The sequence below is a fragment of the Primulina eburnea genome, chromosome 8, assembly GCF_022965805.1.
Source record: "Primulina eburnea isolate SZY01 chromosome 8, ASM2296580v1, whole genome shotgun sequence".
NCBI lineage: Eukaryota > Viridiplantae > Streptophyta > Magnoliopsida > Lamiales > Gesneriaceae > Primulina > Primulina eburnea.
Window position 1 is genome coordinate 8,427,442 of NC_133108.1, and position 144,179 is coordinate 8,571,620.

The 144,179-nt window shown below is 35.5% G+C and overlaps 6 protein-coding genes and 1 long non-coding RNA gene across 17 annotated transcripts; 1 reads left to right on the forward strand and 6 right to left on the reverse strand.

The window, feature by feature from the left end:
• Window positions 1-23,655: 23,655 nt before the first annotated feature.
• LOC140838823 (lysine-specific demethylase JMJ26-like) lies at window positions 23,656-28,926 on the reverse strand. 2 transcript variants are annotated; one of them, XM_073205399.1, is made up of 13 exons: window positions 28,690-28,926; window positions 27,271-28,093; window positions 27,024-27,142; window positions 26,845-26,941; window positions 26,635-26,767; window positions 26,496-26,559; window positions 25,686-26,400; window positions 25,152-25,481; window positions 24,625-24,930; window positions 24,464-24,536; window positions 24,142-24,227; window positions 23,945-24,064; window positions 23,656-23,856 (listed from the first exon to the last, which is right to left on the reverse strand). In XM_073205399.1, the coding sequence occupies exons 2-13, from the start codon at window positions 28,084-28,086 to the stop codon at window positions 23,770-23,772; spliced, it is 2,946 nt and encodes a 981-aa protein (XP_073061500.1). In that variant the 5' UTR covers window positions 28,087-28,093; window positions 28,690-28,926; the 3' UTR covers window positions 23,656-23,769. The 2 variants fall into 2 exon arrangements, with proteins under 2 accessions (XP_073061500.1, XP_073061501.1); XM_073205400.1 differs by having other exon boundaries at window positions 27,271-28,122.
• On the forward strand, window positions 23,660-24,982 carry LOC140838824 (uncharacterized). 2 transcript variants are annotated; one of them, XR_012119660.1, is made up of 4 exons: window positions 23,660-23,859; window positions 23,984-24,176; window positions 24,258-24,309; window positions 24,820-24,947. It is a non-coding gene; the product is annotated as an uncharacterized lncRNA (long non-coding RNA). The 2 variants fall into 2 exon arrangements; XR_012119661.1 differs by lacking the exon at window positions 24,258-24,309 and having other exon boundaries at window positions 24,820-24,982.
• Window positions 28,927-51,440: 22,514 nt separating the features above from the next.
• On the reverse strand, window positions 51,441-62,747 carry LOC140838825 (calcium permeable stress-gated cation channel 1-like). 7 transcript variants are annotated; one of them, XM_073205405.1, is made up of 12 exons: window positions 62,569-62,747; window positions 61,365-61,703; window positions 61,066-61,224; window positions 60,715-60,850; window positions 59,990-60,091; window positions 59,636-59,755; window positions 59,419-59,499; window positions 54,058-54,398; window positions 53,516-53,761; window positions 52,590-52,914; window positions 52,017-52,250; window positions 51,441-51,942 (listed from the first exon to the last, which is right to left on the reverse strand). In XM_073205405.1, the coding sequence occupies exons 2-12, from the start codon at window positions 61,676-61,678 to the stop codon at window positions 51,700-51,702; spliced, it is 2,301 nt and encodes a 766-aa protein (XP_073061506.1). In that variant the 5' UTR covers window positions 61,679-61,703; window positions 62,569-62,747; the 3' UTR covers window positions 51,441-51,699. The 7 variants fall into 7 exon arrangements, with proteins under 7 accessions (XP_073061506.1, XP_073061507.1, XP_073061510.1 ...); XM_073205406.1 differs by having other exon boundaries at window positions 62,515-62,747; XM_073205409.1 differs by having other exon boundaries at window positions 62,674-62,691.
• Window positions 62,748-65,332: 2,585 nt separating this feature from the next.
• LOC140838826 (lysM domain receptor-like kinase 3) lies at window positions 65,333-77,515 on the reverse strand. The gene is made up of 12 exons (XM_073205410.1): window positions 76,831-77,515; window positions 68,671-68,704; window positions 68,577-68,584; window positions 68,347-68,493; window positions 67,861-68,039; window positions 67,318-67,407; window positions 66,643-66,736; window positions 66,408-66,559; window positions 66,205-66,296; window positions 65,936-66,074; window positions 65,743-65,841; window positions 65,333-65,662 (listed from the first exon to the last, which is right to left on the reverse strand). Exons 1-12 carry the CDS (start codon window positions 77,462-77,464, stop codon window positions 65,498-65,500), a joined length of 1,833 nt encoding a protein of 610 aa, XP_073061511.1. The 5' UTR covers window positions 77,465-77,515; the 3' UTR covers window positions 65,333-65,497.
• A 1,533-nt stretch (window positions 77,516-79,048) lies between these two features.
• LOC140837771 (subtilisin-like protease SBT2.4) lies at window positions 79,049-90,779 on the reverse strand. 3 transcript variants are annotated; one of them, XM_073203883.1, is made up of 11 exons: window positions 90,581-90,779; window positions 90,221-90,365; window positions 89,704-90,098; window positions 84,600-84,695; window positions 84,344-84,413; window positions 83,707-83,989; window positions 83,166-83,506; window positions 82,800-83,043; window positions 82,436-82,708; window positions 81,973-82,343; window positions 79,049-79,154 (listed from the first exon to the last, which is right to left on the reverse strand). In XM_073203883.1, exons 1-11 carry the CDS (start codon window positions 90,775-90,777, stop codon window positions 79,062-79,064), a joined length of 2,508 nt encoding a protein of 835 aa, XP_073059984.1. In that variant the 5' UTR covers window positions 90,778-90,779; the 3' UTR covers window positions 79,049-79,061. The 3 variants fall into 3 exon arrangements, with proteins under 3 accessions (XP_073059984.1, XP_073059983.1, XP_073059985.1); XM_073203882.1 differs by having other exon boundaries at window positions 82,800-83,067; XM_073203884.1 differs by lacking the exon at window positions 79,049-79,154 and having other exon boundaries at window positions 81,909-82,343; window positions 82,800-83,067.
• A 5,317-nt stretch (window positions 90,780-96,096) lies between these two features.
• Window positions 96,097-97,384, reverse strand: LOC140838970 (serine/threonine-protein phosphatase 7 long form homolog). The gene is made up of 4 exons (XM_073205599.1): window positions 96,626-97,384; window positions 96,437-96,549; window positions 96,267-96,354; window positions 96,097-96,171 (listed from the first exon to the last, which is right to left on the reverse strand). Exons 1-4 carry the CDS (start codon window positions 97,382-97,384, stop codon window positions 96,097-96,099), a joined length of 1,035 nt encoding a protein of 344 aa, XP_073061700.1.
• A 4,393-nt stretch (window positions 97,385-101,777) lies between these two features.
• On the reverse strand, window positions 101,778-103,114 carry LOC140837772 (uncharacterized). The gene has a single exon (XM_073203885.1). The coding sequence runs from the start codon at window positions 102,882-102,884 to the stop codon at window positions 101,880-101,882; it is 1,005 nt and encodes a 334-aa protein (XP_073059986.1). The 5' UTR covers window positions 102,885-103,114; the 3' UTR covers window positions 101,778-101,879.
• Window positions 103,115-144,179: the final 41,065 nt, after the last annotated feature.

Consider the following 144,179-nt stretch of genomic DNA (forward strand, 5'->3'; position numbering starts at 1 on the left):
TATAGAATGTATTGGATATGGGTTATAGATTGTAACTATTATCTGGTGAATTGGTATAGACGGGGATATTGGAATTGTACCGTTATACTGTTGATTTTGAATTAATTCCAGATTGATCAGATTATTATGGAGTTGACTAGTATATTGATATGAGATTATTGATATTGTCAGTACCAGACAGGCTTTGAATTCAGGACTTCGACTGAGCCAGAAACCGACGAAAGAAAGGTATAAGTCAATGTGGTATTGGGAGATGGACTTGAGTCGGTTTAGACTTGGGTTTCCCTAAATCACATACTTTATTTTATTGCATGGATATTTGCATTACATTGATTAATGTACTTGTTCTCTTGAATTTAGATGACAGGTATTAGACGAGTTATCTTGTGACAGAAGTGCCGGATAGTGGTGGTATCGCCACGGCACATTGCACGATGTCACAAGATAGGATGCTAGCGATAGAGCTACAGTCCATGACGGTTAGGTCAGGACACTGGATGTATGGTTATATCGAGTAATGGAATCCATTACGGAATTCGATATAGGAACACCATATTTGGTTATATCGAGTAAAGGATATTGGAATTCTTCTATTACGGAATTCGATATAGGAATACCGGGGCACTGGTTATATCGAGTAATAGAGATTATGGTTCCATCCTTTACGGAATTCGATATAGGAATACCACATCTGGAAACCGGGATCCCTAGACTAGGATTGAGTCTAGTCTGAATTATGAGTTATGTCGACAGATTGATATTGATTATGTTTCAGATTTTGATACATATATCTGTTACCTGATTACATGCTTTATAGTGTTTTATATGATTGCATGTTTCATTGATTTATACTGGGATTATATTCTCACCGGTATATCCGACTGTTGTCTTGTCTGTATGTGTACTTGACAACAGGTGGGACAGGTCCAGGGTCGAAGAGATGAAGAGCTAGATCGTGATTAGAGTGGTGGCACCGGACTTGGACTAGATGTAGGGTTAAACACTTGCCTTTAGTTTTAAACCCTAGTTTGAATAAATGTTGAAATACAGGATTTGTATTTTATATACTGATATGTATATATGTTGTATGTCACTACGTTCCGCATTTTGAAAAAAAAAATTTAGACCCTGTTGTAATTGATTAATTAGTCCCAATGATGATTAAGAACTTGATTAGCGTCCGAGTCCCCACAACAGGTGGTATCAGAGCTATAGATCCTTGAGATTGAGATAGGAGCTAGTGAGCGGGGTAGAATGTGTTTTCTTTCCTGCTTTTGATTGCTAGCATGATTTACTGCTTTATAATGCATGTTTATCTGTTTATCTGATTTGATTTGAAAACATGTATTATTGAGATTGAATCAGAACCGATTCTGGATCAGCAGTAAGATGATCTGAGGAGGCTTGAAACAGGATTATTGTTGGAATTGCTAACCCTTTTGGTTATCAGATATGCCTCCGAGAAGAATGCCAGAACAGGGGAGTACCTCGAATCCTCCCATGGATGTGACACCTACAGCAATGGAGAAATTGCTGAAAAGGTTTCAGTCATTTCATCCACCGACTTTGAAAGGAACGGAGAACTCCGTGGAATGTGAAAGTTGGTTGGACGACATTGAATCACTGTTTGAATCTTTGGAGTATACTGAGGAAAAGAGGGTGAAACTGATAATACACCAGTTGCATGACGTTGCTAAACACTGGTGGATCACGACTAAAAGGGCATTGGAACAGCGAGGTACGGCCATTACCTGGAATGTGTTCAAATCTGAATTTTATCTACGGTTCTTTCCAGTTTCTTATAGGAAGGACAAGGGAGCCGAGTTTGCAAACCTGAAACAAGGCCAGTTGAACATTGAGGATTATGTGGCTAAGTTTTCGACATTGCTTCGATTTGCTCCTCACGTAGCTGAACATGATGAGGCCGTAGCAGATCAGTTCATAAATGGCCTAAATCCTGAGATTTTTACGCTGGTAAATACTGGGAGGCCCAACAACTTCACCGATGCCCTGAACAGAGCCAAGGGAGCCGAGGCAGGCTTGATGAGGCAGAGAGAGGCTTCATTTGTGCTTCCAGCACCGGGACAGCAACAACCACCTCCTCGATTTGAAGGTGGCAGCAGCGGTAGCGGAAAGAAGGATTTCTTGAAGGCTAGAGGGAAGCAATTCAAGAAATCAGGGACTACCTCGTCCAGTTCGAGTGGCTCTAGACAGACCGGTCAGAGCCAGAGCTATGCAGGACCATACTGTGGTACTTGTGGAGGGAGGCATTCCACAGATCAGTGCCGAGGAGTAGTTGGCAGCTGTCGTATCTGTAGACAGCAGGGACACTTTGCTCGAGTGTGTCCACAGCGAGGTGCCCAGGGATCCCAGGCAGCTGAGTCATCTGGATCAGTGGCTCAGGCAAGTAGACGACCGTCTGCCGTGCATACTTTTCAGCCAGTACCGTCTACTCTGTCACAGCAGAGGCCAGGAGGGGGCCAGACCGCGAGCCAGCCTCCTAGACAGCAGGCCCGATTGTTTGCTTTGACTGAGGAGCAAGCACAGGATGCACCTGATGATGTAGTTGCAGGTAACTGTTTTATTTCTGGTTATCCTGCATATGTACTGATTGATACTGGTGCATCACATACTTTTATGTCTGAGCGATTTGCTTTAATGCATGCATTGCCTGTTGAGTCCTTAGCTACTGTAGTATCTGTCACGTCTCCGTTAGGAACATGTTTGATATCGGTGAAATCTGTGAAATCGTGTATACTGCAGTACGACGGGCATACGATTGATTTAGACTGTATTGTTCTTGGTTTATCTGATTTTGATTGTATTGTCGGCATCGACATGTTGACCAAGTACCGAGCTACAGTCGATTGTTTCCACAAGATAGTTCGATTCAGACCTGAGATGGCTGAGGAGTGGAAATTTTATGGTAAGGGTTCTAGAGCTAGAATTCCTTTGATATCTGCCATAAATATGACTCGATTATTGCAGAAGGGAGCGGATGGATTCCTGGTATATTCAGTTGATTTACTGAAGACGAGCCCATCATTGGCGGACTTGCCAGTGGTGTGTGAGTTTGCTGATGTCTTTCCAGATGAGATTCCTGGATTGCCTCCGATTCGAGAGATAGACTTCGGCATTGAGTTAATGCCAGGAACAGTTCCGATTTCGAGAGCTCCTTACAGGATGGCACCGATCGAGTTGAAAGAGTTAAAAGAACAGTTGGAGGATTTATTGGCCAAGGGTTACATTAGACCTAGTGTATCTCCTTGGGGTGCTCCAGTACTGTTCGTGAGAAAGAAGGATGGGTCGATGAGACTTGTATCGACTACAGGCAACTGAACAAGGCAACGGTAAAGAATAAATACCCCTTGCCTCGTATTGATGATTTATTTGATCAGTTGCAGGGTTCATCGGTATATTCCAAGATCGACTTGAGATCTGGATACCATCAATTGAGAGTCAGGGATTCTGATATCTCAAAGACAGCATTCAGAACCAGGTATGGACACTATGAGTTTATTGTCATGCCTTTTGGTTTGACGAATGCACCTGCGGTATTTATGGGATTGATGAACCGCGTATTTCAGAAATACTTGGATGATTTTGTTATCATATTCATTGATGATATATTGATTTATTCAAAGAATATGATTGAGCATGCTAATCATCTGAGGACTGTGTTGAGAATTTTGAGGGCAGAGAAACTGTATGCTAAATTGTCGAAATGCGAGTTTTGGCTGAGACAGGTTGTGTTTTTGGGTCACATTATATCGGGAGACGGTATATCAGTTGATCCCAGTAAGGTTGAGGCAGTGATTTCTTGGCCGAGACCTACATCTGTGCCGGAAATTCGCAGTTTTATGGGTTTGGCAGGATATTATCGTCGATTTATTAAAGATTTTTCGAGTATTGCCAAACCAATTACGCAGTTGACTCAGAAGAATGCTCCGTTTAATTGGTCTGAAGACTGTGAGACCAGTTTTATTGAGCTGAAGAAGAGATTGACCAGTGCGCCTGTGTTGACGATTCCTTCAGGTACTGGTGATTTTGTGGTTTATTGTGATGCATCTCATAGAGGACTGGGATGTATACTGATGCAGCGAGGGCATGTCATTGCCTATGCCTCGAGACAATTGAAACCACATGAGACCTGTTACCCAATTCATGATCTTGAATTGGCAGCCATAGTCTTTGCATTGAAGATATGGCGGCATTATCTGTACGGTGAAAAATTTGAAATATATTCTGATCATAAAAGCTTGAAATATCTGTTTTCGCAATCAGAGCTGAATATGAGACAGCGGAGATGGCTGGATTTACTGAAAGACTTTGATTGTGAGATTAAATATTATCCAGGGAAGTCCAATGCAGCAGCAGATGCGTTGAGTCGAAAGGTATGTGCACTATCCTTATCGACGATAGGTGTCTCGAATTTGATAGAAGACTGCTGTTTGTCTGGATTAGCTTTTGAGACGGATTGTCAGCCTCTAAGATTATATGCAATTCGAGCTGAACCAGAATTGATATTGAGAATCAAAGAGGCGCAGAAAATTGATCAGAACGTACAGAATTCGATTGCGATGGTCAGAACTGGACATCAATCGGAATATCAGGTTCGTGACAATGTCTTGTATGTGAATAATCGTATTGTTGTGCCAAATGTTTCAGAATTGAGACAGCGAATACTGACAGAAGCGCACAACAGTCGTTTTAGCATTCATCCTGGTGGCAGGAAAATGTATAATGATTTAAAGACACAGTATTGGTGGAAACAAATGAAATCTGATGTGACTGAATTTGTAGCCAAGTGTCTGAATTGCCAACAGGTGAAGGCTGAAAGAAAGAAACCAGGAGGATTGTTACAGAGTTTGTCCATTCCTGAATGGAAATGGGATCACATTTCCATGGATTTTGTGACGCAGTTACCGAGATCCTCCCGAGGTTGTGATGCGATTTGGGTCGTGATTGATCGATTGACCAAATCTGCATGTTTTATTCCATACAAGATGACGTATAGATATGATCAGATGGCCGATATCTATGTCCGAGAAGTGATTAGATTGCACGGAGTGCCGAAGTCGATTGTTTCAGACCGTGATCCTCGATTCACTTCGCACTTCTGGCAGAGTTTGCAGCAAGCTCTTGGTACGAAATTGCATTTGAGTACCGCATATCATCCACAAACTGACGGACAGTCAGAGCGTACGATCCAGACATTGGAAGATATGTTGAGAGCTATAGTGCTGGATTTTAGCACTAATTGGCAAGAAGCATTGCCACTTTGTGAATTTTCGTACAACAATAGTTATCAAACGAGTATTGAGATGGCACCATTTGAAGCGTTGTACGGAAAGAAATGCAGATCCCCATTATATTGGGATGATATCTCTGAAGTTCCTGAGACTGGACCGGATATGATCAGAGATATGACCGAGAAAGTTAAATTGATTCAAAAGAAAATGAAGGCAGCTCAGGACAGACAAGCCAAATATGCCAACCTTCGACGACGACCGTTGGTATTTGAGACTGGAGACCGAGTATTCCTGAAGATTTCTCCTTTCAGAGGTGTTGTCAGATTTGGCAAGAAAGGGAAATTGTCTCCAAGATATGTAGGTCCATATGAGATTCTTGAAAAGATAGGAGATCGTGCCTATCGACTAGCATTGCCGCCTTCATTATCTGGAATACATGATGTTTTTCATGTGTCGATGCTGCGGAAATATCTCCCTGATGATTCTCACGTGATTCAGCCAGACGAGACCGAGCTGGATGAGACATTGAGTTATGTCGAGAAACCGATCAGGATTATTGATCGTAAAGAAAAACAGCTCAGAACGAAAATGATTCCCCTTGTGAAAGTTCAATGGACTCGTCATGGTGTTGAAGAAGCCACTTGGGAGACTGAATCAGATATGAGACAGGAATTCCCAGCATTGTTCCACTGATGTAAAGTTCTATTACATTTCTGTATATACTCCTTACTGATATGATAGATTGCTTGTGATTTCGAGGACGAAATCGTATCTTAGGGGGGGAGGAATGTAATGCCCGGAAATTTAATCCCAGTAATCTGTAATTATTGATTTATAATTGATAGGATTACAAAAGGATTAATTGGGACATTGAGAAAAGAATTAGAAATGAAATGGTGAAGGTGAGGCCGAGGGGACACCGCACCCGCGGCCTAGGAAGCACCGCACCCGCGGTTGTGCTTCGGGAAATGTTGTGCATCGAAACCGTAGGGTGACCGCACCCGCGGTCTTGCAGCGACCGCACCCGCGGTATTGAGCGCACCCGCGGTCCCTATGACACCGCACCCGCGGTGCTACGTGTTGCGAGAAAAATGTTGCCACCTCGTGAATGCATGCACGGTTATATATAATGGTTATCCCTTCGAAAATCAGAACATAAATCGAGAAAGGGTCGAGGGAGATTTGTGAAAAATCCTTACGCCTTTATCTTTCAATCCGTCCGTCCGAATTTGAATCCGACTTCGGTATTGAGTTCCTGGCAACGTAGGCTACAACTGGACGTAAGTTTTACTACGTTTTGACATGTTTTAGAATTATGATATCGTCAGAATTGAATGGAATTCATATATGATGTTCTTGACATATGAGACATCGTAGAATCGAAGTCAGATTAAGAAACAGACTGATTATGGAATTGTTATGATTTTCTGATTATAATCAGTTAATACCGGACAGATTTGGATTATGGATTGATTATAGAATGTATTGGATATGGGTTATAGATTGTAACTATTATCTGGTGAATTGGTATAGACGGGGATATTGGAATTGTACCGTTATACTGTTGATTTTGAATTAATTCCAGATTGATCAGATTATTATGGAGTTGACTAGTATATTGATATGAGATTATTGATATTGTCAGTACCAGACAGGCTTTGAATTCAGGACTTCGACTGAGCCAGAAACCGACGAAAGAAAGGTATAAGTCAATGTGGTATTGGGAGATGGACTTGAGTCGGTTTAGACTTGGGTTTCCCTAAATCACATACTTTATTTTATTGCATGGATATTTGCATTACATTGATTAATGTACTTGTTCTCTTGAATTTAGATGACAGGTATTAGACGAGTTATCTTGTGACAGAAGTGCCGGATAGTGGTGGTATCGCCACGGCACATTGCACGATGTCACAAGATAGGATGCTAGCGATAGAGCTACAGTCCATGACGGTTAGGTCAGGACACTGGATGTATGGTTATATCGAGTAATGGAATCCATTACGGAATTCGATATAGGAACACCATATTTGGTTATATCGAGTAAAGGATATTGGAATTCTTCTATTACGGAATTCGATATAGGAATACCGGGGCACTGGTTATATCGAGTAATAGAGATTATGGTTCCATCCTTTACGGAATTCGATATAGGAATACCACATCTGGAAACCGGGATCCCTAGACTAGGATTGAGTCTAGTCTGAATTATGAGTTATGTCGACAGATTGATATTGATTATGTTTCAGATTTTGATACATATATCTGTTACCTGATTACATGCTTTATAGTGTTTTATATGATTGCATGTTTCATTGATTTATACTGGGATTATATTCTCACCGGTATATCCGGCTGTTGTCTTGTCTGTATGTGTACTTGACAACAGGTGGGACAGGTCCAGGGTCGAAGAGATGAAGAGCTAGATCGTGATTAGAGTGGTGGCACCGGACTTGGACTAGATGTAGGGTTAAACACTTGCCTTTAGTTTTAAACCCTAGTTTGAATAAATGTTGAAATACAGGATTTGTATTTTATATACTGATATGTATATATGTTGTATGTCACTACGTTCCGCATTTTGAAAAAAAAATTTAGACCCTGTTGTAATTGATTAATTAGTCCCAATGATGATTAAGAACTTGATTAGCGTCCGGGTCCCCACAGTGGCCAAACCTTAATTATTTAAAATTAGATGGTTCACTAGACATAATTAAATTTTGATTTTATAAATGTCCTTTATGTGATCTTTAACCAACTTAATGTATAATTTCTCATAATTAAAGGTAATGTGGCTAAACCTTAATTATTTAAAATTATACGGATCACTAGATAAATGTCCTTTATGTGATCCTTAACTGACTTAATGCATAATTTCTCATAATTAAGGGTACTGTGGCTAAACTTTAATTATTTAAAATTATACGGATCACTAGACAATTTTATTTATTATTATACTTAATAAATGCCCTTAATGTGATCCAAATCTGACTTAATGTATAATTTCTCATAATTAAGGGTGTTGTGGCTAAACCTTAATTATTTAAAATTATACTAATCACTAGACAAAAAATTTGGCTTTACTTAAATCTTTATATAATAATATTTAGTAACACAATCAACACTTTCCAAGAGTGCTCACAGGAAAGATAGGTAGTGCTAATGCCCTTTAAATATTTAACTCCTAGTCAGAGCAACATTCCTCTGGGAGACCAATGGAAAGTCAAGGAAATTTAAACCGGTCTATGAAGAACTCCCTCAGATCATGTTTTCTTACGTCATCTTATAATTATTATTCACTTTAATTATCCATATTTATGTGAATCTTTATAAGCCAAAATTTTTCAGTAAATAATATTAAGTAAAAATGTGAATATAAAGTTATGTGAATCTTTATAAGCCAAAATTTTTCATTAAATAACTTTATATTCACATTTTTACTTAATATGAACAAATATGTTCCCCATCAGTTTTTCTCTTCAAACAGAGTAGTGATAAAGTGAGGATCAAAATGTGGTCTCCTCATCAGTTTTTCTCTTTTGTCAGAGTAGTGATAAAGTGAGGATTATTTGTTCATTTGTGAACATCTGAAATATTTTATTATATTATATTCACATCTTACTTTATATGTTCATTTTAAATTATATTAAGTATTTTAAATTATAAACAACTTAATATAATTTAAAATGAACATAATGTGAATATTGATGTATCAATTATTTTTCAATATTATTTGTATTTTAAATTTCAAGAATAAATGCAAACATAATATTAAATTTGCATGTACACATCAAACACTTATCCATAATATTTGACATTATATCTAACATGCAAAAATAATTTCTAAATATTTATCGAACTTGGAATTATTTTAATGTGTACAAATTATTTAACCAAATGTTATATGTATACCGAATTATACATATAACTAAATAACACATTAATCATTATTTATTTATTATTATTATTATTATTTTAAAAATAATAATAATAAAAACCGAATTATTACCAACATAAGGTCACACATTAATTAATTTTTTTTAATAAAAAATCATTGCCGACACTTTGTAAGCAATTTTAAAAACATGTGGGTCTCATTGTTAATTATTTCAATTAACATTCATTTGCCAGTTGCCATTCATCTTCTTTATTTCTTTTGCAACATCTCCGGCAATATTTTTCCGTAGAGAAAATTCCTTCAATTTTCAAGACTTCAAGGAAAATTTTAAAGGTGGAACCGAGAACAAAATTCTCAGGTAAGTTTCTTAATATTATGATATCCAAAATTCAGAAACCAAAATATATTCAAGGCAGAGGTATCACTACTCTGATACCAAATGTAAGAGATTTTCTCTAAAAATCATGTTTCTGCACGTATATAAACATGATAAATAAATATGCGGAAGCTAAATCGAGCGTTACCTCCAGCCATTGAATCATCTTTAACTCTTCTGATTTTACTCCGATTGAAGCGTTCTAAACACTCCAATCTCTCTATAGATGGTGTATTATTCTGTATGAGATTGAATGCTTAAGGACCTCAATCGCCTCTATTTATAGGCGTTTCTCATACCATCAACGAGAAAAGTCAGGAGCCGAGAGTAAAAAGAATCGTGTACGCATCTACATTTTCTTGGCCGTCGCCAATTTCAATTTGTACACGCTACTTCTTTTAATATGTGTCACGTTTTTCTTACATTAAAGAAGTAAAACCACATACAACATTCCAAATTATGACTTGAAAAATAGAAAAACCAAATTTAGCTCGCTTATAAGCCACTGAATTAGCTTGGCGGCACACATGCCAAATACCGTTACATGTATTGTCTAACAACAGATTTTAAATTTGGACAACTAAGTAACCTTCAATTCCTAAATACTCATCAGGTTTCGTCAATGCTTGGAGCGCAACCAACGAGTCTGAAAACACACTAAGCTGATTAACCACATTGTTTGCACAGACACAATCCCTTCAAAATTTCCATGAGCTCACCCCAGAGAACATAACCAGGATTTCGAATACTTGCAGCCATACCAAATATGAATGGGTACCATAGGCACTTTGACGGAGTCTGCTTTGAGTTCAACATGAAGTGGTTGGCAAGAGGACATCCAATAGCTTTGTCTTGGTCCGTAATAAACTTTTGAAGTACCTTCTCAATATACTTCTCCTGCGACGACCAGATATTTTGGCATACTTGTCTCGATGGATTTTCATGCCAATAATTCCTTTTGCTAGCCCCAAGTCCTTCATAGAAAAGGTCTTGCTTAATTTTTTTTTTTTAGGCCTTTGATTTCAGAAGCATCTTTGCAAACAATCAATGTGTCATCTACAAAGAACAGGTGCACCATCAATTCATCGTCAGAGGTATTCTTGACAAACAAATAATGGTCTGCAACGGTATTCATCATCGTAGGTCATTTAAAACTGTTGTAACTGAGAGTGTTGTTGAAAGTGCGTTCAATAACAACGGTTTTAAACTGTTTTGTAGCTATCATTTGTGACGGGCTATTGAAACCGTCACTTTAAGCAATTTTAGCGACAATTTTTCATGATGTCCTTCGCTAATTTTTTCAGTAAAATAAAAAAAATACTTTTAGTTATAATTTAATGAATCTAAAAAAAATTACAATCTGATTATGCTAACAATATTCATGATCTTAACTAACACTAAAAAATTTATAAAAAAATGAAGTGAAAAAATTTACCCTAAATCGACACTAAAATCGTCTAATAGAGAAAAATTTTAAGTGCTGTGAAGTGGTGTGGAGGAAAATGGACTGAAACGCAGATATTTATAGACAATTTACGACGATTTTTTGTAATAGCGATGGTAATTTGATAAACCATCGCTATTAGCTACAGTTATTTATTAATCTGTCGCGATTAGCAACGGTTAAGTAAAAACTGTCGTTATTAGCGACAATTATTATTAAATCGTCGCTAATTTAAAAAAATTAGCGACAATTTAATCAAAACAGTCGCTAATTTAAAATTTACGATGGTTTCGCTTAATTAGCGATGGTTATTATAAAACCGTCGCCATTTAAAAAAATTTGGCGACAGTTTAATCAAAACAGTCGCTGATTTAAAAATTGCGACTGTTTCGCTTAAAATCGTCGCTACATACCGACGGTTTGCAAAACCATAGCTAATTTAATAATCAAAACCGTGGCTAATTATAGCAACAGCTTAAAAAAACCGTTGTTGTTTGTCCAGAAAACACGGTAATTGACAAGGATTTTTAACGATTGTCCAAAAAAACACGCTAATAGACAATAGTTTATAGAAAACCGTAGTCTTTGAACCTAAAAAAACGCTAAAAGACAACGTTTTTTAGAAAACCGTTTTATTTTGCTTTAAAAAACGCTATACGACAACGGTTTTCACTAAAACCGTTGTTAAAAAGTAAAAGACAACGGTTTTAGTGAAAAACAGTTGTCATATGTGTGTTGTTGAAGGGCAAATTTCTTGTAGTGGTCGCACTTCTCTTCCAGAACATGTGGTCATTATACCACGAGGACTTTCTGCTGGTGGTTCACTGTGAACACGGATCTCATCATCATCCTTATGATCATTCTGAAATTCTTCATCTTCAATTGGTTGTAGATTTACCGTTGAAAGCCATCATTCCAAATCTTGTTTAGATCCAAAATTCTCATTTCTCGCAGTCTCTAAGAAAAAATTCATTCTCAAGAAATATGGCATCACTTCTTCTTATAGGTTTTTTTAGATCTGTATTATAAAATTTGTAACTAATTTGATCCTCGTCATAGTCTATAATATACACTTTCTTGATTTGGAATCTAACTTCTATTTTTTATCTTTTGCTATATGAACATAAGCATGACACCTAATTAAACATTCGCAAATGATTATTGGAATTTTTTTTACCTTGCCACACCTATTCTGGGACATCGTAATTGAGAGGAACATAAGGTGGATGATTAAATATATATGCAGCAAACAACCGTGACCTAGCCCCAAAATTCTTTAGTCAGCTTTGCATGTGAGAGCATGCATGCTTCTGACTCTTTCTGTCAAAGTTTTATTTGTCCTCTAAGTTAATACTTGAGTTGTGATGTTTTTGATGGTGTCGTTTGATGTTTGATTCTATTCTTTTTTCATATCTCATCAAAGGTTCTAATGTATTCTCCTTCGTTATCTATATTTGAGTTTGATGATTGTTTGCCATTCAATCAAGTTTAGAAAATTATTGAATATTTCCGCTACTTGGTCCTTGGTTTTGAGTGTTCACATCCATATTTTTCGAGAATGATCATCTATAAAATTTACCTGGTACCTTGCTCATCCGAGTGACGATGGCATCATACCAAACAAATCTGAGTGTACTAGATCTAGAATTTTTATTGGCTCTGCTAGGAGGTGAAAATTTGAACGATATCCTATTATATTTTCCGGCTAATCAGTATGTCCATTGTTTCATATGAACCTACTTTATATCAGACAGAACTTGCTTGCTCACAAGGTGTGTAAGATTCTTTTCACTTATGTGGCCAAAACGTCAGTGCTTTGTTGAGTTTTCTTCTTCTGCATGGTTCACACTTTCAGAATGATTTACCTAAACTACATACATCTTCGACATCTTTAATCCATTTGTCACCACAAGTGATCGTTTTGAAATACTTCGTTTTAGAAGGTTATGCAAATCCTTCTTCATCGAGTCTTTCGACTGATATAAGATTCAGGTGCATATCTGGCACATGGATGACGTCTTTTAGGATCAATGTAGAGTAATCACAGTAGTCAATCTCACATCTTCGTTTCTTACGACTTTAGATAAATCGATATTTGTAGTGCCCAAATTTAATACACGTATAACCCATGCATTCATTTAATTATTAAATCATCTAAATTAAATTTAAATGAGTTTTGGCGATGCATGATTTATTTAAATGCATTATTTTAAATTATTTATGTTTATGTGATGCACGTTAAAATGTCTTTCGAGCTTAATGATTCAGGCGATTATTCGAGGCGAGATCGAGGAAGAGACCGGTGACGATTGTGACCAGTTAAAATATGGTATTTTATTTTAAGTTGAGTTTGGGGGCATTTTAATTAATTTAGTGAGTTTTAGCATTTTTGAATCCTAAATTAATTATTTTGTGAGTTTATGATTTTAGAACTTTTAAAGTCTAGTATGGTGTGTGTTATATTTTAATTAAAGAATTTTATTTAAAAGTGAGTAAAGTTAATATTTCTTTTTGTAGAGGTTTTATTATTTGGGGGAGACTAGCATTTTAAATTAGTTTAGTAATTATTTTAATTAGCAAATTAGTCTCCTAAATATTTAAAACACACGCACACACACAAACACACTTTTACACACACCTAGACACGCACAAACACACACACAAGTTCATTCTAGACTTTTATTACTTTCAAAGAGAAAAACCTAGGGTTCTAAAGCCTATAGCAGCCGCCCCCTTCCCTTCATTTTTCCAGCAAGATTTTCGTGATTTTATTTCGAGAAAAAACGGTGCCACGTTCGTCCCGGATCAAGCCTTTCTCTATCTCCGCTTCGGTGCCGTCTTTCGGTAACGTTATCATCTTAAAGGCACGTATAATCTGTTCTTGCTGTGTCGATCAAGTCATATATTGTATTGCATTGTTTTTATGCGTAAAAGTTATGTATGATGATAGTAGTTTGAGCGGATCATGAATCGGATCAATTTCGAAGGAAAATTTTTAGATCTAAAACTCGTTATACTGTTCATGTCAAAACTGCGATTTTTCTGTTCATATTTTGGGAAAACTTTCAACGGCAAAGTCGTAGAGCGTTTCGATACCTTCGATTTGATATATGATTCGAAATTTTTGGACAAAAATTGAGTGAGTTATGGCGTTTTTCGTGGGACTGCTCAAACTGCGACTTTTACGTAAATTATGTTCTTGAAGTTTTATGTTGCAGGCCTCGTTGGGGATCGACGGGTGATCGTTGCTGCGTATAGGTATATTATTTATGATGTTGGGATGTATAATGAAGCGTCGTTTCTTGTCATTAGGCGCTTGGGAGATTGAATGTCGTATAGAACCGTTTGTTGTCAAAAAGTCTCGTTCACAGGTTTGTTGGGTTGATTGTGATTTTGGGTTGTTTTGGGACAATTGTTTAGGCTTGGGTCATTGAATTAGTAGCCTAAGATGAGCTCGTGGTGTCGATTCGTAGTCCGTGCAATCGAGTCTAGAAAGTTAAGCGAAACATGTACAAAATTTTCGTTGGTTCGCGTTCACAGTAGGTACACGGACCCACACCCGGACCTCTACACGGGGTCCGTGCCTTTTGTTCTTCCGTAGTGTCTTTTTACAGTGTCTACACGGACTCCCACACGGACCTATGCACGGGGTCCGTGCCCCTCCCTCCTTTGCGATGCCTTTTACAGTGTCTACCCGGACCTCAGCACGGGGTCCGTGTCTCCTCATTTCTGCGCACACAACTTCCAGTACCTACACGGACCCATGCACGGATGTAGGTACGGGGTCCGTATCCTTCTATTTTTGGGAAAAAAAAATAATATAGTTTGTTTTGAGGTTGATGTCATGATTTAGGGCAAGGATTATCGAGGTCGTGTCATGGGAAATTTTAGAACGTCCTAAGTAATTATCGAACTCGAGAGTAAGTATGATTTCTACGTTAAGTTATGTGAGTTGAGCATACAAGTGTATGTTAGTATGTTGCAGCAACGGCCTCGATCGAAGTCCAACGAATCCCTCAACGCCAAGTAAGTATGTATGACGTGCAATAAAATATTTAAGTTTTCGAGGTATGCTAAATGTCTTGTGACCAAATTATGTTAGGGTTGGAAAGCGTTAAATTATGAACGGGGACCAATCCGCCCGTTAAATTATGAACGGGTTAGATCGTGGTTGTGAAGCGTTAAATTATGAACGTGGATCAACTGGCCTGTTAAATTATGAACAGGGATCTTATGTATGCGGCAGTGGATACGTCCCTGTCAGCCCAGTACTGTGGTATAGTCTGATCAGGCTCATTTATGTTACGGGTCACTTGCTTTGAAACATCCTCTACGCAAAATGATGAAGTTATGTATGTTTACGTATGCAGTATGTTTATGAAAGTTTAAGTTATGGCACGTCGAAGTATGTATGTACGTATGTTCAAGTCTTAATGCGCAAGTTCAAGTTTCAAATTATGTATGTCCTATTTTAAAGTTGCATGCGACCTTAATATGTAGTACTCGTTATTCCAGTTTATACGTGTTGAGTCTTTAGACTCACTAGACTTGATCGATGCAGGTGACTATGTTGAGGAGACAGGAGGTGATGACCAAGGGGCAGGCTTGGGCTGAGTGGCAGGCTAAACTCGAGGACCGCAAGTTTATGTTTATGCAAATTTTTATAATACTCTGATGTTTTGATTTGAACGTGAGACGTTTTGAGACATTTCTTTTAGCAAAATTTTATTGGGGACGGATGATTGTGAGATTTATTTTTATGAATGTTGAGTGACGACCGTATGAATGTTTTTATTTAAGAAAATTTTAAATTTTTCCGCAAATTTTAAGTAGTAAAAGTACGGTACGTTACAATATTCCTCATCTTGACCACACTAAAGTCCTCTTGTTTATAGGATGTAAATCATTTTTATCGAGATATGACATGGACTGTTGCTTCACTATCGATCACCCAACTAGTTACTTGAGTTCATAAATTTACGGACTCCTGCTAGCTCGTTAACAACATTAAATTCTTCAATGGCTTTTGTTTGCTCATCATTGGTTTCATGTTTGGCTTTCGTTTTTCGTCAATAGTTTTAATATGTATATTTTCTCCACAGTGATAACACTTTATGTTGGCATAACTCCTCGAAGACTTACTGCTTCTTGGTTTCTGATTTGTATTTTTTTATCTTGCTTTTCCTTTAACTCAGGTAGATACTCCTTGAGATTTCCGCTTCGTCTCTTTCAATTAAGATATCACTTTTGATGAAGTCCATACACACGACTCATCCTTGTGCTATGATAGTGAGTGATATCTTCAAAGTATCCCAAGACTCTGATCATGAAGCTAGTACAATCAGAACTATCACATCGTCACCAAGTTTTATGTCATAACTTAATAGTTGTTTCACGAATCCTTGAATCTCGTTTAGATTATCTGCGACAAGAGTTATTTTTTTGTTGAACTAGAAAAGCTTATTCAAACAGAAAATTTTGTTGTTACCACTTTTGGAGGCATAATGTCTCAAAATTCGTCCAAAGCATATGAGCATGTGTCTCGTTACAAATGTGATTATACATGTTGTCATCGACAAATTTTCGGATTTACCCACAGACTTGCTCGTGCTCAAAGTTCCATTCGGCATTTGATCTATCATCTGGTTTAGACTCGTTGAACACCGATAATTGCATCTTGGTGATGAATAAAAGATCTTTCATCTTAATTTTTCAAAGTTGATAATTAGAGTCATTAAAGCTAATAATCTTGCTTGTGCTTACCTCCATCTTTTGTGACTGCTACCAATGAATTAACCGTCAATTGCCAAATCACAAAAGAACCACTTCCTTAATACTGTCTAGAAAGCCTTTTCTGATGTGGAAATTCAACCACAAAGCTTACAAGAACTTACTACAGTTTTGGAGATTCTGTTTCTGATTTTAGTTGTTGAGATATCAAGGAAATAAACGGTATAACATCACATCAGAACATCACAAAACAATATCAACAAATGAATAAAATAGATAACAATATTTATAGTAGTTCATTCCAAAATTAGATTATATCCACTCTAAACATCTCAAGTAGATCACTTCTTTATTAATAATAAAAAACAAAAAAATTGAGAATACAAAATATTTCACTCAAAATACTCTGATTTTATACTCACTTTCTCTCTACTAATCATATTTCTTCCAATGATAAAACATTCCTTAAGAACTCTTACACTAAATCTTCTATTTAACTTCTACACTCGTGATCGTAGATGAGAGAATTGTGTTTCAGTATGATGAAGAAAGAATAATGAATGAGTATTTATAGGTGAAGTTTGAGAAAAAAACAAAAATTATACATCATTGTATACATAATCAAACCTGAAATTTTTTACTAACTCAAATCATGTGTTAATTATTTGTAAAAAATAATGTACTTTGAATACAAAGTTGGCTTGCTTGAAAAATGGCTTGATTTCTTAGCACAAACCCCTCATCTACATCCTGTCTATAATGGTCAAAGCTTAGTTTTACCCATCTGAACTGAGGAGGTTCTCCCGTATTACTCGTCGTCTCATCGAAACAGCATGGGCCTTAAGGAACTCCTGTACAAGCGAATTCACCCATGTGACTTGTAAAAGGCTGATCATTCGACACAACTCTCTGCAAATTTCCATGTAAGGACACAAAACAGTCCCCGAATCCTCATCAGCAAAGCAACATGTAATATCGTATATAATATCCAAAAAGAAGAGCCACGGTTTCGATCAATATAGGACCAAAAGATGCCCTCTTTCCAAATGGATCTTACGATCTATCAGAAAAACAAGGAGTGGCTGGTGGTTGCAAGAGAAAATCTACACAATGCACAAACCCGAAGTAGGAACACGATGTCGTGCTAAATTAAAGTCCGTCGGGATGTAGTTTAAGATGACACGCCAATAAAAGATCTTCACTTTAGGAGGGATTTTTAAAATCCACAATCGAGTCTACCAACCTCGGAGATGGTTCGAAGAACAATTAGGGGAGGATCAAAAGCACCCATTTCCAGTCGGTATTCTGATTTCATGGAAAACCGACCCTTCTTATCCCAGGGGGCATATTTAAAATCATTTCAACCTCAAAAGTTGGGAAGGTTACCTTTAAAGCTTCTTCATTTCCCACTCCGTTTGAGCAGATAAACTCCTTTACTTTTGCGTCTTGTAGCACATTAGAAGTCACTGAACTTCTGCCAGATTTCAAGGCATCTTTGAAAGCATTGATGCTTTGTCCATCACCTACACACCACGACTCCAAGACCGCCAAATAGAAGAACGAGCGGTAGGGTTTTGTCTTCTAAACCCTAAACAACTAATAAAAAACACATGAATTCATTAGATTTTAAAACATTCTTAGTGCAATTTTGACACAACTTTACCCAATTTTTGAGACAGAAAATTCCAGTTTTTTTAATGGCGTGGCGCCGCGATAGGCGCCATATTTAGGGTTGGGATGTTCATGTTTTCAAATTTGATTTGAAAGATAAGAAGTTCAAGTATATATCAGTCACAAATCCTAAAGTCGCTCTATTACTATAGTACAAGAGAAATTATTCAATATTTGAAAACATATTATTCAATATCTGAAAATATTTTACTATATTCAGTAGACATTCATAAAAAATATATAATCATTCATATTCCTTACATAATTTATTTCAATTTCCAAAGTTTGATTCGAATTAGACATTAGTGTATCTAATAACAATAATAATATGAATGCTACGAAATAAAATTTATATAGTAAAGAAAGCTAGTTAAGAATTAAAAATTAATAATAGATTTTTTATATATAATTTGGACTATTATTTGAAGGCAAAAACTTGTGTGAGACGGTCTCACGGGTCATATTTTGTGAGACGGATATCTTATTTGGGTCATCCATGAAAAAAATTATTTTTTATTCTAAGAGTATTACTTTTTATTGTGAATATCGGTGTGGTTGACCCATCTCACAGATAAAGATTCTTGAGACCGTCTCACAAGAGACCTACTCTTATGTCAGTTACCTAGTAGCCATTTTTTTTATAAGGGAATTCTTCGTAAAACTCTTTTTCCTTCTAAAATTGTAGGAGAAGTTGATAGTATGTTTGTAGCTTGAATTTTAAGTTTTTTTTAGAGTAACTTGAATTTTAAGTTGATTCGGTGAAATACAATGTAGTATGATAATTAATGCACAACATAAATTACACAAAAACTCATATGAAACAATCTCGTGAGTCAATTTTAAGATAGAGAATTTCAACCCGACCTGATTAATGAAAAATATTATTTTTATATCAAAATTATTTTTCTTTGTAAAAATGAAGCAAGTCAAATCCGTCACATCGTCTCACATAAATCTTACTCCATAAATTATACTAATCTTACTTACTTGCATAATTGACTAATTGTTCATAAAGATTAATGTTTCAAACAATTGATATGTCGATTGTATCTCATATTCTAGTAGGTCTTTTGAGAGAGATCTCACGAATCTTTATCTGTGAGACAGGTCAACCTTACTCATATTTATAATAATAAGTTATACTTTTAGTATAAAAAAAATATTTTATGACTAACACGAATAATATATGCATATAACAAAATTGACTCGTAAGATCGTCTCAAAAAAATTTATATGCTCGTATTCTCGTCTATTCCTATTTTGCGGTGTCTTGCTATTTTTAAACATACCATATATTTGGGAAGAAAGTGCATATATACACGGCACTAAAGTCTTTTAATTTGGTGATGTGATCCAAATCAATCTCTTTTTAAACTATATAATGATCTTATCATATTTCTTCGGCAATTAGATAAAAGAGGATCTAATCGTATCTCTACTTTTTTTAAGAAAATCCAACTCAATCGGATCTTTTTAAACAGTATGATTCGATAGTTTATTTTCTTTTTTTTGTTCTTCTTTCTTTCAGTAATCGGATGAGATTCTGGTCATATTTTTAAAAACAAAAACTACTACATGGTAGAAAATTACACATATACCTCTTTTATTTTTCAATATATTCTGTACTCAATCAGGGGACAATAATGTAAATTTAATAGATGGAAAGTGAAACCCTAAACATCCTTTTGCACCCTATAAAAGGCCACATGGGATGTTGAGGATCTCAAACCTCCATACTATTGTTCTTTTCCCACACAAGAGGGTTAATGAGAAAAGTGAGAGATTTTGTGTATTATTTTTCCGTTAAGTGAAGCGTGAATCTCAATCGTTGTCTATGCTCAAAGTTATGCCATGGTATTTGAGAATCTCTTGAAGGTACAATCCATATGATGATCTAAACATGTGGTCAGATCCACAGCCGTCGAATGATTTAATATAGAGAGTGATTGTTATAATTTTTCAGAAAAGAGAATTCAAAGGTTAGTTATTTTTTTTATTTTAACAGTGATTTTTCTACTTCCATTAATTATTTATTTAAATTTTACAATTTATAGAATGAAGCCTAATAATCTTATTTTTTATCAATGTGATTTTTTAATAATTCCCACACTTACCTTCAATTTGATTGACATTTAAATCTTAGGTCATGAAAATGATGATCTGCTCTATGTATTTAAAATTTTTATTCATTTTATTTTGGTTGATCTATATTAAATTCATGGTTCTATCTCTCTCACTCATTCAAATGTTCTATTCATATATTAGATTTACTAGACATAAGTTACTAAATTTTATGAAATATGAAAACAAAACAAGTACAAGAAATTGGAATAAGTGCACTGAGATTTGGCTCTTTTGTATTTTCCTTCTTATATTATTAAGCAATAAGAGTTGGAACTGAAATTTTGATATTATGTTTATTGTTTATATATATGGCCATAGTTAATTCTTCTTTTTAATAATTATACATAATATTTGATAGTAGAAAAAACTTTGTAATTTTAAATTCATCAAAAACTAAACTATATTCATATTAAAAAAACAAAAATATAATAAATTTATTGTTTCATATCAAAATTAAATTATAAGAATTTTTCCAAAGTTTTCAATAATCAATCTATAATTCTTCCATTTTATAAACCAACAACCTTGTGGTATCATGGAAAAATTGTATTTGGTGGAACTTGGAATTAAAATAATCATTTTAAGTTTTGGAAAGATAGATTTAAGAGTAGGTCTCTTGTAAGATGAACTCACGAATTTTTATCTGTGAGACGGTTCAACCCTACCGATATTCACAATAAAAGTAATACTTTTAGCATAAAAAGTAATACTTTTTCACGGATGGTCCAAATAAGATATATGTCTCATAAAATAAGACACGTGAGACCGTCTCATACAAGTTTTTGCCTAAATTTAAAATGTTTTTGTACATACAAATTTGAAGGGATTTAATTACATTATTATATACTAGTGTTATCTGCACGCGTTGCTGTTTGCATGTATAGTAAATGTTTCACGTACAATCCTTTGTTTTTGTATTTGTACTTTTGTTTTAAAAAAAATAGAAATCTATTTTAGATTATTTTTTTTTATTTATATTTTTTTTTTTACACAATTAAATAAATTTAAAAAAAATTAAATACACTAAATATGTAACCAAAAACTTAATTAAAAAAATTAATGAAAGTAGATTCAGGTATTTGATGAAATAATTAAAGTAATTAGAAGTATTTCAAGTATGTTAAAAAATATATCATGGCTCCAATGTTTTTGCCTCTATTATGACTAAGTTTTATAATATAGTATATATAAATCATATTTATTACAAGTGTTCACGCCTCAAGCGTGCGTTAAGCGCAGGAGCAGTTGTTAGACGCAGAAGCGTGTCTAGGTGCTATGTAGTTGAGATTTTGTGTCCAAACAAATTTTAAAGTCCAATTAGGAAAGCTCATTCTTATTTAATATTTTTTTAAAAAAAATACCCTGGATGCATACATTTCATCTCCCTCATGCTTAAATTCTATCTGCGAGTAAGGATGTATGTATAGTATCGAAAATTACGGTATAGTAATATTTTATACTCATATCTTCGGTACATATAACTAGCATACCGATTATATCGAAATTGTATAGTATACTAAGATTTTGGTATAATATCAGTATATACCGTTTTATATCAAAAAACCTTATATTTTAAAAAAAAAATTATAAATTTATTGTTTAAAAATATTTTATAAATTTAAATTTTTATATATTGTTCAGTATTCCGACATATAACGAATTTTTCAAATTTCATATCTTACCGTACCGAAAAAATCGGTATTCTTACCATACATATACCGAAAATTCGATATTTTTTCTCACTCCTATCTAGGGATGGGAAAAAATACCGAACCGAAAGCGGTGGGAAAAATACCGAATTTTCGGTATACCGAGATTACCTTACGGAAAAATGCCGAATTTACCTAATTTTCGGTATACAGAAGATTTCGGTACGGTACGGTAACAATACCGAATTTTCGGTACGGTAACGGTATGCAATTTGAAAATTTCGATATATATACCAGAATACCAAAATATCAAAATAATATACAAATTTTTTAAAATATATAATATTTTAAAATAATAAATTTATAAAAATTTAAAATGTAAGGTGTTTTCGGTATAAAATGATATATGTCGATACCTTACCGAAATTTCGGTATACCGTACAATTTCGGTATAATCGATATGCTAATTATATGTACCGAAATTTTCGATATACCGAAGTTGTACGGTATATCGAAATTTTCGGTACGGTATCGGTGTGAATTTCTTTATATTGTAATTTTCGATATAATATACGGTATATGATTTTCAATACGGTACGGTACGATATACCATCCCTATCCCTATCTGCGAGTCACAAATTGAATGCAACGGTGCAGCCCAACATTTCGTGAGTTTCTTCATTGCACTTGACCTTACAATCAAGGTAATATCTCGTTATCCGTTATCCCAATTTATGCAAGTTCTATCTTCCCATATCTTGTTTGTGTTGTTGAATCACGCAGCAAGGTAATCCCCATACTTTACTTTATCATGCTTCTTTTTATCCAAATTCCAAAATTCTATCATGCTTCTTTTTATCCAAATTCCAAAATTCTGTCTCTTAATATATTTTCTCGGTTCTTGATTTTTCTTGCCCCATTAGCTTTCACCAATATCCTTATGATTTTTATTTATATTTTTTGCTATCTTTGTGAAAATATATAAATTGTGTATTAATATTGTATAAATCACTTTATATATGCTAAATTTTAAAATGCATTTTATTTCGATAAAATGTATGCTTCGCCTTACGTCTTTCACCAATACCCTCACTCCACCAACGCCTGATTAGACTGAAGATGTACTTAGCTTTGAGGTTAGCACCTCCTAATCCTTGCTCTAGTAATTAAGTGCCAAAAGGCATCGTAGAGATCGTGAATTTAATGTGAAATGTATAGTAATATCCATTTACTTTTACTTATATTCAATAATATGTGTTTTATTATATCGTTGGATACAATAATTGTCTCTATTAGATATAACAAGTGGTGTTTAAGCTCTTGTATAGTTTACAAGATTTGAGTATGTACCGATACCACAATTTTTTTGGTAAAGCGGCAAACATTCGGTCGTACATACACAACTCAATAGTTTATAGTAAATAACGGATAACATATGAAAATTATGTGTTGCTCACAGGCAAGTTAAAGAGATTTACCTTCACTGTGAAAATCAGTCAATAAAAAAGTATAAAATGTTTCTAAGCTCTAGTGCAAAACTGGTCCTACAATGTAATGTGGACATGCTAACATCTATTCCAATGGTATTCACTAGCAAAATCGAATGGTTTCTCCCTGCAGCTTATTCATTGCAGGCAACCCGGCCTCATCGAGGTCAATTTTTCGAGATCTTCGAGTGCTTGGTTAACAGCATACACGATCATCTTCTTAACCTGGTCAGTATACCGAAATAGTGAAAAAAATTTGTTTGAATTTATTCTATCTTCAAATAAAAGCACACAATCATATATAACAAGCTACCTCTAACTTGTCTTCTTTGGCTCTGTGTTCTTTTGGTAGCTCTCTGAATTCTTCAGTCAGTTTAAGGCATTCATGTATATTTTCGGGAGATACAAAGTCGACAGCAACTTTCGTGCATGACTGGAAAGCAAAACATTAGATAGGAAAATATGAAGACATTCTAACTCAAGAAATATTTGAAACTGGTTGAAATTTACCTTCAGATTTCTCACTTGGTGTGGACACCCTGCAGGTATGAACACTGCCTCTCCAATTTTTTGCTCAAATGTCCACGGTTCGATACCTGAATTGATTGAAAAATCGGTTCTTTCAGTCTTGTCTCCAAAGAATATAAATGGGAACTCAACACGGCTAAAACATCGCAGGTAAAGGAAAGTCAACAAGAGCGTTCTAGTGCATTGTCCTATCCAACACTTGTATCATTTGATGATACCATGTGAATCGCTAGAAACATGTGAAGTGTATTATGGCTAACCTAATATCGAAAGTTTCGTAAGGGATTTAGAGATTCGAACTAACCATATTCTTCTTTTAGCTTCTGTTTATGTGCTGAAGTTAGGTAGAACGATTGGTCGTGAATTGGATGAATTACCTACATACGAAATTTTGGAGGAGGCACAATTTAGTACAACACTTGATAACAAAAAACATTATGTTCTAGTAAGTTTTACAATAATCACCTGATGAACAGGAGAGCAAAAGGTGTGTCGAAATTCATTTGAATGTTTGACCAGATATTCTTTCAATTTGGGCACATCTTCCCTTCTGAATATGTCCCAAAGAGCACTGCCTTGCTCGTTAGGCAGGAAATCAGTAACTTCTTTCTCTTTTTTGTCATCAAAGTTGATCTCACAAGACTTTTGCTTTCTGTTCAGGTCTCTGCTTTCTCTTTCATCCTGAGCTCTATGCATTTCTTTGAACAATTTGATGGCTTGGTGATGCTCGGGACTTAATGCTACGTCTGCAGTGTGTGTCAATATATTCACCTGAACCAGTGAAATTAACGAGAGTTTGTCACACAGAGTGAGATTTGAAAATCAATCTGATAATACTCAAATGAACAAAAAGGTTAATGGACATAAACCAAAATAATCTGGGGCGACAAACTTCAAGTGGCCTGTGCTTAACAATACGAAAGTTGGATGAATTTAATTGAGGTTATTTTTTAAAGCAGAAATCAAATGATATATGGTGTCCGAGTTCATACCGCATCTGACATATCCAAGTGAAGTTTAGTTACAGAATCTCCTCTTCCAAGTTCCTCCCTGATCCCATATGCAATATATGTCTTTGGACCCAAATCAGGTTTTATCACACTTTCTGGCAACTTCACAGCAAGGTTGAGGAAACCATTCCTTGGATCTGTGTATTCTTGGAACGGCAGTGCGCTAATAAATTCATCACAGTGACGGGGCAACAAATCCTCAAATTTGTCAGATGGTGGCCAGTCCTTGAGTTTCAGCATCTCAGGCCACAAATTCCCATATGTTCTCCCTTCCGTGTAACCTTTAAAGAATTTACGAGTACAAATCTTCACCTATAAAAGAAAAAAACAAAGAACTAAATATTAGCATGAACGGACTGCAAACAAAATGCAAAAATGACAGTCACACTGGATTTGTTGGAATAAATATGAGAATACCATTGGACGATTGAAATATATTATCGATTTTGAACTCTATCTGGGGCAGATAAAGATTAGACATTATTCAAATACAGGACTTGAAGAAAGTTGAACTACCTCACAACCAGCCAGGCAATCAATAGCCTTCACATCTGACATCCTTGAAACGGTCCTTTCGTCTTTGTGCTCACTCAAAGCTCGCCACATAACCAATGGTTCCCAACTTAATCCACTAGTCTGATCAAGAACGTTTCTAACAATAACAGGCTCTCCTTTAGCCCAATGCTTGCGAAAATTCAGAAACTCTTCCTCATTCAGGATGTTTTCTGAATCTGGGCAATATAAGCAGTTGTCTTCAGAGCCCTCTCTTGAAGCGGCCCTACACAACTTTCCAGACTCATCATCACAGCACCTAGTCGGGGTCGGAAGCATTTTCTCCTCTGTAATCTTATATTTACTTCTGATTTTCTCAGCCCGTGTTCTTAAACTTGAGATAAAGTCAGTAGGAAGGAGGCATTTCAGCTCTAAACAGCAATCGCCACATCCACCCATTTCTTTTGGGGCGCAAAAAATCCTCCCGTTGCTGCTGGAAACCCAGTCAACGGGCATGGTAGAAATATCATCTAAAGCCTCTGTGTGAGAGGATTCTGGTATTGGTTCTCCACCATGCATGTAATTATACCCTTTATTTGCATATCGAAAAATTGTTCTGTTGCAACCTCTATCTCGTAAGCGACCTCCACGAACGTCCCGGCCACAACTGAGACACAGTTCATAATTGCAGTTTGGGCAACTCCAATGAAGATCAACAATTGAAGTCAAACAGTGGTTGCTGCTCCACAGCCGCAAAAGAGAGAGAGAAAATTTATACTATGTTAATGTCTATTTCAGTAAGAACTTCAGGTCAATGGAAACAAGATCACTTACCAATATACACGCTCACCAATGGAGCAAGTTTCATGTTTTAGTTCGACATTAGATGGAGCAACATCTGACCATGTAATACCATGTTAAAGCAAAAAATAGAGAAGCCTTCAAAAACGTTATCCTGGTTTAGGAGACATACACTGATATTTAGCTTCTTTCTCAATCTCTTCAATTTGTTCTTGATGAATAATTTCAAGGTGCGGAAGAAGTTCACTGATGAGATATTGCAGGTGCAAAGTCTTCTCCCTATCAGTGAGATCTCTTCGAGATGTCTGAAATTGGAGAGTAAACAAGTATTAGTTGATGAGGTAGTTCAGAAACACAAAACTGTCTCAAGAAACAAACGAACCTTCAACATGTTAGTTGAATGTAAGCACGTGTTGCAGTTACAATTTCCACGGCAGAAAGGGCATACTTCTGACACTTCCACTTCGGATAAGGGATACCTATGTATATACAAGTTATAAAATATTAAAATTTCCACATTTATTTAGAATAAATATAGAAGGATTAAGGTGGTATGGTCACCATTGTTTAATGCAATGGATGCAGTAGCATTTCTGTTCGCACTTTCTACACGGAACAACAATCCTTCTATCTGCTCTCTGACACTGATGACATTTTACGGATACCCTTTCATTTAAATTCTAATATCAAGGAGAATGAAAAACACGAGTTAATGATCAAGCAGATAGGGAGATAAAAGCATCAACATTCTACAGAAATCACACTAAAATGAATACAGAAAGAATTTTCAAGTAAAATAACTTAATACCTTTATTTTTGTGGCTATATTCCTTTGTACAGTATTCCTATCAGTTTTTCTTATTGATGAACAAGAACTGGCAGATGTGGAGGGTGAGGAACAGGAGTTAGACATAGAATGTTCAGCAAAGCCATCATCTTTCCTTTGTCTGCCTTTAAAGCTTTCTTTTGCATTATCTTTATCATGATTTTGGTATTTTGCCTCTATGGATGAATTGCATTCTCCCGTCATTGTTTTTATCAAGAAAACTACATCCTCTTCGTCATCAAACCAATCACCTACGAAGAAATTAGTTTCTACAAACTTGTTTGAGGCAGTACGTCGCTTTTTTGATGTTCTCTGACCATCCATCTTCTCAGTTTTTTTTGGCTCAGTGCAATCTCTGGCCACTGACCGCCTCTTCTTCTCCATGCTTGCATCCCAATCTTCTTCCTCATCGCTTTCTCCCCTTTTATTCAAAACTTTATTTCCATTGACATTTCTCTTGTTTGTCCTTCCACAAACTCTTTTCTCAACGGATTCTTTACTCACTTGACTTGTTGCCTTTGCAAATGATGGTTCTTTCATAACCGAAACAGAACTATTTTTAGCCGGTATCAGTAAAGCAGAGGCAATTTCGGTGCTTCCAAACATACTTGTTTTCTGATTACACGCATTGTTCATTTCTTGAGGCAAAAGTTTTACTAATTCCTGTTCATCCTCATCCAAATTCAGGATAAGCCTCCGCCTTCTCCTCCTCCTCTCAACCACTCTTCTTGGAGTCGCTGCCATTTCGTTTTTTAGGTAACAGATGTCAGGTTCTCGCTTCATTATCAACTGTGCCATAGCCACACTGCATATACATGTATGATGGATCACTTACTGTTGACAAAATAGATTAACATTCAATTACACGTCTGCAGATAATTGATGATCGGGTTTTGCACGACGGTATCACATATCTATTTATATAAGTCAGGTATCTATAAAGGTGAGACCATCTTAAATGAGTGTTAAAGCATGCGTTTTTTTTTCACCTATTTAAAAATTCACTCCATCGAGAATTCATTGATCGCAAATAAAAGGCATACCAAAAAAAAAAAACAAAGATTCGAGCATTAATAAACCTATAAATTTACACAAACTGAGAGAAAAGTGCTGTTTCAACGTCAAAGAAAATAAAACAAAGCGGTTGATTCTGGGTCAGTCATTCATCAGTTCCCATTACGTCGTCATCGAAATCTAATCGAAAACAAAATCGCAAAACGATCCAAACAATGCTAATCCAATCCAATCAAGAAACATCCAATCAATCAATCAAGAATCCTCGTAAACAAGATCACCAGTCTTAAACCCATTCAAACAACATATAGAAAAGAAAAAAAATGACAAGCGTGCATCGCGTACGCATTCAAAAACAACCTTAAAAAATGAATTATTCCGACCCACCTGATCGATCTTGTACAACAATTTTCTTTCACAAATCAATCCCAAACATCAGATGATTCCCAGAAGTGATCGAGGAAGAAATCAAATCCCGTTTGCGAGAATATTAAAACTTGATGAGGAGAATACAACTTCGAATGCGTATGCGAATCCGAAAGCGAAAGCGATGAGAAACAATCTAAAGAATCTCGTAAAGAAAATAATAATATTTATTGCGTGAGATTGTGTACTCTGCTTTTGTTCGAGGAAATATAGGATTATAGTTATAGTTTGATTCGCTGACGAAATAAATAATACATAACTATTTTTTAATAATAAATATAATATTTGATTTGATTTATTAATTTGATTAAATTTGATATAAATTAATATTATTATTTTGAAAATATTAATAAAATATTTATAATATTATTTATTAAGGATAATATTGTAATTTTAATTTAATTATTTGATTGAAGTGAGATAAATGATTATGATTCATCGAACATGATATTAGATTGTTTAAAAATATGGATAAAATAATATAACGAACCAAATGATATCATAGATAATTATCTTTTTAAGATAAAAATAAAATAATTATTATATTTTATTTAAAAAAATGTTGAGTAATATTTTTAACATAAAAAATAATATTTTTCATTGATAACTCAAATAAAAGATCCGTCTAACAAAATATGAATTATCAGGCATAAGTTTTTACCAAAAATATTGTTCTACTATGTGATATTAATTGGAGAGAGAAAATAAAATTTGGTCGTTTGGTGGCGGCCGTAGATGCCACGGCAGGTTAAAGTTGTAATTTTGTAAGGTCAAAAGTACTGAGAGTGGTAACTTCGATTTGACTTGATATTTTGGTCTTTGATTTGACGTACGTACGTTGTTTTTTTGTTCTTTCAACTTCAATAAACAAAAACCAGACATACTTATGCTATCTTTGTCCCAAAATATGATTAAACTTATTCGTGTCGTTTTTTTTAAAAAAAAAATTTCAAAAATATATTTTTAACTTGATTTCACATTTTCTGTACGATCTTTTATTTATCAATATTAAAATTTTACTTGCATATTACATTATAATATTCCAACAAATTATATTTTTAATTTTGAAATAAAGGATTCTTAGGTAAAAATTCATTTGGACTATGTTTGGTTGTGATTCGATCTCTACAAGAAATTTTTTTTTCTGTTTGGTCCTTGACAAAAACAATTTTTTTGTTCTAGCTTCCTAGGATAAAAATTTTACACAAATGCCGCTCTCACGTCCTAATTTTGCTCTTCTTTCTTATTTTTCTTTCCATGATTAAAAAAAATTAATAGTTCCATATCCTTTAAAATCGAAATATTTCGTTGGATTTTGAAAATCCGAACTACGTAGTTGTAAAGCTCAATTTTTTGTGTTCATTTAATGTGGGGACCCGGACGCTAATCAAATTTTTAATCATCATTGGGACTAATTAATCGATTATAAAACAGGGTCTAAAAATTTTTCTTTTTAAAATGCGGAACGTAGTGAAATCAAGATATATATACATATCAGTATATAAAATACAAGTCTTGTATCATAAACATTTATTCAAACTAGAGTTTAACAACTAATATCAAGTGTTCAAACCCTATCTCAGATCCAAGTCCGAAGTCTCCACTCTAACTTGATCTCTCCTCATCTCTTCTACCCTGAACCTGTCCCACCTGTTGTCAAGTACACATACAGACAAGACAACAGCCGGATAATTCCGGTGAGAATACAATCTCAGTATAAATCAACGAAACATGCAATCATATAAACAAATATAAAGCATGTAATCAGGTAACAGATATATGTATCAACTCTGAAACATAATCAATCATAGACTGTCGACATATACGTGACTCCACGTTTCAGACTAGACTCAATCCTAGTCTAGGGATCCCGGTTTCCAGACATTGGCATTCCATATCGACCAACAGTAATAGAAAAGACTCCAGTTCTATCCACGTCGATATAGTATCGATCACCAGTAATAGAGAAGCTCTGGTTCTATCCACATCAGCATAGTATCGATCACCAGTAATAGAAGAAACTCCGATTCTATCCACATCGATATAACATCGATCAACAGTAATAGAAGAAGTTATAATTCTATCCACATCGATACAATATTGATCACCAGTAATAGACTGAGCTATAGTTCTATCCACATCGATAGCCAATTATCCAGTAGCAGACTATGGCACTTCCGCCAATACAATATCTCATGACATCGTGCAATGTGCCCGTGGTGATCCCACCACTATCAGGCACTTATGTCATAAGACTACTCGTCTAATACCTGCTGTCTATAATCAAGAGAACAAGTATATCAATCAAATCAATGCAATATCAATGCAATAAAATAAAGTATGTGATTTAGGGAAACTCAAGTCTAACCGACTCTAGTCGATCTCCCAATACCACATTGACTTATACCTTTCTTTCGCCGGTTTCTGGCTCAGTCGAAGTCCTGAACTCACAATCTGTCTGGCAATTACAATACCAATAATCTCATATCAGTATACCTTTCAAATCAATAACAATCTGATCAATCTCGATTTAATTCAAAATCAACGGCATAACGGTACAAACTCAGTATCCCCGTCAATACCATATCACCAGACAACAGTTACAATCTATAACCCATATCCAATACAATCCGTAATCCAATCACAATTCAAATCTGTCTGGTATAAATCAATATACCCTAAAAATTCATAACAATTCCATAATCAGTCCGTTTCTTAGTCTGACTTCGATTCTACGATGTCTAACGTGTCAAGAACAACATATATGAGTTCCATTCAATTCTGACAATCTCATAATTCTAAAACATGTCAAAACGTAATAAAACTTACGTCCAGTTGTAGACTACGTTGCCAGGAACTCAATACCGAAGTCGGATTCACAATCAGACGGACGGATTTCTCACAAAAGGCGTAAGGATTTTCAATGCATGAATTCGACGAGGTGGCACAATTTTCGCAACACACGTCGCACCGCGGGTGCGGTCTGGTTTGCACCGCGGGTGCAGTCTTGCACCGCGGGTGCGGTCTCTACAGCACCGCGGGTGCGGTGTAGCCACGAAATCTTGGCCAACTTACTGTCCATGCACCGCACCGCGGTGCATGCTTCCTAGGCCGCGGGTGCGGTATTGCTTCGGCAATACATTCTGAATTTCTAAATAAATGGCCGCACATCATCTTAAATCGTGTTTCCGTTGGCCTTTCGTAATCACGTTAAATTATAAGTCAATAATCTTTGATTAACAGTGATTAATTCTCGGGCATTACATTTAATTTCTTTATTTCATTGTTAAATGATTTCATTGTTCGTTAATGTGGTTGCAGTTGTTAAATAATATAATGACACTTTGTTATAATATTTTGTTAATTAGATAAATATAACTCGACATAGGGTATATTGATTAATTAGGGAATTCAGTAAAAATCATGGTTTATGAATTGAAATTCAATAATTAAATAAAATTAAATGGTAGGTGAAACGAGATCTTAATAATTGTTTGCTTATTATTTGAATTTATATAATTTTTATTGTGTCCATTCAATCTCTTTATTTGAATTTCAATTTAGTTTAATAATTCATTTATCCTTCTTTTTTAATTAATTAAAAAATTATGTTTGATGTAAATTTTTCATATGTCAATCTTCGTGGGAACAATATTTGTACTTGTTATATTATATTAAAATTTGACCAGTACACTTGTAGTAATATCGAGCAGTTTAGAGAGATTTAATTGTTCTAAATTATTGTGTTAAAAAAGGTTGGTCACCCTTTTTATTTGGGTACGAAGATTTGACTTATTTGTAATGGAATCCTTTACTATCCATTCATAGATAACACTTAAAATAAGGATATTATTCTGCATTCTTTAATTCCAAATATAAATTGTTTGACAATTCCTATTTTAGAATTTTTTTGTTTCAGCTTCCTGAAACGGCTTGTTTTTCAATCATAGTTCCCCAGACAAACTTGCGTTGTTTTTGTGAAAATCTACATATGCAACTCTATTTTAGGAGGATAGGACCATTAAATTTTTTGTTGTACATATTTTAGATGGATTGTTTCACCCTGCTCGGGCAATGAACGGCCCGGATCACTCCACATGCATGATCCGGGCCCACCTCCATGTAAAAAAAAATTGACTCGGAAAAATCTGAGCCGTTGGATCGACCCTTGCGGGCACTGCCAGCAGGGATAGGGTCGAGTAAACCATTTTAGATGGAGATATTTTGTAATACTTTTGGAAATACAATATTTTATTAAATGGTATTGGTTTATGCATGAACATGCATATTTTCGAAATTGGTGGGATATATTACAAGATTGGAAGTTATTATACAAGGCCTAGAGGAATATGGCATGGATATTGCAAAAAATTCGAAAATCATACTAGATTATATGCCTAAATATTGTGATGCATAGATACAAGGATACTTACAAGATTAATTGGAAAGAATCCATCAAACTTTTGCACAAAAATCCTTACACCTTACCACCATATTTTCGAACTAATTAAGGACAAGGGATTAAGGATAAATCTCACACTTTGGTAGCTAAATAACTCAATTATGGGATGAGATTTTGGAGCCAAAAAACGTGAGATTGAGGCCAAATTTGGACATGATTTAGGCACCCTCTCTTTCCCTCACCTATAAATACCCCATCACTCCTATCATTCTTCACACCACAAATTTTCGAAATCATTGCTGCAAACTCGAAAATATCATAAGAATTCCCTAGCCGAATTATTGCAAAAATTGTCCAAGGCAAGGTTAAACCGCGAGCCGAAGTATTGCCCGAGCGAGAAACAAGAAGCGATCCAATCCACGAAACCTTGCACCCAAGTTTTTAGCATAAAAAAAAAAAAAACCAAGGTAAGTGGGCTTGTTTTAAAGTTTGAATTTCGTTTATGCATTTTTTTTTAAATTCGGTCAAGAGCATATTCTTGTCTATTCCCTTTCTTGGCATAGTCACGGTATGGTTTGGGACACTGTGAGGATTCGACTAGATATAGGTGGGAATCCCGACATAATATGTTTATGGCCCTTACACGGTGAGATTGTAACCGTTATATGGTTCTGCCCTATTAGATGAGAAAAAATTAAGGACTGATATCAGTAAATCATTGATAGTAGAGGAATCTCAGTGCATGGTCAATATTATGCATGTGAAACGAGTCTTGTTGTATATGAATTGTGTTTCGAAATTTTATGCAGGTTGTTGTATTGTGCTCGATTCGACTCCCACTTGCTGAGTATTTCCCAAATTCTCACCCCCTTACGCTTCCCTCCCAGATAAATCCGAAGAACAGGTTGAAGAAGAAGATCGAGAACAATTTTGGGGCTGGTGATTGCAAGATCAGTAGTAGATAGATATTCAAATTTTATATTTAGTTATTGGTAAAAAAAAATTCCGCATTACTATTTCGCTTGGTTGAAAAAACAATGGGTTTTGTTTTGGATTTGTGAAATAAACAGGCTTTCGGTCTATACTGTACTACAAGGCTATTTGTTTTTCGATTGTGTTATTGTTGAACAATGCCGGTGTCGACCCTGAGTTTCGGGGCGTGACATTTAAGTGGTATCAGAGCCGCCATGTTCATAATCCGGTTGGGAAAAAGGGAAAAAATTTGCGGAAAAAAAACATTTCAATGGAATTTTTTATTGAGGCCGATGCTGCCCCCTCCGAAACGGTCCAAATCACGAAATTCTTTCGTTTAGGCCTCTGAAACCGCTTTTTTGTCATTTTAGGAAATATTCGTAGACCCTATAAATCTTCATAGAAAATTCCGAATTCGATTCCGTCGATCGTTCTGGAATCCTCTCGACATATGCTTTGAACCCATGTGTTTATCTCCAAACTTTCCATTTTTGGCAAAATAAATTCGAAATTTCATATATATTGTATATTGTCTCTTGTTCTATATCATTGTACCTATTCTGAGCATTTCCATTTTTTATTTTAGGAAATGGCTCCATCGACTCCCGTGCGACTCCGCACCCGTGCTCAGGCTGCCATTCATATGAAGCAGCTCGCCCTTGACTACCAGTCCCACCAACTTAAGCGACTTAGAGCCACATTGAGTGACATGAGACGTGAGATAGAGACCCTAGCTACTGAGAATGAAGAGATACGGGTCCAGCTGAACAAGGCGATCTACCGGGGTGAACTAGCGAGAGGAGACAATATGGATTTAAGAAGTGACATAGACCAGAGCCATTACCGAGAAGAAAGGCTGTGACAGGACATAGAACGATACTGCAAGGAACTGGAGGAAGAAAGGAAGCAGAATGCTACGATTAAGAAAAGACTGGAGGAAGCATGTCATGCCATGAATAGCCTGGCAGATGTGAGCACCGTCTAACCGAGCAGGTTGAGACTCTGAGGAGCCAGGTCAAGCAGAAGAAGATGGAGCGTCAGCAGTATCAGCAGTATTCTGGCCAGCTATTGAGCGAGGGTGATGAAGAGATACAGGAGTTGAAGGCGCAGGTGACACAACTCACGGGGGAAAATGCCCAGCTCACGCAGATGATAGAACTACTACACGAAGAGAAGCCGGAAGAGGAAGAGCCTGTAGAGATAGAGGCGGAGCCCATAGAAGCCATCAGGAATGAAGAGATAGTTGAGTAGAGTGTCTTAGTTGACCTTCTTTTATTAGTATTTACTTTCCCGTTGTTCCTACGTTATTTCTTTCAGTAAGATTTGTTTTCATTCAGTTTGTTTGTGTTCCTCTATAGCAAATTGATCAAGATATGGTTGAAATACGCGATTCATGAGATCTATGAAGATCACTGACGCATTGGTCAACCAAAATGGAATGACCATAAACTCGTAATGCTCATATCGAGTCCTAAACGATGTCTTATGAACATCAGACTCCTTAATCTTTAATTGATGGTATCCAGAACGAAGCTCTATTTTTGAGAATATCGATGCTCCTTGTATTGATCAAATAAGTCTTCAATTCTAGGTAGATGATATTTATTCTTGATGATGACTCTATTCAGTTCTCGATAGTTAATGCAAAGTCACCTCCCTTGCCTCATCAGCGTGATTAGGGTCATGTCTGGCTCCTCCCCCGCCTCATCAGCGTGCATCACATAAACTCTACCCACAGTAGGTCCTTTATTTTTCGAGCAATCAACCGCTTTATGTCCTTTTTCTTTACATATGAAGCATTTGTATGTCCTCCACATGCACTTGCCAAATATGAGCGATTGCACTCTTTGAACAATGGCCTCTCTACAGGTTTCGGTGCTCCAGGTTGTGGTGGCTTTGGTTGTCCCAACTTCTTCACTTGCCCTTTGGGGCTTCTGCTGTCCTTGAGATCTAGGAGGTCCAATAAATGGTTTCTGTAGTGACCCGTTCCAGAATCACCTACTAATTGAAAACTAAGCATGCAATTAACTTAATAATTACTAATCAGAGATAATAGCGGAAACAACTAACAAATGATAGTTATACAACCCAAACGAACTCTAGAACAACTCAAAATAAGGTAAAGAATATCTGGTACAACCATATCGAATCAAATGATACCGAAACTAAACCAATCGGCTACTCAACGTCATCCTCCTGCTCCTCCGGAACCATCCAACCTGAGACCTGCCCCGAGGGAATGGGGTGTCCAAGATAAACAAAACCGAGGACGTGAGCGATAAGAACGCCCAGTACAAAAGTATGAGTATACAGACCTATATGAAATGCACATGCTATGATCATGATACCGGGGTAGTCAAGAAACAGGAATCACAAAAGGATCTCAACAATGCTCAGTCTAGAGGCGCCAAGTGGATAGTGCCGCGCGGTCCAACCTCTGGGTCACTGCATCCACTACAAGACAGACGTGGACCTAAAATGTCCCGGACCACCGAAGCCCTCCCGACCCGTCGGCCACTGTGTACTCTCGGTGTCCATGCGTCCACAAGACAGGGCTGAGCGGCCCCAAGATATAGCTTATCTCGAAAGAGATACAGCTCAACAGCAAAGGCTATCTCGAAGGAGATACGGCTCAACATGAAATGCAACGTGCAGTAATAAACGTGACATAATAGCATGCATCATATGACATATATCAATGCACCACATAATCATGCAACACATATATGAATGTATACTCAACCAGGATATCTCGGATAGTACTTTCGTACCTCTATCACAGCAATCCTAATCCACTGGAACAACCAGACAACAGGTCTAATCCAAGCCTATTCATCAAGTGAAAACCATCACTAAACTTATCTACCAGACTTAACTAGATAATCCTGAGATAAATACTGATAAAATTCCAAACCTTCGTCCGTCGCTAGCCCGCTGATGCCGCTGGCTCCCAACTAGAGCACAGCTCTGCTACAAGACCAGCAGCTCCCCGCTAGTGCCCAAATCTCGGAACAAGACTAGAACCTGTCAGAAACGACTGAAATGCTATGGAACTCTCTGAATTGGCGAGTCAAAATGAGGAAATCCGACCACTATTTATAGGCCATGTTCGGATCCTCCGAACACCACTTCGGAACGTCCGAACGCTACGTGTCCACTGGCTCTTGACAGCTCATGATCGGATCCTCCGATCATACACTTCGGAACGTCCGAACTCCCACGTGTCGATCAACTCTTGACACCTAATGATCGGATCCTCCGATCTCACTTCGGACCTTCCGAACTCTTCGGTGCTTCCGAACCATCTTCGGACCTTCCGATCATGATTAATCACCATTAATCCGTTAATTACCCAATTCGGCATTCGGGCTACTACATTCTCCCCCCCTTAAAAGATTTCGTCCTCGAAATCAGGCTTAGAGAATGAACAAAACGAAATAACAACATCGCTATTATATCTCAATTGTTGTTGAATACAACTGATATCTCGATTACAATTGAAAAACACAAACATATACAAAGCAAAACTCAAAAGAGCTCTGGATGTTCTGAACGCATACGACTCTCTAACTCCCAAGTGGCTTCTTCAGTGCCTCTGCGCTGCCACTGTACTAAGACAAGAGGAATGATCTTATTCCGCAACACCTTGTCTTTGCGATCGAGAATCTGAACTGGTCGCTCCACGTAAGACAAATCTGATTCAAGTTGAACTTCAGAGGGATGCAAGATGTGAGACTCATCTGCTACGTATCGTCTCAACAAAGATACGTGGAACACATCATGAATACCGGACAAATACGGAGGTAATGCTAACCTGTAAGCTAAATCTCCCACACATTCTAGAATCTCAAAAGGACCAATGAATCTCGGAGATAGCTTACCCTTGAGACCAAATCTCAAAATCCTGCGAAAAGGCGAAACTCGGAGAAACACTTTCTCACCTGGCTGAAAATAAAGAGGTCGCCGCTTGGTGTTCGCATAACTAGCCTGTCGATCCTGGGCAATCTTAATCCTCTTCTTGATTACTGCAACTTTATCAATAGCCTGCTGGACTAACTCCGGTCCCTCAACATGTCGTTCACCAACTTCGTCCCAGAATAAAGGAGTACGACAACGTCGCCCATACAACGCCTCAAATGGTGCCATACCAATACTACGATGGTAGCTGTTGTTGTACGCGAACTCAATCAAAGGCAAATGATCCTGCCAAGCGGGTCCGAAATCCATAACACAGGCTCGCAACATATCCTCAAGCGTACGGATAGTCCTCTCTGACTGACCGTCAGTCTCCGGATGATAAGCAGTACTCAGACTCAGTGTAGTACCCAAAACTGACTGGAAACTACCCCAAAACCGTGAGGTAAAACGAGGATCTCTGTCACTGACAATGCTGACAGGCACTCCATGCAAACGTACAATCTCCTGAATGTACAATCGAGCCATACGATCGAAAGTGAAATCCCGGTTATAAGACAGAAAATGAGCAGACTTGGTGAGTCGATCCACCACTACCCAAATAGCGTCACTATTCCTCGACGATAATGGCAAGTGAGTAATGAAATCCATCGCGATATGCTCCCACTTCCATTCAGGAATAGGTAGATTCAACAATAATCCTCCAGGTCGACGGTGCTCTGCCTTAACCTGTTGACAAACAAGACACTTGGAAACAAACTGATAAACACTGCGCTTCATCCCTTTCCACCAAAATCGTGTCCTCAAGTCTTTATACATCTTATTACTTCCTGGATGAATACTCAACTTACTTCGATGAGCATGAGATAAGATCTCCTCCCTCAAATTATCATCTTCTGGTACTACAACTCGATTAGACAAACACAGAAGACCATTAGACTGATAATGGAAACCGCTATCTCCACCCGCTAACCGAGCTAATCTCTGAGTCTTGAGATCAGACATCTGAGCATCTCGAATCCGAGCGAACAAGGCTGGCTCAGATAAAATGGTAGCAACACGAATGCTCTCCATACCTTTCCGATGTTTGAAATTAAATCCCAACGAACAACAATCCTGAATAGTACTAATCATAGCACTGGTCTGAAGTGCAGAAACTCTCACTTTGCGACTAAGAGCATCAGCTGTGAGATTTGCAGATCCTGGATGGTACTTGATCTCGCAGTCATAATCTTTCAGCAAATCCATCCAACGACGTTGCCTCATGTTCAACTCAGCCTGAGTGAACAGATATTTCAGACTCTTATGATCAGTAAAGATTTCAAACTTAACCCCGTACAAGTAATGACGCCAAATCTTCAGCGCGAACACAATAGCTGCCAACTCTAGATCATGAGTAGGATACTTCTCCTCGTGAGATTTCAGCTGTCTGGAAGCATAAGCAATCACATGACCGTTTTGCGTCAACACACACCCTAAGCCTTGAGAAGAGGCATCGGTGTAAACACTGAAACCATCAGATCCTGACGGTAACGCCAAAACAGGTGCAGAAGTCAGAAGTCGACGAAGCTCTCTGAAACTATCTTCGCACTCAGATGACCACTCAAATGGAACATCCTTCCGAGTAAGTTGCGTCAAAGGTCTAGCTACCTGGGAGAAATTCACGATGAAGCGACGATAATACCCTGCTAGACCTAGAAAACTACGGATCTCAGCCACCGTCGTAGGTCGTGACCAATTTAGCACTGCCTCAATCTTGCTGGGATCCACAGAAATTCCTTCCTTGGAAATCACATGACCAAGGAATACTACACGATCAATCCAGAACTCGCACTTACTCAGCTTAGCATACAATTGCTTCTCGCGAAGAATCTGCAACACAATCCTCAAGTGCTGGACATGCTCTTCCACACTATGAGAATAGATCAAGATATCGTCAATGAAAACCACCACAAACTGATCCAGAAAATCTCGGAAGACTCGGTTCATCAAATTCATGAACACCGCTGGCGCATTCGTCAATCCGAATGGCATAACTAGAAACTCGTAATGCCCATAACGAGTACGAAATGCAGTCTTGGAAATATCATCATCTCTGACTCTCATCTGATGATAACCTGATCGCAAGTCGATCTTGGAGTAAACAGAAGTACCCTGAAGCTGATCGAACAAGTCATCAATACGGGGTAATGGGTACTTGTTTTTGATCGTCACCCGATTCAGCTGGCGATAATCAATGCACAACCGCATCGATCCATCCTTCTTCTTGACAAACAAGACTGGAGCTCCCCAAGGCGAAACACTCGGGCGAATATAACCCTTATCAAGAAGATCCTGCAATTGCTGCTTCAGCTCTCTCATCTCTGACGGAGCCAGACGATAGGGGGCACGAGAAATCGGTGCAGTCCCTGGCATTAATTCAATGCCAAACTCCACCTCTCTAACCGGAGGAAAACCAGGAATCTCTTCTGGAAATACATCAGGAAATTCACAAACCACTGGAATATCCTCTATACCAACACTACCTGTGGACGTATCAATTGTATAGATGAGGTAGCCTTCCCCGCCCGCCTCTAAAGCACGACAGGCTTTCAGAGCAGATACTACTGGCATCGGAGGTCGCGCTCCCTCACCATAGAAAAACCAACTAGAGCTCTCAGTCGTACGAAACTGAACAAGCTTCTGGTAACAATCCACAGTAGCTCGGTAGGTAGTCAAAATGTCTATACCCAAAATACAATCAAAATCTTCCATCTCCAGAATCATAAGATTCGCAGTCAACTCGTTACCCTCAAAATCTAAAGGACAACCCATCACTAGACGCTTGGCTAAAACCGAATGACCCATCGGGGTAGAAACAGAAAGAATGACGTCTAGAGAAACATACGGTAACTTATGACGTTTAACGAATCGTGCAGAAATGAATGAATGAGATGCTCCGGTATCTATAAGAACAAAAGCAGGAATACCGCATAAACAAAAAGTACCTGCTATGACTCTCTCGGTCTCGTCTGCAGCCTGATCCTGGTTCAACGCAAAAACTTGACCTTGAGCACGAGGTCGAAGATTCGAACTACCCACTGCCTGACCCTGCCTCCTCTGCTGAACAGTCGCCTGAGATCCAGAACCAGATCCTGCTCCACCTCGCAACTGAGGACAATTCTTCTTAATATGCCCCATCTCTCCGCACTGATAACAAGCTCCTGCGGCTACTCGGCATTGCTCCGATGGATGGTTCTTCCCACAATGCGCACAAGACTCCTTCTTCTTACCAAAGCGGAAAACACCGCTAGATCGAGATCTAGATCCAGAAGAAGACGAACCAGATTTCTTGAACGACTGAGATCGAGGCCTCAAAGTACTCGGAGGTCTAGAAGAAAGAATAGCCCTACCACGCTGGAGACTGATCTCTGCTTGACGACACCGGTTCACCAACCCATCGTACGAAGTAGGATTATCACAGACAGTGACTCGATCAAAGATCTCCTGATTAAGGCCCTGGAGGAAATGATCATACTTGGCCTCAGAACTGCCACTGATATGAGGAGCGAAGGGTAATAACTCAAAGAATTTCTGCTGATACTCATCAACAGACATACTCCCCTGCTTCAGGTTCAAGAGCTCAATCGTCTTGGCCTGGCGAAGGGCTGGAGGAAAGTACAGCTGCATGAACGCTGCACGGAAATCGGCCCAAGTCGCTCTACCCTGAGACTGAACTATCGGCGCAGAAGTCGATCGCCACCACCTGCGAGCACGGCCCTCAAGAAGAAAACTAAGGGTCTCCATCTTCTGCTCATCGGTGCACTGGAATGCGCGGAAACAACTCTCCATGCGCTCTAACCAATCCTCCGCATCATCGGGAGTCTCACCGCCAACTAAAGGCTTAGGCCCCATCTGCATGAAACGATGCATATCGAAACGCCTAGGACCATCCCGACGATGACGATGCTCATGGTGACGCCTAAGATCATCCTGGTCACCCCATCGACCTACACTCCCCTGACTACTCCCGTCATCAAAATGGTCAGCCATCGCTACAAGATAGAATAGGGAAAAATGGTCAACGGAAATCCCAAAACAAAATCTATATCCCAAAATCATACGCATGCTCTGATACCATAAATGTAGTGACCCGTTCCAGAATCACCTACTAATTGAAAACTAAGCATGCAATTAACTTAATAATTACTAATCAGAGATAATAGCGGAAACAACTAACAAATGATAGTTATACAACCCAAACGAACTCTAGAACAACTCAAAATAAGGTAAAGAATATCTGGTACAACCATATCGAATCAAATGATACCGAAACTAAACCAATCGGCTACTCAACGTCATCCTCCTGCTCCTCCGGAACCATCCAACCTGAGACCTGCCCCGAGGGAATGGGGTGTCCAAGATAAACAAAACCGAGGACGTGAGCGATAAGAACGCCCAGTACAAAAGTATGAGTATACAGACCTATATGAAATGCACATGCTATGATCATGATACCGGGGTAGTCAAGAAACAGGAATCACAAAAGGATCTCAACAATGCTCAGTCTAGAGGCGCCAAGTGGATAGTGCCGCGCGGTCCAACCTCTGGGTCACTGCATCCACTACAAGACAGACGTGGACCTAAAATGTCCCGGACCACCGAAGCCCTCCCGACCCGTCGGCCACTGTGTACTCTCGGTGTCCATGCGTCCACAAGACAGGGCTGAGCGGCCCCAAGATATAGCTTATCTCGAAAGAGATACAGCTCAACAGCAAAGGCTATCTCGAAGGAGATACGGCTCAACATGAAATGCAACGTGCAGTAATAAACGTGACATAATAGCATGCATCATATGACATATATCAATGCACCACATAATCATGCAACACATATATGAATGTATACTCAACCAGGATATCTCGGATAGTACTTTCGTACCTCTATCACAGCAATCCTAATCCACTGGAACAACCAGACAACAGGTCTAATCCAAGCCTATTCATCAAGTGAAAACCATCACTAAACTTATCTACCAGACTTAACTAGATAATCCTGAGATAAATACTGATAAAATTCCAAACCTTCGTCCGTCGCTAGCCCGCTGATGCCGCTGGCTCCCAACTAGAGCACAGCTCTGCTACAAGACCAGCAGCTCCCCGCTAGTGCCCAAATCTCGGAACAAGACTAGAACCTGTCAGAAACGACTGAAATGCTATGGAACTCTCTGAATTGGCGAGTCAAAATGAGGAAATCCGACCACTATTTATAGGCCATGTTCGGATCCTCCGAACACCACTTCGGAACGTCCGAACGCTACGTGTCCACTGGCTCTTGACAGCTCATGATCGGATCCTCCGATCATACACTTCGGAACGTCCGAACTCCCACGTGTCGATCAACTCTTGACACCTAATGATCGGATCCTCCGATCTCACTTCGGACCTTCCGAACTCTTCGGTGCTTCCGAACCATCTTCGGACCTTCCGATCATGATTAATCACCATTAATCCGTTAATTACCCAATTCGGCATTCGGGCTACTACAGTTTCTTATTTGGCTGAGAGTTTTGCTAGTGTTGTTGCCTCATGCGCTGCATCTCATGATCAATATCTTTTAGGGCTTGCTCAGCTTGGAATGCATAGGCAGTGGCAGCTGCAGCTGCATAGTTCGCCGGTTGCATCATCATCACATCACGGCATATGGTAGGTCAAAAGCCATCTATGAAGTGCCTTAATTTCTCCGCAGCATCTCTAGCAATGAGGGGCACCAAGTGACAACCCCTATCGAACTTCCTCACAAATTCAGCTATAGTCGTGTCCCCATGGCGGAGACTCGTGAATTCTCTCTTCAAACTTCCTCGGACGTCGGCAGTGAAGTATAAATCATAGAATATTTCTTTGAATCGAAACTAAGTAAGTGTAGCCAAATCAATCTCATCTTCTGCCCCTTCCCACCAAAGGGAAGCATCATCCCTAAGCATAGAGTGGCACACCTAACACGGTTAGCGTCTCCCATATTCAGATAACGAAAGTGCAACTCAAGTGATCAAATCCAACCCTCAGCAGCAAATGGGTAGGTGGTGGCAGAATATTCCTTCGAATCTAGTCTCTGGAACTGATCATAAACGTCAAGCTGTGTCCTCTGAGCCTGCTGAAAATGGTGCTCAAAGAAGCGAGCCATGCCTTCCAGTGCATTCCCTTGACGATCCTCAGTATTCTCAGCTTGCCTATCAGTACTAGGTGTGTCTAAGATACATTATATCTGAACGTCTTCCAAATTTTAAACGTAACCAACATGCATTTAAATCTAAGTTCTAACAATGAGACATATACTAATCCCATTTTTTAGCAATTTTAAGCATATATACCGTTTAACCTCAAAAAGCTTTTAAACATGTAACATTAACGTATAAACCATGTAAACATGCATGTATCATCATAAAAATCATGTAAAGCAATTAAACTTACAGACTTGAGGCTTGACGACTGAACTTTCCGGAACAGGCGGTGACACAACCCTTTGCAGGAACATTGCTCTGATACCAACTGAAACGTCTACTACTTGTTTTTATTTATAATATACTAGAATTTTTTTATTTTTTTCCTTCCTATACTAATCGGCCGTAACATATCTATACATATATATTTTTTGACACCATTTAAAAATAAATCAACCAACTATTATTTGAAAATCTAAAAAGAAGTGATTTCCAAACATAAAATCGTAAATCGTCAACCAAACATAACTTTAACATTTTCAAAAAATAATTTAACTCTAATATCATCCCAAAAACCTCTCAAAATCATCATAAGTCATAAAATCTTAAAAGTAACTCAAATCATTTAGCATAAGTCATAAACATAAGTGCAGAAAAACTAGCACTGATCCTCGGGTTGTGTGCACCTTCAGTCCAGCAAGATCAACCACCAAGTCCCTCATTAACATCAACACGATGCTCACATTCATCAATTACACCTAGTGAATCTATTGAATCAACAAACCTTAACAATGATAACAAGTAATACATATACACCCGTATACAATAATGAAAATACTTTTACTTAAAATAGCTTTTCATCATATACATTTTTTTTCATCATATACGTATATGTTTTCCTTTTATTAAATTCGAATCGTTAATTGTGACATTCATATCAGCTGAAGGTATATGAATCCATCTACGTGTAACCACAATACTAGGTGGTGGAAATATCAACGACACTCTCACATGTCAACTGAGTCTTGGCCTTACATATCATCATATCATGTCGATAGAATTACGATCGTTGGGTTCCCTCTGGGGCTTTTCCCGTAAACGGGCTCTCTCTGGGGTTTTTTCTCTCATGATATCTCTAATCATATCATCGTATTAATCACAATCACTTCACCTCCTTCGAGTTTTCATATTTTCATCACTTATAAAAATTCAAGCATATATAAATTATTTTTCTTTTAAACCAAGCATGCATAATGTCTTTTAGCATTAGCTTTTCATCATATAATTTCATAAACATTTAAAATCAACATATTAACATTATTTAATATTTACAGTATTCAGGATACTGTCAGGACGTCTATCATTTTTCAGGTGTAAAATGACTGTTTTACCATTGGACTTAAAATTTCTCGATTTTGACTTTTTCTTATTTTCATTGACTCTAGACCATCTTAAATAGTTATTTAAGCTTAAATTAAATTTCAAATATTTCTATTTATCTTAAATTCAAGGCTTTCGATTTAATTTCTTATTTATTAATCCGTAAAACGTTTAATTCCCAGATTAATTCAAACTTTAATATTTTAATCCCAAACTTTTATCATGAACTTTTCCTACCTAAATTACCCTCATGAACCATAAACCGTACCCCGTGGACAATGGTTCGACCCCTTAACCATTCACTTCAAAAACCCGAACCCTAGCTAGTTTCCTCGAGCCATCTTACGTTTTCTTCGAGCCACTACCAAGCCACCTCGAGCCAACCCCTGCCTAGACCACCTAGGGACCCTACTGCCCAGTCCTGAACCTTTTAACCAGCCCCTAGCCCATGCCACAAGTCCAGCACGAGCCACGGCCGATAATGCACCCTAGGACTTCTAACTCGCCAAGGACCCTTCACCCGAGCCACCACCCGAGCCCGAACCCTCATGGCCCTCACTGGACCCCCTCAGACCTAGCTTGGACCCCCTGGCCAAGCCGTGACATCCCTCGTGCACAGCTGTGGCCCTCGATTGCGTGGGAAGAGTCCCATCGCGCCAGGAATCTTCCCTAGCCGTTGCGCATGAGTCCTAGTCACGCTATGAATCTTCCTCACACCTAACCACGTCCATCCCAAGCCCGGGTCAAGCCGCACGCCATGCTTCCTCATAGCCGATACCTTAATTCACAACCCTTGTAATTTTCGTTCAAGCTTGGATTGCCTACGGTCCAACCCTTGTGCAGCCTCGCCTAGGCTCCTAAACCCTTTGAAATTCATCCATTTTTATTAATCTAGGATGGCAGCCCCTTTATGCATCATATAAATGAGTTTTATATCATCAAAACATGAGTTATATGCATGTATGCCCATAAAAACGAAAATAAAACTTGTGCCACATATTTTTCATGCAAGGTTAATCAAATATACATAATATTGTGTGAAAGATATTTGAAAGAAAGTTAAAGTGTGCCTTTGCGTTTATTACGCACGAAAACGAGTTGGAGATGCGAAGAACAACGACGTAAGAAACCCTAGGCCGAATTGTTCCTCAAAACCGTGGCTTTCCTCTTCAAAATCTCGTGTGATGTGTGTGATGGGTGATGAAGGAGAGTCCTTGTATGATTAGGGGTGAGAGGCGTGGGGCTGTGAGGGTTTGGGAATGGTTTGGGGATTTTATTTAGTAATTAAAAAAAGTGGTGTAAGCTTAGGCCCATTAACATGGTATACTAGGCTCATTAGCTCATTAAGTAATATTTAAAATAGTTTGTTTCGGAAAGTTTGTGAAAATATTAGCCGGGTTCTCAAAAAGTTCATATTTTCGTCGAAAATCGAATACTGTTAACAAAATACGTCTCGGCATATAAAATCACCTCAAAACACTCCATTTTCAGAAATACCATATAACATATACCATATTTTAAATAATTAAAAGTAATCATTTAATAAAAATATTTTCCCTTTTTCAGCCTTCGGTCTACATTTTTCGATCGTGTCTCGAATACCTTTAAAACACAGTTTTTTGCATTCTAAAATAAAAATACATTTTAAACATGTTAACATGTATTTAATAATTAATTCATGCCATTAAAATCATTTAATTAGTTATTTTTCAATCTCCCTAGATTTGCATGCAGTTGGATTACGTTATCGTATTTTGGACTTTACATTAATAGTTTTACAAATTTTGAAAAATAGACTTGATAATGATAAGAGAATACACAAATGAGTGAGTCTCATGTGAAACCGTTTCACGGATCTTAGTGGGGTGTATTCAATTCAGAGTTTTGATGACTTTTTTAAATGATAGACTTTTATGGATTTGATAAATTTTTATTGACTTTTATGGAATCTCACAGATTTATAAACAGATTTATGTAGATTTATGTAGACTTTTTTGCAAGATTTTTATAGATTTTTGTAGATTTGTTTTTATAGAATTTTATAAATTTTGTACTTAACTATAACATGTGATTTTTTATTAATTTCTTTGAACCAATAATTAATTGACATATATAACATATTCAATTTGAAATTATTTTTAATATTTATATTAATAAATAAATTTACTTATTTAAAAGTTAAATCGTTTAATCCTTACATGTATATATATGTGGGTTTATATGCATGTTTGTAAATTTTTTAAAATACATCAATTGATTAACATGTAATCTTATTTTTAAATTGATAATATAAATGTAAAAATAATATTATTTATTATTGTGAGAATATAATTTTGTATAAAAATATCATAGCTTACATATTAATTAAAAATACGAAAATGAATTTAAAAAATCATTGTTGTTACGAAACTATTCAATTATTAAGAGTTAAACAACATTTTTTTGATCATCTTTTATTATTATTGAATATTACATTAATTTGTCTAAATCATAAATTAAAAATCATAAAATCAATTCTATAATTCAAAATTTCCCCGTGTTATTAAAATAAAAAATTATTAAATGAACAATCAGCCAAAAAATGAAAAATTTGAAAAAGAAAGATGAAAATATATATAGAGATACACTTCGAAAATTTGAGGGAGTAATAGAAATAGATGAGAGGAGAGAAGATGAAGATATGTGATGTGAAGCGACAGAGAGAGAGTTAGAAGTTTTAAAAATCCATTCAAATCTTTGGGGTGAACCAAATACAATTTTTTACAATTTGTAGTTGTACCTTAGGCTCTAATGTTTGTATGTCAATGAATTCTATGGAATTATTAAAAGTCCATGAAAAATTTGAATACATGTAGAATTTTATAGAGTTTATAAAAGTCAATGTTGAATACCACTTGACTTTTTAAAACTCCATGAAAGTCTATTTTGAATACCACAAGACTTCTATAGAGTATGAAAAAGTCTTTATTGAATATCTCTAGATTTTTAAAATCTACAAAAGTCATTAAAAGTCAATAAATTTCCCACGTTGAATACACCCCCTTTAATCTGTTAGACGGGTCAACCCTACCCATATTCACAAGAAAAAGTAATACTCTTAGCATAAAAAATAATATTTTTTCATTGATGACCTAAATAAGATATCCATCTAACAAATACGACCAGTGAGACCGTCTCACACAAGTTTTGTCTACGCAAATTTGAGTGGGTCTCATGTGAGATCGTCTCACGGATCTTAATCTCTGAGACTGGTCAACCCACCCATATTCACAATAAAAAGTAATGATCTTAGCATAAAAATTAATACTTTTTCATGGATGATCCAAATAAGAGATCAGTCTCATAAATACGACCCGTGAGACCGTCTCATACAAGTTTTTGCCCACAAATTTACTAAAACAGATTTTATAATATTTTTTATTAAATGAAAATAGAATACTTCTATAATTTTAAAATTATAATGTTGATGACTTTTAGTGACTTTTAATGACTTTTTCAAATGATAGACTTTTATGGATTTGATAGATTTTTATTGACTTTTACAGAATCTCTCATATTTATAAACAGATTTATGTGGATTCGTGTAGACTTTTTTGCAAGATTTTTATAGACTTTTGTGAATTTTTTTTATAAAATTTTATAAATTTTGTACTTAATTATAAAATATTATTTTTTATTAATTTCTTTGAACCAATATTAATTGACATATATAACATATTCAGTTTGAAATAATTTTTCAATATTTATATTAATAAATAAATTTACTTATTTAAAGTTAAATCATTTAATATTTACATGTGTATATATGTGGGTTTGTATTCATGTTTGTAAATTTTTTAAAATACATCAATTGATTAATCTGTAACCTTGTTTTTGAATAGATAATATACATGTGAAAAGAATATTATTTAGCATTGTGTGGATATAATTTTGTATAAAAATATAATAGCTTACATATTAATTAAAAATGCTAAAATAAATTTAAAAAATAATGATTTTTGCGAGGTTATTCAATTATTATACTATGATCATAGTATGAGAGCGGTTGAGCAATTTAGCCCCCATCGTCTAGTGGTTTAGGATAATCAAGCGATATTTTTTTGGATTATCTGTTATTAGTATTGAATATTATATTAATTTGTATAAATTATAAATTATAAATCACAAAATCAATTCTAAAATTCAATATTTCTATGATAATAAAATAAAAAATTAATAAATATACAATTAGCCAAAAATGAAAATTTTGAAAATGAAAGATGAAAATATTTATATAGATACACTTCGAAAATTTGAGAGAGTGATATAAATAGATGAAATGAGAGAAGATAAGAAGAGAGGTGATATGAATTGACATAGAAAGAAATAAATAGCTTGTGTATGAGATAGAAGTTTTAAAAATCCATCCAAATCTTTGGTTGAACTAAGTACAATTTTTAAGAATTTATAGTTGTACATTAAGCTTTAATATTTGTATGTTAATGAATTCCATGAAGTTATTAAAAGTTTATTGAAAATTTGAATACATATAGACTTTTATAGAATTTTTAAAAGTCAATGTTGAATACTACTTGACTTTTTAAAACTCTATGAAAGTCTATTTTGAATACCACTAGACTTCTATAGAGTTTGTAAAAGTATTAATTGAATACATCTGGACTTTTAAAATCTACAAAAGTTATTAAAAGTCAATAAATCTCCTACATTGAATACACTCTCAAATTTTAATAAAATATTATATATTATTTTTAAAAGATTTAAAACATATAATTGAACAGAAAAATAGTTAAATTGATTGATCAACAAAATTGTCATACTGCCAAATCACTTAAATTCTTAGCCATCGCCCCCATCTTCTCGTACAAGCATCACGCCCTAATACCTATCAAAGCCCATTCAAGACATTATAATATTCTAGCGGCCTTTGACCCGTGTTAGGCGTACCTATATAATATTTTTATAATTAAATTAATTTTATTTAAATAAGAATAGTCCCATACTTGTTGAAAAATATCAATGTTCTAACAATCGTGAAACATCCCGAAGCGTGGATGACGAGCTTCAAACTTTTCAAGCTTAAGCGAGATTAATACATGCTTAAGCATAAAAAAAACATTTTTTATCTTTAATGTAATTATAATAATTCCAAACCAATAAATAGATAAAAAAAATACATAAATATGATAAATTATGACAAATTTAAGTCTGATATATTAATTCTCATATGTATAAAAGTATAAAAATCTCAAAATTATAATCTTTATTTGTTTTTGCAACTAGACAACATTAAAAAATGCTAAATATTTGTCAAATCATTATCAGACATAATTAATCATAATTAAAATTAAAAAATAAACATCTAAATCATAAACCTAATTTATTATTTAGAATAAAAAAACATACATTCAAAATAAAAAAAAGTTAAAAATAAATACATACGTAATTCGATCAAACTACATTTTAATCGTTTTTTTTCGCTTTTCTACGAAGCGGAGCGTTTTTATCGAGCTTCAAGCTTAAACGGACTTTTTAGAACACTGAAAAATACTGAGAAATTAAACTAAAATTATGAAATAATACATTTAAAAAAACAAATAAAAAAAGAGTTGTTCACTAAAATAAACGACCAGGACTTGCTGCTTGAGAAAATTCACTATATCCATTGAGAGAAAATTCACTATATCCATTGAGCTACAAACATTTTGCATTAAAACTTACTTTAGTAATAGGTTGGTGTAAGGATAATTGGAAATACTAGAAAATAAAGCCTCACCAATTTGAGAAAATTGCAAAAAAAAAAAAAAACCTCACCAAAATCATTCAGCTTAAAACAAAATAATAAAATTGAAACGAAGAAAACCAACGACTTATTCCACAAGCAGTTTTAACTACAATCGTAGTATAATGTACATAGTTCAAACTATGATGCGGGTTATAATATACTTAGCTCGTGGCGGCAGGCTATTCACATCCTACATCTTTCTTGTAACAAACTTTTAGCCACCACAGAACGACTCTACCGCGATAAACCCCGGGAAAGAAACAGGTGTTCCTCACACAAATTCGAAAGCCGAACCATTCATTGCTCGAGAACTCTTGCTGTTTATATGTCAAGTTTTTCAGGAGAGGACGCCCCGCTCAGTTTGCTGGGGGCTGGTGTACTTCTACGAGACTGTCGTTTGGTAGGTACAAGCACACTTTCATCCAACTTCCCATTATGATCGATGTCCTCTTCTTCATCTTCATCATTCTTGAAGACTGGATGGATATAAGCGGATTGGAGATAGCTTTTCAAGTTCAGGTTTGGTTCTCTGGCACGTTCCAATGTATCTTTCATCATTGCCTCCTGGAATCCCGAGAAAATATCGAATGAATGAAGAACCATGAATCGGGAAGGAAAAGTTTAAAAGTCATTCTAACCTGTAAAGGGAATTTAACAAAAGCTGATTGGTATCGGCCTTTGCAGTACAAGTGGAATGAGATGGTCATAACAGGGAGCGCGATGAGGAAAGGGGCAGTTAGAGCGGCCTTTTTGGTGCTCATTAATCCAATTAGAACTATCTGTGAGAAGACGAGAGCAAAAACTATACGGCCATGGACGTCTGGCCAAAATGCTGCAGCACTTTCATATTCTTGGTTGTACACATTGATGATCTGCAAAAGAAAAAGGGACAAACATTTCAGATGTCTTCAGGTGTTCGGCTTGCCTAATTCACTAGTTTTTCGAACTGATTCCAAATAATATTTAACTGTATTCAAGTGTTTGAAAATTTGATTTAAATTTTACAAAAATTATTTTGTTCAGATGAGCTTGGTCTCATTAGAATGATACTGAATTCGAACCGCAGACCAATTTCGAATTCCAACTCTAGGCAAAAACCGAAGTCAAGCCCCTACATGAATTCATTTTTTGAAGCGTACACGAAATGATCAAGCTCAAACTGTTTATGAAATAGAGAGCTACAGAAGAGGATAGAACAAGTGCACTTTCACCTGATGACGGTATACAATATATGCCAGGGCAAAGAACACCAATATAAACGGAAGGAAAACTGGTGTCACCACAGCGTAGATAAGGCCAAGAAGAAAATATAACTGTATCTGTGGTTCACCCGTGTTGAAACCGATGCTCCCTGGATCCATAGCATTTTCTCGATCCTTTTCAGTTTTCACCAAAAAGAAGTTTTTTATATGGTAGAATATCAACGGTTTCAATCTTAAAATTTCTCCCGCCACACCAGCCCATCCATCAACCATTACGTAAGTTATGAAGAAAGTCGCTTTCATAGGGATTGCAGCACCTATTTTCCTTGGAATCCTGAGATGAGAAACGACATAAAAATTGAGTAAAAATACACCAAATTTCACAAAATTGAATGCACCAAAATCGGCAACTGAAACTAACAGTACAACTCATTATTTAACCTTTGCAGCAGCCCCTAAATCATATATTTGATTGTTGTTCCACAGGATTTCTCAACCCTCTGTCAAAAATTGGACAACTTACTGCTCATTCGAATTGAAGACCTTGGCCACTGAACCGAAATCTACAGCTGAAGCTAGCGGTACAACTAAATTATTTAACCTTTGTGGCAGCCTAAACGAAATATTTCGATCGTCGTCCCACACAAGATAATAATACCGATTACCGTTTCCCAGCAATACCTACCAACACAATTGGACAACTAGATACTAAATTGGAACTGAACATGAACCTTAGCATTGGTACCCATTTTAGGACCGAATCTCATATCCCTGTATCAATTACTATAAATGATGGTCAAATCTTCTAAACATTTAATCTGCCACACTTTACCATTTGTCACAAAAAAAAGACTATATATACACATTAATATTACTGGCAACAATCTGAACATAAAAAAATAAAGGGAGTGTAGTTTATATAAGGAAGTACGTACTCATTTGCAGACTGATTGAGAAAACTATTGAGTTGCTCCATCGCACTTCCGGTTATTACACTTACAAGGAAAACGTTTATAAAGTTGAAGAGATAATATCTTGTGGCGGATCTCCTCTCCAGAGACGATATGGACAGAAAGCCCTCGAATTTGGACATCATCATCAGAATTGTCGGAAGCACAATGAGGAAAATCTTTAAAGCAATCCCAGGCAATAATCCTTGGATTAAACCCTTGAGAAAACCTCTACAATACATATGGGTTGTTAATAGTAAAATTGAAATGGAGACCAATACCAAGTAGCCATATGCGTCTATAGAACAAGATAAAAAATGCAAAACAAACTAAAAAATCGAGCAAAAACGCATAGATCAAAAGGAATACTTCAATCGAGAAAGTGTCAGGTGTAAAATAATGTGATTTTATACACGCAATAATATTAGTTAGACAAAAAAGTAAGAAGATGCGCAAAATAAATCATAGAATCAATAACCAGTGAACAAGAACAATACACTTGCACGATTGAATAATTCTAATTTCACCTTTCAATGATTGGTCTCAAGAATGGCACCCTTTTCTCAAGAGCCTCTATATTGGCAAAAGATTGGGCAATAGTAACTGGGATCATGAAGAAGAATGTAAGGAAGAAGAAAGCAACAGCAACAATAAGCCTCCTAATAGAGAGCGACACGTATGGAATTGCCAGGTTGTTCCAATAGACATCACGCGGCTCTGGAGCCCACTCTGTCATCCACAAAGTTGGATTTCTCGATTGCTGTGTTTGTGCACAAACAGCAGCACCCCACCGACTTTTGAATGAGACAAATGCCGCAGGCATGATGCAGCTGACATCAGTTTTTACCCTAATCCGTTCTTCAGCTATCTGCATAATATGATACTTAGGCTACAGAAAGAAGTTTTAGCAAATCAATTTGCCATAGGGAAGAAAAAGACAAATGTGCATTATCACGGAAGAACATACAAAAATATTTATCCATTTCAGTGTGTGGTCGCAATTTAAAAGAAAAATGTCATCAAATGAATGGTACCTTTTCCCAAGCTCTTGAAATTTTTGGATTGGGGTTGATTTTATAGGGAATCATATATTTTGTTAAAAGTTATCAAAAGTTTATATTCATCTAGTCAGGGATTTCTTTTATCATTTGATATTCAGTAAATTAGGGTGATCCTAAAAGAGAGAGAGTATTAAGCCCTTTGCGGCTTTCTTCATAACAGGTTTCTTACGACCAAACCACAATATCATATGGCATATATATCCATTTCGCTTCACTGTCTTCCCATAATTCAAAATTTAATGAGTTCATTTTGATGGTGACAGGTTAATATTGTGTTTTGTAGTTAATGCCTTGAAAGCTTCAAAAATGGCAAATGAATTTTGTATCAATGATGAGTTGAGACTTGGTGCTTAGGTTTGTCGCAATACTCTCCCAAGATACAAACACACTCCTCTTGCAAATACATCATAGTAATTTACAAAAACAATAACCCAGAAAAGTTGTATTCTCTCTTTTGTTTGAAAGGAATGTAAGGTAACGATATGAATGCAATGAGTGTTTTGAAAATCTGATGCAAAAATCAGTTTTATTTTCGTGATGATGCTCTATTTAATGTGTTCAATCTGCAGAGAGATGTTGCTTCGTCATACAGCACTGTCTCTTGGACCAAAGGACATGAAAGAACCATTGTAAGACACCATTAGGATGCAAAGGTGTCTGAAAACTCGAAAATTGAACGTGCTTGTTCATGAATCAGTGTGACGGGCGCTGGATGGCTGCCCCCAGCGCTCCTTTTTCCAGCCCAGGCAATACATTTCCAGCCAGCTCCTTTGCACGCTTTGAGTTCGGGTTCAAACTTCCAGGCAGCTTCTTTGCACGCTTCGAGTCCGGGTTCAAACCCCGGTGCTATTGTTTCGAGTTTTTCCTTCAACCATGTTTCTTAATTTCATTAAGCCTAGTATTCCAATAATCCATCACATGAATGAAAATGATGCATGAATGCACAGTGAGGTCGGAAAGAGAGTTTACATGAAAAATTATTGCATTAGGTGGTTTTTCGCTTTGAACTTTCCAATAGCAAAATACTTCGGATTTACTAGGCCATGAAGTAAACTTGATGTCTTGAACTTCTTGACGTTTTGTGTAAAACCAGACAACAATATCTGCATGATAACTTCCCTACTATTTCTTATTTTTTTCTAGATGTGTCCGTTTTGACGATGAAACATTTCTTGAGTTCAAGTGTTTCATTGAAGCGGTCCGCCCTGATACTTACATAGATGGCCTTCTTCTAAGAGTATCCTGTAATACTCCTCTTTTTACAAGCTAAATGACCATTAATAGTATAACACTTAATTTCACCATGTTGGCAAGCAACAAACTAATTGTCTAGGATGAGTATGGGAAAAATTCCCGAGTTTTTTCTCAATTTTTCACAATTTAGTTGTCCCATTTAACCAAGATATTGGGATCCAATCAACAAGGTTGAGTTACCACAAAAAAAGCTTCTTTTTTTTTTTGTAGATTTCAAGCTCATTCCTCTATAAGTTATACACTTGATCTCTATTCAATGTTTTCGTAAACGGATCCGCCAAGTTATCCTTCGATTTTACATAATCCATAGTGATAACTCTACTTGAGATCAATTGTCGTACCGTATTATGTCTTCGACGAATATGTCGAAACATACCATTGTACATGTTGTTTTGTGTCCTTGCAATCGCCGACTGACTGTCACAATGTATCATTATTTCAAGCACTAGGACTTGTCCAACAAGAAATATCCTCTAGAAAGTTGCGAAGTCATTCTACTTCTTCCGCAACTTTAACAAGTGCTATGAATTCAGATTCCATTGTGGATCTAGAGATGCTAGTTTGTTTGGATGACCTCCAAAAGATTGTGCCACCACCAATGCTAAATACATAGCCGCTAGTGGATTTTGAGTCTCGTGTCAGAAATTCAATTTACAACACTATATTTCTCTAGCACCACATGATATTTTGTATAATGCAAACCATATTCAAAGGTGTCTTAAAAATCTAAGCAACTTTGTCAGAGCCTTCCAATGAGCATCACTAAGATTGCTACTCAATCAACTCAGCTTATTTATGGTAAATCAATGTGCGGTTGAGTATAATTAGTGATGTACATAAGGCTTCCAATAATTCTGGAATATTCCAGTTGGGACACTGATTCTTAATGATTTTTACCCAAATGGATGCTCACGTCCAAAGGCGTCTCTACTAAGGCGGAGTCAAAAGCATTAAACTTTCTCAAGACTATCAACATAATGAGATTGAGATAAGACTGTTGCTCTAAACTTTACCCCTCAAAAGATATACATAACAGTACCTTACAATCGTCAATGGATGTTATAGTACTTTTTTCTTCCTCTAGTTTGCAAAAATTAAGTCACCAATGTCAGTGTGAATTAATTCTAGAGGAGTTGAAACGTTTTAGTCATTTTTGGTTCAACACAAACTTCACTTTTATGTGATGGATCAATGTTATTAAGCAACAAGTCTAAATCCATTTATCGTCACGAGGTATTGAAATTTACGTGTCCTAAATGAACATACCATAAATCAGAACACTCAAGCAAGTAAACATAATTATTATGTTTATTGCCATCAAAATTGCAGTGAACCGATGAGGTTCTCATCGAGATACCGATTTCCAACAAAATGACCATTTTCCAACAAAATGACCATTTTCCATGTTTGACCAATGATGATTCTGACACCAGATACTTCCTTATCTCAGGAACATGAAGCACATCGACCAATGTCCTTTCCTACCTGGATGTCATCTTTATCACAATCTTTCAAGTCCTGAAATGTCCGACGAAGCAGAATTACCTATGAAGAGCTTTCTCCTAGAAACTGGAGTATAAGTGGAAAACATATCTTTATCGGAACATATATGTCGGGTAGCACCCGTATCAACCCACCATTCATTCGGGTTGTCCACCATATTTGTCTCAAAAATGACTGCAGAAAAATCAAGTTTACAAAATCAAAAGGCACTGACCTTTTTCTTGAACTACGTTGGCTTGCTCCTTCCATTTCTTTGGCTCTATGCAATCATTTGTCATGCAGATTGTAGCAATTTGCATTTAACTTCTTCTCGTTCTTTGGTAGTGGTGGTGGTGGTGGTTTCCCATCAAACTTCTTGTTTTTGTCTTTGTTACTTGACTCCACGACATTAACATTTGCATCCAACTTGTTGCCTCTGTTTTCGATTGTTCTCCTGGATCCTTAGCCTCACTATCAAGTTTTCCAATCCAATATCATTTCTTTGGTGCAAATAGTTCTTGAAATTCTTCCACAGAGAAAGGAGTTTCTCGTTAATCAACTTGGAAAATTTTGCCCAGACTCATCTCTTCCACATGAATCTCGTGCAATAGTACTTGTACTTCTTGCACTTGACTCAAAATCCATTTTGAGTCTATTACCTCGAAGTCCAGGAACCGTCCCACTATGAACTTCTTCAGGCCAGCATCATCCACCTTGTACTTCTTCTCGAGCATCTCCCAGAGTTCTTTCGCAATTTTGACTTGAGAAAATACATTGTAGAGCGCATTGTCTAGTCCATTCAGAATATAGTTCCTACATTGAAAAATCACTTTGGTTTCATACATCCAATGCAACCCTCTTTTTAGGATTGAATTCGTCTTCAGCGATGATGGGATGATCCTCCTTAAAAAATCTGGCCAAACTTAGAGTTTTAAGATAAAACAACATTTTTTGTTTTCATCTTTCGAAATTTGCACCATTGAACTTTATTGATTTTCCCCTTGTGGCATTGGAACAGTAGTTGTTGCTATTGATGAAAAGGCCGTCTTGAAATTCAGAATATCACATATAGAGAATTCTTCTTAAGATTGTTTGAGTTATTGCCTTAAAAGTTTCAAAAATGGCAAACGAATTTTGTATCGACGATGAGTTGAGGCAAGTGTTGAATACTTTCTCCTTATGAATAATTAGCCCCGCCTCGGTGCTTCGGTTTGTGGCAATATTCTCCGAAGATATAACACCTCTTGCAAATACAGCACAGTAATTCGCAAGAACAATAACCTAGAAAAGTTGTATTATCTCTTTCGTATGAAAGGAATATAAGTTAGACAATATGAGTGCAATGAGAGTGTTGAAAATCTGATGCAAATATCAGTTTTAATTTAGTCTTGATCTGCAAGGGCATGTTGCTTCGTCATACGGTGTCTCTCGGACCAAATCCAGACAGTATTGTCCCTGCTGGGGCGGCCACAGTAGGCCATGATGCCCGGAAATTCGATGTCTCTCTCGAACCAAATCCAGACAGCGTGGTCCCTGCTTGGGCGGCCGCAGCCCGCGCCATGCTGCATGGAAATTTCCAGGCAGCTCTTTTGCGCACTCTGAGTCCAGGTTCGAACCCCGGTGCTATCATTTCGAGTTTTTCCTTCAACTACGTTCCTTAATTTACATTCATTAAGCCCATTATTCTAACATATTGCAAATATGTCCTTTGCAATGAATTAGCATTTCATAGAGCACACAAGGAGAAAGAAAATTAGAACACTTGCATAATAACTTATAAAGGAAAATAGCAAGGTTCATTGGCTTTCAGAGACTGCTTCGCTCCAACTTCTGAGATATGCCAAAACCGTTGCAGCTTTGCTGCTCAGGCTCAGGACGGACCCCACAGCGAGGAAGGAGGGGGACATTCGCGACCAAAACATGAAATATGTAAAATTTTATATGGAATGTTCTAAAATATACAAAATTCAAGCCCTCAGATTCACTGAATCGTGACCATCACCACTCAGTAAATCCAGGCTCCATCTGCTCCTGGTGATAACTTTTTCTTGCACAAACCTTCCAAAAGAATATAACAATATCCATACTTACTTCTTTTGACAGCCTATTAATTTCAGCAGTCTGGTAATCAATTGCATCAACTTTATTTCCACATAGGCCAAGGCAGCCGATCTGCAAGTTCGAAAGAAAGTAAATGCTGCCATGTCACAATTGAATCGAAGGAATTGTAAAAAGCAGGGAAAACTACGATTCTAACAAATGATACAAGAAACAAAGCATTAAAGTTGAAGTACAAAAATAAAAATACCTTTTTCATGGGACGTTTTGATGGGTTTCTTAAATATTTTAGTTGGTAATAGTCCAGCCAATTTTCCTTAGCTTTCTTCTCTTTGACCAGTTTTGCAAGTTTATTCGCATTGATAACAACCTGCACAAATTGTCTGATATATGAACAAAGGCAAAGAAAAATAGTTTTTTTATTCTAAGACCGATTCGAGATATGAAACCACGAGATATGAAGAGTAAGACCAGAATTTTGTAGGTACAGACAATATATGAATCAAATCATTCTTGTAAATAAGGGATATATGTTCGGCTTCAATATAATCTGACAAAAAGTTCCTGCTTTAGTTATGACAAATGAACATCCATAAATGAAAACCTGATGAGTCAGATAGTTATCTGGATGGTTGACCAAGAAAAAGTGCTCCACGGATTCAGTCACCGATTCATCTGCATCTGGTGGCACATTCCTCACAAGAACCTGAGAAAATTCAAGTTTCAGCTCTACCGGTAAATTCCAAATTAACCGCAAAGGAGGGTTGGTCTGGTGAACGAGCTAAGAAATAGGGCTATAACTGACTGTTAAATAACCTAAACCGATAATGGGTGATTAGCACATGCTTTGTTGATTTGTTTTTCTTTCTTTCTTTCTTTTTTTTTTTTTGCCTATTTCTCAGGAAAGAATTGAAGTTACCTTGAGCATATAACACATCAGAAAAACTAACACATCAGAAAAACTGACAATCATGACAAACTTATTCATTGATCAAGTCTCGTAAACATTTAACAGATCCTAATAGCCGGAAATTCAACACAATTGGATTCTGCAAAGTGCTTCTCAATAGAAACAAAGTTGCAATTAATCCTCACGCTATGTTGCTTTGAAAAACTTCTTGAAATGATGCATAATATGCTAGTATATGAGGCAATTCAAGCATTTTCAGTACGTTTTTAACAACAACACACCCCCCTAATTTTCACAAAGAGCAAGAAAAAATATTGCAAAAAGACTGTCACATCACTTAGCGGCGTCACATTATTCATACTTTTCTTAGTGCGACCTTCTACGTTATAAACTAAACTGAAACAAAACTGGCATCTTACCGTGAATTGATCAGCGCGACGTCTTTCTGAAGCAAGAAAATGTAAGCGCATTGCCGCAATCTTTGCATACTCACTGGACAGAGTATAGCACGTCCAAAGTGCAAAGGCGTAGGCCATAATTACATGAGCCCAAAACCTGTAAGTTGCCCTAAGGTATTAATCATAAATCTCAGAGATACTCAACCCATTAAAACAGGCTCCAAACAACTACGAATTCGGTCAAGTGTGCTTTTGGCCTGCAAAGTAGGGGTTATACACATGGAGTAATGGTAAATCAACATTGTGGATAGTGCCAAAACTTTAGAAGAACTCCAGCAATCTTCCCTGTTTCAAAGATAAAAAAGCTCCTACCTATGTGATTCCTCTGGAATGTTTGAAATAGAAAGCTTGTCGATGTCACTGTACTCGAGCTTTTCTTGTATTCCAGCTTTAGCCAAGGTGTGATTAGTCCAGTTGACCGGAACCAGAATAGCCCATGCAAGTAATGTCACAGGTACGAAAATCTTAAGTCTGCATATCAATTAGCTTTCATACAATCAAGTTGGAGAGGATAGATAACAATCAAATGCATGATTCTAAAAATTTCCTTTTGTGTGTCCAAATTTGATGCTTAATATACAATAACAAAAATTTCAGATAACTAAACCTACCCCAGCAAGTAAATTCGCAAATAGACCGCCGAATCCAGTCCAGCATGATCAATGAGCTCTGGTTCTGGCATTTTAAGTGCATCTGGAACCCAATTCAAAAACCTAATATATGATCTCCAGTCGAGATTCACAAATTTGTTCACAAACACGCTTGAGTTTGTGGGACTGCATCTCAAGCCCTTTAGGTACCATTTAGGAAAATATACGCGGTCATTAAACGGCTGAAGCCGTAAGATGGCAAATGCTACGAGAAATGCTACTGCAAAAAGAATGTTAAACCCTGCAGCAATCCCAATATCCTTAAAAGTTGCCATCTCTTAGTGCTAGAATAAGAACTTCCTGCAAGAAAGAGGAAATTCTAAAGAACAGCTTATAAACTGTGTAACGCAGCTTCCATAGCATAACAAAACCTTTTTCATCTCCAATTACGGACACAATTTCCACTTTAAATAGGCCCAGAAATTCTTTCACAAATAACAAATCAACAAAAGGTAAAAATTCCAATTTACTGTCAACATACAAATGACAAGCAAGAATATGCAGTAATTTAGCATTTAGGAGTGCTTTCTTTAAGGACTGTAGATGGGAGGAATTTGGTGGACTTACATTTCAATTCCTTGACGAAAGGCCACATAAAATAATACATCAAATACTTCAATTTCAATTTTAACTTATTGTTTTCAACAAATCATATCAAAATCCCATTTACAATCCCGAACAACCATATGAACAGAGTAATTAAATAATAACCAAGTACAACGCAGTTTCCACCCTTATCAGAAGAGAAACAAACAAATCCCATCACAACTCCATGGCAGTTTAAAGTATCACTAAAAACAAAACTAAAACAGCGCTAATAAAATCAACAATAAAAACCAGAGAAATAATAAAGAAATCCATGATAGCTTCACGATAATTGACGATACGTACGCCCAACAACTCAAAGAAAGCTGAATAATTTACTCAAAAATACGTCAAACAAGGATAATAATACAGCTGAAGGCAGCGGATCGGGAACTGGGTAGAAATGCTTTATAGTCCAATCAAGACCATAGAACATTCCCAGCTTTCCTTCACACAGTCAACAAACCCACTACGCATACATGCGATTTTGCATTTACAGAGTATAATCAACAAATTACAGGCTTACAGTTAATATTGTTAAATAGAAAAAGGGAAAGAGAAGCGTGTGGGCGAGGCGTACATGGTGTGAATGGACCTTTGGCATCAAGGGTTTGTATATATTTATTGCAATAGTGAGTAACAGTACGATATTTCTTTGAATTTAGTGGAATTGATTGATGGTTACGTTATCGCTTTAAGGATTGAAGTAGGCGACAATGGTGGGGGAATTGGAAAAAGGATCGCGGAAGAAGAAAGAAAGTAGTATTTGTTAATTCTGGAAATGGGAATTATTTATTTATTTATTTACTACAATGAACAGGTGAACTGGCAGACAGGGCTGCCACCACCTGTCGGCATTCCCTCTGTACAACGGCTATATTCACGGATTTTATATACATATATAAAATTAAATATGAAAAATAAGAGAATATTTTTTGTCCGAATCGGAGGATTTTATGCCTTGCTTGTGTAAATATTTATTTTCATTACACACATATATATATATATATATAGTTTTGTCTATAACGGTCTTCATCTCTATATTTATTTCTATTTAAGAGTTATATATCAAAATTTTACTAAATAAGGAAATGAGGAAGAAAAATTATTTCCTAATGTATTTAATAACATTACAATTCTCAATTGGAAATAACAATAAAATTATTTGTATTTTAAAGGCTTTTTTTCGAAATTCTCGTGCTTATTGAATAACACGATTTGAAATATTTGATAATTAATATGTAATTAATTAAAATATGAAAATTACTAAAATTGTCGTAAAACTTATCACATTCTTTTTCAAATTTCTATTTTAAAACTGAATTTTTTGAAAATATAAATTTCACTTTTAATTTGAAATTTAAATATAAATAGCTTGAAATAATAAATAGCATTCATGACATCGGTTTCATCACATGATTCATACCAACGAATTTGTGTTGAATATGATTTAAATTCGAAATATAAACAAATACGATATTCTTTCGAAAAAATTAGTTTTAAATCTCTTCTATCCCTCATTTTAGACAGAATAAAAATAGCTCCTCTGTTAATGTCATCTGAGAGGTTGACCTTTCGAAAATTTTATTTGGCACTGGAACTTCGATTAGTTCATTACTACGATCTACTTGCATATAAAAACAATTGAGATTTTAGCTTGTATTGTATTTCATGGTAAAAAGGTTGTATAATTATTATTTTTCCACATATCTATATAATTATCATTATAAAGCACAATAATTTTGTAGAGTTTTGAGTTATTGTCAATTTTATATGACTGTATCCAGAGTCACAAATCCTAAAGTTTTAAAAAAATTATGTGTTATTGATAACAAATAAAAATATTCGACAAACTTTGTATTTAAGAAAATTTTTCAAAATTTACAAATTAATTTTTTATATTAATGTATGCTCTATAATATATTTAATTTATTTTTTTAATTATTTAATCAAATTCTCGTACTTACTAATTTTTATTGTTAATTATATGAAATAAATATACGTTCATCGCATTGTGAAATACTAGTTATATATATATAAATAGATATTATCTTTAAAAATAAAATAATTTACGATTTTAAATTATTAATAAAGTAAATTGTTGTGTTTTTAGGAAATAATTTTTTTGTTCGTTAACTTGTCCAGTTTTAGATTTTAGTTTATTAAATTTTAAAATTTTAGTTTTGGTACACAATATTTTTGTTTCCATCAATTTTGTTGCAAATGCTGATGTAACATCGAACAAATCGGTAATTTTTAATGTCATGTCAACATTTTTCATAGTAATATATGAACAAAATATGACTGAAAGCCAAAAAAATTGAAACTACTGTGCAATAACTAAACTTTGAAAAAGTAATAACCAAAACTCAAAATAGAAAAAAATAATGTATCGAAAAAGTTACTTTTCCTTTTCCTTGTTTGTTATCTCAAAATAGAAATAGGAAAAATTAATCTACCTGAAAGGTCACTAAGTCGGCAGTACGGAACAAAGAATCGTCGAATAAACCAAAATGATATGAGTTGAATTTCACCATCGCTTTCATATTTTAAATGTTAATTAAACTTTTGCTGAATTTCCCGCAATAAATAAATATAATATAATGGCATCGACATGTATGGTCGTTGACCTGTCACAAAAATTTGCCACCTTTTTGACAGTGAAAGCATTGATAAAACTGTTTGAAAAGCCAATTGGCCCCTACCCTTTAAATGCTACGGATGAATACGAGACAAATGAATAGTCATATCCCTCCTTTTTTCATTATTTCTTGAGGGAACCTTTTCCCAGTTTTCATTGATTGATTATACAAGAATACGTTATTCTCGTTTGTCAAAAATAAAAGACTCGTGCTTGTTATTTTCTTGAATATTCAGTCGCAAAAAATTACTAACGATCCTAATTTGAGACGTGTGGATCCTTAAAAATATTGATAGCTTTTTGTCCAATCGATTTCAAATCATGTAAGAAACACGCCCACAAACATCGTTTCAGTTTTCGTTTTTGTTTTAGTTTTGTTAATCATGTCAAAAATTGCTACGTCTTATTGTTAAGTGAAACTAAAAATAAAAAAAGAGACATAGCAATTTTTGACATGATTAATAAAACAAAACGAATACATGCTCACAAAAACTCAAAAAGAATATGATAATAAGAATAGACATATTTAGTTTATTTGAGACTGGAAACAAACAAGAAACATTATGAAGCTAAAAATTAGGGAATCTGTTCTTTCTGGATGTGTATTCGGGGTGGTGCTGTATTCTCATATTCGATTTTTGGATGACTCGAATGGGTTTTTTCACTAATTTTATTGATTGACAGAAAGAGAATAAGGAGGATCTGATTAAACGTCTTTTTTTTTATGGATTGTTATGGAACTGTACAGAAGATAGTGGAAACTGAAAAATAATCACATCAGGCCATTACAAGTTCAAAAGTACATACAACAACGAAATGAAGATGGGAGGATACAAATTATACAAAGGAAAAAGAAAAATAAAAATTTCTATCTACCTGAAATTAGATGATCTAAACCTTGGTTTTCATAGAAGGATCCAATGTCCCATTCCTCGGTTGAAGATGATAGCGTCATCAGCGCAACAACAATCGACCTCATTGTCGGTCTTAGTTGAGGATTTTCGTGTGTGCAAGCTTTGGCAAGATGGGCTACCTGTAAAAGTTTGCTCTTTTTACAAACTACGAAAACTCATATCACCGTTGGTTTTTTTGTTGTGCAACAATTAAATGTACCTTTGAGACAGATTCAATGGGATAGTCACCACCAAGCATCGGATCAACGAGTTCTCGTAGAGAATCTGTTTGATTCGACTGGTTTAAGGCAGCCTCAAACTGTAAACCAGTAATTTAACATGTTCTTAGGACTGTTTTATGAAGGTGTTTGAGTAGGTTGTAATTGATAAAGTAAATAATGAGAAAGCAATACCAGAGAAACAAGGCCTTTTGACTCTGAGATGATTTCATTTGTCTTCACTATTGCTTCTTTTGCGGATATTAGCTCGAGAAGAACGACACCAAAAGCATACACATCTATCTTTGGAGAAACATCACCATACTGTGCATACCTTCATATTGAAAAATCCAAGTTAAAAGAGAGCATTTTGTTTCTGTTGAAGGGTTATACAAAGTAAGTTCAAAATGGAAAGGATACTAATTAGTGGATTACAATGAAGACGGAATGCAAAAGAATCTTACTCGGGAGGCATGTATCCAAAAGTTCCGACAAGACGCGTTTGCAAAGAAGCACTTCCCACTTCAGTAAGTTTAGCGAGGCCAAAATCAGCAACCTAGAGATCATAATTTTATATAAAATATTAATAAAGTCGCAGTTTTTTTTTTTTTTTTTTTTTTTTTTATGTTCAAGATATGGCTAATGCATGATGCGTCTAGTGAATTACCTTAGCACGGAAATTTTTGTCAATCAAAATATTTGCAGATTTAATGTCACGATGAATGTAGACGGGAACCGTATGCTCATGGATGTATTCAAGTCCTCTAGCAGAATCAAGAGCAATTTGCACCCTGGTAGACCAGGGTAATGGTTCCATTTCTGAAATAAAAACAAAGAAGCTATCAACATATTGAATGTCAGCCAAGAGAATTAGTATAAAGTTAACATGTCCTTTTTTTTACCTTTTGTACGCAAATGTTGACTAAGGTTACCATTGTCAATGTACTCGTAAACTAGAAACAAGGAACCTTCAACACAATATCCTATCAAACGCACCTGCGTTTAGTCAAACACGTGTATAATTTAAATCGACAAGGAACAAGAATATATCACTTATAGAAAGGAAAAATGATTAAATAACTATTAAACGCTGAATTGTTACAACTTACAAGTAAAAAATGCAGTATAAAAGCATGATCCACTAGAACTATCAGGCGTGTCATTTCACAATAACTTATAAATGAAACAAGCCACCAAATGTAACTTATAGAAAAAGCTCTTCTTTCCCCTTTCTCTACCCCTTTTCCCAACAAACCCCAAAAACTAACAAATATAGCAAAAAGAAAAAAAAGAAACTCTATTGACATAAAAACTAAATAGTTCAACAATCCTAAATCACATTTATGGTGTCATTTTCAAGATCTCATCATCAGCCACGAAGAAGCAATGTCAGGGATGTCAAAAATTGTTCTTGTGACCCTATATGCATGGGATGGTGCTTCATCTTGAAAGTTAAATCAGACTTGCTACTCTCAAGCAGCATACAGACATGGCTATTATGATTCTCAAAAGATGTACACAACTAAATAGCTTATGAAAACTTAAACAGGAAAGGAGCGTTATTACGAAAATCTTACCAAGTTCACATGATGAACGTGTGTTAAAACATTCAACTCAGCCAGGAACTCCTTGGATGCCTGCATATCCATCTTCTTGATTGCAGCTTTCTACATTTATAAGAGTCAAGAGACAAAGGATATGAGGGACTACTAAGGAAAAGAAAGAAAGCTTTGATAGCTAAGTTATATTAAATGTTTGGAAGAGTATTTTGTTTCCATAATTTTCAGAAAAGGTATTAAGTGGTAGGTGAAGGATTGAATAGATGAAATATAACAAATATTAGGAAAACAATAAACAAGCAATTCAAATATATGGCCCTAATTTGTTTGTTCTTGTCCAGCAAACTGAATGTTTTGATAACATAATTGTTTACAACCTTCCTTTCTTTTGAAGCAATTGTTTAAAACCATTTTTTGTCCTGGGCAAAGTACATTAATATTTTTGAGACTTTTCTATGCTGCATCAATCAAATGATTTCCACCAACGAAAACCATAAAATAGTAAATGCAATACACGTGTTGCTAAGGATAATTTAAAAGGCGAATGATATAGGAACAAACCTCGCCTCTTAATTCTCCATAATAAACAGATCCAAAGCCACCTTGGCCTATTTTGCAAGACAAGTCAAAATAATTGGTAGCAATGGCCAGTTCTTCAAAAGAGAACTCCACTGATTTATCCACGGTGATACCCTTCTGTTTTGGAGAACCACTAGTGACAAGTTTTGAAGCATTCTCCACTACACAAGGACCGAAATCCATGCAAAAAAAAATATGTAAGAATGAAATGCTTGTTCTAATAATGAAACTGATTCTGTTACACATCACACAAGCTACTGGTAAAGTAACAGCATCAGGTAATGTGAACCCGTGACATTTTCATGCTCTGAAAAGAGGAGCTTTTCACGATATTTTTAAATACATAAACAAGATGGCTTCTTTAGCCAAGAAGTTGGATTTGAAGTCCAAATATGGAAGATTGAGTATATTGAGTACTCATTGGATGGGGAAACAATTAACAATGTTAAAATCAACATAAATGATTACCATGTCCATTTTGGTTGTCACGGACAAATGATTCTTCCATCACCTTTTTTCTTCTGTAGAAGAAAACATAGATGCACACTGCCAAAAAGGTTGCCCCAACAACTGCTGCAACCGATATGCCAGCGATGGCTGCACCCGAGATTCCTGCTAAAATAGCATTCCAGTTAGACCATGAGAGAATGAAGATTATTAAGCGTATAACGTTGCGTCAAGGGTAGCGAAGGTCGAACCACTTGAACTGCAGAAAGAAGAAACAATTGACATCAGATAAAATTGCTAGATATTTGAAACTGAAGTAAAGTGGTGCTAGTTTGAATCGGATACCTTGGCTTGAATGGTGGATAAGTTCCATTCTGATCTGCACGGAACAAGAAGTTAGCACATCTATATAGGACGCTACTTAAATGTTTGACAAGTTAGCCAGCAAATTAATTAAATTTTTTTTACCAATAATGTTAAAAAATCATGACGCTTCTTTCTGCTTCAAAGATACACAAAGAAAAACTAACTACATCTATTAGTACACCAAGAACATCAAACGCTTCTTTCTGCTTCAAAGATAAAGTGATAAACAAAGAAAAACCAACTGCATCTATTAGTTCACCAAGAACATCAAAGCAATGACTAAATAAAGCATCTAAAGACACTTGCAACAATACCCCCCACCCCCCAAATCTCCAAAAAAAAAAGTGTTGGCTACTTCCGATCTCATAAAACATGCCGCAAACTAACTGCATTTCGCAAATTTAAACAACCACAACTCTTTCTAGGAAGTAAATACTTTGTGGAAACTGATAGGAATATAGATATTAGAATAATATAAAAACTTCTTCAATTTGAATAATCAATTGTAATGAGACTTTGAAAAAATGTGTTAAAGTTATACACTAGTAGAAATATACATCCACAAGAATGCTACCATAATTTGGATTAAAATCACCATATCTATATATAATGCAAAAATATATTCGGATAAATGTGGTAGGAAATTTTCTTACAACCACGTTAAAATAAAATACATAACAAAGTTCATTCTTAGTACTCTGTATTTTCTCACATCAAGGCCTCCTTTCTCCAGTTCTCTGAAGCTTGAATTGGCTAACTCTATGGATAGCGTCCATCAAAAACAATCAAGAAAAGGAAATCATATATGTGCTGTAGTAATGCTTAACATTACATAAGACATTTAACTCAATGACCATTTCCAGGAACGAAAATCAAACCACTCCCACTTCTGAAATCCACACCAGGATCATAATCTTGCAACAGCCTTTCAGGAAGGCAAAACTCATTAGACAAAGCAGACAAATTCTCACCGATACGTTATAAATCGACCATATTCTTTCGAAATACCTATTTCCTCACGAACAATTTACCGCGATATTCAACCTCACACCAATGAGGACATTTTCGGGTGGATAAATATTAGACCTTTCAACCATTTCAAAGGTTGAACAATAAAGTTCTGCTACCCCAGAGTAAGAATCACCAGAGACAGTCTGATACGACAAACTGACGACCCATAAATTCACGATTTACGCAGCCACGAGTGAAGAGCACATTTAATCGGCTTCAAAATTCAAGAAAAACTGATTTGTTTGCAAACAACGACGATATGAATTTGCATCTCCATTTTTCTGTGCTCCACCTCCCACCGACTACTTCATCATGATGGTCGCTCACATTTTAATGAAAATTCACGTCATCCAAAAGCTAGAATCTCGCCTGATCAAATTGTTGGAAAAAAACCCTCTCCAAAGCAATTCATGCGAGGATAGGACGTTGGAAAATCTCTAGAAAGTTTGTTTTACGAAATTTCGGAAAAATCAACAGGGTTATAATTGCTTTATTTTCCATCAGATAAAGATGAATGCAGGAAGAAAGGTAGTTCGAAGATATTTGTCTACAATTAAAAAAAAAAAAACAAACAAACAGACAGGATCTCACTAATTTTTAAAAAATAATATTTTTAGTATCAAAAATAATATTTGTTTATGATGATCCAAATAAGAGATCCATCTCATAAAATACGATCTGATCGTCTCACACAAATTTTTAGAGTGAGAGGTACTCTGACTGTAATTTAGTTGTGTATTACCTTTAGGCAACGTTTGGTTGGGCGGATTAGGTGTGATAGATTATTTTATCACACTTAATCCTGCGTTTGGTACGATTCTTAGTAAACCAGCTCAATCCTTCCTATGAGTGATTAGGTGGGGTATTACGTGTGATAAAATAAAACCTCCTTCCTCCGTAGGATTATTAATCTCTCCTCTATCCCTACCCACTTTCCAATTTTACCCTTCTTCTTTCACCGCTATTGAACCACCTCGGTTGTCGGACCGCCGCTGACGCCCTCGCCGGATCGCCGCCGCCGCCGCCGGACCGCCGACTGACCGTCGTCGTCGGACCGACGCCGTCGCCGCCACGTCGGCTGCCGGACCGCCGCGCCGGAGTGAAAGAAGAAAAAAAAGAAGAAGGGCAATTTTATCTTTTTATCAAAAATTTCAAAATTATCACACTTAAAAATCTAACCAAACATACTAACATATATTACATATATGACAATCATTTTCTTATCATTTACATACTAATCATTAGTTTATTTTATTATGCAATCAAATGCAGCCTTAGTCCATTATTAGAATATATTTATTTGTTTTATTATATTATTTATCATGGATCGTGATTCATGGGTTTGTATTATTTGATCTAACATTGTTGGGAAAAAAATATTAATTAATAAGTCTCCAGATACTCGAACAATGTTACAATATGCATACATATATTATTTCTACTATTTTAAAAATTGAATTTGTAAATTAATCAAAATATAATATTTGAAAACAGCGTGACAAATTAATTCTTATATTTAAAAAATATTATAATGAAAAATACTTATTTTTTAAAATAAAATTGATCATATGGTATTCATTAACATTATGTTAAGATTGGAACTTGGACCTAACTCAACCCCAAAAGTAGCTCAAAGGGGGAGGATTGTCTAAGCCCATATATACAACTTCCAGGTTAATTATCCAACCGATGTGGGACATTTAACACACCCCTCTCACGCACAGGAATAAACATCTGGAACGTGGAGTTTACAAATGACCCAATTATGGACAGAACGGGTGACCTAATTATAGACAGACCAACACATAACGGTGGAACCTGACTCTGATATCATGTTAGAATATGTATACACGGAAGCCATGGAAGAACTTCAACCTCCAGAAGTTATCAGAATGAATTATTCATTGAAGAAAAAATATCTCGAATGTTTTTACGGAGAGTCCAACTAATATTTATACATGATGTATTTGACACTCTAACTAACTTGACAGCTGGTGACAGTTATCAACCAACCACCAATGTATTTAACACACCTCCTCAAGTTTGTAAGATGTTCAACATGTCAAGCTTGGATAAGAGATGATGATGTTGATCTGAACACAGGGCCTTGGTGAATATGTCGGCCTGCTGCTGTCGAGTATGGACATGAGAAGTGGTAAGTATATGAGAACGAATTTTTTTACGCACGAAATGGCAATCTATTTCAATGTGCTTCGTGCGTTCATGATATAGCGGATTTGATACAATGTGAATAGCCACCTGGTTGTCACAAAAGAGAGGAGTGGGCGAATTAAAAATCAGTCCCATGTCTGCTAAGACTTCGAATCCAAGTGATTCGCATGTTGTGGTAGCCATGGAGCGATATTCATCCTAGGCGAAGGAGCGAGAAACAATGTTTTAATTTCTTGTTTTCCAAGAGACCACGGAAGAGCCAAGCTTGATCACATATCCAGTTAAGGAATTCCGACTCATTGGACAAGAACCCCAATCAGAGTCAGAGTAAGCAGAAAGTTGCAAATCACTGGAGGCAGACAAGAAAATGCCCAAAGCTGGACTACCCTTGAGATAACCAAGAACTCGAAGAGCTGCATTCATATGTGATTGCTTTGGAGTTTGCATGCATTGACTAAGAGATTGAACCGAGAAACATATGTCTGGACGTGTAATCGTGAGATAAATCAGTCGTCCGACTAAACGTTGATAGGAAGTAGGATCAGGCAACAGAGGGTCAGAACCAACAGTCTTGGTGATCTGATCATATTGAAGAGTAGTGAGTTTTAAGTGTTTTTCCATAGGAGTATTATGTGGCTTGCAGCCAGTCATTCCTGTATCGGATAGCAATTCCAGCACATATTTACGCTGATTCAAACAAATACCAGCCTTGGATCTGGCAACCTCGTTCCCCAAGAAGTATTTTAAAGGGCCGAGATCCTTAATGTCAAGATGTGCATGCAAATATTCTTGTAGAGCAGTGATTGCAAGAGGGTCATCACCCATGATGACAATGTTATCAACATAAAGAAGAAGTAATGTGATTGAACTACCTTGTCTCTTGTAAAATAAAGAGTGATCATGAAGAGACTGTAAGTAACCAGCATGCTGCATAATGTGACAGAATTTTAAATTCCATTGGCGCGAGGCCTGCTTCAAGCCATATAAGGATTTAAGAAGTTTGCAAGCATGATTAGGCTGTTGTCTTTCGAACACTTGAGGAATAGACATGTAGATCTCCTCATGTAAATCACCTTGGAGGAAGGCGCTGGTGACATCCATTTGGTGTAAGGACCAATTCCTTGCTGCAGCCACAGCTAAGACACATCGAACGGTAACTATCTTCGCAATCGGTGAGAATATGTCAAGATAGTCAATGCCATATTGTTGGGTGTACCCTTTTTCTACAAGACGGGCTTTGAATCTGTCAATGCTGCCATCGGCCTTGTGTTTGATTTTGTATACTCATTTGCAACCTATGGTCTTTTTTCCTGGAGGCAGAGGAACAATTACCCAAGTGTGGTTAGCTTCAAGAGCAGAAATCTCAGCTTCCATGGCTGCACGCCATTCAGGGTCAGAGGCTGCGGCAGAGTAACTAGTGGGTGATGTTGCTTGAGAGATACAAGCCAAGAAGGACCGGTGTGAAGATGATATATGGTTGTAAGATACATTATACGGCCTTTATATATACGTATTGTATATAATCATTAATATAAATAAAAATTAAATTATACAAAGAGAAAACATTTTATTACGGCATCGTAGTTTTATGCCTACATTTGTCGATTCAAGGACGGGGGAAGATAACGATTAGAAAATAAATTTAAGTTTCTCATGCTTCGTTAACTTCCAAGTTTATTACATAATAATTTACGTGAGATCGTAAAATCATCTTATTGAATAATTTTATAAGACATATTTCTAACTCAACTAAACTCATAAAAAATAAATATTTATTGATTTGATCGACATATCTCACGAACATACATATAAAACCGTTTCACAATGTACATATTCTTGCTATTATATGACAACTTACAAGTTATGCCCTCATGTCTCATTAACTTCCACGAAGATGAGACCAGTGTTTTTATAACCGGACCGTTAATCGAACCGGTCAAGCCTTAAAAAATGGTTCAACCGGTTCAACCGGTTCGACCGGACGGTCGAACCGGATCAATAAAATTAATATTTTATTTATTTTATATAATAAATAAAATAGTAAAATATTGATTATTTATGTTTTTATAGTTTTTATTTAATTTTTAAGATGAAAATTACAATAAATATCAAAATAAAAATCATTTTTCAAATTCAAAAATCCAAATTACACATAACATGTAACCAAATAGGGATGACCAAGTTTAAGTGCCCAATTAAACATCAAGATTAATTATAAAAAAAAGTAGCAAACATCAAAAACCGTCGCTATTTAGCGACGGTTTTAAACAAACCGTCGCTAAATTGCGACGGTTATTCTATAACCGTCGCTATATAGCGACGGTTTTTGAAATAACCGTCGCCGATCTCTGGGCAATTTTTTAATAATTTCACAGACCCGGCCGGTTCCTGAAGACCGGCCGGTTTCCGGTTTTTCCGGTTGAACCGGGTTTTAACCGGTTTTTTCCGGTTAAACCTGTTTTCCGGGTTTTTATTTATGTCCGGACCGGTCTGGAGGCCGGTTCACGGTTGAACCGGTCCAACCGGCCGGTCCGGTCCGGTTTTGAAAACATTGGATGAGACTAACCTAGTGACGTTGGGCAAGTAATTCCGAATTAGCAAAGTCGTTATCGGTAGTGACGAACACTGAGTGAGATGCTACGCGAATTCGTTTACTATTATTATCGACTCAAACATGTTGAATCACGCATAACTTTATATATAATATAAAACTTTGAGTGAGTCTTATGTAAGACCGTCTCACGAATCCTAATTTGTGAGACGGTTCAACTATACTCATATTCACAATAAATAACAGTACTCTTAGCATAAAAAAATAATACTTTTTCATGGATGACCTAAATAAGAGATCCGTCTCACAAATACGATCCGTGAGACCGTCTCACACAAGTTTTTGCATAAAACTTTTGCACTAATTGCTTGCATACTATTAAATATAAATATTTATTTATATTAATAAATTTTTATGTGAAATATTTTGTGATTAAGTTAATTTTTAGAGTTGATATTGAGGTTTTATTGTATTGTATTATTTCATTCAAAAAAAATAATGATATTGTGATAAAAGAGTATTTTAGGGAAAAAATTTGGGTGTCATGAAAGAGTATAAAATGTTCTTGTTTTATATATAGTATAGATGAAAAAATTTAGACAACAATAACAGTCGGATCTTGCTTTAAATAAGTTGAACTCAACTATGACGAATATTATAAAAACTAGATTGAAACAATTGAATGATGTACTAATGTTATAACAATAAACATAAAAACTCATATAAAACCGTTTCACGACTCAATTTTATGATAAATATGTTCAACCTCATTCGATCGATGAAAAATATATTTTTTATGCAAAAAGTATTACTTTTCAGTAAATATGGACCGAGTCAACCCGTCTCACGAATATATATGTCGATGAGACCATCTCACAAAAGACTTACTTTTACATAAATTTCAAACCATCGATAGTGTTGGTCGTAATTAAATTAAAAAATATGGATTGATCTATTGAGCAATATAACAAAAAAAATCAGTTTCTTTATACTTTTTCAAATAATATAAGTTTCTTATCATATTTGTAAGATCGAACGTTTGTTGTTTTACTAAAAGCTATAGCTGATCGTAATTGATGATATGGTAAAAATCCTATCATATCATTAATTATATTTTAGAGATATTACAAAATATTGTATGGGTATACACAAATCTAGTTACCATATATTACAAAATTTCATATCATCTAAGACTCTACACCTATAAATAAAGGGCTTCTAAACCCTAATCAGGGTACGCTTTCATGTACAATTATTTAAATTAGTCTTATATTTTTCTCTCAAACACGATACTGACTTGAGCGTCGGAGTAACTTCACCTTCTGGCGGAGTCATCTCACCCATTTTCTTTGATACCCAATTATATTTTTGGAGCGGTTTGATTCGGTTTATTGAAGAAATTGGTGCGTGATCATAGATTCAAGGTATTTTTATGGATGCACATTTTTTGAGCGCATCAATAATGTTGCAACTCAAATATTTTAAATTGTATATCATCACAATAATACATTTCGATTGCTCTAACAAGCAGAGATAATTGACATAAAAATTGCAATCAATAATCTCATTCTCTATAATTGCACTTCTTGCAATTAATAGAAATCAAATGTGTAATCTTGACACTGATATCAATTGTAAGGTCAATCGCTTACTATTTTATCAAAAGCTTTAGCTAGTGGTAATTATGTAACTCAAATCTTTTAATCCGTACAACGGAAGGATGTAAACGAACCAAACCGTTTGTGAGCTATTCGAAGTTAAATTCGATAAAAGCTCGTTTAATAATGCTCGTTAAGATAAACAACCCAAACTCAAGCTTTAAAGTATTCGGCTCGTTAGCTCGTGAACATGTTCGTTGGTAAGTTCATGAGTAATCTTTTAGATGAAAAATAATAGTTTTGATATTTGATTTATTTATTTTGCATATTATTTATGAAATATATAGAAAAATATATTAAATTTATTTATTATAATAAATTTATAAATTTTAATAAGAATAATATATTTTTCTTTAAATATATAATTTACTTTTTAATTAATTTAATAAAAATTTAAATATATAATTCATATTTATTAAGCTTGTTTAGGCTCGATAAAAGCTTGAATAAGCTCGTGAGCCATGTATATATTCGTTAAATAAAGCTCGAGCTCGGCTCGATTATAAACAAACCAAGCTCAAACATCCAAGAGTTCGGCTCGGTTTGATTCGATTATATCCCTAAGCGACACACATGACACGTTTCGATTGCTATAACAAACAGAGACAATTATTGCATTCCGATCATATTTACCATAAATTTTAAATGAATGCATATACCCTCTATGCATTTCAGAAACTAAAGTATCAATCTACAAAATTATGTAAAAAATAAATAAATAAATCAAAATCCAGTAGAAATACGTACCTTTGGCGGGCAAGAAAACTATCCCTGCTCCAGCCCCGAAATCGGATCCCGGGTTGTACTCTCGCAGCAAGTATGCCGGAAGACCCGACTCATTTGCGAGAGACTCCAAGCTCTCACCCGGACGAAGAGCATACGTCGCAAACAGCCCATAATCTCTTGACACGCGTCGATCGCCACACGAGCAGTTCACCGTGACGTTGATCGGGTAATAATCGGGCAGATTTGTCGGGTCGTACACGTTGACCCGCTGAATCCAGTAAGCGGTCGTCAGATTAGAAAATGCCGAGCCGGCGATCTTCACGTACGTGTCTCCCACCTGAGTCGTGTATTCAAAAGTGTGCCCCAAGAAATCGCCATTGAGGCAATCGCACGAGAACGGGACGTTGATTCTGGTACCGCTTACGATGTTATCCGGGCTGGGAACATGGGGATTGTAGCTCAGGATCTCTGGGATATTTCGACTGAATATGTTGCTGATATAAGTGAGATTCGAGCCTTCCCAAACGTAGTATGAAGCTACGGCGAGGTCGCAGCCCTTCCTGCACTTGGATTCACCATTAAGACATGCGAATACGAGACCGTAGAAGATGATCGATTGCAGGAAAATTGTGGTTTTAAGTGATGAAATGTTCATTTTGAGAGGAGAAGAAAGGATGAAGGATTGAATACGTTGTGAATCAATTGTGTAAATTAAGATTCCATGTGATAAGAGTAGTAGTTGTAGGCAAAATGCCATATTGTCTTCTTTTTAAATAAGCCGCCTTCCAGGTGAGTTGTGTGCATTGTCTGTTTGTGAGGAGCAATTGCACGAGTCGGGTCAACAAAAAATGTAGGTTGTTTCAATTTTTTTAATATTTTTTTTTTAAAAATTTTGAATCCATCAATTAAGCAATTTAATGTTGTTGGTCAAGTATTAAAAATTATCGCTACATACCGAGTCTCGATGATAGATGAATTGGTTGAGTGTGTGAAACTCGACACTAAGATCTTTAAGTTTGAATTCCGTAAAAATCTTTTCTGGTTGATGAGACTATACGTAGACTACATGTATACCTCAATATACATCCGAAACGTAGTGTTGTCATAAAAAAAACAGATATTTCTATAACCATATAACAATTCTTGAATATATTTCTGATTATTTATGTAATTTTTTTATTTTTGTAACAAGAGAGCTAATTATTTAAAGCAGGATATTTATGAACTTCAACTTGATCAATTTGAGTGAAGGATAGATCTTTTTTTCTTGAAACGCTTGATTCGAAAAATGAGCCGTTTAAACGGAAAGAGTTTGTATATACGAGGAAGCAGTACAAAAAAAAAACATAAGTTAGCGACGGTTTAAGTATTTGTAAATCTGAAATGTGCTTTTATTTTACAAATTCATAAATCCGTTTTTACTTTTCTTATGTTGTAATTTAATGTGGTTTTCGTAAATACTTAAAAATTTTGATCGAGAACATTTTTTTTACTAAGTTTGAGCATTGACAAACAAACACTTGCTGTAGATAATACTGTTTATTTTTTGTCACAATAAGAGATAAATAGATTGAAATAAGAGGAATTCTAGCAACATTTTTTTGGCAAAAACTTGTGTGAGACGGTCTCACGGGTCATATTTGTGAGACGGATCTCTTATTTGGGTCACCCATGAAAAAATATTACTTTTTATGCTAAGAGTATTACTTTTTGTTGTGAATATGGGTAGGGTTGACCCGTCTCACGGATTATGACCCGTGAGGCGGTCTCACATGAGATAAACTTGTGTGAGACGGTCTCACGGGTCATATTTGTGAGACGGATCTCTTATTTGGGTCACCCATGAAAAAGTATTACTTTTTATGCTAAGAGTATTACTTTTTGTTGTGAATATGAGTAGGGTTGACCCGTCTCACGGATTATGACCCATGAGACGGTCTCACATGAGACTCACTCCATTTTTTTTACATAAGATATCGTTTGAGGTAAATTATAAGATTTTACGTCCGATAGATAAATGAGTATTTGATTTTAACAAGGCCACCCAAAGAATTGATTTGGTGACAAGTAGTGCTGTAGTAGACTGTCTAAGTGGCCTTGTTATCTATTTCAAAAGACGAAGTCTCACTTTCTCAAGTCACTTCGCTTCCACAAAAAAAAAAAAAAAAAAAACAATTAGTGTCGGTCAAACCGTCGCTAAAACCGTCGCTAAGCCTTCCGTTTTTTTGTAGTGTTCTTTTAGTAGGTCATCATCATATATGCCTTGGTCTCGAGGAATTCTCAATTACAATATTGTCCACCACCCAAATCTTCAGCGTTAAACAAGTGTAGCTCCTTCTACTCACCTAGTCCATTAACATTAATGCGATAAAGATTATTCTCAGGCTCGAGCAACCTTTATCTTTACTTTAATCGATTGAATCGATTAGAAATTGGTTTAAAATATATAATACACTTCTTAATGAGTTACATAATCTTACGTTGAGAAGCAGACCTGATGATACCTATTATATATGCAAGGACTTTATTTATGCAACTTGAATGTATATTCAGATAAAGTAAATGTCATAATTAGATAAAACTATAAAATATTACTAAAGTTAAGATTGTTTTTGCGTACGATTCAACAAAGCTTACACCACAAGTTGATTCGTTGAACACGTACTCTATGGGTTATAGCATTGGAAATTTGGTCACTTCTACAAGATCCAGCCTTTCTATCTCTACTGCACATGGAAAGGACGGCTATGTTAGAGTAAATGTCCTGAAATCCAATGGTTGGCTAGGGAATTTATTGACTCAAGTGAAATAAAAAATCTTTATTTTAATATAATTTAATTTTTATGGTCTTGTTTTACTTTATCTGTATACCCATACAATCAGCATAGATAAAGTTCTTGATTATACTTTAATACAAATGAATCGTAATTCGATGTTGAAACTCGTTTGTAAACACTGTATGATCTAAATTCGTTCCTAGTCGATTCAGCCGCTTAAAACATGGATAAAGTTCGCTTGAGCTCGAGACTAGCATATGTGATGTTGTGTACTGTGTTTCTTGGTAAGGACATAGAGATGTCCAAACATGCAGATGGGTAGTAGTCATATGATGATTATATCGAACAACCATCTCTCGGACTTTCCAAGTGATTATTATTCATCGAGAGGATAAGTCCGTGGTTATGATCGTACACCATTAGTCCTTATGACCCGTGACAACACTGAGGCTCTATATGCTAAGGTTGTGCTTTGACTCGTTTACCGGCTGCAGGAGAGTCATCAGGTGGCGAGGTTGAGTAAAGTTGCGACACATATAGGAGCCAGTGCATTGTAGTCGGGGATTCACCGCTCACCTACGGGTGTGGATATCCTGTGTGATCTGATGAAATAATAGTGCATGAAATCTCTGGCCAGAGTATGAGATGTACATTTGAGAAGGGGTTCTCCAATTGTACAATAGATGCCACTATTTATATTTATCACATAGTTATCGAATTATTATGCAACCCTCGATGAACCAATGGTTGCAGATTCGATCGAGATATATGAGATGAATGGATCGTATTGTATGCTAATCATAATCGACTGGTTCTTGCAGACACTATCAGTGATACCTAGGGAATTATGGGGCGATGCTCTCTTACCATGATTCGATGAGTTTAATCAGAAATATGATTTCTAACATTCTCATGATCAAATGTTGATACATAGAATGAGGCAAATAAGGGTAAGTCCGAATAACAGATTATGTCCTGAATCACAAGGAGTTGTGAACCCACGCCTAGCTGTATCCCTGAACCATTGAGGGTCACACAAGCACTGGATCGTTTGTTCTCGTTGAAAGAATAAATTCAAGGAGTTGAATTTATATTATATAATAAATTCAAGGAGTTGAATTTATGATAATTAAATTTTGGGAGAATAAATTCAAGGAGTTGAATTTATAAAATCTGAGATTATTAACTCAAAAGTTGAGTTTGTTAAATATTAAATTTTGGAGGTAATAAAATTCAAGGAGTTGAATTTATAATTAAAACAATAAATTCAACATTTGAATTTATATTCGATTTATTTATTAATCTCAAAAGTTGAGTTTATTAAATATTAAATTAAAATTGGTGGGAAGTATGTTTAATGGGCTTGTAGGAGTACAACTCCAACATACTAAATAATTAAAGTTCTTAATGAAATTTGTTTAATTAATTAAACTAGTTGGACTAGCCCAATTAATTAATCAAGCTCATTAATGTTAATTATAGTTATTAGGTTATGACTTAATTATAAATAGGTGTTAGCATGGGATAACCCTAGCCTCCACCACCATTGTGATTTTCGAAATCCCCTCTCCCAATGACTCTAAAATTCGGCCACTTCCTTTTGAAGAAAAGTTTGAGTCGTCTCTCAAACTTTGATCTCCAACATAAAATCTCTACTAAATTTCTCTAGTGCAAATTAGAAGAGGAACAAATCATCTAGTCGTGGACCTGATTAGAAGAATAAAGAAAGGAGTTTTTGAATATCGTTCGTAGAGATTCATCAAGAGCTAGATCTGTTTATACCAGATTAGTTGGAGCCAAGTAATTGAATTCACTAAAAGTATAATTACAACACCCTATGAATGTTTAATCATAAACCCGTACGAGTGCTCAAACAAATATATTTTGATTATCAAAATAAAATAAATATTTTTAAACTTCCGCTGCAGTTTTGGACACGAGAAAGCCGAGATCCAACAGGCTAATGGTGTTGCCCATCTTTTAGATTACGAAGCTCATTCTTTGTCCCGAAATTTCGAGTGGTTCACTGATGACTCCCTACCATGGTTATTAAATGTTATAGAACATGACTTATATTTTTTCTTAATGGAAGTTTATTTTCCTATAAAATAATAATAATATAATATGTGGAATATTTCAAATATTACTGTTAATTCAAATCATAAACTAAGAAATATTGTTTTGAGGGATATACATTTATAAGTTAAAAATAACGTTTATAATGAGAATCTAAAAATGAAATAAATGTTGTTGCATTAATGTAGTTTACTGTTCAGAGTTTAAAGGATTATAATAGAATTAAGAACTTGAATGCAGGTGACATTATCTGAATATTTTTCTTTGTAACTTAGACTGAAACAGGTAAAACAGACAAAGGAATCCTTACAATGTGATTCATGCTTCCTGTTAGAACAATTTCGCCAAAACTAAAGTCCTCGAGTGCCCTGGTAACAACAAGTCTGACTTCTAAGTTCTGAGTCCCTCCGGGAGCTATGGTGAACCAGGGTGGATCAATACTTATTCTCACTCCCTTTGGTACGAGCACCGCTGACAGGTAAGTCTCCGGTTTGCTTGCAACATTCTTGACGACTCTATTCACAGTTCGTTTTCCATAAAGTGCTGTAATTGTCACTGATGGTTGGTTCAGGTCAGATGGGTTGATAAAACTTTGGCCACATGAGCCTCCAGTGGCGATTTTAACTGCCGATGGATCGGCGTTTGGAAGAGAGCACAAAAAACTGAGGTAGCCTTCAAATCCTGTTTCATGGCATTAATCAACACAGATACAAGAAATGAAAATGAAATCAGTGGAAGGTGGCCAAGATTTATACGCTGGAGTAAAATATTACCAGTAGCAAAGACCAGTCCTGGGTCCAAGGCACGAATGGGATCAACTAGGCCGGCCCCAAAACCAAATGGTGCGGCTGGGTATAACGTGTAGGGGGCAAAACCTTCAGCCATTATTGGTTCCCCTTGGTTATCGTACTTGATGGCGGTGGTGGACATGGCCGAAGCAATCATGGAAGGAGTCCATGCCGAATTTGCTTCCTTAATAAGTGCAGCTATGCCTGCAATGTGGGGAGTTGCCATACTTGTTCCTGATATTAGAGCAAAACTGTTGCCTGAAAATTTCGCGTTAAATTCCAGGGGGCTTAAAAAATTTCAAGAATCTAGAAATTAAAAAGATGAACAACAGTTTTGTATAAAAAGTACCCGATAGGATAGGATTCTGAACACTCATGGGGCTCCAAGCTGCCCAAATTTGGTTTCCAGGAGCTAAAATATCTGGCTTAAGCACATCAGCAGGGTTCTTTCTTTGGTCCATATAATCAGGACCTCTTGAAGAGAATCTACTGACGACTGGTGCTCTTTCTATGTAAGTAGCAATTCTTCCCTCACTTATGGCTGCCCTGCCACTGTATCTTACAGCATGCCTTTTCTCGTCTCTTTGAGTCTGCTGCTCATAATATCGAGATATAATCTATGACAAACAAAAAGTGAGGTAAATATTTCTCAAGTCCGAACTTTCTTGATCCCATGATTCTGCTAGTTTAACTGTTATTTCGTGTAAATATATACCTTAGAATCACTTATTCGTGGGATTAGTATGCCAGGAACTGAGAAGGGAATCGGCTGAGCTATAAAGTCTCCATAACTCGGATTTGCCACGAGGACAAAACCCATGAATCCAAGAACCTTTGCTGTTTCAATAATGGCATCTAGAGTTGAAGAATTATTGTAGAAACCAGCTGAAAACGTGCAGATGACCACACTGCCTCGCACCACTGTAGGATCCAGTGCCTCTGGATATTGGCATTCCTCTACATACCGAGGAGTCATAGGAAACGTTCCATTCACCTTTATTGCATCTTTAGCCAGCACCAACTTATATTGAAGCGAGCCATCTCCAAAACTTGGACCTGAGGTACAAATCAATGGATTTTCTATATGTGAATTATAAATGAGTCCAGAAAGTAATTAACTGCAACCGAAGTCTTATGAGGTCTGCTTAATTGTGTCACACAAGGTTTGGACAATTGTAGTCGTGGAGTTAAAGAATTTGAATCGAATTGCTACCAGTACCTATAACTTTTAATATACATGAGAACTAACTGTATACCTGATAATCCAATGCCACCGACTTTTTGACCATTGCCAAGGACAAGAGTCCCAGGGTAAGTTCTGTCTGTCGTGCAAGCAGCAACGCCAACAACCCAAGGGCTGTATGAGATGACTGAGTAAGGACGCGGTCCCTGATTGCCTGCTGCCTGAACCACAAAAACTCCGGCCTTGTGTGCATACAACATGAATATTTCAAACATGCTCAGGAATGTGAGTGTGTCCTCTGGTGGTACATCTGGTCCTACGGACAGTGTTAAGATATCTACCCCGTCAAATATTGCCTACAAAGGAACGAAGCTTATCTCATATTAAAATTTCGTCTTTCAGATTGTCATTCTTAATCTTTTGTTACGCTTATTTTTATTATCTCATTTGTACTATCACCATCCATCCGTTTCTAGTAAATATATTATAGAATAAAGCACAAGTTATTTCAGCATTTTTGAAATGTTGAGTGAGGCTAACGAACCAGAGGAGCAAACTTGTCACACTAATAAAAACTCAACACGTGAAAATCAATAAACTCTAGTTGCTTTCTATTCTCTCCCCCACTAAAGAACCCAGCCAAACCCTCTTCTTCATAAGTGGAATTTATTTGAAAAAACGTAATGGGATAACAAAAAAAAGGTGCTTACTTGATCAATCGCTGCTAATACATCTGTTAGAGTTCCCACTGTTGGATAAACAGCCTTATAAACAGCAATCCTATTAAAAAAAGAGAGACAAGAAAAGAAAAGGGAGAGAGAATCCAACGTCGTAATTAACCAACCAAATGAGCTAGTGGCAAATTACAATTCATTCATATAAGCGTAATTTCACTGAAGGGAAGACTAAAAAGCTAGGGAAGACTAAAAAGCTAGTGAAAACTCCAAGAATTTCTAATTAAATTACCTTGCTCTTGGAGCCATTCCACTGGCTCTACCATAAAAGCATCCATCCACAACCACCGGGACACCGAAATTCCCAGCTGCAGTTGAAGCAACATGACTGCAAAACAAAAACACGAAAAGGTCTTAAATTAATTGCATGCATGCATGAATACATAGATAAGGAGAAAAGGAACTTCGTCCCTTCATGTTACATCGAATAGAAAAGCAAAAAGAGCAGAGCAAGCAGAAGGAATTTTGGAATGTTTTTCTATATCATGACCCAATCATTTACAAGGGGATTTATACAAGGAGTTAGTATTCATCTATACGTAACAAACTAACAAATAAAAGAATCAATTCTGTTAGTTGGTTAATCATTCCAATATTCTACATTCTTCTAGAATTAATCCACACATGGGAACTCAAGCATGTGAGTAATGACGTGGTCCTTGATGCATACGTATTACTTGACTTGCCCCCGCAAGCTTAGCGACGGATTTAGTACGACGCTAAGCTTGGACCGGAACTTGTTAAAGCTGGTAGCGGATAAGGGTTTGGTGAGAGCATCGGCAATTTGATCACAAGATGGAACATGACAAACAGATAGAGCTTTGGACATAACCTTTTCCCGAACGAAGTACAGGTCAAGCTCAAAATGTTTTGTCTTGGAGTGTTGAACAGGATTGGCACTAAGAGCAATGGTACTCAAATTATCGCACCAGAGAGTTGGAGTATCATCCAGAGGAACATGTAGTTCTGTTAGGAGTGACCGTAGCCAAAGCAGCTCAGCTGTAGCATGAGCCAAACTCCGGTATTCTGCCTCTGTACTGGATCGAGAAACAACTTGTTGTTTCTTGGAACTCCAAGCAATGGGAGAGTGACCTATGAACCAGCAGAAGCCAGAGGTGGAGCGTCGATCATCCGGATCATTGCCCCAGTCAGCATCACAAAAACCCCGGAGAGATAATCGAGCACATGTTGTAAGATGAAGCCCAAAGTGAAGAGATCCAGCAAGATACCGAAGGATGCGTTTGACTGCTTTCCAGTGTGTGTGAAGGGGATTGTGCATAAATTGGAAGACCTTGTTTACACTGAAAGCTATGTCTGGCCTAGTAATGGTGAGATATTGTAGAGCACCAACTGTACTTCTATATAGTTTGGCATCATCAAACGGATCACCTTCCTTGGTTGTGAGTTTGAGATTAGTAATCATAGGAGTTGGTAGAGACTTAGCACCACTCATTTTTGTCTTGAGAAGAAGATCCTGCACATACTTGGCTTGACAGAGGAAAAGCGAGTTATCTGAGAGCTTGGAGACTTCAATACCCAAGAAATAGGATAAATGGCCTAGATTCTTCAGGGAAAACTGTCTGTCCAACTTACTGATGAGAGTAGCAATTGTATGATTGTCACTTCCTGTAACAATTATGTCATCCACATAGACAAGAACATAAATAATAGAGTTAGAGCAGAACCGTACAAATAGCGAGGGATCAGCTATCGAAGCAGAGAATCCCATCAGTTGTAATGTGGACTTGAGTTTATCAAACCAAGCACGAGGTGCCTGTTTAAGGCCATAGATAGCCTTATGTAGCTTGCAAACCAATGTGGCATCACCCTGCTTGTGTTCAAAACCCGGAGGCTGTTGCATATAAACAACTTCAGACAGAGATCCATTAAGAAAAGCGTTGTTGACATCGAGTTGATGAATGGACCATTGCTTGGTCAAGGCAATGGTAAGGACTAGGCGAATTGTAGTAGGTTTAACAACCGGGCTGAAAGTTTCAGAGAAATCAAAACCAGCTACTTGAGAGTAACCTTTGGCCACAAGTCGAGCCTTATGACGATTAATAGACCCATCTGCGTTAGTCTTGATCTTAAACACCCATTTGCACCCAACAATAGATGCATTAGACGGAGGGGTAACCAATGACCAGGTGTGATTGCGCATGAGTGCAGAGTACTCCTCACACATGGCCTTGTGCCAATCTGTATTTGATAAAGCATCTTGAAGATGAGCAGGTGTGCCATCACTGGGTTGGTGGGCCACAAAGACCTTCGGTTTGAAGATTCCAGCTTTGGATCGAGTGACCATATGATGAGTGTGTATTGGTAATGGATCAGGAGTAGGCAGATTATTTGGAATAGGGTCTGGACTACTATCATTGTGCAAGGAAGGATTAGAAGAAACTGGGGCTGAACTAGAATTATTAGAGGATGCAGTAGACGTGGTAGGGGAATGCGTGGAAATAGAGACAGGTGGAGTGGACAGCAACAAAAGGATAGAAGAATATGGAGGAGCTGCAGTGGAGATGGGATTTTGAATGTGAGCAAAGGGGAAGACATTTTCATCAAACTTAACATGTCTAGTAACATAAATTCTCCCATCAGTACTAAGACACTTGTAGCCTTTGTGGTTGCTGCTGTATCCAATAAACGTACAGGGTTTTGAACGGAACTCAAACTTGTGAGAATTATATACTCGGAGGTATGGAAAACATAGACAACCAAAAACACGAAGAAAAGTGTAATCAGGACTGATCTTAAAGAGCCGAGTGAGAGGAATATGACCAGGAGCAGCTGAGGGAGGTAATCGATTAATAAGAAAAACAGAAGTTGTAAAGGCATCGTCCCAAAAAGTGAGAGGCATGTGAGCTTGAGCAAGGAGGGATAGACCCATATCAACAATGTGACGGTGTTTGCGTTCCACAATCCCATTTTGTTGGGAAGTGTATGGACACGTAACACGATGATTAATACCCCATTTTTGTAGCAAAGAGCTTAAGGCTCGAAATTCTCCACCCCCATCTGTTTGTAGTGATTTAATTTTAGTATTGCACTGAAGCTCAACATTGCTTTTAAAGGTTTGAAACACATGGAAGACTTCTGATTTTTGTTTGATAAAGAATATCCAAGTGAAACGACTATAAGCGTCAACAAAGCTAACATAATAACGATAACCATTGGTGGAAATTTTAGGAGCAGGACCCCAGACATCGGAAACAATTAATTGAAGTGGTTCGGAGTATATTGTGTGAGATGTGGGAAACGGTAATCGATGATTCTTGCCCAATTCACATGCTGTGCAAAGAGTAACATTATCATTCAGAAATGAAGTATTACAACTGTTTAGGATTTTCTTTACAGTAAGAAAAGATGGATGGCCTAATCTATAATGCCATCGACGCAATGAGGATGAAACCTCTTTGGGAATGAACTGTGACTGGAACACTTGATTAGAGGGACTGTTGGGCGGAGAGGCAGAGGGAAGATTGAAGCAAGCTGCGGATGGAGTAGTGACTTGATTGGATTTGGTAAGGTGAAATCTGTATAGACCATTATGCAGAGTTCCTCGAAGGAGCGGGGTTCGTGTTGCTAGATCCTTCACAACACAAAAACAGGGGTGAAACTCAAAGAGAACATTATTATCCTGAGCAAAGCGACTGACACTAATAAGATTTTTAGTGATATGAGGAACTCGAAGTAGATTATGTAGATTAAATGTATGATTACCAAGATGAGTGTGAGAGTCAAATGAAGAAGAACCTATATGAGAAATAGGCAACCCCGACCCATTACCAATAAAAACTTTACCTCCTCCAGTGTGTTCAGATCCAATGGAAAGATTGGCAATATCATTTGTGACATGGTGAGAGGCTCCTGAATCAGGGAACCACCAATCATCATTGAGCTCTTCTTGTTGCTTCATAGCCATTGCAGCAGTGGGAGAAAAGTTATTATCTCGCATGTGGTAGGAAGACTGAGAAGGACCGGAGGTTCTGTGCTGCGGGACAAAGTCCTTATCAAATCGATAAAAGCACTTTTCTGCAATGTGATTGGAATACCCACAAATTTGACACTTCGGACGAGCATTGCCCTGGTTCCAGTTCTTCCGACCACCTCTGTTAGAACGGCCACGACCACGAGAAGGGGTGCGAGCATAGGCATTCTCTCGACCTTTGGATTGAGAGAAAGTAGTGACATGAGCAGCAGCAGTAGACATTGGATTGTCCGTAGTGATACTGTAGGACTCAATCCGTCCTTCATGAGCAAGAAGAAGTGCACTAGCATCGGCAGAGGACAAGAAATCAGATCTGGAGGTAATATGAACTACAACTGATTCATATTCAATCCCTACACCTCCAAGGATATAGAGAACATGATCTTCTTCAGAGATGGGATGACCACATGCCGCAAGCATATCAACGTAGGTCTTCATCTTGCTTAGGTATTCTTTCATGCTTTGGCCACCCTTCTTTAGGGTTTGCAATTGGAGTTTGAATTGCATTACTCTAGCCTTCGATCTTGAGGCAAACAAGCAAGTGACTCGCGACCAAAGTTCCGCCGTGGTATTACAGCCAATCATCTGGCTTTGGACACATTCTGCCATGGATGCCAACAGAAAGGAAAACAGAAGTTGATCTTGCCTGCTCCAGGTGACAAACATCGGATTTACAGTGAGAGTCGATTCTCCAGCATCAAGCATTCTGGGTGGAATGAGTGTATCTTCATGAAGCAAATGTTCAAGACCCAATCCTCGAATGCCCGAGAGAATTTGTAGTTGCCAGAGAAGAAAATTGTCATCATTCAATTTCACAGCATTAATTTGATTTGCTGGGTTTACTAACGAGGGATTGAGACTTGAATTAGGAATGGTGAATACACTGGATTCAGTGTGAGATGTAGCTTCCGCCATTGTTGGCTCTGATACCAGAATAGAAAAGCAAAAAGAGCAGAGCAAGCAGAAGGAATTTTGGAATGTTTTTCTATATCATGACCCAATCATTTACAAGGGGATTTATACAAGGAGTTAGTATTCATCTATACGTAACAAACTAAAAAATAAAAGAATCAATTCTGTTAGTTGGTTAATCATCCAACATTCTACATTCTTCTAGAATTAATCCACACATGGGAACTCAAGCATGTGAGTAATGACGTGGTCCTTGATGCATACGTATTACTTGACTACATCCAATTTTATTACAACTTTTAAATTACCCCAGCACGACTAAGTTCTCAAGTTCAATCCCGTATTTATTTAATATCGTTCATCAATGACCTTGAAGAAAAGAATAAAAATTGGAGGAAGAAAAATCATACTATGTATATACACACACACATACCTTCCATGTCCATCTGCATCAAAGGGTGACTGAATATCAACAGAAACATTAAGATTCACCGACGCTCGCGCCCCAGCATCAAAAAACCGAGCTGAAACGATCTTACCGTTGCAAGAAGTCTCAGGAAATAAAGGGCCTCCCTCACAAGTTCCAGAAAAATGAGAGATATTTGATGTGAAGGGATCCAAGGATTCGTAAACAAAGCTGGGGTGTAAAGGATTTATGCCTGTATCCACAAAACCAATCACTATTCCTTCACCACCATTTTTATTTCCTCCTTCTTCACTCCAAACTGCTGGTAACCCTAAAAATTCTGGGGTATAACTTGTCATTAGTTTAGCTCCCCTATCTTTTTCGACCAGCTTCACTTCAACTGAATTCTTGAACTTCTCTACCTTCATTTTTCGTACAAAAAAGACTAGTTTTCTTTTTTCTGGATTAAAGCTAAAAGTGCGACGAATAAAAGTGAATCCGCTAATTAGGATCTACAGGGATTATAAACATGATGAATTATAACCTGAGAAGTGGTTGTGTGCACTGCGAATCCATTGACGACATTTTTGAAGCTGTAAAGCTTGTTGTAGCTCCCTTCATCGAGAGCTCTTTGCAGAAATTGGTCGTGGGAGTCTACCAAGTGCTTTGCATGAGCAATGGAAGCTTCACTAACAATGTAAAACGGTAAAAGTGATGTAATAGTCCAAGAAATACATTTTTCTCTCTTTGAATTGACCGAATTCAGAAGTGAACCAATTAATTCAATCAACACGGGCTGGTTACATTGCATTTTTTCACACGAAACTTACATTTTTGGAAAACTATAGTGAAAAAATCTGGAATATTTTTTCAGGGTCGATGATCATGTTTAATTTTCAGTTACCTGTCGTAAACAGCTCTTTTTCCCACTTTATCCTGCTCTACAGCTCCATGGAATGCAACTGGTTCACCTTCCATTAAAACCAAATAGATTTCTCGTTCTTCAGACATACACGAGCTCATCATATATTTTATGACTAAGAATACCAGAAATTGTACTCTGTGCTTCTTCGGGGACAACATATTTATCACTTCTTTCATGGTTAACCGAATGTTGGAGGAGATAAATGGTTTCAAGATTTCGTTAATTTATATATAACAAAATTTAGTGCAGAAAAAAAGCCACGCAAAGAAATTAAGTGTTGAGCCACATTGTTGGTGTGAATAAAGCTACAGAATTCTCGGCTTTTCCTAAGAAAAATACAAATATAGGTGAAGAAATTTGGTAGTCACTCACCTTGACAATGTGCTTTCACAAAATTTCGAGTCCATTTCAAATTAAATAACCATTATATCGTATTATCCCTTCAACAAGCGTATGCCTATCTGTTTTCTCACAAAAACTTGTAGGTTTCATGGGTCAATTTTGTGATACAAATATTCTATTTGAATTATCATTGAAAAGTTATTACTTTTTATTATAAGTATAGGCAAAATTGACTAGTCTCATGAATAAAGATCGATGATACCGTTTTATAAGAGACCTACTCTTATTTTATTTTTATATTGTTTTTTCAACAAAATAAATTGCTTGAAAAGGTTTAAATAATGTAGGTCTTAAAGTTGAGAAATATAGGTGTAATATCCTTATATTTTTTCACTAATAATATTATCATTATTATTTATCTTCACATACTGAAAATAAGTTTTTCAAAATATCATCTCTAACTAGATTTAATAGCTAGTGAGTTTATAAAGATTTTGCCTATCAAATATATCGTAAATATCTATATATATCTCATACCACAAAAGGTTTTACCTATGAAATTTATCATAAATCTCTATTTATATATCTCATGCTATATTCAAGGGAAAAACACAGTTTTAATCCTCATATATTTTACTAAAATACTTTAAGTCCCTAGACATTTTAACTCAACATTTTAATTCCTTAACCTTTAAAATATTATACAATTAGTCCTCACCATTAATATTATGGTTAAATAAAACGGTACGGACTAAATTGTGATACTTATAATTTAGGGACCAAAATTAACAAAATAGATTAGAAAATAAAATTATGATAAAGATAAAAGAGCATAAAAAATCACGTGGCTACTAAATAAATACGTATTATTATATATAAACAAAATTTTATAATAATTTTTAGATAGATGATTAAGACAAAGAAAAATAAGATAAAAGATCAAAATCAATTAAAATTTGTAGCTACATTAATCGGTTCTGAATTGAATCATATTACGCCAAGCCTTTCGGATCAACCTCATCTGTTAATGTCAGATAATGAAACTCAAGCTCAAACAATATTTATTTTTATTTTAAGAGACTGAATCAACTATGAACCATTTTAGAGTATGAAGTAGCTTTCTAATGAATTTCATTATCTTATATTTGAGAGACAGACCTCATGCAGGGCCGTATTTATTAAGAGACAAATGAGTCCAATGACTCAGGCCCATCTCTTTTTTGGGGCCCAAAAAATTTTAAAAAAATTATTATATATAATACTAGTTACTATATAGCCCAAAATCATGTATTTATTGAATGGAACTTGCTTAGCCTGCTATCGATTTATTCTTCGATTTTCCCCAATATTCATCTGCAGACAAGCCTGCGTGTCTCTAGATTTGATTGAAAGACTCTCTTTATAATCGATGAAGCTGCAGAATCTTTTCGAATTAACTAATTTCTCTTTATAATCGATCAAGCTCGTTCTTCTATGAAAGCTCGATTTGAACAGTTTAAAGAATATGAAGAAACATTTGGTTTTTTGTTCAATCTAGAAACGTTACAATGAGCAGACGATGAAACTTTGTTGAGGTATTGCAAAAATCTTGAAAATATTTTTGACTCATAAGGGTTGTTCTGCTATAAATGGGGATGATCTGTTTTAATAGTTGACATTCTTGAGGTTCTCATTACCAAAAGAAGCAAAATCGGCCATTGATGTAGTGAATTACGGGTTTTTATTAAAACTAATTTAAATTTTAAATTTTTTTCAAAAATACTTTAAAAAAAAAAGATGTATTAAAACTACCTCAATCCGCTGATGAGAAGCGCGGACGCTGCCTACGTGGAGCACCGTCCGCGCATACTGAGCGCGGACGTTGTATTTTATATTATTTTTTTTTTACAATTTTATCGATTTTACTCCACCAATCGTTTTGTTTTGACCCATTCTTACGTCTTTATTACATGTACGAACGATTCCTGAACAATTCACGTGAAAGCTGAGAAAACGAGACACTGAAAAATTTCACGTGAAGACCAATAATAGAGAAACAATTCCTATATAATTGAAAAATTTTCGATTGAATCAGTTAACAATTCCCATAAAATTTCCCTCACTTGTCTTTGAATTTTTCTCCAATCTCAGTGAAAAATGTCTAACATCGACGTACTCTTATATTTTGGTGGTCATGTAGTTAGCGATAATGAATCGATTGAATATAGCATTCCATTTGTTAGACCGATACGAGTATCACGATCCATTAATTTGATGGAGTTAGTTGAAGTTGTGCATAAAATGTTAGCAATCGATCCAGCGAATTTTGTTTTGAAGATGTCAACCAAGTATTCATTCATGGAGAGAGCATCTTGGCATGAAATTCAAGTCAATCTCGTTGATGACGATGTTTTACAGTTTGTAATGCAATGTGACAATATGCATGTTTTCCATCTGTACGTGGAAGCAAATTCAATTGAGAATAATGTTGGATTTGATGATCCTGAATCGTGCGTTCCACATGCATCCGATTTTGGTTTTTGTAACCAACCCGGTACGTCTACATATGGTGGATTCCAGGAGCAAGAATCTTATGTTCCACAGGTTACTGAAGGACTCGGTAATATGAGTTTCGATGATGTAAGTGGGCCTTGGGATCAATTTATAAATGTCTCGTCTGAACAAAATAATGTTCCATATTGGCCGAATCCAACATTAGATACGAGTGTTCGTTGTCCGGATGAGGCCAATAATGATTATATTTGGAGGACTGATTCCGAACCCGATATATCATACAGCGAGTCTGAAGAAGACGATGTGAATGTTGATGATGAAGTGAATATTTCTACGAATCCTGGTGAGGGGACATCATCTCAACAACCACCACGTGACACATTGCAGAGGCAGACCGTACCATTTCTGTCAAACACTTCTGAAATACCATCTTTTTTCAATAAATTTTTTGGGGAAGAGCATCCTGATTCTGTCGATGTTTCTTCTGGAGTGCAATCAAGCTATTACAATCCGGATAGAGGTGAATTATGCGTCAACATGTTATTTAAAGATAAGAATGATCTTATTGCATCTGTGAAGGATTATTCAGTCAGAGTTGTCAGGCATGAGTACCGTGTCGAGGATAGCACACGCAGTTTGTTGAAGTTACGTTGTAAAAATAATTCTTCTACGCTCATTTGTCGATGGGGACTGCGCGCTTCATTGAAGGCCAAGACAGGTTATTGGAAAATAACAAAATATGGCGGGCCTCACACATGTATATCTACGTCTGTTGGTATAGACCATAAGAACTTGAGCAGTGAGATGGTGGCACATACGCTATTGGGAGTTGTTCGTTGTGATCCTTCGTACGAGATTAAGTACATCATTGAAAATCTGAAAGATAAATATGGTTATCAAATCTCGTACCTGAAGGCATGGCGAAGTTTGAAACGTGCTATGGAAATTGCTTATGGTACATGGGAGAGCTCGGTTCAATTACTCCCGAAGTATATGTGTGCTTTGTCCAAATACAATCCGGGAACAGTTGTGGAGTGGAAGTATCTCAGAGCCAACAATGAAATGAGTAAGACACTGAACTATGTTTTCTGGGCATTTAGGCCGTGTGTTGATGGGTTTCGGCATTGTCGGAAAATAACTAGTGTTGATGGTACACACTTGTATACGAAATACAAGCACAAAATGTTGATCGGTGTCACTCTGGATGCGAACAATCAGGTTCTACCGCTAGCATTTGCTATTGTGGATGAAGAAACAACAGATTCTTGGAAATGGTTCTTGGAGAATCTCGGAAGACATGTTGTTCGTGGTCAAAATGGCGTGTGTCTTATTTCTGATAGACATAAGGGAATCGTGTGTGCAACTGCAGATCTACCCTATTTTCAACCTCCACACGGTGTGCATCGGTTTTGTTTGAGACACGTGTGTTCAAACTTCAACGCTAAATTTAAAGACGTGCATCTGAAAGATTTATGCTGGGCGGTAGGCACACAGAATCAAATCTGTAAGTTTGAATCAATAATTGAGGCAATCAAACAAAAAAATATTTTAGTGCACCGATATTTGGCTGGAATTGAAAAAGAAAAATGGAGTTTGGCACATGATGGTGGTTGGCGTCGTGGGGTGATGACAACCAATATGTCGGAGTGTTTAAATAGTGTGTTGAAGGGTGCTCGTAGACTTCCTATATCTGTCATAGTACACTTGACACTTCAGAGGTGCGTACAATATTTTATTGAACGTGTGACTAGAGGTGCTCGAATGGTTCAGGAAAATCAGATGTGGTCAGATTATGCATTTCGGAAGTATGACAAGTGGGCGAGAAAATCTAGTCACAATTAATGAGCAGAATCATCGTCATAATTAAAATGATGCAAATGGCTCCCTGTTCCACAGTCAGGTGGATTGCGTCTTCTCGTCCCTCTACGCAATCCTATATTTTCAGGAATTCTTTCGTTTGAATACTCTGGATAAGTGATAGGGGATATAACATTCCTCTGCGGTCGAGTATCATTCACAACATGCTGATGTCCGACGTTAAGCAAATTCGTGAAACTTTGTGTGTTCGACCAATAAGGAGTCTGAAAATCTGTCTGACCAAACGGACGAAAGTCACCATACCCTGAATCACCGAAAAAATCATGCTGAGTATTAGAAGTTCCTGCAATATTCATTTCACCTGACGTAAAAATCGTAGAGCCTCCTGCAAACCCACTTGGTTGCCCAATCATGTCACTTCTCCCTCCAAATGAAGACTGATGCGAAAACGGAGAAGGCGTACTAAAATTTTGTTGAAAATTAAATTCTCCAACAAAAGTATTGTACGGTTGTGGTTGAAAACCAACGGCAGTAACTGCAGGTGAGATCGAGCGTACAGTTATTCGATTGTACCATTCAAAGTAATCCTCATCAGTTTGCGTCGTTCGCCCGTGTCGCACCCCTTTACAAACATATCTCAGCCTATTATTCCACAACTCAATTGAATTCCTATGATAATCTCTCCAGTTGGTGTTGCGATGTCCTATTCTCGTGATATTATGCATATCGTCATTGTCGACGGCAGACCTTGGAATTGATTGCCGCCTTCGAAATTGTCGCATTACCCGATTAGGACGATGCATCTCCACGATGTCAAAGCAAATAAGGGGACAAACACACCGTCATATTTTGTTGTCGTATGAATCAATAATGGTCTTCACATCTATGTCATTTTTCTGGTATACGCTCCAATTAAACTGCAAAATAATTATTAAAATTGAATATTAATTTGATGAATAAAAACATAATAGTACTCGGCTAATCACTATTACGTATTAAAATTTTATAATACCTCATTATTATTCATACGATCTAGCGAATCCCTTATAATTCTTACAGAATGTGTTGGCGAATATGTGTAACTAAACCCATACGTCCACCTACAGTTACAAAAAAAATTTATATATCAAGAAAATATACAAGATAAATATGATATTCACAAAAATAATTTTTAAATATTACCGTGCACCATATGGAGAAACTGGAATTAAAGCATCCGGATCAACGGGAGGTACAACTAATGTTAACCCATCTCGATCGGGATTAACACATTTAATCCTGCTCCATGCCCATATCTGCGTGTAATAATAAAAAAAATTAACAAATTTAAACAAAATATCGTGTTAAATAATCACATCACATTAATGATACCTGCAGGATATATAAAGGTCCAGCCATTGTAGACTTCTCTACACGTATCGCGTTACACAACTCACGATATAGAAACGCTAAAACTGCACTACCCCAACTATAAGACTTCACGTTATCAAGATCTCGTAACAGTTGCAAAAAAATTAGTCTAGCTGACCTTCCTTGATAATCAGGGAACATTATTCCTCCAATAATCATTAACGCAACACAACGAGTAAATTTCACAACATCTACCTCTGAAGTTTCATCATTGACAAGGTTAGATATACAATGATCATGTAGTGCTGTCATAGACAGATGACCACCTTTCAAATATTTTGATTCTGGCAAAAATCCCAACATATCCAAACATATGTGTTGCCGTTCCTCCACTTTATGCGACACGTCTACTCCGGTTACTGCTTCACCATCAATTGTCAGACCCCAAATTATTGAAACATCTTGTAATGTAACTGTTGCTTCACCACATGTAAAGTGAAACGTGTGTGTCTCACGTCTCCAACGTTCAACAAGCGCAGTAATCAAATGATTATCAATAACTTGCGAGCCACATTCTAAAACTCCATAAAAACCCATATGATTTAAATATGATAATACACGCCTGTGTAAGTAATTATCGGTATATAACTTCCAAATCAAATTGTCTGACCTTTTCACTTTGACAATATCATCAACGGTTAACGAAGATACTCTTGATGACATATGGGTCGCCTGTAAATATAGGACACTAAGATCTTCTGGATTTCTATTATCTGCCATTTTTGAAAAATGCTGTAGATATTCTCAACTTCAAAAAATATTGCAGGTAGGAAATGAAAAAATGATAAACGAGAGCCCCACAGAGGAAGATAAATGGAGGAAAGAAGAGGACGAGAAGAAGATAAGAATCGACTTACATTATTGATTGGACGAATTAAGGGCCACGTAGGAGCGTCCGCTGATGAGAAGCGCGGACGCTCCTACGTGGATCAGCGTCCGCGCTTACCAAGCGCGGACGGTGCTCCACGTAGCCAGCGTCCGCGCTTCTCATCAGCGGATTGAGGTACTTTTGATACATCTTTTTTTTTAAAGTATTTTTGAAAAAAAATTTAAAATTTAAATTAGTTTTAATAAAAACCCAGTGAATTACTTGAAGAAAATGGATGGATGTTTCCTCATATTACTTATAAAATCTTGTTGACTGTCTCAGTCACATTAACAAGTGCAGAGCGAAAGTTTCTCAAAGTGCTCATCAAAACTTTTATCTGATCAACCATGTCACGAGATGGCTATGTTATCGACTGAAAAAAATTTACTGAACAACTTGATTATACAGACTTGATTAGTATTTTTAGCTCTAAAACTGTTAGGCGAGTTGTTTTTTAGTGATCATTTTGGACATATTTGATATTTTTATTCATTTAGTTTTTTATATTGTCTTTGACGTATTGATTTAATTTGAAAAATTGCTATGGAACTTAAAAAAAATGAACACACATTATGATTCAGAGGCATGTTTTTAAAAGTTAGACGCATGCCCAAATATTGTTAGGATCGGCCCTGACCTCATGGTATCTAGTATATATTCAAGAAATTTATCTATATAGCTTACATGAGTATATAGATAAAGTAAATGTCATAATTAGATAAAAATCGTTAAATATTATTAAAATAAAGTTTTTTTTACATAAGAGTCGATAAAGCTCAGACCACAAGTTGGATCACTGAACACATACTCTAACACCACCTCACTCGAAGCCTCAAATTGTCGCTGTTATCGGCCTCAATCTTTTCCACATGCATGTGCCACACATAAGGTGTAAAGTTGTGTTAGAATGGGACTTGAATCTTAATAATCTCAAAAACTAGCTCAATGGAGGATTGTCCAATTACATATACACAAATCTTAGGGATACCATGTTAAGATTAAGACTTCGGCCTAACTCAACCGCAAGATAATGAATGATCCAACTATGGACAATCCAACACAAAACGGTAGAAATCGAGCTTTGATATTATGTTAATATTAGGATTTGGACCTAACTCAACTTCAAAAGCTACCTCAAAGGGGATAGTCCAAGTATCTAACCGATATGAGACAACTAACAACTTGTTTTACGATGGTCGTTTCAAGACACAATCCCCTACTTTGATAAAAAAAAAAAAAAATTAAAAAAAAAAAAAAAAAAAAAAATTAAAAATTTCTCCGCTCCCATCACAACACAAATTAAAACCATCACTAAAACAGATGAAAGAAATATTTTTCAAGCATAACAACTACATCTACAAAATTTTTAAAACTGCATCAAAAATACTGAAATTGTATATGCCATAAAAAAATTGGAAATTAGGACAAAAGGAGAAGAAATTAGGAAGAAGAGATATTCTTTCTGGCGGTACCAAAAAATTAACTTCAGTTTCCAAGGAAACCTAACCAAGAGCTAATAGGCAATACTCATGCCACCAACCTTTATGCATATAAATATACAATTGATGGCTCTTCATCTTCGACCTAAAATAACATCAACGCTTCAAAACACCCCTTTGGCCCCGACAATCCACAAGTTTATACCAACATGTTCTTCATATGTTTTAACTCATCAACTAAAATTCACTTCACTCCTTAAAAACCCTCGATGGCATAATAAATAGATTGTGCTAAAAGAGAGAAATAATTGATATTTTTTAATGATATTTTCAATCTTAGAGCACTTTATTTGGAGGTATAAATTTATGCATTAACACGTGAAAAACATTTGTATGTATACCCAACAAGGATATATAAATAATTTCACTCTCCTAAAAGTTTTACAAAAACATAAAACTCTCTATGTAAAACTACACCCCTCTTATGTTTTAAAAACCAAGCATATTTATCCAATTTTCAAGGGTTTTATGGTTGATTTTTTTAAAAAACAAAGGTTTTAGACACCCATTGATTTTAAAAGGGTTTTTGTTTTTTCGTTTTTATGAATTTTCACATAATTATTCAATTTTCCTAAGTTTCAACTGCCGATTTAAAAATACCGAAAGTATTAACTAATGAATTTTCATGTTGAATTAGTTTTATTCAACAAGGTGTGGATAACCCTATATTTCTACAAAATTCATAGGCTCGCTCCAAGGGGTAGGGGAGTTAGTTTGTAAAGGAAACGGGAGTAATTATGGCCCAAGTGTTCCCGATTGGGCCAAGGCTACTTCAGTTCAGAAACCCAAAGTCCAAGAACCGATAAGGCTGATCGAGTCCAATCGGGAACACTTGGGCCATAATCAATTTACTTAAAATTTTGAAATTGGAAGTTTGTGGATAAAGTTTTATTTTTATAACACCATCCGAATACATTTTATTTGGGTATGTTAAAAAAAAAAAAGCATATTTTTAGACAAAAATAAAATTTTTTAAAAACAAAACAAAAAGCAAATGCAAAATGCCTAATAATTGATAAATCAATATTTTTTATAATAATTTGTTACAACCTTTTTGTGCGCACAAATAGTTACCGTTACATCATTTACTTGAAATATTTGTTGCTAGCTTTACCAATCTTCAATAAATTCAAAATATATTTTTTGGTCGACTGCTTTTTGTGAAGAAAAGAGAAGGTTCTTTCAATCGTGTCTATTTGTTCTAAAAAAATTAAAATAATAAGCAATTTTTTCATCCATTATAACCAAATTAAGGCAAAAACTTGTGTGAGACGATCTCACGGTCCATATTTGTGAGACGGGTCTTTTATTTGGGTAATACGTGAAAAAGTATTACTTTTTATGCTAAGAGTATTACTTTTTATTGTGAATATCCATAGGGTTGACCCGTCTCACAGATTAAGATCCGTGAGACGATCTCACATGAGACACACTCCCAAATTAAATAAAAGTTGGTTACTTTTCAATATCTGATATCTATTCTATTTTATAAAAGTTGAGGACATGATAGTAACCACCTAGGAAAGACGCCAAATTTTTCTTCCAATTTTACAATTATATAATATTAATATTAATAGGCAAAAACTTATGTGAGACGGTCTCACAGGTCGCATTGTGTGATACGAATCTCTTATTTGGGTTATCCATGAAAAAAGTGTTACTTTTTATGCTAAAAGTATTATTTTTTTATTGTGAATATCAGTATGAGTGACCCGTCTCACAGATAAAGATTTCTGAGACCCTCTCACAAGAAACATACTCATACTAGTATTACACTTTTGTTTTTTGTTTGTTTTTTTAAATTTTTACACACATTTATTTTTATTTTTTTATTTGATAATTCAAATATCAATTTAGTCCCTCCATAATTTGTCAAATTTCACTTCAGTTCATCTTTAATGATAAAAAAAACTTATACACATACGCATCTTTAATGAAACGCCATTTTAATTTGGAATGCTAAAATAGCCTTGAGATTGGTGCTCCAACCGAGACCGGACTTGTAGTACAGTTGATCTCAAATGTTGCCACTTGTTTCTAGACTACGGTTCGAATCTCCATCTCTTTTTGTAATAAAAAAATGGTGTGCATTGTTGCAATGTATAGCTTTGTATTTTTTTATTTAATTATTAAAATAGTTAATTGTCATATATTTGAGTTAAATTCTCAATAATGTCAATAGATTATTTTGTATTTTTTTAAAAAAATTATTTTTTCAATATATGTTTTTTTCTAATTTAAAGTCAGACATTTAATCACATAAAAATACAAAAAATATATATGATTTGATTACAAAGATTATTTATAATTTATGCAGATATCATTTTATTAACGAACGTAAAAAATAAAGGCACGACATATTCTTAATTCAAGTATTGTACTATTAGAATATTATTAAATATTCTTACTACAGTGAATCAATTAATTAATTATGTATCTTTGTTTCATATCAGTTTAACTCAAATTTTATAAATAATTAGAGTGTATTCCGTGTGAGATCATCTCACGGATATTAATATGTGAGACGAATCAACTTTACCCATATTCACAATAAAAAGTAATACTCTAAGCATAAAAAATTATAATTTTTAATGGATGATCCAAATAAAATATGCGTCTCACAAATTCGATCCGTGAGACAGTTTCACACAAAGTTTTTGTCAAATAATTAAAATCATACGTTATCGTTATTATTATGTTATTCATACATATTAATTTATAATATCGTCTCAAATAGCAAACTAACTGATTTTGAGAAATTACAAAAAGCAAGTCAAGAAGTTCCTGGCTATTTTAATTTCATTACATCTGAGGGTAATTAAATTAAAATAATTAATTAAACATATTATCAATGTACTTTCTTTGCAAAGAGGCTTCGGATATTGAATACATTATTGCCACGTACCCCTTCACCGGAGATGTCGCCGCTGCCACCAACACCGGTTGCGGCGGCTACACCTTGAGCGCTGTTGCCGTCAGTTCTGCAGCTCAAATGACGCCGGTAGCCGATACATGTAGGGACATTGAAACTTAACACTCTAGCTTTATCGACTCCGACGACGGGCCGAGCGGCAGGTGTCTTCCGGCGATTGTCATTCCCATCTTTTCTGATACCATTTTGAGAACTCTTCAGGAATGAGTCTGAACTCCGCGCATTTCCAGCGACGCCGCCACCAGATCCACCGCGGCGAACCTGCCAAACAGGACTGCTCCTCCCCAAGTGAACACCACCGGCTCTGCTAGGGCTACTGGGCCACTTCCTAGACTTTGACTCACCTGCTGAGTTACTCCTGGAGCACGGAGCGCTACTCACTTTCCGAGCCGCCGCCGCAGATCGAGGCCTGGTTCCGTCGTTCCCGTCAGACCTACTCCTTGAGAACGGCCAGATGTTTATGTTTAGCTCCGAACCACTGAACCCATTACTCGCGCTAACACCATTATTCTTCTCTCTCCTCTTCTCCTTACTGTAATCATCAATACCCTTCTCTTTGCCATTACCATCTGCGCTAGCACTAGTCGATGAGCGTGAGCTTTTCTTGAATATATCCGTCCAACGTTTCGAAGAAGTCAACCTGGGAGATGCTGACAACTGATCAGCCGATTCAACAGTCAAAGATTCTGCCCCCGGGACATGATCGGGTAGCGGCGGCGGAGGATCTTTGGAGAGGTTAAGCTTGTGTAAGGGGAGGAGGAAGCCGTCGGAGAAAAGTTCATCGGCAGAGAGGAGATTAGGCTGAGGAAAGGATGGGTTTCGAATCATCCAAAACTCGAATTCAGGTGAGTTTGAATCACTGCATTGTCTTCTTCCGCTACATGGTGTAAGAATTTGAAGGGGGCACTCTGGTTCTTCCATTTTTCTCGAAACTAGCTGGAGAAATAGCTCTCTTCGTACATCCCTTACGCATAAATTATACAGAAGAAATTAGACTTGCCGAGTTCTTTGCCATTTACGAAGATTAGAGAAAAGAGTGGGAGAATCCATACATAAAATAAATTAAAAAAAGTTGCGGAAAGCGGATGGATAGATATAATCATAGATACAGCACTAAATAATTGAAATGACTTAGGACGAAGTTTTAGATTCACGAGTGTAAACAAATAATCCAATTAAGATATTCAAATAATCGATCTCATAAAAAAAATGAATTTCTATATCAAATTTGGATTAATTTAATTTATTGGCGTTTTTAAAAGAGTAGGTCTTATGTGAGACCGTCTCACGGATCTTAATCCGTGAGACGGGTCAACCCTACCCATATTCACAATAAAAAGTAATACTCTTAGCATAAAAAGTAATACTTATTCATGGATGACCCAAATAAGAGATCCGTCTCACAAATATGACCCGTGAGACCGTCTCACACAAGTTTTTGCCTTTTTAAAAATAGCCAAATCAAATTAATAATTTTTATTTATTATTTTAACAAGTCGTTATATTTATATTTTATTTTTTTATTTATATTCTGTTTTATGAGTAAAATATATATATGTCGAACTTATTCATAAATATGGTCCAAATAAAAAAAAATGGCGCGTAAATCAACTTCCTATATATATATTTGTTATATCCCATATATACTTTATAAACAAGGACTGATATTATTTATTCTATGATTTATATATTATAAATCTTTCATAAAAATAGTGAGTGGATGTCGATGCTCTCACGTATTACATATTTGTTATTTATGTTTCCTTTTCCACACTTCCTATTTTTGTTCTTAGCTATTTCAAGGGTAACAAACAGTCAACTTTACGCAGGAAATTGTGTTTTTCATTGTATTGTTTCTAACTAATTTGTTGTATAATTTTTTATTCTAAATTCTGAATCGTATTTTATCATCATTTGTATTAAATATTATATAAAATTTCCTCTATATATGTCTATTGTATTTTTTTAATAAAAAGATGCTTAATGAGAAGTGTAAGAAGAAAAAAGGCGGTAGTTACAAAACATATTTTTAGAAAGCTAATGATAAATGCGTATTGTAATGTCCAAGATTTAATTACTGTAATCAGACGTTGATTAATTGATATAATTGAAGTTGTAGGAGCTCGAGTGGAGAACCGGGCGTCGGCACAATGAAAGATCAATATTTTGTGCAGAACTGTTGTCGTCCGAGCGGTAGTTAATGACCGCCCGAGCGCCGGTGTTCAACAAGTATATTTTGTGGACAGAATGTCTGGCGCTCGAGCGGTAGTTTTTGACCGCCCGAGCGCCAGTGCATCACAAGCCGAGTAACCGAACAGAGTGTTCGGCGCACGAGCGGTAATTATTAACCGCCCGAGCGCCACCAGAAATGCTTGAAGAGTAAGCCACGTATCATGGACATGCAATGAATATATATATATATATATATATATATATGTTCCTTCGTTCAGAATCAGAGGAAACGAAGAAAAGAAAAGAAACGAGAAAGCTCGAAAATCCTTACGCCTTTATATTTCGATCCGTCCGTTAGATTTTCGATCAGACTTCAGTACCGAGTTTCTATTGACGAGAGCTTTAACTGGACGTAAGTTTTATTACATTTTGTGATGATTTGAAATTATGATAGTGCTAGAATCAGACATAATCCATCTATGTTGTTTTTGCGATATCAGACATTGTATAATTAAAGTCAGATCGAAGAACAGACTGGTTATGTAATTGTTATGAATTTTCAGAGTTGATTTGATTGTGATTAGACCGATTTGATATCATAATTGTGTTGTCATCAATTATGAGATGTTGGGATTGATATCTGATTGATACTGTATTACTGAATATATTGATATTATTCAGATTTGGATCAGATGAGTTGTTGATTCGTATATACTGATATTGTATTGTCGGTATTGCGAGATTGTACAGATTTGAGATTATGATATGTTATTATTGAAGGGTATGATTCGTATTGATATCGATTATGAATTGTGGTATTATATCTGTGATGTTGAGATTGACGGGGTTGTCGAGATTATATGGTTATGCCGTTGAAACATCAGCAGATTGACATTTGATCAGATTCAGTATTGATAGATTGTATCGTTATATCGTTGACATTGATCAGATTATGTCTTGAATTGAGTATTGATCAGAACAGGTCTTGACTGAGTTGTATATTGATATTGTGTCTATTTGATATTGTCATTGACAGATTGAGTATGGACAGATTTGAATTAGAAACTTCGACTTCGTCAGATCCAGAAGAGAAAGCTATAAATCGATGTTAAACGGGAGATCAACTCAAGTTAGATTTAACTCTTGTTTCCCTAAACCACATACTTTATTTATTGCACTGATATTTGTGATTCCTGAGATTAATATGCTTAGTCTAATGATTTATAGCAAAACATATAGTCTTTGGTTGATTATTTTCATATGTTTGTGTTATCTGTCTGAGTATGCTTATTCTATTGACGTATAGAACAGCAGTGTATAGCAGATAGCTATTGAGTGAGAGTCACTGACAGAGGGGCTGAATTATGACAGAGTAGTCACTGACCTATTGCACATTGTCAGAGTAGGATTGGCTTAAGTGCCAAGTCTTTGGCAGATGTGCCAAGACACTGGACGTTTGGTATATCGATGGGCTTAAGAGACAGAGAGGTCCTTAATGCTGATGGGTCGATATAGAGTAGACCAAAGTCCAGGAATAAGGACGTACCACCACCACGAACGGGAGAGTTAGGTGGGAGACTTTTTACGTTCTTATACAGACCGGGATCCCTAGATGAGAGATGAGTCAAGTCTGAGATGTCGAGTCAGGAGTTTGATTTGCAGACCCATATTGATTTATGTTTCGTAGATTACGATTCATGTTTTATTTACAGTTTGATAATGATTCATGTTGTTCGATTATGATACATGTAATGAGAACTAATTCATGCTTTTATATCAGTTTATATGATTGCATGTATGCATGGTTTATACTGGGAATACAATTCTTACCGGAGTTATCCGGCTGTTGTCTTGTTTGTATGTGTGCATGACAACAGGTGCGATAGGATCATGATCAGGAAGAGGATGAGAGATTATAGTTAGCGTGGAGATCCGGGCCAGAAGCAGAATAGGATTCAGCACTGGATGTATAGTCGTTGAACCTAATTGAGATAGATACATGTAGTACATGACTTGTACTTTGATATTGACATGTATATCAGATAGATTACTATTACGTTTCCGCATTTATAATTTAAAAAGAAAAAAAATTTTAGTCTCATTTTTTTTAATTGTTATATTTGACTAACAATGATTAAGACATGAATTAACGTCCGAGTCCCCACACGTAATGTCCAATGAAATGAGACTTGAGAAATTTATATGTATATACAAGGCGAGTCAAGATTCAAAAATATTTCAGGTTGGCTTCGCCCCGTGTTAGATAGTGATAGGACTGAACATTCGGTTCAAACCAAACCGAACTTTCTAAAATCGAATTGACTGAACTTTTTTTTCGTCAAATTGAATTGACTTAATTTTACTACGTAAGTCAAAAAAACCAAGCTGAAAAAATCGACTATTTCAGTCGGTAACCGAATTAAGCAAACTTTTAGATTTTTTTAAAAAAAATCAAGTTTTAATTAAATAAAATATAGTATTAATATTGAATTAAATAAATTTAAATGTTATTTATTAAAAAAAAATATTTTTAAATTAGTTCTATTGTCCAATAAACTTTATTAGAAATTTGTGATATGTATATCCTTGTAAACTTTATCAAAAATTTTAATAAAATTAAATAATTTATAAAAGTTCGATTTGTCGGTTAACTGAAGTTTTGCATTAAAAACTGAAATCGAGCCTAGCAGAACTAACCAATATTTTTAAAAACTAAAACCGAATTTCGAAATAAACTGATCGTTTTTTCAAATTAATTCAATTCGCTAAGTTATTTTAGTTGAAACCTATATTTCTCACCCATAACTGTAATTTAGGTATGTCCTTACATTTCATAGTTTTTTCATGCGTTCCCTGAGTTACTTAACAAAAAAAATCATCACAAATATTTTAGACAAATAATTATTTTCAAATATCATAAATATTCCTTTTTCAGTTATTATAACTATAAAATTCGCAATACAAGCTCAAGAATAATCGTAACATCAATGATTCTCAAATATTTCAATAAATTGATTATTTTCCCAAAATCCGCAGCCATAATTTTTAAGATAAAAATATAAATTCGAAAATTCATATACATCATAAGCCAACTAATCACAAGAAATATTGGACATAATTTTAGAGTTTCCGAATTTTACAATAAAATCACATAATTTCAAAATCTACATGGAATAATGTTTAAACACGTGGCTGAAAAAAAACTAAAAAAATTAAAACTATTACATTACATTTAAAAAAAAAAAAAATAGGTGAGGCCCTGGGTGGCTCCGCCCCTGCGCGCGCGTGTGTGTATATATATATATATATATATATATATATATATGTTTGGGAAGATAAGGGTACCTACGTACGTAAGTTGTGGTGTTCTTTGCAGAGAAGAAAATCGTGACTCGCAAAATCCAAATAGGGTTTGATAGTGGTCATTTGTTTAATGGTGTTTGTTTGCAAACAAAAATACAAACGCCAGCGTTAAGAAATATTAATGAATTAGTATCCCTCAACCAAACAGTCCCCCTCCATGATAGCAACTCTCACATGTCATCGCCCAATTTCATACATGAACTTTGAGATATAAATCTTCTTTTAACGCTATCATATAAAGTTTGTCTAATATGATTTATTAAAAGATAGTGGTTACGGGTTCTCGCGTCATTAAAAAATGTTATTATAAGATATATTCTTCTTGAATAAGATCATTACTAGCAATATACCGAATAATATAACGATAACAATCCAATATCTTTAAGAATTAAAATCCAAATAGTATCAATATATTGAGTTGGATAGAAAAGAAATTGGATTTATGATTCGGAATTTGAAATCTTGTTTTTTATTATAATTTAGAATTTGGGATTGGAAACATAAAAAAAATTTCTTATTTCATTAATTTTTTTACATGAAAATTATGTGAACAAAATTCTTTTAAAATTATGTGAATTTTGTTAAAAAATTCATATCGTTCTATGAAAAAAAAAATTTATGTGAATTTTGTTTTGAGAGGAAATGATGAGTGTTGTGCCTTGGGAAGAGACATTTGATGAGGATCGAGGAATTTAAAAATTATAGGGAGACTTGGTGTTCAGTACCCGTTTGACCAAAAACTTTCATTCAACTCCCTTCTACATATCAATTACCTAAATTACCCCTCAATCCTTATATTAAAATAATTGATATTTTTCTTTAAATAATTGCCCATCATGCTTCCGTAAAATAAATTAAATTTTATACCTTTTTGACCGGAGTACCACCGGGTTATATCCACCGTATTTTACAGACTGCTCCTCACAGCCTAACCACGCGATCGCAACCGATGGTTACTGACGTAGATTCCTTCAGCAGCACTTGGCACAACCTTAATTCGTTTCCTACCTTAAGGTGTACAGTATAAAATAAAATTTTGAAAATAATACATGAGAGGGGCTAAGAGCCAAAATCTCTTTTATTCAAACACAAACATTTATTTATTACATAGTAACCTCCTGTAGAGGAGGAGAAACTTGTTTAGCTACTAATAGTAGCTGAACTTACTACCCTCATAAACTTGAAAGAGAAATATTACGACCTTTATTATGAAAGAAATGAGGAAAATGTTCGATGATCTTCACTTCCTTCTTCTGCCCTATTTATAAAAGGCTTCTTCGGATTTGAATCTCGGATTTCAAATCTTGCTAAGCCTTTACAGCTTGCTTATGGACCATGTAGTGGTTGAGTGGTCCCTTCTTGTTTTGTCATATTCTAGATTATTAATCTAGACATCAGTTTCTCATCTTTTTTTATCTCTTGAAGATACCATTGGCGATGAGTTTGGAAAATATCAGCTGAGATCTCTTTTCCATCTTCTTGGTACATTTGGATTATAGATTTTAGAGCTTCAGCTTGTTTCCTCTTGTGTATTAATCTTCTTTTCAAAACTCTCAAATATACACGATACATCTTCGAGTTTTGTCTGGGTGTGATTTATTGGTTCCCTTCTTTCTTATTTATAGATAAAATTTTGGGACCAGTTGTCTTGCTTTTATTCATTGGATTCTCTTTAGTTTTGGTATCCAATGTTTTCTTGTCTTTTTATTAGATTTTCCTTATCTTTAAAGATAAGGTATCCAATGTCCTTTGTCATTTTCCACCGATTATTGGTGGTCCTTAAATTCCACTCACATGATTTTTCACATGGTGGTCCTTCTTTTCTTGGTGGGATGCTCACATGTGCCTTTTAACTTTGTCGAGGAATCTTTGGCTTTCGGTTTCCTCGAGGAAAACGTGAATGTGGTCCATTCCCACTTGTACTGGTATCGGTAAAGTGTTTCCGATCAGATCTCGGCTTGAATCCTTTACCGAATTCTGGTTCCTTCTGGTTTTGGCATTCCAGGCAGATGTTTTCTGACCATCTTCCTATGTGTGCCATATTACAGAATTTTCGACGAGTTTCTTTACTAGCCGGCAGCTTGCTGTTCCACAAAAGATTTCTCTTTTTCTCGAATAAATCTTCTGCAAAACTTGTTGTTTTTCCTGTCATGGTATTTAACAGGAATGATCCGTTCACTGAATGATTATAAAATTTGAACGGAAACTTGACTTTGTCCATCTCAGTGAGACAGACCCATAGACCCCAAGCTCTTCTGGTAGACATATCATCATCAGAAATTGAAGCAACCAGGGGTGTTTCTTCTGTTGGAGGATCCTTGATAAATTTTTGAACATTAGTATCTGGCCTCCTTAGCTTGATGAAGTGAAAGGCTTCGTGAGAACCTTTCCCTGCTGGTTCTGGTGCTGCACTGAAAAAGTATAGCTCCAAAACATCTCCTCTGGACAAATAATCATTATTCGCCCAAGTTTCGTGAACAGCTTCCTGGATCCATTTTGGTAGACCTGATATCTCCGGAAAGCTGGGTGATGTAGTATAAACTGAGGCAAGAGCCCCAAATTCATACCATGCTTTAACCTCCTTTGGATATGAATTTTGTTTCATCCATACCCTTGGATATTTCCCTGAAACATCAACCCTATTGGTAGCTGGGTTAATGCCAATTCTTGTTTTTAATTTCTCCCAATTCTGTTGGTAAACCTGAAATAGAGAAATTATACCTTCGTTATTACCAACCTTAGCTTTGCCTTTGTCAATACGAGGCCTAAGGTTGATCTCTCCCTCTTCAATCCCCGAGGTGAAGGGTTGACTTGAAGACTCAAGATAAGGATCAGGAGTCTCAATTTTTGTTTCAGCCGACTCATCTGGTGATGATCCCGACTTAACACTTGTGCAAGGGGTATTTGAATCCCCCGCTACAGGTATAGAGTCCTGTACTCGAAAACTCTCCATTTGGGAAACCAGTGGTTTCTCAATGCCTTGGAGGATATGCCTTTGCATTACAGACCATAACTGAGTATATGCCTGTAAACAACCTGTAATTCGATCAGAGACAATTATCTTATCAGCTTGTTGTAGCCTTCCCGCAACTTCTGCGTTAACGGCCAACTTGTTAAACTCGGTTTGAAGCATTTCAAGGTGTTCCCTCAAATGCCTCTGCATCTTGATAATAGCATCAATGTCAATGTTGTCCATCTCTTGTTAAAAAATCTGCAAGAATATTTTCATGAGATTTAATTATCACAATATCAAAAATATAATTCTGACATAGTGCTTGCCATCGTAATAATCTAGCTTTCTTAGACTCAATTCTATTCCTTAAAAAAGCTTTAACTTGTGTGTTATCAACTTTCAAAGTAAATTTCTTTGCAAGTAGAAATAATGGCCATTTTTCAAAAGCTCTCTTTACTGCATAAAATTCCTTTTCGTTGATATGCCATCTTATGGCTTCTGCATCTGAGAATAACCCACTACAATATCTGCATGGTTGTTCTCCATCTGGGGTGAGCTTAGTAAGAACTGCTGCCCACCAATGATCACTGACATCAGTATATAACACCAGATCATCTTCATCTTGAGGAATAGCCATTTTCGGAAGATTCTTGCAAACCTCCTTTAAATGGATAAGTCCTTTTGTGTGTTCGTCTGTCCATATAAATCTAGCATCTTTTTTCAACAATGGACTGAACACCTTCCTGTGTTTTGCTAGGTTTTTGATAAACATCCCAGCAAAATTAACAACTCCTAAGAAACTTTGAGGTTGTTTCTTGTCTTTGAGATTTTCTGGAAAATTCTGCACCTTTTCGACTATGTGGTCTTGCAGAATTATTCCTGACTCATCGATTTCAATTCCAAGGAATTCAATCTTTCTTGTAGCAATGACTGCTTTCTTTTCAGATAAAACCAGTCCTTCTTTCTTGCAAACATTAGAGAAAATCTCCAAATGCTTGACATGTTCATTCATATCTTTAGATGCTATTAAAACATCATCAATATAAACAAACATAAACTTAAAATAATCTTTGAAAAGATTATCCATTTTCCTTTGAAATATCTGGGGTGAATTAGCTAATCCCATTGGTAAAACTTCCCAAATATAATGTCCTTGAGGTGTGGAGAAAGCTGTGAATTTCTTGCTTCCTTCCTCCATCCGAATCTGATAAAATCCGGATTTACAATCAAATTTAGAGAATATCTTTGCATTGCGTATGCAACTGATTAGATGTTCTCTGCTTGGTATAAAATACCCATCAAACTCCAGAATTTTATTAATTTCTTGATAATTAATAACTAATCTGGGTTTACCTCGTTTAATTTCATCATGATTTCTTACCAGAAAACCTGGACTGCTATATGGTGATATACCTGCCTTAATCAAACCAAGGTCCAAATGTTCTTTGATTATAGTCTGCATATCCCTTTGATCAATGATGTTCATTGGGATGGGTTTGCAACGGACAAATTCATACTCTTTGCCTTCCTTAATCTTAAGGCAAGCCTTGAGTTGATTTTTGTCCCACCATGCCAAGGGATCTTCATTGTAATTTTCTCTGATCCTCTTCTTGACATCTTCTAATGATACCTTAGATTCGAACTCTACTTCATTTATCTGTAGAGTTATCTTAAGGCATTCTATATCTTCTGGTTGGAGTTCTTTATCAGCTCTCAACTGGAGCATTGTTTCTCCAAACCGTCTAGAATCCTTCATTTTTGGGTTCAGCAGTTGTCCTGAATCACCACGCTTGCTGCGAAACTTGATTGGCAATTTTCTGTAAAATGCCTCCCTAAGTCTCTGGACTATGATTTTGTGAGCACATGGTGTTGTAAACACTAATCTTCTAGTCTCATTTTCTTGTGTATAGGACTTGAACATTTGTAGGAAATTATTTCCTAATAATATGTCAGCCCCTGTATCATGAAAATAAATTGGTGGTGTCTTTACCTTGTACCAAGGTGTTTGTCCAGCACCGCCAATCATGATTTCAGTCATCTTAATCCCTTTACATAAGATTAAGATTCTTCTGGAAAAATCTCTTCCAGCAATCTTGGGTAACTCTTCTTCCAAATTATTTGGAAAAACTCCTCGTTTTGCTGTACATATTCCAGCACCCGAATCAATATATGCAGCAAAGTATTCTGCCTTATATTGTTCATACAACATTCCTACTGGAATGTATATGGAGAATGGACTTGTGGTCATTGGATTTTCCACATTTTATCCTCTGCCATAAACTCCATTCCATACTCTAGACGTTTCCAAGGTTTGTGTTCTTCGAGAAACTCTAGTCCAAGAATCAGTCGATCTGATTCTTTACCTGGAATCCCTTGGATATGGACTTCCAATTCTCCGATATTAATCAGTCCTTGGTAAGTTCCTATCATCGGTTGTTCCAAATAGTATATTGAATTACAAGGAAATTGATTCCTTTGTTTTGTAATATCAAATACTATTTCTACCTCCTTCCAACCTTCTGGGCATCTTAGCTTTCATTTTGTAGAAAAACTTTTCAGCTCCTCTTGGGTTTCTATGACAGGCTTTTTATCCCATCTGTAACTTGTAATTCTATCCCCTTGAAAAGATAGTCTTCTTGATTCCAGTCTAAGACTTTGATTTCTCTGTAGAATCGGTTTGTCTTGGATCTGGATATCTGTTTCTTGTATTAAAGGAAACTCAACTTTTTCTGGATAAATTGCCTGAGCAACTTTTCCAAATATCTCAGGGATTTCAATAAACTCATTTCTAATAAACAGTTCAGAATGATGTGTATTAGATAGAGCATATGAAATTTGATAGGTAATAGAATATGGCCTATTACCTTCTTTCATCAGCCTTTTTTCCTTGAAGTTCTGATGCAATGTCAAGGCTCGGCTGAAATCTCGATCTGCCAGGTTGTAGGCTATCCTTGGATAGATTACTCCTACAATTTTTCCTGCACAGAGGTTTCCTGAGATTGTTCCCAGTACTGAATCTTGTAGATTCCCCATTCTTTTATCGCATATAGCAATATCGATCGGTGAATCTATCCCTTCTTTGAAAGTAGCTTTTATCATAATCTGGATTGCTCCAATATAAATCCAGGACATAGTCTTTGCTACTTCTATCTTGAGTTTTTGTAATTCCTCCTTAATTTATTCGGATGGAATTAACTGCATCTCCATTCTATTTCCTGTAAGTTCCATCGGGATTGCCATTTCCCTTCTAGAAACTTTATAGATTAGATGATGCTTTCTGTTTCTTAGGCCAAGACTTCGTAAGAACTTTTCTACCTGTCCTGCAGAGAAACCTTGATATCTCTGTAGACTCGGATTTTCTCTCATGATTCTTTGAACCATGTTATGAGATATTGTAGTCTGACTGAAAAATCCAGACAGATCTTCGTTTGTTTCGTGTCGAAACACCTCGTCTTCAGTCCGATTCCGATTCTGTTCCATCAGAGTCTTCCTGACTTAAGACTTCTTCTTCTTCATATATACTTTCATCTGAGGCGATGTCCTCAAATCGGTATACTTGAATAAGATCTTGGTAATAAACTGCTTCTTCAATATCCGGGGTAGGATCAAAGCATTTAATACCTCTTTTTTCATTTTCTGGACAGTTGGTCGAGATATGACCTCTTGCTCCACATGTCCAGCAATTACAGTCCTTGAAACTTTCATTGGCCCGAGTATGAGCTCTTCTGAAAGTTTTCTTGGTAGGTGTTCTTCCTGTGCTTCGAGATGTACTCGATGCTTGGGATGATATCCTACTTCTTGATGGTCCACTTCTTTGTCCAGATTTATAAGATCTGGCTTTTTGTCTAGACCATATAGTTCTTGGTTTCCAAGAACTTCTTCCACTTCGTGCATAAGGATGAGTCCTAAAACTTTTCCTTTTATGCTTCTGTGGTTTACTTCCAATAATTGTTGGAAGATCATTTTCCTTACAACACAAAGGAGTTCTTTTGTTGATACCCCTTAAGCGTTTGTAATTCTTTTGTAATGCTGCCATATGACACCATTCTGCCAATTTTCCTTTAAGGAAAGAGGCTCTTCTTGCCAACGTATCTGGATTACCAGGTATGTATTCCCTTATGAGCATTTCTCTCCAAGGGCTCGGCATTTTGGCGAAGAAAAGCTGCATAGCTATATCTTCTTCGACTCCTGAATTCCATCTATATTTAGTGAATAACATAATGTATTCATCTACCAAACATATGTCATGTAATTCAAGACTATACAGAGCTTGAGTGTATTTCTTTTTCTTCTCTGTATCTTGACTGTTGAAATAGTCCACCCTTATAAAATATGCTTTAAATAGGGTAGCCATTTTTCCAGCGATCTCACTAAGAGATTCACCTGTTAAGACTGACTCCTTCATGTCTAATGAAGTCATGTCCCAAGCAATTTTTACTGATCCCATAAGACTCATTTCCAAAAGTTTAATGAATCCTTCTTTTTTGAGATCGAGTGTTCCTGCTGCAATTCTCATAGCAGATGTCCAATCATCTATGAGATCTTCCCTGTTTTTGAAGTCTAATACATCAAGGTTAAGCATAACCCCGTAAGGATGTATAGGATCTAAAACAGTTTTCCCATAGGGTGTTTGGTGCAAAGGAATTTGATTTCCTTGCCCTTGTCCCTGCTGGGTGTGATCCTCCACCAGTATGGAAATCAGCTTGAGATTCTCTCATGTTTACATTCTGAGATCCCACACTTTCTCTTGGTGGTTCTTGAGAAGATGACCAGGTTATAGCAGGTGGGGTTTCACCTACTGCTGTGTTCATCTTTAGATCTACTACTTTGAGATTTGCGAAAGATTCCGCAAGCTCTTGTAGATCCTCTAAACCAATCCTTTCTAGAGTTGTCATCAGATAAATTTCTTTTCTGAGACAGATTTGATTAGATTGATCATCTTTTCTTCTTCAGTCAAAGGTTTTGACACCACTCTGGCCTTCCCTTGTTGATGTAACAAAGGTTCAGTACCAAAAGATGGTGGTAACCAGCCTCCTGAAGTTCTTCTACTAGAACTTGGTTGTTGTTCTAGTTTCTGAATTCTTGTTTGAATATCATTTAAGGTTACAAGAATTTCTTCTTGTTTCTCTAGGACTTTCTCAATTCGTTGAGGTACATAATATAACAAAGTGCCATAACTTTGTACCGTTTTCTGGATTTCTCTAAGATATGAAGAGAGCTTAGAGGAATCTGGAACTATTTCCAGAAACTTATTATTTTGAATCATAAGTTTACCTGAAATTTTACCTGAGGGTGCTGTAGCTTCCCTTTCTGTTTCTGATATCTAACAATAGTTAGATAACCTTGTTTATATTCCAAAATATTGGAATATTCCTTGTAAATTATTTTCCTTGAACCGAAGTTCAGATTCATAATTTTTTCAAAATTCTCCTTCTCATACAATTAGTTACTAGTAATAATAAAATTTGTGTTTGAAATAAATCAACCTTTGGCTCTGATACCATTTCGAAAGCGCGAGGATCAATTAAAATTTAAATAAGGGTAGGGGTAGTTTTGGGTTTTAAATCTGCTTTTATCTTTCCAGGGAGTGAGGACCAAACCTTGTTTGGTTTGGGGACCTTCCACCAATTTGCCCAAAATTATACCAATGTTCCAACAAGTACGATGCTTAAATATATTAGATAAAAACTTGTGTGATACGATCTCACGAGTCGTATTTTGTTAGACGAATCTCTTATTTGGGTCATCCATAAAAAATATATTACTTTTTATACTAAAAATATTATTTTTTTATTGTGAATATCGATAGGATTGAAACGTCTCAAAGATAAAGATTCGTGAGACCGTCTCAGAAGAGACATACTCTAACTATTATAAGATAGGAAATAGAGTGTGTATGTTTATATATATATATATATATATATATATTACATGTATGAAATTTTTATATATTATAAACACACACATATATTATATACACACACACATATATTTCCATTTTTTCATCATATAAGATAATAACAACTTTAAATTTTTTAGTTTTTGTTTGTTACCCTTACACATCTACTAAATACAAGCTCTAGACGTTTTTGATAAATTATTACCGTAGAAAAATCTATGGAAACCAGCTTGAATGTTATTTTTGTATGTAATTTTTTTTTAAAAAAAGAACAACTATAGTTTCTATTTTATTTTTTCCTAAATTTTTAAAATGATTATTTCCTTTGACTTAAGGCTGTGTCCGGATAAATGGATTTTAAATCCATGGATTTTATTTATATTTTTATTTTTTAACAATGAAATAATCTACGAAATCTTAAATACATATATTACTTATTTAACAATTAGTTACACAAAATATAATGAACTTTAAATACTTTCATTATTAGGTGAATTTGAAATTCATCATATCTAACATGAACACTGCTTAAACAAATTTGAACGTCATTATAATCTCACTTCTCTAAAATTACAAATATATATTTAAAATCATCCAATTAATACAATATAAAAGAATTAACATATTGTGTAATGAAAATATTTTTGGAAGCAAAAAAGAAACATGAACATAACGGCTGTACTTGCATCATAGTAAGTCTAGAACCTCAATTTGATCATATTTTATAAATGATATATATGTATATAAATTTTTAAATAAATATTAAATGAATGAAATTGGCGCTTAGATTATGTCGTCCAAGGTTCAATATCAAATTAATTATGCCAATTTTATCACTGAGAAAAAGGGTCCCTACAAACCTGTTTAAAGAACAAAATAACATTAAATAATGGAAAACAAATTAAATGTAACCAACAGACAAGACAATAAAATAAACAGAACTACAGAGAATAATAGAGTTTTTGCTGTGCAATATCGCTAAAGGCTGCTTTCTTTTTACAAATTTTTACGAATAAATCTTCGAAGCAGAGGCTAAAATATGATAATTTGATATATATATATATATATATATATATATATATATATATATATATATATATATATATATATATATATATATATATATATATATATATATATATAAAGGGGATCGGTTACGGTGGCCGGAAACGCAACGGAAGTTTTAAAAAAATCGAATTTTATAGGGAAAATTTCGGCCACCAACTAGTATTGTGCAACAAATACAATAAAAACACATTATGACATTCATAGGGTGTTAGAAATAGTTTTACCTATCAATCTTTAAAAGATTGATGAATGACACCAACTTTGTTGTCAAACAACAAAGCTCTTCAAGGCAAGACAATCTACAAGCTTCCTCCTTTGAACACTCCTTGTTCAAAAATCAAGCCCACCACTAACTAGGAAGATCCCCTCATATTTTGCACTAGAAAAATATGAGGATTTTTTAAAAAAAGTGTGTTTTATCTCCAACAAATTGAAGAACAAAAAAGGAAAAATGGAGGAGAGAAAAATGGCATCAAGAATTCGGCCAAGGTGGAGTGGGAGAGGGAGGAGAATGAGTTAATTGCATGTCTTGGTTGTGAGAAAAGCAAAAAGCAAAAGGTGCATGCCTTGCATTATTTTAATAAAAAGTAATCTCCAACCCTTCACCTCTCATGCATGCATATAATATAGTTTTTAATCAAATTAAAAACTTTGGACTAAATTTAATTATCTCAAACACATTTGAGACTAATTAAACATTACTTGAATTTACCCAAGTCCCACTAGTTAAATAATTATTTTAATTGAGCTCTACAAGACTCAATATAATTTAATTAATCCAACACTTGAATTAATTTAATTATTTGGACTCTACTAGGTCCACTAGTGTTTAATTAATTCAACACTTGAATTAATTTATTTAGTCCATAATAATAATGTTTATGAAAATCACAATTTTCAATTACATTATTCTCTTGGCCAAATTTTAATTTTAGGAACACTTCCATAAATCAAAATTTACATTTCTCTCATAGAAGTCATACTTCTATTTTTCTTTACACTTATAAACTCATTTATAAGTTGTTCAACACATTGAACTATTTTCTCTTTTATAGAAGTCGTACTTCTAATTTTCCTTACGCTTATAAACTCCTTTATAAGCCGTTCAACACATTGAACTATTTTACTTCTCAACGGGATCTAGAAAACTAGCACTTGTGTGGCCCTCAATGGTTCATTGATACGGCTAGCCGTGGGTTCACATCTCTATGTGATTCGGACTAAACATGTCCTTATGCGAGCATACCCCAATTGCTCCATTCTTACTTATCAACACCTTGATAACAAGAACGTCAGAACTCAAGTCTGATAGTACCCAACCAATCATGTTAAACGCCTAGCAGCATCGCTTACATGATTCCCTAGGTATCAAATGATAGTGCCTGCAAGAACCATTCAATTATGGTTAGCGTACAGTACGGTCCCTTCAACTCATATATCCCGATCGAGTCGACAACCATTGGTTTATCGAGAGTTGTCAATGAATCGATACTATGTGTCATGTTGTAGTTGCATCAATGGTGTAATCTATGAAACCCCTTTCATAATTACAACCATACTCTGGCCAGAGATTTCAACCTACATACACATGAAAACACATAGGATATCCATACCCAAAGGTAAGCGGTGGATCCCCGACTACAATGCATCGACTCCTATGTGTTTCGACAGAACATCCAACCTTGCCACCTGATGACCCCATGAGAGTCGATAAACAAGTCAAAGTGTAATTCTAGCACATAGAGTCTCAATGTTGTCTCGGGTCATAAGGACTAATGGTGTACAACCATAAACCAGGACTTTTCCACTCGATAAGTGAGAACCACTTGAAAAGTCCTTTAATGGAGGGTTGTGCAGTGCACTCTACAAGGAGCACCTATCTGCATGTTCGGACATCACAATGTCCCCTACCAATGAAACATGGTACTCACATCGCAGATACTAGTCTCGAACTCTAGCGGCCTATATCCTTCTTAGTGGCGGCTGAATCGACTAGGAACCGTTTAGAATATACAGTATTACAAATATGAGTTTCATGATACTCATCATATGAGCATCTCATATTCTTTCTACTATTTGTATATTCAAGGGCTTTATCTATGCAACTAGCATGGGTATACAGATAAAGATTTGCCAAAATAATAATTTCAAATATTATTAAAATAAAGATTGCTTATACATAGAGTTTCATTGTGAACACTCGGCCAACACTTGGCTCGACGGGCACCTACTCTAACAATCTCCCACTTGCACTAGAGCCAACTACCCATATGCTTAAAACCCATTGATTCGCGATGCTTGTCGAATAATGGTCCAGGTAAAGGCCTAATTAGTGGATCAACAACATAATCTGCGGAGCCGACTTTGTCAATAGACACTTCTTCCACTTTCCACAATCTCTACGAGGATGTGGTACTTTCTCAATACTAGTTTGGATTTCTGATGAGACCTTGGCTCCTTTGCTTGAGCTAAAGCTCCCGTGTTGTCACACAACACCGGGACAGGAGCAACTCCATTAGGAATGACGCCCAACTCTTGGACGAAATTCCTTATCCTAACAGCCTCCCTTGCTGCATCCGATGCAGCAATGTATTCGGCCTCTGTGCTGGAATCCGCAGTATTGTCTTGCTTGGAACTCTTCCAAGAGACAGCAGCACCATAGAGTATGAATACAAAACCAGAGGTTGACTTCGAGTCATCGATATCGCTTTGGAAGCTAGAGTCGGTATAGCCTTCCAATTTCTGTTCTCCACCCCATAGACCAAGAACAATTTATTGGTCCTTCTCAACTACTTGAGGATGTCTTTCACAGCTTTCCAGTGTGGAAGACCAGGGTTCGATTGATATCTACTCACTACACTTAGTGCGAAAGCCACGTCAAGACGTGCAGATATCATCCCATACATGATGCTACCAATTGCCGAAGCATACGGAATGCGTGTCATCGCCACTATCTCTGCATCAGTCTTGGGAGACAGACTTGGATAAGGACACGCCATGACACATTGGTAGGTGTCCTCCCTTGGACTCATCCATCGAGAACGGCTTCACGATGGTATCAATGTATGTGGACTGGGTGTGACCAAGCAATCTTCTCGATCTATCTCTATAGATCTGTATCCCAATACAAAAGATGCTTCACCCAAGTCCTGCATCGAGAACTTACTCGCTAACCATATTTTAGTTGATTGCAACATTCCTACATCATTCCCAATGATTAGAATGTCATCAACATAAAGCACCAGGAATGTCACAATACTCCCACTGACCTTCTTATACACACAGGGTTCCTCAGGATTCTTAGTAAATCAAACTCTTTGATTGTACTGTCGAATCTGAGGTTCCAACTCCTAGATGCCTTCTTTAGATCATAAATAGATCTCTGAAGTTTGCATACCATATTCTCACTTCCGATAGATGTTAACCCTTCAGGTTAAGACATGTAAATAACTTTCTTAAAATCCCCATTAGGAAAGTCTGTCTTGACATCCATCTGCCATATCTCATAGTCATACCATGCAGCTATGGCTAGCAAAATCCTTATGGACTTGAACATTGCGACTAGGGAAAAGGTTTCCTCAAAGTCAACTCCTTGTATTTGAGTATATCCTTTTGCCACCAATCGCGCCTTGAAGGTCAATACCTTCCCATCCGCCCCAAGTCCCTATGGGAACCGTTCCCTCAGGTGGATCTATAAGATCCCACACTTGGTTCGTATGCATGGAATTCAACTCAGATTCCATAGCTTCAAGCCATTTGGATGAATCGGCATCAGATAACGCTTCCTTGAAGGTCCTTGGATCACATCCATGGTTAGGCTCATCATGGCCCTCTTCAAGAAGCTGACCATACCTCATAGGTGGTCTCGAGACTTTCTCGTATCTGCTAGGAGCTTGTATCTCCTCTCTTGGCTCTTCGGGTGTGGGTTCTATAATTGTGGGTGTCTCTCGAACCTCTTCGAGTTCTATCATCTCCCATTTTCTATCCAATAGAAAATCCTTTTCCAAAAAGGTTACATTCCTAGAAACAAACACCTTTGTTTCTTGGGGATGATAGAAATGATATCCAACTTAATTCCTTGGATATCCCATAAAGTAATATAAAATGGATCAACAATCCAATTTATCTCCCACTACCTGCTTCATAAGCAGGGCTCCCCATATTCTAAGATAAGAATATTTGGGAGGCTTACCCATCCATATCTCATATGGTGTCTGCCTTTGAATGGACATTTAAAGGAATATCTTTCAATTTTAAGTTATAGAGATTGTTTTCAAGTTCTCAAGTACCAATTAAACGTTCATTCTTGTAAATGTTGCCAACACCTTTGCTAAATAAACAAGAATATCCATCTTTATCACCATAGAAATGGAAACAATGTTTTTACAAAATTAGGTTCAAACAAAACATCTCATAAAATTAACTTAAACTTTTGTTCAATAAATAAGTAAACATCCTCAATAGCCTTGGCAGCAACTCTTGCTCCATTGCCCATCCTCAAGAAGGTCACACCTTCCTTAAGCTTCCTACTTCTTCCCATCACCTGTAACCCATTACAGAGATGTGAGTCACAACCGGTATCTAATACCCAAGAAGTAGAGTTAATTGAAATGTTTACTTAAATTTAGAACATACCGTTTCCAGAACACTTCTGGGCCAGATATTCCTTGCAATTTCGCTTCCAATGTCCAGGCTTCTTGCAGTGATGACAAACATCACCAGTCTTGTCAGCCTTAACTGGTCTGGCTGCCACAACGGGATTCGGAGATTGCCTCAACAAGGGCACGTTCTTCTCGGGACGTTGGAAAGAACTCTTCTTTCCCTTCCCATGTGGATCAATCTTCGTACCAGATGAAGAACCCACATAAAGAACCGACTTCTCTTTCTTGATAGTGGACTCAAAGGTAACAAGCATGTTTACCAACTCCTCAAGGGTCGGTTCCATCTTGTTCATGTTGAAGTTCACCACAAAAGGATCAAATGAGCTAGGCAGCGATAACAGCAACACGTCGGTGGTCAACTCCGAAGGCAAGATCATATCCATGCCAACGAGCTTGTCCACGAGCCCGATCACCTTTAGGCCATGCTCATGGACCGAGGCCCCATCTCGCATGCGCAAAGTGATCAGCTCCTTGACGGTAGCATGCCTAAGAGGACGCGTTTGCTCTCCAAAGAGCTCCTTGAGGTGCAAATGAATGTCAGCAGCATTCTTTGCACCCTCAAAACGCCTCTGCAGCTCATCATTCATAGAAGTCAGCATATAACACCTTGCTATCAAGTCATGGTCACACCATTCCTTGTAAGCCTGCAATTCCTCAGGAGTGCAGTCAGTCGGAGCCTCAACAGGGGGCGACTGAGTCAGTGTATATGTTACCCTTTCCGAATTCAAGACTATTTTCAAATTTCTTAGCCAAGTGAGGTAATTAGGTCCAGTTAATATGTGTTTGTCGAGTATTACAGATATCGATTTGCGCATCGAAGACATTGTCGATTTGTACTGAAAAGTAAAACAGATAAATGTTGATGACTATTTAAAATATTTGGTAAGATATAAAGTATGGACTTTAACTTTATAAATATTTACTCCCACTGTTTTGACATCTTTCACTACCCTCTAGTGAAAACGGGAAACTCCTTTCCTCAGTAGGTACGTAAGGTCCAATTAGCGAATTATGATCCCGATTATACAGCCAATCACAATTCCTAAAAGGTAGTTTCCCAATTGCATCACAATGCAACCCTTAACGTAAACTTTTGTCTCACGTTTGATTAGGACCCATTATAGACGTCGTTCATCTTTACGTGTCAAGCCTTACCCATCGATGTTGAACCTTAATGGACGGTCGCCATGAGTTCCCTCAATTATCTGAGCCGAAGTCATGGGAGTTCCACGTAGTTCACATCACCATGTCAATGGATGTCACAGCTTTCCGGCACCCAAGGCCCCCCCAATAATATGAGCCGAGCCCGAGTACGGGTAGCGTTCATCATGCACCCATTGTCGATGGAAGACAAGGAAATTATAACCAATTTTATAATTCCCCTTTTCGGGCTTGATATTAATTTTGAATCTTATTCAAAATGAGGGTTTTTAGTTTTGAAAGGTCTCATCATTAATTTTATTTTAAAAGCTCGCCATGTTTGATCGTATGTTTGCCGGATTCATGCAACTTTGCTATTATCATAATAATAACGCACATACTCATTATTTATAACATATCATGCATATATTATAAACAGTAAACAAACAAGGATGATCAATCGCCCCAATACTAATGGTCCGTGTGAGCTAAACACGGACCTAGGTCCAATCCTAGGGTAAATGCACGGGATGCAAATGCAACATTTACATAAGCTTCCAATATTTACATGTCTTCGATCTTCATAATCATCATGGCCACCATCTTCCAAACTTGATCATCCACTATACTAATATTTACAAATAAATATCCATGGCAAATAGGGATACATCTCATGGGGTGGGAACGGGCCATAAACCAAGCCCACTTTAAATTTGATAATTATTACAATCATTCAACACAAAATATCCTAGCATACACCTAGCAAATTGGGCTTGGGCTTTTGATCATCCTTCATGCATAATATCACATATCATACACCATCAATTAATTATCACAATAATTAATTGATCCAATATTATATATCTTGATCCAATCACTAACCGCCACGATTATAAACTAAATTAACAAAGTATACAAACACCTTTGTCTACTTTCAAATTAATTTATTTATAACCGAATTTCTTGTAAATCACCATTTACTATAAATAATTAAAGTCCAACTTAAATTATTTATTTCATGAGAAAATATTTGCAACTTTTGTAATTTTAAACTTAAGGGCCCAAAAATTCATTTTTCACTAACAATATTTTGGCCCATTTAAAATTCACAAAAGTGTTGGCCATCCAATGGTCCCAACAACTCAAGGCCCATGACACTTTGATATTTCAAAACACATTTTGAAAACCCTAGTCGTCATCGCCGTCGCCGGAGCTCCGTCGCCGGATTCCGGCCAACTTAAAAAAAATTTTTTTTTTTATTAAAAGGATGGGGCGTTTCGGGCAGCCCCTAGGGCTGCCCTTGCTGCCCGTTTCGGGCAGCCCTTCGGGCAGCTTGGGCTGCCCAAAATGGGCAGCAACAAGCTGCCGAAAAATCCCCAAATGTGGCCTTGAAATTTGTTGCAAACTTTACACTCATGCGGTTAGAAACGATCTCAACATAATATCTTGTATTTGCTACACAAAAACGTAACCATAGCTCGGATACCACTTGAAAGGGGATCGGTTACGGTGGCCGGAAGCGCAACGGAAGTTTTAAAAAAATCGAATTTTATAGGGAAAATTTCGGCCACCAACTAGTATTGTGCAACAAATACAATAAAAACACATTATGACATTCATAGGGTGTTAGAAATAGTTTTACCTATCAATCTTTAAAAGGTTGATGAATGGCACCAACTTTGTTGTCAAACAACAAAGCTCTTCAAGGCAGGACAATCTACAAACTTCCTCCTTTGAACACTCTTTGTTCAAAAATCAAGCCCACCACTAACTAGGAAGATCCCCTCATATTTTGCACTAGAAAAATATGAGGATTTTTTAAAGAGAAGTGTGTTTTATCTCCAACAAATTGAAGAACAAAAAAGGAAAAATGGAGGAGAGAAAAATGGCATCAAGAATTCGGCCAAGGTGGAGTGGGAGAGGGAGGAGAATGAGTTAATTGCATGTCTTGGTTGTGAGAAAAGCAAAAAGCAAAAGGTGCATGCCTTGCATTATTTTAATAAAAAGTAATCTCCAACCCTTCACCTCCCATGCATGCATATAATATAGTTTTTAATCAAATTAAAAACTTTGGACTAAATTTAATTATCTCAAACACATTTGAGACTAATTAAACATTACTTGAATTTACCCAAGTCCCACTAGTTAAATAATTATTTTAATTGAGCTCTACAAGACTCAATATAATTTAATTAATCCAACACTTGAATTAATTTAATTATTTGGACTCTACTAGATCCACTAGTGTTTAATTAATTCAACACTTGAATTAATTTATTTAGTCCATAATAATAATGTTTATGAAAATCACAATTTTCAATTACATTATTCTCTTGGCCAAATTTTAATTTTAGGAACACTTCCATAAATCAAAATTTACATTTCTCTCATAGAAGTCATACTTCTATTTTTCTTTACACTTATAAACTCATTTATAAGTTGTTCAACACATTGAACTATTTTCTCCTTTATAGAAGTCGTACTTCTAATTTTCCTTACGCTTATAAACTCCTTTATAAGCCGTTCAACACATTGAACTATTTTACTTCTCAACGGGATCTAGAAAGCTAGCACTTGTGTGGCCCTCAATGGTTCATTGATACGGCTAGCCGTGGGTTCACATCTCTATGTGATTCGGACTAAACATGTCCTTATGCGAGCATACCCCAATTGCTCCATTCTTACTTATCAACACCTTGATAACAAGAACGTCAGAACTCAAGTTTGATAGTACCCAACCAATCATGTTAAACGCCTAGCAGCATCGCTTACATGATTCCCTAGGTATCAAATGATAGTGCCTGCAAGAACCATTCAATTATGGTTAGCGTACAGTACGGTCCCTTCAACTCATATATCCCGATCGATTCGACAACCATTGGTTTATCGAGAGTTGTCAATGAATCGATACTATGTGTCATGTTGTAGTTGCATCAATGGTGTAATCTATGAAACCCCTTTCATAATTACAACCATACTCTGGCCAGAGATTTCAACCTACATACACATGAAAACACATAGGATATCCATACCCAAAGGTAAGCGGTGAATCCCCGACTACAATGCATCGACTCCTATGTGTTTCGACAGAACACCCAACCTTGCCACCTGATGACCCCATGAGAGTCGGTAAACAAGTCAAAGTGTAATTCTAGCACATAGAGTCTCAATATTGTCCCGGGTCATAAGGACTAATGGTGTACAACCATAAACCAGGACTTTTCCACTCGATAAGTGAGAACCACTTGGAAAGTCCTTTAATGGAGGGTTGTTCAGTGCACTCTACCAGGAGCACCTATCTGCATGTTCGGACATCACAATGTCCCCTACCAATGAAACATGGTACTCACATCGCAGATACTAGTCTCGAACTCTAGCGGCCTATATCCTTCTTAGTGGCGGCTGAATCGACTAGGAACCGTTTAGAATATACAGTATTACAAATATGAGTTTCATGATACTCATCATATGAGCATCTCATATTCTTTCTACTATTTGTATATTCAAGGGCTTTATCTATGCAACTAGCATGGGTATACAGATAAAGATTTGCCAAAATAATAATTTCAAATATTATTAAAATAAAGATTGCTTATACATAGAGTTTCATTGTGAACACTCGGCCAACACTTGGCTCGACGGGCACCTACTTTAACAATATATATATATATATATATATATATATATATATATATATATATATATATATATATATATATATATATATATATTATAGATTAGAGAAAGAGAACTTACAATTTTGCGTAGGGATGTTTTTTTTTAATATATAAATTTAATTGTAGTAAATTATGATCACTTTTTTTAATAGGGTTATTTTATTGTGTAATTATGCAAAAGCTTAGTAGGTCTATACCCTTCAATATTAATGATATAGTCTCAATAAATTAATAACACATAGTCCGGGTAAATATCGTTTTTCACCCATGTGGAATTAAAGAATAGACAATAAAAACCCCATGTGAAAAATAAATGATCATCTTTAACTGTCACGGCCAGAAACTGAAGTTGGGCGACACCCGCGTTGTTTCATAATCATACAATTTGTAAACAACAAAAATCGTAGTAATCAAATATCCAAACTAGTCTATTTCATAAGAAAATATAATCGTCTTTACAATGCGATTGATTCAAAACAAACAAAATGCGGAAACCAGTAAGAAATTTTCCAGCAATCATATGTACTTGCATCCGACAAGAGAGTATTGTCAATTTCTCTTTATAGTACACTATATTTAATGAGCATTAATGCACTTCGTAATATACTGCTTTAGTTTATGAAAAGTTGATTGATCCCTGAATTTATAGGGAACATTTTTGTCAATCAAACGTTGTTTGGATACTATACATGATCTATCAAAGGTACTTTATCTTATAAATATGACCATTTAGGACCAGTCTCCGGCTTCAGCTACTGATGTGGTTTGGTTAGAGTGTACCTTGAACCGAAACAAATCAGCTCGAATCTTGACGAGAACGTTTTTTGGCTTGACTTCATAGTATTCAACTTGAAACATGTAAACACACAAATAGCAGTTGAACCTTAAAACAACTCGATACCGGGTATTTTCAAAATAAAAATTCATATGTCTTTTGTGATGATAAAAACTAAGCCGCTAGACTAAATACAAGAGATACATTCGAACAATTTAAAAATACAGTTTGAAAATAATGTATTTCACCGAGTCATTGAAACTACAATTTTACATATATCGAACATAATCAATACATACGGATGGATTGTTATCTTATTCCATGTCATCGAACATTTATCGTTTTATTAAAAATTATAATTAATTATGACAATATAACTCAAGTACTATTAAATTTAATAATATGTCAGACGATCAAACGTACTCATATTTCGATCGCTTTTCTTACATAGACAATCAAAACCATAATGATTTATATTATTGTGGCCTCCCCACATAAATAATTGAGGGCACACACATATATTGTTATTAGGGTGGTACTCTTCTACGACGTGATGATACCTAATTATTTAATGGGGCACTCTTATTATCGATGTGCCTAAAGTATTATTGCATGACTCGAAGTAACGATAATGTTGTCAATAAGGATTCCCCCACACATATGCATTTCAAATAATCATTGAATTCTCACCTGATAAGGTATTAAAAAGATGAGTAATATGAGAAAAATCCATGTTATCTTTCTTTATATATGAGACGGGTCAACATTACCGCTATTCATAATAAAATGTAATATTCTTAGCATAAAAGTAATATTTTTTCATAGATGTCTCAAATAAGATATCTGTCTCACAAAATACGACCCGTGAGACCGTCTCACACAAGTTTTTGTCATCTTTGAAACAATATATTATCTAAAGAAATTTATCTTGATGTGTGAGGTTCACTGAGGAAATCGATATCTAACCATTATATATTATATTTTGATTCGTGATAGTGGACGAGTTTGGAATGATCTAATCTAGAAAACAAATAATTCTAACATAATTATTTTTTTCACTTTACCTATCTAATTATTGTTGTTATGATAGTGCATAATTTGGTTGGTACAAATAGGCACATTATTAAATTATAGTTTTGAGTGATGGAGATTGAAGGTGTGGACCGATGATTAAGTACTAGACATACGAATTTATTTTCTCTTCATGATCATAGAGTAGTTAATGTCATAATAATTGTAATAAAATATTGTATTCGTGTTAAATATTTTGTCTCAAATTTAAATATTTATATATTTTTTTTATCTTAGATATGAAAAGTTTACTTATTCAGTATTGATATATATAATAAAACTATAAAACTCAAATTTGGCTTAATTTAAATAAATTTTAATTTGATTATATTAACCTTTAGACCAAAAAATGTATGTTTTCATACAAACTGATTGATTATTTAAAAATATTTGACATTCTTTTCATTAATCAAAGTAAATTTTTTTATAGTAAAAATCGATAGATTTTCAAGCACATTAATCAAGAGTATTTAGGAGAAAAAGATTAAATTTTGACCACATAACTTAATACTTTTTGATTGTGGTAATACAATTTTTTCTTCGTTTTTTTTGTCAATTCTCGATGTAGTCTCTTTACTTTTAATTGTCCTGATTTAGTCCTCCTCTTTTCTTTTTTTTAATGTTTGAGCCATTTCAGTCCAAATCTCGATTTTACACTTGATTTTTATTTTTATTTAGTTTTTTCATTATGCTTCTGTAAGATAAATTTAAACTTTTATCTTTTGACCAGAATATCGTCGGACTATATTTATCGGGTTTTACAGACTGTTCCTCACGGCCTTATCACGCAGTCGCAACTGATAGTTCTTATTGTAAAATCCTTCAACAACGCCTAGCACAACATTGTTTCATTTCCTACCTTGAGACGTATAATAACATAATTAATTTGTAAATAGATTGAACATGAAAGGGCAAAAGACTAATACTTTTATTCAAACATAGATATTATTACATAAGCAATATCTTATAGAGGAAGAGACGATTTGTTTATCTATTTATAGTAGCCTGAAAATTAATATACATAAGTACAATATACATAAAATGAAAATATTACAATGTTTATTATGAAGAAAATTGAAGAATAATCGATGATTTCAACTTCTTTATGTCCTTGTATTTATTGAATCCCTTGAGGATTTGAAATCCAAATTTCAAATCTGTGAATTGCTTTTCATCATGACTGCCAGATGTCTCAAATTTTTGTTGTCAACTTCCTGTTAGGTGACTCAGTAGCAATGTTCTATAAAGCCTGCTTAAGGTTGAAGTTCGACAAAAATGCTTCGCTACGGAGAAAAGCGGTTAAATTGAGTTTGATCGAATTAAGCGTAATTAAGACGTTTAATTAAGTGTGCTTAAACACAATCAATCACATCTATTTATTTTTATATTTTTTGTTTTGAAGGTATGTCTTTTTATTTTAAAATAATAAATTAGGTTTATAATTTAGATGTTTATTTTTTAATTTTAATTATGATTAAGCATGTCTGATAATAATTTGACAAATATTTAACATTTTTTAATGTGGTCTAGTTGCAAAAAAAAATAAAGATTGTAATTTTGAGATTTTTATGCTTTTATAAATATGAGAATTAATGCATCATACTCAATTTTATCATATTTATGTATTATTTTATCTATTTATTGGTTTGAGATAATTACAATTACACCAAAGATAAAAAAGATTTTTCACGCTTAAGCCTGTTGTTTGGGGTATTCAAAAATGAGAGGGAAAGCAAGAAGAAAACAACGAAAATGGCTTTGTAGAGGCAAGTGTTGAACACTTTCTCCTTAAGAAGAATTTGCCCTCATAATATGCTAGAGTTTGTGGCAATCTTCTCCTAAGATACAACTACAACACTTGAATAATGAGCACTCAAATATTCAAGTTCTTTCACAAAGAAATGGATGAACTCTCTCTTGTTGAAGAAAGGAAGAAGACAATATACATATGCTTGTATGATTGAATGTGTTTTTTATTTTCAAATAATCATGCATTTTATATTTTTAATGCAAAAGACATGATCTTTCATTCATAGAGAGTGTCCCTTGGCCATTGTAACTGATCAAAAACATCAAACAATGCCAAGGAGATGAAAAAAACATCAGAAAATTCGAAAAAAAACCCAAAGGGACGCGTCTGTGCGCGCAGGGCCGCACGCCTGCTCGCACGCTGCCGAGCGCTCTCGGCAGCGCCTGCCGAGTCGTCTCGGCAGCTCCTGCCGAGCGCTGCCGGCAGGCGCGCCTGCCTGCGCGCCGGATCTGGCGCAGGCGCGCGCCTGCCACTGTCTCGGCAGGCGCGAGCGCGCGCCTGCGCGCATACTCGCGCAGGCGCGCACATGCTACTGTTCACCACCCAAATTTTTTTTTTTTTTTTCAAAATCAATTCGTTTTCCGTCCCTTACATGTTCCGACTACTCGTTTGAAATTCTTTCAACATATGAAGAACTTTTTCGAGTTTTATTCAGAACAATCGAACTTAATATTCGTTCATTAAGCTTCGTTTTTCTTTTCGAATTTTTCCAAATCAAACACATTGATTTACTTGCTTAATTTTCATTCATTAAGCATCAAAATTCCAACAAAGCGTGTGTTAATCTCTCTTAAGCTTGAAAAGATTGGAGCTCGACATCCACGCTTCGGAATGTTTCACGCTTTTTAGAACCTTGCTCAGTTGTGGTCTTGTCTTTATTAGTATTGGTTGAGTCACATGTCTTCTTTAAATTTGTCGAGGAATCTTTTAATTTCTATGGTCCGTGTGAAAAACGTGTCTTGTGTGCTCCTTCACCATTATACTTATCTCTGCAATATACTTTCGATCATATTTTGGCCGAAAACCTTTCCCGAATCCTAGCTTTTTCTGGTTGGCATTCTGGGCAGATCTTCTCTATCCATCTTCCGATGTGAGTCATATTGCAGAATTTCCTGCGTGTTTCTTTATGTCCTAACACCTTGTTGTTCTACAAAATATTCTTTTTATTTTCAAATACTTCTTCTGTAAATCTTGTAGTTTTCTATGTCATTGTGTTCAACAGGAAATGTCTGTTAATTGAATTCTGATAGAATTTGAAAAGATACTTGACTTTATTCATCTAAATGATATAGACCAATAATCACCATGAACTCCTGGTTGAGAGCTAGTCTTCACTAAGTACAGCAACAAGGTGCACTTTATCCAATTTCATGGTCATATCTAAATTTTATTAAACAAGGTTATTTTGAGAATTTTTGAAAATATTTAGACTTGAAGGATTAAATTGGGTAAGCTGCTTGAAAATCCAAGGGTCAAATATGAAGGATTAAATAGGGAAAGCTGCTTGAAAATCCAAGGGTTAAATTGGAAACATTCAAAGAAAAGCGAGAGAATTGAGAATTCGGTTAAGCTATAGGGACTAATTTGGGTTTTTCTCCCATTTTATTTCATGGAAAGGGGTTTTTTTTAACTATTTTTAAGTGCGAAACCAAACATAAAATTAAACTGATAAAGCTATAAAACTCCACATCCCATAAAACAAAAAGATGAATACTAAAAAAACAAAAAAAAATATTTTTTAAATAATTAAAAACAGAAAAAATATTTACATAAAAGAATAACTATTTAAAATATATATACTTTCATATAAAATATATTCTTTTGCTAGACAAGGTAGGAAAAAACAATACGTGTAACTCATGTTCCAATGCACGTTCATCTCCTACCACATTTTTTTAATCAGTTTGTTATTTGTTATAATTCAGTCTTGAACCTAAATTGTGATTTGTTATAATTGAGACTTAAACCTTAGATATCGTCTAAGTTCTGGACTATATAAGCCATCCTTCTAGCGTCACAAATGATGATCTGGATCTTCTGCTGTAGTTGAAACACGAACACTTGATGTTGTGCACTATTTATACGAGATGTTCAGTTGATAATCTGATAGACCTCACACAGCGTCGTATAAATTTAAAAATTTGTCAGACGAAACAAGATCATCAGTTGATCATCTCATGTAAAAAAAGCACATCATCAGTGTTGTATTTTCAGCCATAGCAGAGGATCCAAATCCCACAAACGAGAGTCTCCTACACAAACATAAAAGATATGCCCACAGAACACAACTCTTAACTCGCTAGACCCATCTTCATATGATTAGAATCGTTGGCCTATCTCTTCACCAAATAATGGCTTCAGCAAGAGATGCACTCCACCGAATCCACCAAGTGCAAACTAATGTGGTTCACATAACAAGACATATTCAACTATCACAATCATTTGTTTCGTTTTACAAATAGAGAGGATAAGGCATCTTTGCTTTGAACTGAAAGTGGGGTACCCAAGATTTTCTCCAAGTGCAAGAGGGAATTTAAAAGCAAGAGTTTGGTACCGAACTGATATTCCCCACAAATTATTTTCCATTTTTTGTGGTTCAAAACCATAGACAGATGCTAGCTTACTTTAGTATTGTAGGTATCCAAGGCGGATATTGTACGGACAATCAGGGTGGTTTTAGTCCACACAAAACGATTTATTTTATCCTATTCATGTGAGCATTATCTCCGTGATAGGATGAATTACCAAGATTTGCCCATACATATCTATGACCTACTTTTTTTTTTGAAATTGTATATGTGGCAAGATCTTATCCGTTGAAATGAAGTGAGATAGTGCCCATATAGGTAGGATCTCATTAACCCACAAAACGTTCCCTCCAATCTTGTACCCTACAAATGTATTTCATTATATTGCATGTTCCATGATAAATAATGTGTTCGTTGAATAGAATTATATTTAGATTAAGAATATGTGTCGTCAAGTCACCTATATGCATCAAATAAAAGATGAAACCTCATCTAAAATAAGTTTTAAATTAGGACTGTGACGTTTCACCTTATAAGAAACTGAAAGAAGCAAAATGATTGAAATATTAATTTATTTCACTATAGGGGGTCATGAATGCAACCTTCAATGTCGAGTTTATCACTCATATTCGATTTGGAATTATTTCCAGTAATATTTCAATAAAAAGGACAGAAACTTCCACACATGTCCTAAATGAACCACCGATACCAAGGTATCCAATGGAAAGAAAATCAGTTAAAGCTCCTGGTGGCTACATAGATTATCTCAAAGGCCACGACTCTCAGGACGATTTTTCCGTAAAATGTCACGACAAAAAAGAGTCATACTTGAGCTCCCAGTTCCAGCAGTAAGGTGTGATTGACTGCATCAGATGCTGGGCCGACAAACTGAACGGAACCTGTAAAGACATCCGCAATGGTGAGTTATAATATCTATCAACTCATCGAAGATAGTTGGGTCCACTCAGGGGCGGAGCCAGGATCTTGGTTCAGCGTACGCAACCATATATTATAATTAATAAAACAAAAAAGAGAGCAATATTTAATCGACAGCTAAAAATAATGTGTCATAAAGCTTGAACACAAGTTACGCACAGCCAGTAGCAATGTGAAACGTCAGAAAAATGAGGACAACGACGTGTAGGGGTGAGCAAAAATTCGGTTAAACCGATTTAACCGACCGAACCGAATTAATTCGGAAATTCGGTTCGGTTAATTCGGTTTTGAAATTTTCAAAAATCGGTTAATTCGGTTAATTCGGTTCGGTTTCGATTTTTGTAAAAAAAATATCGGTTTAACCGAATTAACCGAATTATTAAATAAATAATTTTGATTTTATTTTATTATGTTTTAAATATAATTTATAATATTTTTATATTTAATATTGTATATTATAATTAAATTTTTTACGAATAAAGTGTTTTATTATGATTAAAATAGAATATTAATTATTAATTTTATGTATAATTTTTAAAATTTTAATTTTTTTAGAATATTAATTATTACTTTTATATATAATTTTTAAAATTTAAATTTTTTTTAAAAAAATCAGTTAATTCGGTTACCGACCGAAATAACCGATTTTAAATCGGTTCGGTTAATTCGGTTTTTGTGAAAATTCGGTTCGGTTCGGTTAGTCTAAAAATTTTCGGTTAAATCGATTTTCGGTTAATTCGGTTCGGTTTTTAACCGAATACTCACCCCTAACGACGTGTACAAAATCCGAAATCAAAACAAAATATGATATAAAATATACATTCGAAAAATAAGCATTAATTCATTATCGATTGAAAATAACATAAAATTATAAAACAAATGAATGATCAACAAACATTGAACGAAACAACGAACCTAAAATTTGGTAACATTTTGGATTTTTTTAGAGATTACGAAAGATTAAGCAGTAATTAAAATGAATTGGAATGATTGTTACTCAAAGTATATGACGTTTGTGACTCGAGAAAAAAAAACACATACAGAATGCTATATAGAGTATATACTTAGATACTAACAACATATCTCTTTCACTCACATTCTTTTTAACATTAAAACTCATTATATATGGATCTCACATTCCATTCAATCATCTTAAATTTTTTTCATATTAAATAAATATGTTTTACAATATTTAAATCATTATTCTAATTTTTGAAAATAATCTTACTTTTTAATAAAATAATTTATTAATTTTAAAAATAATATTAATGTTATTTAAATATTTTTATTAAATAAAGTAGATATTCGATAAATAAGAATAAACCACACTTTGATGAAATTAAAAATAACATATGAAATACTAATTCACGGATTGTTGTTATATTGCTCCCAGATATGCTCAATTAAGTTTGCGGAAAGTTGGTGATGAACTTGAGTGTCACGTAGCTCAGAATTTGTTCGAAGATAGAATGAACGACTCCCTCTCTCTATAATGTCCAATCACAATGGAGAGAGGGTGTTAAATAAGCATTATTATGCCTATTTAACACATTGAATGCTCATTTAACACCCCAATGTAGATGACCAATATAGAAAGAAAACAGAACGTCCAAGAAACGATCAAGATGTGCAAGAGATGCGAAACATTTAATGTTTCTAGCAGATAAACTTACAATGGTAGCACTTTCCAGTCGAATGGGCATCTATCATGACATTCCTAATCATCTCTGCACATATCTTTTGAAGAGTAAAAGCTAACTATATGTTAAATATGACACTAAAAATAAATCCAACAAGCTATTAAAAGTTCGTCTAATTATCAAATGAAAAAAAAATCAACTAATCATCACAAGAAATAAAATTTGTATCCAATAGAATAAAAGCTATTTATTTATTTCGATTTCAAATCTATTTCTGGACTAATATTTAAAATCGATAAAACCCATGGATACATTCAAATCTTTAAATCTAAACTTATTTTACAGGTGTTCATTTTTCTTAAATCCTATTCATATAAATTTTGAAAATAATTTCACGTTCAATTAATTTTTAAAGTTTGTATTTAAAAAAATTATAAATTTGGCAGGTCTACAGTACAATTCAGATTAGAGACGAGTTCAATGTTTGACCGACTCGTAGTCATCCATAATGTTACAGCACGTCCATGCTACTTGGTAGAAGTAGGTCTGGGCCCTGTGATTGTTTGGGCCTGAACCCATAAAATTTTTATAATGGTAAGACATACCATACCAACTCTTCATTCTTATAATTCTTAAATTGCCCATTTTTTGATGGTTTTTTTTTTAAAAGAAAAAAAAATATAGTCACACTCAAATTTAAGATCTAAATCTTGGAAAATCAACAGAAGAAATAATAAAGATTTAACCAATTGGTACATGATCAACGATGCAAGAAGTGGTCATCTCTGGAGTTCTTGCAAAAGATTATGTGCTTATCGAAGTGATAAAAATACTAAAAAAATCTGAATTAGAAGACCAGCTTCGGAATGTAAATTCAAATTAGTTGAAGTAAAAGCAGCAACCCCCGCCACCGGCACCGCCGACCGTCTGCCGCCACCTGTCGACGCGCGCCGACCCCCGACCCCGCCGACTGCCGCCGCCAACCACTGCCGACCCGCCGCCAGCAATTACACCTCCGGCTAAGTGTTTCCTCGTCCGAAGAACCAGAAATCTCAAATAATTCGGATAGGTTTCTGACTGTTTCAAGCATAGCACATGCTATGGTTCAAGAAAGGTTGGATCAAATGATAAGAGTAAAAAGGGAAGCAAGGAATAATCAGGATAGGATGAGACGGGAGGCGAGGCGAGAAGAGAAGAAGTTTGTTATAATGATGGTAGTGGAGATGTCTAGTTGTGATCCTAGAGAGGATTTTAGGGAGTCCATGAAACAGATGATAGTGGCGAACCGGATTCGCGAGGCGAAGGATTTGCGTCGGCTTTTGAGTTACTACGTTTCGATGAATCCGGAAGAGTTCCGGGGCGTGATACTTGAGTTATTTAATCAAGTGTGCACTGATTCGTTTGTTGTATATTGTACATGATTGTTTTTTTTTTTTTGAAAGGTAATCTTGTAATTATATTAAGATAAATCGTTCATTACAAACTCGACCAACCAATGAGGAAAATCGTCATTCAACCAAACAAAGGATGAAGGAGATGACAAAGAAAACTTAGCCAAATTATGAGCAACTATATTAGACAATTTAGGCTCATAAACTATTCCAAAGATAAACGGGGCTTGTACCAAAACATTGATATCAGACGCACATGCTCCAACATAACCCAGATCATCTTGTACGGAATTATTGTTGAAAATGATGAAGTTGGTCGGTATTCTTTACTGAAACCGGAATTAAGGCCTAATATATAGTTTTGAATCCAAACTTATGCAAGTCTATGAAATAAATTTCCGGAAAAATTGGAATATTTTCTCTTTTTCCTCTGGTGTGCTATAGATATGCAAGATTGGGCCAGAGTCCTCAGTCTTAGTTTGTTTCGGCTTAAATAAAGGTAGAGTCCAACAAGTAAATGGCCTCGAATTTACTCGTTCACGGGCCTCAAAACCCTAATTTTTTATAATTATTTATTTTTTTATAGATTAATAAATGAAAGAAATAAAATGTTTGCGTTACCATAAATTTGAGATTTCAAAAAATAATTTATCAAGAGCCTTCAAGTATATTATAGAATTTATTAGTTTTATATCATGGAGATAAATTTTTCATGCAAGTTCAACTAGATTTTTTCATGGTAGTCGTTTATTCGTGCACTCGAAGAAAAAATTATTATCCCATATTGTGATAAAAAAAAATTCATATCTATCAACCACATAATTTATTTTAATTTTCGAGTTTCTCTTGCCATTCAATATAATAAAATTACATCACAAACTTGATACAATCGAATCAGACTTCTTATATTGTCAAATTTCGAATATTTACTAAAACGGTTCGTAAAATGAAAAACCTTGTATACATCTCAAGGAAGTACTTATTTTCGTGAAAAATCCAAATAGTGAAAGCCAAAGAACTGCAAATTTTTTCCCTTTTTTGGAGAATTGGACAGCATTTAGCATTTTTAGTTTATTGCCATGGTTGCAAGCTTGGTCTTTGATTTCAATTGGATGGGAAATGGTCAATGCGAGAGTAACATTAATGAAAAAAACAAGGGAAATAAAGTTTCAATGAAAAGTTGCAGTGGGAATGGAGCCCTTTGCGTCCTACCAATCAAGATCACACTTCAAAGCACACAGCTTCAAATGTGACAGCCATCCTTAATTTATTTTGGAACAAAAGTTTTAAAATCGAATGTCTTGATATTTGTCGAATAAGCGGCTCAATTTGTACCAGTTCTTTTTAATCCAAATATTTATAGTCTTAACAGAAATTTAGGTTCGAGACTGGAGAGACACATACTCCACTGCCATGAGTGAATAGTTCAGTGAGTAAAGGCTCCATGGACTATCATGACGACTGTGATTGTAGAACCTAAAATAGTAGGTCTTCTGTCCAGGTCATAAGTACTTGGATTAAAGAGAACTGATATCCAATTGAGTTAAGTGAGAGGAGACGATGAATAACAATATCATAAATTTGGTTGATGAGATCTTACGGTGAAGATATTGCTCTAGTTATATATCCAAAGACACTACTAATTTATGAGGGAAATTACAAATGACCCATAGAGTGAAAATCGAAGTGATAGTTTTTACTAGTTTAATTTAATGTGGATATCTTTTTCATGTTAGTCCCCACCACGTACACAGCATTTAGATAGGTAGGTAGCACGCCGAGTGCATTATTATAGCTTGTTCAAGAGTTATCCGAGAAAGCCATGCATGAATTGGATGGGGTTGGATTTATTCTACCTTTATTTTCCCAACTTTTTTTTTATCAGAAAAATGATAGATTTTAGTCGTATTAATTATTGTTACAAATAAGAAAATCTAGATTTTTGCAACAGGAATACATACCTCCGCGCGAGTTATCAACTTTATAAACTATTTTCCTAACAAAAGAAGAAAATACTGTTGATTAAGTCCCTATCGCGCGCCGAGATTCATTGCGGGAGGACTGCTGGGTTCGGGGTCAGCATCCTTGCTTGTTGAGCTTCTCTACTAGTTTAGATGTTCAAAATCTTGCGATTTCAGCTTTTTATTATTTTTAATTTTAAATATTTTCATTTTCAATATATATATATATAGAGCAAATATTTGTGTGAGACGATCTCAAGAGTTAATTTCGTGATACGGATCTTCTATGGTCACACATGAAAAAATATTAATTTTTATGCAAAAATAATTACTTTTATTCTAAATATAGACGTAGTTGACATGTCTCACAAGAGACCTATTATGTATGTACGTACGAAAATATTGTACATTTCGTAGTTATTATGTTAAGTCAATATACATGTCTACAAATATTCAAAGGGCTATATTAATTAGTATTTTAAAAAAAGAGTTAAATTAATATGTTTTGAATTCCTTTCTCATAATTAATTTTTCAAAATCAAAACCACTTTTTAAATAAAATGCTTCTATCCAAATACTTGTTTGGCTGTTCTTGAAATCTATCCATTTATAGTTTTTTTTCTTGTTTATTAGCTGATATATGCCATGAAGAGTAGGTTTCTTGTGAGAAGATATCACGAATCTTTATCTATGAGACGAGTCAACTCTACCGATATTAACAATAAAAAATAATACTCTTAGCATAAAAATAATATTTTTCATGAATGACCCAAATAAGATATATATATATATATATATATATATATATATATATATATATATATATATATATATATGTTTTACAAAATACGACCAGTGAAACCGTTTCACACAAGTTTTTGTCCGTCATGAATATCAAACTCTCGAAACTATGATTTGGACTCCTAATTATATTCGCACTTGTTCAATTTTGAAACCATTCCTTCAACTCCTTTTTTCTCAAATCACAAGCAATTATTATTCAACTTTGTTAGTTTATAACTCACTATCACGTACAACCGATCTGATTGAGATAGTACATAGGAAATTCAATCATTGAATTTATTAAATCTAAGTTACTTATTTTAGGTTGCAATTGGGGACATGCATTTGAAATTTATGAATTTTAATTACAATTTTATTAACAACGATGAAACAAACGATAAAATCTTAAATCCATTAACTACTTATTTACACATTTATTACACAACCTACAAAAATTTCAGATGCCTCCATTATTGGGTGAATTTGAATTCTATTCTAATTAACATAAAACATTATATAAACATGTAAGCGTGAATTTGAATTTTATATGATCATGGTTCCCTAAACACTACAAAAATACATTTAAATATATTTGAACTCTGTCGATCCAAATACAACCATATATTTGACCATCTTACTCTTACGCAATTGGGTATATATTACTTATAGGTGAACCAATTAGCAGCCGAAACAAAGCATGTGCGTAGTTTGGCGTTTGCGCAGTGTCTAATCAGTCGAAGCCTTATAATTAGAGGTACTATTCCGAGTACCATTTATATCGAAACTACGAGTAGGGTACATATACTCCTAATTTTAGCTCAATTATTGGCTCATTTTAGCAAAATTAGGTGACTCAACCACCCTAGGATTTCCACAAGATTCGTGTGTGTGTGTGTGTGTGTGTGTGTGTGTGTGTGTGTGTATACTTTGATTGTATTGCCTTTGAGTATTTTATGAGCTGCATATATATATATATATATATATATATATATATATATATATATATATATATATATATACTTTGATTGTATTGCCTTTGAGTATTTTATGAGCTGCATATACGTTAAAATGTTAGAACTGGAACAATCACAATCACTTTTGACAACTTGTTCAGTTGATTTAGATATTGTTTTTGGATTTATTATTATGTAAATAATATATATATCATATATATATATATATATATATATGATATATATATATATATACGTCCAACGGTCTCGATTTAATAAATGTGAGATATCTATCATGTTAAACATAATACAATTGTTAATCATTTTCCATGTTGCTAGTGATGGGGTGAATCTGTCCCATGCATGTATCTAAAGGTCTTTCTATATTATGTGTTGCTTATTCATCATATAGTTTTATTTTTCAAATATTTGGTTTAATAATGAATATTTTCGTTACCGATATTTTCGTTACCGATTATTCGAAGAAAAAATGATATCAAAGATAACTAATATGTATAGAGAATGTGATTGATTCAAGAGGTCTATTGATTACTTTACTTAACTGAATCAGTCATACATTTCAGTCGACATTCTCTGAAGATTCTCCAAATCATTTATTTTAAGGATCAGGGCCAAGCTGACAAATCGGATAAAATATTACGTATTTTAACAAACTTTTTGAAATGTTCAGAAAGTTATTAGTCATGTGCACTACCAAAGTATACTATTTGTCAGAAAGGACGATGACATGACATAACGGTTACTATATCTGGAATATCTAATGGATTCAAAAATCTAATATTTAGATGGAAAACTATAAATAGATTGTTTAGGAGGACAGTCAGATGTTACAATCTACTATCAACAATCAAGCATTATATATCTTGTGTATTAAAAAATCAAAGCTTTCACCCAACTGATCAAGAGTTTGTTTCAGTACACATTTCAATATTCATACTCGATAATTAAGGATAATTTCCGCTATGTGTACGTATTTTGTTATGAAAATAAGATTGATTGAGTTGTGATATAGCTAGAAGTTTCAATATGTCAGTGATAAGCCCACTTAAAGTGGGTTATTGCAAGTTTTTGTAATTGCCAAAAGTTTTCTAGTAATATCTTTTTTAAAATGAAAGAAGAGATGGCTTAAGAGTTGTTCAAATCTCCGAACATCTACATATAATTGTTTGTGCACTTACGCTTACTTTTCAGTTTTGTTAGCCTACCTGATATTTAGCCTAGCCATTTTTATTGTTCAAACTTAATCAGTGAGCCTATTTAAGCGCAATGTCTAGCTGTTGGTTTACTTAAACCCAACTGACAAAAATTACAATTCAGTATTGTTAACCCAACCGAATTAATTTGAGAATTTTGTGAGATTGTTTATTGAACCATCTTTCTAATCAATCTCTCGATCCTAACAAGTAAGATTTCTATATTTTTAATGATGGATAAATAAAATGAAAAGGTAACTTACCAAATGTATATAGTTAATCAGTCGACAACAAAGTAAAAAAGGTGGAAAAAGTTAATTGGTTAGGGATGTTACAATTATTAACAAGTCTACGGAATCTATATATCGTCATATCGAATAAAGTGTTGAGCAAAACTGGGAAAAGAAAATTGGTGCGGTACGTAGGTCTTACCAAAACGTTTTTTCTGGTTATCTAGATCTACAAATTCATATTTCTTCTCTTGTACAATATCTTTGGTAAATGATACCTATATCTTGAGAGTGAGTCTCATGTGAGACCGTCTCACGAATCATAATCTGTGAGACGGGTCAAAAATACCCATATTCACAATAAAAAATAGTACTCTTAGCATAAAAAGTAATACTCTTTTATGGGTGACCCAAATAAGAGATCCGTCTCACAAATAATACCCGTGAGACCGTCTCACATAAGTTTTTGCCATATCTTGATATGTGACATATTTTAATAATAAATGAGAATATATATCTATTAACCATAAATATTTCATATACTGAATTGTGATACATGTAGTATATATGCATGCACCCCATCAATAAAACCAATCATTGAAGTTGCTTTTAATTCTCGATCAGTTTGTGGTTCTTGCGATTAAAGATTGGAATCTTTAATTTCAAACAAAGTCGGAGACACACACGCATAATGAAAGAAAGAAAATTCATCGAACCTAAGATTGGACAGAGTAACATGTGATGTGTTTCTGGTACAAAAGGGTTGGATTCGATTCGATCGAGCGAGACTGATAAGACAATCGAAGAGAATGAATCCATTCCAAAGTTGGGATTCTATGTATATATATATATATATATATCTACGTATGACATGCAATATATATATATAGATAAGGTTTTGATGGGATTATTTTTACAAAACTGATTGATTTTAATTCATTCCATAATATATAATATTTCATCATTTGATCGAGTTCGCGTTTTGCGCAATTAGGGTTTTTAAAACGATTTTATGTCTATCAATTAGGTGATACATTTTGTTGTTAACTAAATCTGGTAATTTTATCTCATTTCAGTACGATATCAGTATAAATAATTTTAATACCGTAATTTTTGATACGATATACGCTATATATTTTCGCTACGCTATACAATACAGCACCCCTATACGTAATAAGTTTTTTATTATATTTTTCCAAAATAAATATGATGCCGCCCATTCCAAATTATCTATAATATATATTTTTGTGGGTCGTATCTCTTCTTCGACTTGACTCATTAAAAAATGTTACTTGTTATTAACTCGTCTCAAGAAAATAAATATGCGATAATATTTCCGTGAGACATTATCATATGAGATATAAGCATTCTAATAAACTATTAAAACTTAATATTCATATCGACGATAAATATAAAAAGTTTTATATATAGGGAAGTTATTATCCCATATATATTTCTTTGCATTCACTTACCCACAAAATACTTATACAAAGTGGTACACTCATGTGGATGGGTACATTATGTGGAAATGTTACTAAAAAGTAACTTAGGGACTTGAAACAAAGAAAAAAGGCGGCTGGGGACTGAAGCCAAATTTCCCGTTATATATACCATATTGTAAGTACGGATATATATATATATATATCGTAGCAACATATGTTGGTAATATTGTGTGCGACGACAGAAAAAATAAATAAAAAGAAGCAAAACAGAACAAGAAAGCGTGTGCGAATCAAATGGGAATGACCCACTTAATATTTTTGGTGTTCCGTGCAATCGCACGTCTCCCCCACTTGCTCCACATATTTTTTATTTTCTTGAAAATATTATATTTTTTATTTTCTTGAAGAAAATATTATATTTTTTATTTAGAAAAATTAAAATTTTTACTGTACATATGATGGTAAGTTTCAGAATGGAAGTGGTGGAAGTATGAAGGTTAATGCGGAATGGATATATTCAGTTTGTCGGATTAAAGTATTCGTGGGGTC

Excerpts from the sequence above, each read along its gene's own strand:
- LOC140838970 (XM_073205599.1), bottom strand. The coding sequence starts at position 97,384 with ATGGCAGATAATAGAAATCCAGAAGATCTTAGTGTCCTATATTTACAG. Across the intron at positions 96,550-96,625 it reads GACCTTTATATATCCTGCAG|ATATGGGCATGGAGCAGGAT; the intron begins GTATCATTAATG and ends TATTACACGCAG. Across the intron at positions 96,355-96,436 it reads GTTTCTCCATATGGTGCACG|GTGGACGTATGGGTTTAGTT; the intron begins GTAATATTTAAA and ends TTGTAACTGTAG.
- LOC140838825 (XM_073205405.1), bottom strand. The coding sequence starts at position 61,678 with ATGGCAACTTTTAAGGATATTGGGATTGCTGCAGGGTTTAACATTCTT. Across the intron at positions 60,851-61,065 it reads ATTCCAGAGGAATCACATAG|GTTTTGGGCTCATGTAATTA; the intron begins GTAGGAGCTTTT and ends GGCAACTTACAG. Across the intron at positions 52,251-52,589 it reads ATATTGTATACCGTCATCAG|ATCATCAATGTGTACAACCA; the intron begins GTGAAAGTGCAC and ends TTTCTTTTGCAG.
- LOC140837771 (XM_073203882.1), bottom strand. The coding sequence starts at position 90,777 with ATGAAAGAAGTGATAAATATGTTGTCCCCGAAGAAGCACAGAGTACAA. Across the intron at positions 83,507-83,706 it reads CGGTGGCATTGGATTATCAG|GTCCAAGTTTTGGAGATGGC; the intron begins GTATACAGTTAG and ends TTTGTACCTCAG. Across the intron at positions 82,709-82,799 it reads TCAGAATCCTATCCTATCGG|GCAACAGTTTTGCTCTAATA; the intron begins GTACTTTTTATA and ends CGAAATTTTCAG.
- LOC140838823 (XM_073205399.1), bottom strand. The coding sequence starts at position 28,086 with ATGGCACAGTTGATAATGAAGCGAGAACCTGACATCTGTTACCTAAAA. Across the intron at positions 26,768-26,844 it reads ATTCAACTAACATGTTGAAG|ACATCTCGAAGAGATCTCAC; the intron begins GTTCGTTTGTTT and ends CTCCAATTTCAG. Across the intron at positions 24,537-24,624 it reads TTTGCTCTCCTGTTCATCAG|GTAATTCATCCAATTCACGA; the intron begins GTGATTATTGTA and ends TTTCGTATGTAG.
- LOC140838826 (XM_073205410.1), bottom strand. The coding sequence starts at position 77,464 with ATGAACATTTCATCACTTAAAACCACAATTTTCCTGCAATCGATCATC. Across the intron at positions 66,560-66,642 it reads TCAACATTTGCGTACAAAAG|AAATGGAACCATTACCCTGG; the intron begins GTAAAAAAAAGG and ends TTTTTATTTCAG. Across the intron at positions 66,075-66,204 it reads TTTGGATACATGCCTCCCGA|GTATGCACAGTATGGTGATG; the intron begins GTAAGATTCTTT and ends TTCAATATGAAG.
- LOC140837772 (XM_073203885.1), bottom strand. The coding sequence starts at position 102,884 with ATGGAAGAACCAGAGTGCCCCCTTCAAATTCTTACACCATGTAGCGGA.